A 144,179-nucleotide genomic window follows, 5' to 3' on the forward strand; every position below is an offset into this window, starting at 1 on the left:
TTTTTTTTTGTAAGATTTATTTGAGAGAGAGAGAGAGAACACACACAAACAAGTGGAGGAGGAGCAGAAGGAGAGAGAGCATCTCAAGCAGATTCCATGCTGAGTCTGAATGTGTGCCTCATCCCAGGACACTGAGATCATGACCTGAGCCAAAGCCAAAAGTCGGCTGCTTAACTGACTGAGACACCCAGGTGCCTCACCACTCATTAACTCTTGATTAATTTTTTTTTCTCCTACATGTCTCACTTTCCCCAGTCTTTATTTGTGGTTCCTGGATCACTTCCAGTGTTATTCAGGTTCTCCAGAGAAAGAAAACCAATGTGATGGATAGGTAGGTCAGTAGGTAGATAGATAACAGAGAGAAAGAAGGGAAGGAAGGAAGGAAGAGAGAGAGAGAGAGAGAAAGGAGGGAAGGAATGAAGGAAAGGAGGGAGAGGGGAAGGAATGAAGGAAGGAATGGGAGAAGAAAGGGAGGGAGGGAGGGAGGGAGGAATTCTAGGAATTATCTCATGCAGCTATGGAGGCCAAGAAGCTCCTCAATCTGTCATCTGTAAGCTGGAGAACCAAGAAATCCAGTGGTATAACTCGGTCAGATTCCAAAGACCTGAGAACCAGGAACTCCTATGTCAAAGGGCAGGAGAAGATGGATATCCCAGCTCAAGAAGAGAGAATTTGACCTTCCTTTGGCCTTTTGTTCCATTTGGAGCCCCGAGTAACCAGATGATGCCCGACCACATTGCTGAGGATGGATCTCTTCACTCAGCCTACTGAGTCAAATGCTGACCTCATCCAGAAACCCCCTCACAGATGCGCACAGAAATAACATTCTATCAGCTATCCAGGCATCCCTTACGCCAGTCAGGTTAATGCAAAATCAAACATCACACCTCCTGAATAAACGTTCTTCACCCAAGTTACTGTCTCAGCATCTGCTTCTGGGGGAACCTAACTAAAGCAAGTTCTAGTTTAAATCCCAAGAGAATTGTTTAATTTCCCCCCCCACCCCGTTTTAATCACTATTGCATGTATTTAGACAGAGCTTTTCACACAGCATCACTGCATAGGTGATTCACAGTCTATTATTGGCTGCTCTTTGATCTAGACCACTGATCTAGATACCTTAGGCAGAGGTAAAATTACACAGTGTAATACATGGCTGCTGAGAGCCTATCTTCCTTAGCAGGAGGCCACGAGTGTGTCCGTCACCTTTCAAAGAGCTATAAAGGGGACAGACACTCCAAACAATTGATTTAGTACCGATTTAGTGCAGTATCAAACAAATAACTGTGTCTATATCCAGACACGGGAAGTGTAGTCTGGGTACAAACACAGACCAAAGTGCAATAGCTGGAGCCTCCATCACTTACACGTCCTATCCTATAAGTTCTGGGAAGCCACTCTTGTGATTGCTCATGGACTATATAATGGCCGTTCTTATTTGGGACCCTCCCTGCTAGAGAGCCATACATCCTGCTATCTCTGGCATGGCCAAATGATTTGCTTTGGCCAATGAAATGTGGGCAGAAGGGAAAGGTGTCACTTCCAGATAGATGCTTTAAGAACCAGCATGGAGTTCACCATGTTCACCTTTTCCCTTTCTTCAACAACCAGCAACGTCCTACATAGAAGCTATTTGTTGAACCTGAATCCCAAGACAAGGATGACATGGCACAAAGCTACAGCCAAGGTCATCTAAGACAAACAAAAAGAAATCTTGGCTGTTATAAGATTTGGCTGTTATAATCTTGGCTGTTAAGTCCTTTGTTACTGCAGCATAACCTAGCCTACACTGACCAATTTGCACGTTCTGCCCTGCTCTGAGCCCTCTTCTCCATTCATATTAAAAAAAAAAAAAAAAGAAAAGAATTATACTGACACAGGCTCTAAGAAAATAATTTTTTTCATCTGCCTTTCTCTCTACTCCCACTGTTACAGACAATAAGTTGGGTTTTTTTTATTATTATTGTTGTTGTTTGTTAGTGTTCTCACCATCAGCTAGCACTATTAAAAAATGCTTGTGGTTTTATGTCTTGAATAGAATATTTTTTAAAAGAGAAAAAAATAAGCATCTTGATTTTACAGTCTAGAACTTCTGTGATAGAGTATACACTTTATAGCTCTGCCATGACAGATTCCTCTTTGGAAACCTTTTCTTAAAATATATATCTTGCATGGCTCTATGTTTTCATCAATCGTTTTCTGTTATGTGCCATAATTTTTTTTTCCTCTTTCACAAATTCTTTACAGTAGGTTCAAGGGAATAAAACTACCTTTAAGAACTTAATGTTCTAGATGAATTTATACAACTTCAGATGAAGAGGAAAATAATCCTGACAAGTGACAAAAGATTCATAAATACAAATCCATTTTGATGTCTGCTTTCTCTATTATAAAATAAGAAGGAAAAAAAAAAGAAGCATCTAGCAGATGCTGGTTTAGAGCAGCTCAATTGGTCACCCACTTTCCCGCTGAATGCTGCCAGCCGCCTGGTGCTGAGGGACTATCTGGGTTTGATGTATGACCTCCTCTGTTTGCCAGAGATACAAGGGGCTTGGGAACAGTGTGGGAGATTCCTTTCGATTTAATCACAGATTAAAATGGACTCTGCAAACTTTTGGCAAGAAAGAGAACACAGAAAATTGTGGAAGAAATGTTTGTGAGGATGCTGGCCTTGGGATAAAAATAGAAACAAGGCAGAATGCTGACTAACTAACGTACCTAATTATAGGGATTTCTTAACAGACAAATGCTCATGTCAGCTTTTCTCTCATCATCAAAATGGTCATTGCTGGTTTCCAGTCAGAAGACAGAAGAAAATGATGCATGGGAAGCCTGCAAATTACTACCAAAAGGGAGAAGCTACAGTGCACCTAGAGAGTTCTGGTGCCTGGGTAAGGCACCATACAAGTTCATATTGATGTCCAGCACCCCGCCAAAAGCCCCCTACCCTGTCCCCTGACTCCCCTCAAATCTGCAGACCGTTTCCTTGGTCACTCTGGATACCAAATGCATTTGGTTTCTAATAGAATCAGTGCAGTGAGTTCCATTTCAGGCTTCCAGCTATAGTCAGATATTCCAACTGGTGGAAATCAATCCAATTGAAGTACCCTTGAGCACAAATCAAATGAGACTAGACTGCAATTGAGGGAAATTATAGTCATAACTTTGCTTTAGAAGCTAAGTCGGCTTTCTCTCGGCATGATCTCTGAAAACGGTATGGATGATCTCAGCTATCAGCAATGATGCAGGTGCTAAAGAGAGTTATTAAAATGTCTTTATCTATCTGTGGTGTGTCATCATTATTAAAAACAAAAACAGAGAGAAAAATAATAAAGTCGGATCATATTCAAGGGGCTCCAGTCCTGACATGCGCTAGCAATGCTGTTAATGCCAGCATTTAGCAGGTTCCTGAAGCGATCTGTCAATCAATACAAACGTGCCACGATGCAGAATCAGCAAAAGGGTTACTTTTCATAAGCGAGCTCTCCTCCTGCGCTTCCACAGTTCATTTCGTATTTTACTGTCTTGTAATTGTGCATATCAGACAAGGTTTCTGACACATCCGTACTTAGAGCATTCAAGAATGTGGTGTGGGAGGGAAACATAAGCAGCACCTCAGACGTATCTATCCACTCACCCACCGCCCTCTCCAACATACTCAGCCCTCCATTTCACAGATAAAGGAAACTGAGGCCAAGGAAGGTCAAGTAAGTTGTCCAAGGTCACACGGTGAGTTAGAGACAATCAGAAATAAATATCCTGGGCCAGAAGCTTCAAGCTTCTGTTCTGTTTTTTGTTTGTTTGTTTGTTTGTTTGTTTGTTTGTTTTGGGGGGGTTGTTGTTTGTTTTGGTTTTTGTTGTTGTTATTACTGTTGTTTGTTTGTTTTGGGTCTTTTTGGCAGAAGTGAGTGGGCTATGAATTATAAATAAATCAATAGTACTCCACACCAAATTCCCCAAAGGTAACTCCATACACGATGTCTCCACTTTTAAGTTGCAATTAAAATGCAGTACATTCCAAGAAACAGATGTTAGAGAGTTGATCTTCCTTAGGCACGCCAGGCAAGGCTTCGCAAATGTGGGTAGCACAGGCAGAAACTGTCACGCAAACCAAAGACGATAGAATGGGGGGACAAAGAAGGCAAGAAGCAAAGCCTAGGGGTCCATTAGGAAATATCAAATAAAGAAGAAAAATGTAACAGGTTGAAGAGTAGATGCTGCCTCTGCATGTAAATGAAGCCCATTAATCTTTGAGATAGGCGGATCAGAAATCTCTTAGTGGTCCCAACTTCTGTTTCCTTTTATTTGAATTCAGCCTCACAAATATTTACTGCAACATCAGTGACATGCCAAGCATGAGGCTAGACATGGGATCGTTTAGAGTGGTGGACCAAACGGTCATGGCCCCTGCCTTCGAGGAACTGCTAGTTGCACAGGAAAGGCAGAGCAGAAAGAAGAAGGTAAGTCAGTGTCTGAAGGGCTGTGTTTGCTCTGGAGCCATCAAGAAGGTGTATCTGCAAATGCCTCTTCCAACATCGTTTCACATTGCCTTGTTGAACTAACAGCCCGGCAATGGGATGGGAACAACCCCACCCCCAGCTTCAGGGTGAGCCCCCTGGGCCTACGTCGACCCATGTGAGACATTTCTGTAGCCCATGTCTGCAGGTGGGCCCATGACCTACATTTGTCCAAGGAGGGTGAGGCCTACCTTCCTTCAGGGGCTGGGGGAAGAGAGGCTCCTTGCTCTACAGAATGTGGAGTGTGAATAAGAAGCCACCTTAGCCATTTTATGACGATAAGTGGGTGCTAAATGGGAAGTTTCCTACTACCCTGGAGTAGAGGACCAGAAGCAAAGCTGGAGAGAAGGAGACTAAGAATTCCATTCCCTGAGAAAACTCCAAAGAGAGAAAGAAACGACTTGAGTTTCAAGTTTCAGTAAACTAGTTCTTCTTGCACCCAAGTCAAGTGAGGAGGACTCCCGGGGATCCCTCACAAAGATGGGGAATGGCCTCACCTAGAGCAGCAGGCCCAGACTTTACTCCATGGCCAGATGCCCACTGTAGTACAGCGGTGGGGGGAGTTCCGGGTGGCGCTGGCAATCTCCCTGGGAAATAAACATAGAAGCCAGCGTCTTCCTGTTTGGAGGGCTCTTGGGTCAGGAGGCCGCAGAAGTTTCTGTAACTGCACACGAATGTCGGAGAGGTTAGAAGAGTAGGCAGAAGCCATGAGGCTGCACAGGTAGCTGCCAGCCATCCAAGGGAACACCCATCTGGAGGGGCCTGGAGCACAGAGAAGGCAATGAAAGAAACAGCCCACAGCTGTTCTGTCTCGGGGTTCCTTATCAGGGCGGGGGTGACATAAAGGTAGATAGCATCTCAAGAAAATCTCGCTATCAACATAGATCACCAGGAGCCAGGAACAACTCCCACCAATGGCAACCAGTCAATAGAAACCACACTGCCACCTTCCCCTGTCCTTCTTCTCAGTGGGAAATATGGAACATTCTAGAACCTGAAACAGGGAAAGGAGAGGTGAAGGAATGTCCCTTACCCTCTCTCTGCTGCATGTACCTTGATCCCAGTTTCAGCTGAGCTGAGGTAGGGGGAGACAGAAGGAAATCTTCACTGTGGATATAAAATCAGAGTATTAAACACAAATACGGTCAGATTGTCCATGCTGAAATGAACTGTCTTATTAACCAATGCTGGCTGTAAAGTAATAAGATCTGCTGCAGATGTTGGTTGGAGAGAGGGAAGATGAGATTTGAACCAGCATATTGGGGGCAGTGATTGGAAGAAAGTACAGCTTTTGCAAATTCTTATTCTGCCACTTACTAGCTAGCTATAATGGGGATAATTATACATTATCTAAAGGATTGTTATAAGGACAATGCATGTTGTCTTAGTCTGTTCGGGCTGCTATAACAAAAATACCACAGAGTGGGTTGCTTATAAATAACAGAAATGTGTTTTTCATGATCCTGGTGGGGCTAACCTTCATGACCTCATTACCGCCCAAAGGTCCCACTTCCTAATACCACTGGGCATTAGGTTTTAAACATATGAATCTGACGAGACACAAACACTCAATCCATATAGCACATGCTTTCCAAAACCATTTAACTTAGTTCAGTGAACATGTGTATGGACTTCAGCAAGTTGGGTAGGAAATTGTTGAAGATGAGGGAGGCAAATTCTATTTTTCAAAAACAACTACAGTAACATTTTCAGTCCTGCATATTCTTCTAGAACCTTCCCACATTCCCTCAAAAGATGGAGTCTATCCTCCACAGCCCTCGCACGCACAAACACACATACACCCACCTTGAAACTGGACAAGACTTTGCAACTGTGCAATAGAATGCAGTGGAAGTGATCATGTGTTCCAAAGCTGAGTTAGAAGAGGCAGTGTGCCTTCTGCTTGGCTCTCTCTCTCTCTTTTGCAGGAAATTTGCCCTTGGATCCCCACCACTATGCTGTAAGAAAGCCCAAGCCACTTGCAGGGGCCAGGTGTGGGTTCTCCAGGCAATGGCACCAGCTAGGGTGTCAGCTGATAGTCCTCCTCAACCAGCAGGCATGAGATAAGATAAGATATTAGGTGATTTCAGCCCCCATCCTTCAAGCCACCCCAGCGAATGCCAACAGAAGCAGAAAGGAGCTGTGTCTACCAAACCCTGTTCAAATTAAGTATTTGTGAGGAAAATGATGATTGTGTTGATGTTTTCCAGCGACATGAGACAGACACAGCCTCAGCAGCTGAAATAGTGAGGTTGGCAAGTGGGCAGGAACCAGCTGCTATCAAGCTTTGTCGGCCATGGAAATTGTTTGGATTTAATCCTAAATATATTAACAAGCCTTTGATGTAAAATAATCCAGTCAGTTTTCCGAAGATGACTTTTTCCACCTCGGGGAGAGTATATGTAGGAGGACTGCTTGGAAAGCTATTGTAGCCGTTCAAGCCAGATAAGATGGCAGCTTGGATTGGATGGTGGCAGTGGAAACAGCAAGAAGTAGACCGATTTGTGAGATTTTCCTCTTAGCATCCAGAGTTAACGTTCCATAACTCAAGTGTGACATCATCCTTGTTAAACAGCCTCTCAGTAGATGAGGGACCGTGGCTGATGAATGCAGGTTCTGGAAAGGAGGGGAGGGGGAGTTTTCAAGGGAGAAGATGCAACATGGGCAAAGGCACAGCAGCCTCGGGTGTTGGAGCGACCAGAAACCAGGCCAGGGCAAGCCGCTCCCCCTGCAGTCTACACCCGTCCCTGTGGCTATTCACAAAATGCCAGCGACTGATCGGCTCCTCTCGTGGGCCTCACACCCAAAAGCCCCGGTGATGGAGCTGTCAGCGCCTCAGGATCCTGGCAGGAAGGTGCTGTCTCAGCCCTCACTTTTGTAAGATGTATATTTAACATCATTGCTCTAGTAGATGGTAGCAGTGTTTCCTTTTCTGCGGCTGGGAACTTCCACCTGATTTCATCGTTGCCTTCTGTTCCTAAAAAAGAGGCAGGGAGAATCTGCAGGAGAGACAGGAGTGCAGTCAGGGGAAGGAAAAGGAATCAGCATTCAGTGACAGAGGAGAAAATCAGCGGAAAGCCAGCGAGAGAAGATCTGGGGGCGTTTGTAAGGTGTTAGATTTGGCAAAAACAGGAACAAGGCTGGGAATCTGAGACATGTCACAATATTTAATTAAATCTTATAAAGAGATGTGAAAGGTCAAGGCAGGTTTCGTACAGAGATTTAACCCCCAGATTAGTTCTTTGTCTCATTTTCTGACTTCACCCATCTCTGGTCTAAATGGTCTTGGGACTATGTTTCAAGGAACACCAAAACATTCACAGGGCAGGATGGAGCATATTGCCAAAGAGCATGGCACAAAATTAAGCTTTCTTTGTTCAAATCCCAGATCTGCCACTTAACAATATATTCATGGATAAATACTTTGGCCATTGTTTCCTCATTAGTAAAAATAAAGATAAAGCAATTCTATGTTCCCAGGAGTGCTGTATTAAACATGAGAATGGTTTAGCCCTTGTTATAGTAACTGACACATAGTAAATGTTCCATAAATACTAGTTTGTCTCACTTTTGTGTGTCTCCTGCTAAATGAATAGAGTGTTATTGGTTTACATTAAATAAACGTAATTAATATAATGCATATGTACCTGTGGAGAGAAGAGACGGTCATCCCCGGAAGGCAAAGTTATTTGTAGCAACTAGCTATAGTGGTAGACAAGGAATTCAGCAGGGATGACCCAACGTGCCATATCCTAAAGAAGGACAAACACTCAGGGGGCTGCAGGGCCAGAGGGAGGTGGCATCCAGGCAGACTTAGAGCACCAGGAAAGTGTCCCTGACAACAGGGTCTTGAAACAAATTTAAAGGACAAAGAGAGTGGTTGTCAGCCTCCAAGATGGCCCCACTTCCTCATGCTTACATCCTTGTATGGTTCCCTCTTATGTCGTCCCTGCGTGATGAGTCACCGATAGCTTCCATCTGGAGCAAGCCTCTCTCTCACATTCTCTTGGATCACTTGCTCTGAAGAAGCCAAATGCCACATCAGAAAGATATTTAAGCAGCCCTGTAGAGAGGCTCATGTGACTAAAATAAACAAAACAAAAAAACAAACAAACTCATACATCAGGTCAACAGCCAGCAAGGAAGTGACCCTTGTAGCAACCATGTGAGTGAGCTTGGAACAAATTCTCCAGTTCCTGTGGGAATGACTGCAGTGCCCACTGACAACCAGAACATAGCCTCAGAGTGACCCCGGCAGGACTTCTCAGCTAGGCTTGTTTCCTCAGAAACTCAGATAATAAATGTTTATTATTTTAAGCCACTGAATTGTGGAATAATTTATTATGCAGAAATAGGTTACTGATACACATAGGAATACATGGGATCGAGGCCCCTAGTCGGCTCAGTCTGTAGAGCACATGACCCTTCGTTGAAGGTTTGGGAGTTCAAGCCCCACATTGGATGTGGAGCCTACTTTAAAAAAGAAAGGAGGACACCTGGGTGACACAGTGGGCTGGGACATCTGCCTTTGGCTCGTGTTGTGATCCCAGGGTCCTGGGATCAAGCCCCACATCGGGCTCTCTGCTCAGCGGTGAGTCTCTGCTTCCTCCTCTCTCTCTGACTGCCTGTCTGCCTACTTGCAGTCTCTGTCTGTCAAATAAATAAATAAATAATCTTTAAAAAAATAAAAATAAAATAAAAAAAGAAAGGAAGGGATGCCTGTGTGGGCTCAGTCAGTTGAGAGTCTGCCTTCAGCTCATGTCATGATCCCAGAGTCCTGGGATCGAGCCCCGCATCTGGCTCCCTGCTCTACAGGGAGTCTGCTTCTCCCTCTGCCTGCTGCTCCCCGTGCTTGTGTGCTCTTTCTCTAGCTCTCATTCTATCTCAAATAAATAAATAAAAATCTTAAAAAAAAAAAAAAAGAAAGAAAGAAAGAAAGAAAGAAAAGGAATATGCTGGATGAAGAAATGGAGAGGATTATTCCACGCGGAAGGAGCAGCCTGTGTAAACATAGCAAGCTGTGAAATAATCTGCATCCTATTTCAAGCATCCTGGGAGAAAGAGCAGATATCTCAGTGAGCTGGATGGCCTTCCACCTGTTCTCTGCCCCCCTAACTACTTTCAGTCCCCGCGTAATTGACATTCTCAGAGTTCCCTTTCTGCCCATTCTATCTGTTCTTGTTATCCATTTCTGTAACAAATTATCCCAAAACTTAGTGGCTTAAAACAACAATCGTTTATGGTATCATGCAATTGTGTAGGTCAGGAGTCAGACAGGACTCATCTGGCGATTCTTCAGCTCCTTGTAGCATCACCCAAAGTCACTCAAAAGAAAGAAAACTTGTAGAAGCATTAAGCAATGTTACACTGACTTTGAAATACCATGTTGGATATTTTTAGGCGAACCTGCCCCCAATTTGGGATGGCAAGTCAAGGAAAGGACTTATAAACCTACTATGAAAACAATTATAGGGACACCTGGGTGACTCAGTGGGTTAAAGCCTCTGCTTTCGGCTCAGGTCATGATCTCAGGGTCCTGGGATTGAACTCCGCATCTGGGCTCTCTGCTCAGCGAGGAGCCTGCTTCTCCCTCTCTGCCTGCTCATGATCTCTGTCTGTCGAACAAAATAAATAAATAAATAAATAAACAAACAAATAAATAGAAAGAAAACAATTATAATTTTCTAAGCATGGAAACAAAAACAAAAACAATTTTTTTAGAAACACAAAGGAAAAGTCTAATTGCTTAATTTGGTTGCATGAAGATTCAAATCTCCTATACCTCAAAAATTAATTTTAAAATACCAAGTGAGAAAAAAAAAATCTCTCACTGATTTAAAGCATAATATATAAAGGCAGCCTAACATCATGACTAGGGTTCTGGTTTTGGCATCGTTCAGTCTTGTGTTCAAATCCTGACTTACTTTGTAAATGTATGAACTTGGAAAAGTCAATGTAAATAGTGCCTTAGCCTCAATTTCTTCACCTGCAATATAAACAAAATAATTCCCACAATTATTGTGAGAATCAAGAGCATCATATACAGTTGCATAGTGTTCACTGCACAAGGAAGCATAGCTGAGAAAGCAAGCAGAAGATAAAATCCAGCTCACTTCCATTCACCAAATCATGGATCCTAGAGTATGACTGTAGTTCTTTATCTGAGGTCATGGACACATGTTCTCATTTGTATTAAAGAGCCATATGAGCTAGTATGACCAGATCATAATTGCATAGAAGACATGAAAGTTACATAAAATCATTATTACTTTAAATTGTATAAAATAATACATCGAAAGTGCTTAGCCCCATGCTCAGTATATTACAAAAGTTTATTAGATGGAACTATTACCATTAGGGACAAATAGAAGAAAAATGGACCTTCAGAATAATGAGTAATGACATGTACAGACAGCTAAAAAGAAAAGTAATTAAAATATCTAACAACCAGGGGGAAAATATTCACCCTAAAAGTAATCAAAGAAAATTAAATTAAAACTAAAAACCATCTTGCTCTAAAAGTGGCAAAGTCTTTTAAAAACCAACACTCAATTACGGCAGAGCGGTGAGATGGGCAAAGCAGGTAGTTATCCCCTTTCTGGAGAAATCTGACAATATGTATCAAGAGTTTGATTTTAAAAAGACTGAGATCTTGTCAATTGCAACAACCTGGATGGGACCTAGAGGGTAAGGCTCACTGAAGTAAGTCAGACAGAGAAAGACAAATACCATATGATTTCACTCATATGTGGAATTGAAGAAACAAATGAACAAAGAAAAAAAAACCCAACAAAATTAAATGACTAAATACAGAGAACAAATGGACAGTTACCAGAGGGGAGGTGGTGGGGGAATCTGGGAAACAGATGAAAGGAATGAAAAGCAGACTCACCGTGATGAGCACTGAGTGATACACAGAATTGTTGAATCACTATATTGTACACCTGAAACTAATATGGTACTCTGTTAATTATACTTTAATAATTAAAAAAATAAATAACAAGTTGGAGCCCCTGGGTGGCTTCAGTGGGTTAAGCATCCAACCTTGGTTTCAACTCAGGTTATGATCTCAGGGTGTGAGATCAAGCCTGCATCAGGCTCTGTATTCGGCAAAGAGTCTGTTTGGGATTCTGTCCATCTCCCTCTGTCCCTCCTCCCTCTCAAAAAAAAAAAAAAGAAAGAAAGAAAGAAAGAAAAGAAAAGAACAACAAAAATAACAAGAACAACACCAAAAAAAAACCAGTTTGAAAAGTACCCATACTCTTTACCAATTTCCCCTGTTCAAATTTAAGAAAAAAATTTTAAACATTTAAAGAAGAATCAGAGTTGAGATGCAAATGAATATTTATAATTCAGAGTATTCATTGCAGCATTATTTGTCACAGCCAAAGATGAAAACAGCTAAAATATCCAACAGTGAGAGATTGTATACTCAAAAATGACTGATATGTTGACTAGAAATAAGGGTGATGGGGGATGAGGAAGCACTGCTCTGATCCCTCATCATCTCTGTTGTCCCCTTTTGATTAGTTTGCCCCTCAAACTACCTCAAATTACCACCTCAACCATTGGGTTACCATCTTCCTTCTTCTTGTGGAGGGTACGTGAGTAGTGTCGTGGGTCAGGTTCTCAAAAGACAGAGCCTGAGCCAGAGACAGGTTCACATGGTTGAATGAAGGATGTTTCCAGAGAACAGGAGTGAAGGAAGCAGGATGGGACGGGGGAAGAAGCTGAGCAACGACATGGTCTCTATGTTAGCCTGCTTCAGTCAGATCCCACGGGTGGCTCTAGAACAGGAGATGTACCACAAAGTTGGTCCCCACCCGAAGTGTGGGGGTCACTCTCCTATACCCCCTGGTCAGTCAATCATGGGATGAAGGATGGGTGGGTGGAGGCCAGTGGGAGTCACTGCTGTTCCACCAGGAGTAATTCTCCAGAGAACTGTTAGCTATCACTGGCCAACCCTGACAACTAACTTATAAAAAAATCCAGACACTGTCCACCACACATAGGGACAGGTTAGATGTCTTGCTTCACATTTCTGCCTGTGAGAGATGGCAAGTACTTGCACAGCATGGTGATTACCAGATTACCTCAGTTACCTGAGTTATCTGAGGTAACTCTGCCCGCTACGTCCTTGTGTGGTCAAATAGTCTTCAGGTATCTTGCTCATTGAACTGCATCTCATGGAAGAGAGTTCTGTCAAGTTGCTTCAGTGAAGCGCCAGTTTATGGATGTTGTCCACAGCCTGGAACCTGGTATTTTAAAAATACTTTCCATATATTTTGCAAAACTTCTACATGGTAAATAAAATGCAGATTGTCGGGGCACCTGGGTGGCTCAGCTGGTTATAGTCCGCCTTCAGCTCAGGTCATCATCTCAGGGTCCTGGGATAGAAGCCCACATCGGGCTCCCTGCTCACTGGGGAACATGCTTCTCCCTCTCCCACTCCCCCTGCTTGTGCTCTATCTCTCTGTGTCAAATAAAATAAAATCTTCAAAAAAATAAAAATATAATAAAACGCAATTGAAAAACAAGTAATGAAAAATAAAAGTGGTACCACTTGAAGTTTTGGGAAGGTGACAACATTTAAACAAACTGGTCAGCTTAAAGAGACCAAAAAAAAAAAAAAAAAAAAAACAGGATATGCAACAGGAGACTGAGCTTGCAGCATTAGTTTCTGGACTATGAACAAACAATTCCGTCTCCTTCAGAAGCCCAAAACCACCCAGGAAGACTCTCTGAGAAGGAAACACAAGTCATACCAGCCTTCTGGCCACTCTCTAGAAGGAACACAGTGTGTGAGGTCCTGAGGAAATATGAGGTTCCCCAGGCTGTCCTTGGCTTGGCTAGACAGGAAAGAAGCTGCCAGAAGGCAAGGTCCAGCTTGTTGGCAGCTGACAAGGCCACCTCAGGCTGGTCCACTCCATAACATTAGTTTTAGCCAAGACTGCACGCTCCAGTTCATAGTTATGGGCACAGCCAAGGATAATTTCCTTCCTTACATGATGAAAAGGAATAAACAATTTGAGTGAATCCTGCTCAGCCTTATGCAGATTCTTTTTTGCCAGCCCGAGAGTCGATCCACTGAAAAGTATCTAGTTTTCACTCCTGTCTGAGTTGCTTGAATAATAACCCACAATTCTTACAGTCAGAGCCGTCCAACTTAAAAGTTCTCTCTTTCTCTCCCACCCACTACCTCCCTGCCTCCCTCTCTTGCTCCTTTTCCTAGCTGCCTTTCTCAGCATTAACCCAACCTTCTTTGAAAGGGGAAGAACATGTTTCTCAAGGATTCTCTCATTGACCAAGGTCAGGAGCCCTTAAGTATGAGGTATGAAATGTCCATCAAAATTCTGTGTTTATGGACCCCCTACTATATTCCAGGCTTTGAGTCGGACCCAAGGATCACACAGATGAATTAGACCTAGACCCTCAGTGCCTTCCCACCTAGTAAAAACAAAGGTACAGAAACAACCAGGGTATTGTCTGAATCTCAGGTGTGTTAGCCTTCTGTATTTTTCTTCTCTAACGAAACATTATTCTATTTCTAGCCCTCATTCTGTCCTGGCAACAGAAACATGGTTAACCTGGAGTTTGTTCCCCACCTTTCCGGGGAGTGTGTCTCATTTCCAGGAGGTTAGCGTATCGTCAAGGAAGGGAAACAGAAGGCCTTTGGTTACCAGCTAATCATAGTGGCTGGCACCATACCCCTCTGCCTGTTTGGTCTTTGGTCTTTGGTCACTGGGGCAGGGGGATGGTATGCAAGAGAAACAAGGGACCATTTTCTTTTTTTTTTTTTTTAAGATTTTATTTATTTATTTGACAGACATCACAAGTAGGCAGAGAGGCAGGCAGAGAGAGAGAGAGGGAAGCAGGCTCCCTGCTGAGCAGAGAGCCCGATGCGGGGCTTGATCCCAGGACCCTGAGATCATGACCTGAGCCAAAGGCAGAGGCTTCAACCCACTGAGCCACCCAGGTGCCCCCAAGGGACCATTTTCAAAAGATAACTGTGACATGGTGAGTGCTGTGAAGTGTGTAAACCTGACGATTTCCAGACCTGTACCCCTGAGGCTAATAATTCATTATATGTTAATTAAAAAATTAAAAATGAAGAAAAAAAAAGATAACTGTGACAGAGGGTGGAAGGAGGTGGGGGCAGACAAAGACTGTCGGCAGGAAGATTAATCTGATGCGGATTGAGTAGTGATGGTGGAAGTCGGGAGGAGGGACGAGAATGGAGAAGTGTTTGTGAGACAGAGTTTGTGGGGGGTATGACTGATGCACCATGGGGTAAAGGACAGAATGACAGTGCGGATGGCTCCCAGGCTTTGGCTTCAGGTGACTAGGTGGCTGATGGTGCTGCTCCAACCAACAGGCTGCATGGGGAGCAGGGCTGGTCCTATGAGCTCAGGGCCACTGGTGAGTCCCACTCAGGCATGTTGATTGGGATATATTGGGGAAGTGACTGGGAGTAGATGCCCCAAGGAGGTCTGAGCAGGAGGCCAGAGCCGTGGGCATGCCTGAACCCTGGTGACAGTTCTTGCCATGTACATGACAGGGCCAGCCAGGCAGACTTTGGAGCCCACACAAAGAGGCAGTGGACAGACGCCTGTAGAGCAAGGGGGTGGACAGAGGAAATGCAAATGAGAAGGAGCTAGGAACAGGGTGAGGGGTGGCTGTCAGATACATTGAGGGACAGTTTCCAGAAGGGTCAGTTGCTGCGGTGGGGCCTTGTGCAGGGATAGCCGAGGAGAAGCCTTTGGCTTCGGCACTGTGCCCTGCTACGATAGTCTGCCACCATCGCTCATCCACTAAGGAGCTGAGGAGGGGGTAAGGAAAGGAATGGAAAGCAACTCGTTTCATAGAAGCAACTGAGAGAGCTGAATCTGATTTGTCTGAGTCGGGAGGGAACACACATTGAAAGAGACCATCTGACCAGGCTTGGCAGAGACACCGGGGTACGGTTTGCTGGGGTGCCTGGAGGCATGAGTGTGAAACAGATGACTTTTCAAAATCCTTTGCAGAACAGTCTAGAATTACAACATGCCCAAGACTGCTAGTTATAAGATGGCAGAGCGCAAAAGTTTCTGACCCACACCCTTTTCTCTTGGGAATCACCCAAAATGACAAGAATGAGAGACCAAATGTGAAATCCATTTCTGAGAGAAGCGGGGAGCATCTATAGGGCTGAACCACATATATGAGGAAGAGTGGCCCAATGCAGAGAAAATTAAACAGTTCCATAAGATGCTGAAAATAGGAAGCGGGCGGTGAACCCTGCGGCATGAAATTAACAATCTTTTCTTTGGATCAGGACAGCATGTAGGAACTGGCAGGGGAACTTCCATATATTTTGCAGAATGACAAAGGTAACAGGGCCAAATGTCCTGAAGTGGAAATTCTATGGGTACCATTCACTGATTACAGTGCAGTTAAACTAGAAATGAACGACAAAGACTTTGAAAACACTACATCTCAGAATCCATGGGCTACAGCTAAGGAGTGCTCAGAAAGAAAATTCATAATCTTAAGCACTTACGTTATAATAAGAAAGGAGGAAGAGAAATGAATCACACATGCACACTCTCAAGGGGTTAAAAAATATAAGCCTAAATAAAGCAGAAGGAAACAACTATTGAATAAAAACAGAAATAAATTAATTATATAACAGGAAATAGGAAAAACTATATAAAGAGACATATGAATAAGAGAAAGAGGGTGCGAGGGTGGCTCAGTTGGTTGAACATCTGACTTTAGGTTTCAGCTCAGGTCATGATCTCAGGGTCTTGGGATCGAGCCCCACAAGGGTTCCACAAACAGCAGGAAGTCTGCTTGGGATTCTTGCTCTCCCTCTGCCCCTCCTCTGCTCACTCTCTTAATTAATTAATTAATTTTAAAAATCTTGTTATTGTTTTAAAAGATTTTATGTACTTATTTGCAACAGAGAGAGAGTGAGGGCATGAGCAGAAGAGAGATGAGGAGAGAGAGGGAGAAGTAGACTTCTGGCTGAGCAGGGGCTTGGTTCCAGGACCCTTGGATCAATATCTGAGCTGAAGGCAGTTTCTTAACCATCTGAGGCACCCTGGCACCCCTAAAAAATCTTTTAGAGAAAGAAAAAGAGACAGACAGACATTTGTTTTAGGAGAGAAAAAAAACACCTCCAATGCAACAGAAAATAACACACTAAGTTAAGGGATAAAGGCACAAAGCATAAAAAATGAAAAGATACCCAGATATATAGAGTATAATGGAAGAATCATAGGAATCTACTTTGATCAATTTTATTCAAATATTTTTAAAACATGAACATGAAATCATTTGAAAATCTGGACAGAGAATTGCCCAATGAGACATAAATACTAAAACTGAACCCCAAAGAGACAATTTAAACAGAGCAATTACTCATGGGGGGAGGAAAAAAACTTGTCAAGTAGCTACCCACCACAAAAACACCAACTCCAGATGGTTTTACAGGGAAAACCTACCAAAACCTTAAGGAAGAGCAAAACCAGTGTTGTTGCAGAATATAGAAAAAGAAACAAAGATTCCAAATTCTTTTTAAGAACTCACAATACTGGTACCAAAACCCAACTACAATAACACAAGAAAGAAAACCACAGACCAATCTCACAATTATTGACATAAATACCTCGCATAAAATATTAGCAAGTAGAATCCAGAAATCAGTTAGGGAACTTACATAAAATGATGAATTGGAGTTTGCACCAAGGGGAAAAGGCAGCTCTATATTACAAAACATATAAATACAATTAATCACATCAGTCAGCCAAATTGAAAAATCATAAGGTATCCATCCACATAAAGGCTGAAAAATGATCATGTAAGATTTTCATCCATTCATGTAGGTGAAGGGGATTAAGAGGTACAAACTTCACATTATAAAATAAATAAGTCACAGAGATGAAAAGTACAGCATAGGGAATATAGTCAATAATGTCATAATATTGTATGGTGACTACAGTTACCTTGGTGAGCCTCGAGTAATATATGGAATTGTCAAATCACTATATTGTACTCCTGAAACTAACATAGCATTGGATATCAACTGTATGTCAATAATAACAAAATAAATAAAAACAAGTAAATATCTATGCCTTGCACATATGGGGCAATTAAGAACAAAACGAAACAAAACAAAAAATTCACATCCATTCTTGATTTTAGTTTGAGTGACCACTCGTCCTTATTTGCCTGGGAATGAGGAGTTTCCCAGGATACTGGACCTTCAGGGCTAAAAGCGGCAAGTCCCAGGCAAAAGGGACAGGTTGGATATACTAATTTCCACAGAAATAGATGAATACTTCCTTAACAAGAGAGATAGAGACAAACATGGCTACTGATAGACATATATCTCAATCCAAAAGGCAGCATTGGAGAAACACAACAAATATCAATAAAGTTGGGAGCAGGACAATGCCATTCCCTGATTCCATACTATTTAATGTTGCATTATAGAGGTGCTAGCCATACAATTACTTAGGAGAGGTAAAAATAAATCAAATCAAAGGTATAAAAAATTAGAAAGGAAGGGGAAAATTACCATTACCTGTAGATAATACAACTGTATACTTGCAAATCCAAAGAGAATCAGCTAAATAATGATTTCCATGAAAATAGGAAAGGTGATTGCGTGTCTAATAATGATACAAAAAATAGACAGTATGCATATAGAAAAACAAGCTTTTAGAAAATATCAAAGAAGAGAAACCACCCTTTACAAGAGCAACAAAAATACAAAATATTGAGAAATAAATTGGGACAGAAATGATTCAAATTAACAAGAACTATGCAAGCTGTATGAAGGAAATTTAAACTGAGGTAAGTATGGAAAAGTTGAAGACATGAATATGCATACCCCGTCCTGGTATGGGAAGACTGTCAATTCTTCCCAAAGTAATCTATATCCGTAATGTAATGTGATAAGAATAAAAATGCCGACAGGATACTTTTTTAGAACAAGACAAACTGAATTTTGAAATGTCTCTTGAGAAGCTGGAGACTAGGGCTTTGCACAGCACAACACAGCAGTACTTCCAAAAAATAATGGTTATTCATCTCTCCCCAAAGCTACCCAAGCCGGCACCTGTTTTCCTTCCCTTTCCTCTTCCCCTCCCCTCTCTGCCTCTGCCCACTCCCCTGCCTCCCAGCTCCTGCTAGTTTCCTCATCATCTCAGATTATCCCTCCCAGTCTCATTCTTTTCTACTTAAAGGAAGTTGACCCGCTTAAAATTCCATTCCTCTCTCATTCAGCACCCTCCCCCATCACACCCAAAGGCACAGGAGGCACATAACCATATCAGCTCCAAAGGCTCCTTAGAAAGGAGCAGGGAGGAAACTAAGGAGCTCAGGGAGAAGGAAGAGGAAAGCAGAGAAGAATTACAAATAATCCCCCACCCTACCATTGACTACAGCAAAACACTATGACAGTTTAATAAGTAATGTGTATTAATTAGCTTCACAAATAGCAAGTGTTATACAGATGGTAATCATGGCCATTACTTACTAGACAGTCAAGAAATGAACAATCGTGTGTGTAGAAGGTACCATTTATAAAGCAGCACAACAAAATGATAATGTGGTAGGACTGGTAATGTTATTCCCATTTTGCAGATAAGAAACTGAAGCTTTAAAAGATAAATGACTTACTAGTAGACATATTACGGAGTCTGTACAAGTCTATACGCTACTGGAGGTATTCTGAAAATGAAGCTCAGATTCTTTTTTTTTTTTTTTAAGATTTTATTTATTTATTTGACAGAGAGAGAGATCATGTAGGCTGAGAGGCAGGCAGGGGGCTGGGAGCAGGCTCCCTGCTGAGCAGAGAGCCCGATGCAGGGCTCGATCCCAGGACCCTGAGATCATGACCTAAGCTGAAGGCAGAGGCTTAACCCACTAAGTCACCCAGGCGCCCCGAAGCTCAGATTTTTTTTCAATTTATTTATTTTAGGGAGAAAGAGAGAGCGCAGGAGGAGGGGCAGAGGGAAAGAGAGAAAGAAAGAACCCCAAGCAGACTTTGTGCTTAGCATGGAGCCCAATGCTAGGCTTGATCCTACGACCCATGAGATCACAACCTGAGCCGAAACCAAGAGTGGGACACTTAACCAACTGACCCACGAAGGTGCCGCTCTCAGATTTGTTTAATCATCAGCCCAAACTATTTAAGACTGAACCACTCCTTTTGTGTAATAATCAGCATTGGGAAAGATGAATCTAATATGTATGTATGTGTGCACACATGTTACATTAATGTTCCTGGGGGAGATGGAAGGGTGAGAAATAAAATGAGAATCTTCTAAGAGAAATTAATGAAAACAGATACAGATCGTTTCTCTCCACGTTGGTTTGCTGTGGCCACAGAGATCTCAGAGCATCTGTCCGAATCTAATTAGAAACTTTTCACCTGGAGATGCTGGAGGTGAGAATTTCAAAATCCACAGACTATGCAGTAGAGAAACTTAATTTTTTCTGTGACTGAATGATGTTGCCAGTCTATCATCCTTTGAATTGTTGTCAGGGCTAACTTTTTTTCACATCTTTTCTTTCATATCTTTCCTTTGAAAACAAGCATGTCTAAAAAAACTGGCCATCTTTAAGGTACATACCGTCTCTGAGTTAGTTGGTTCCCATGAATGATAATAACCATATTCCATAACTCCACACTTCTGCCAACATATCGGTCAGGATTTGCTAGTCATGCTGCAGTAGCAGATAAGGTAAAAATTTCTATGGCTTAAAACAACAAAGTTTCTTTCTCCACAACAATGCTTTACATCTGCGCAGACCATAGCACTTTGCTCCCTGCAGTCACTCAGGAACCCAGGCTGTTGGAATCTCCATCTCAATTTCCATTTTCCATGATTTTAGGGACAAAGGAACATAAAACGTGCAGTTCACACACCTGGTCTTGAAGCTTCTGCCCAGAAGTGACACACATCACTTCCACTAAAGCCAACCATGTGAGCATATCTGAGTACAACAGACTGGGAATACATGTTCCTCCCCAAGAGACGGGCACTGGATGTTTTTGAATTTGAAGATAGTCTACCACAATCCCATTTGTCCTTGAGGCCATGGTCGCATGAAAAGCCAGACAGGGCTATACAAGAGAACACTGCTAAGTGGCCCACCAAAGAGTGAACCCAGTGCCCTGGCCTCATGGGCTCTTGGATTTCTAATCAGGGTGAAGTGAGTAGGCATACTTGTTCTAATTAAGAACCTCTGACTTCTTACAAAGGAGGTGAGAGGGAGACAAGTATGTGAGAAGAGTTCAATATTGCAGGCAGAACTCAAACAAAGACCTTATTTTTGTATCAAAGCCCCTGTTTTGCAAGGCAAAAAGAAGCAAATGAATATACTGTGTCATTACATTTCTCAAACTTCTAGATATAAATGAGTGGGCCAAGACTAAATATCTCAAAATGTCTTGCCTGCAGATGCAAAAACATTCATTGTCCGATTATTCACTCAGCCCAAATTATAAAAATGATCATGGTCCTTGAAGCTTAGCTTTTTATTTTAAAACTCTAGTCTCCTGATGCTGATCCAGTCCCACATTCAAAATTCTGTTCAAAATTAATCTTTGAGAGACCATCCCACCAACCTTACATTCTGAAACATCATCTACTCTGCCCATTGCCCTCTAAGTCTAAGTATATTTTATTCTTTTTCTATATATTGTATTCTTAATTTCTCAAATTCTTTGTTACAAGCTTGAATATATAAAATAATTTGTTTCTTTCTTCATTGAGTTCGTTGAGTTTAATGTTTGTATGAAACGAGATTTAGAGAGACATTGTGGGGGTGTGGGCAGGAGACAGGAAACTACAAGCTAAATGTTTATATCCTTTCAACAGCAAGTAAAAACCTTGCCTCAAGCTGAATTAAGTAATGAGGAAATTTATTATAACCCTATACTTATAACTATATAGACTTTGAATATAACTACAGAACTTAGAGGTAGGATGAGCTTCAAGTTTAATTGAATCAGAGGTCTGCTAAGGTCATGAAGAATACAGATGATTTCTGGGTGGCTCTGTTGGTTAATCATGACCTGATTTCAGTTCAGGTCATATCAGGGTTGAGATCAAACCCCACATCTCAGTGTGGAGCCTTCTTCAGGTTCTCTCTCTCCCTCTCCCTCTGCCCACCATGCCCCTTCTTGCACATGCTCTCTTAAAAGAAAGAATGCAAATGATTTCTATCACTCCATTCTGCCTACGTTGGTGGTTGGCATCATTCTCAGGCTAATGGAAAAATGGCTACCTTTTCCTCTTATAATTCCTTAAAGATCAGTGAAATGTTCCTGAAAGCCCTGTACTGCAGTGACCCTCACACTTCACTGGCCATAATCATCCATTCCTGAATCACTAATCGATGAGAGGAAAGGAATTACTACCGGTGACCTAAAATGAATGGTGAATATTCAATTGCAATGTCCACCACAATGCACAAGCCACAGTAAGGTTCTACTTCAAGTCATTTCCCTTCTCTATGCCTCAGTTTCCTTGTCCATGACACTGGATGGTTTCTGAATTGCATTCTGATTCTAACATTCAGTGACTCATGAGTCTTGGAGAGATATAATGCGGGATGAAAATAACAATCTCTCTGATGCTCAAATTTATCATCTGTAAAGTGGGGTGATAATGCCTGCCTCACAGAGTTGACAGAATCAATTGAAGTAATACAATTAAAGAGTCTAGTGCACCTGGGTGGCTCAGTGGGTTAAAGCCTCTGCCTTCGGCTCAGGTCATGATCTCAGGGTCCTGGGATCGAGGCCCACATCGGGCTCTCTGCTCAGCGGGGAGCCTGCTTCCCTTCCTCTCTCTCTGCCTGCCTCTCTGCCTACTTGTGATCTCTGTCTGTCAAATAAATAAATAAATAATCTTTTAAAAAAAAAAAGAGTCTAACACTACGCCTATCACATTGTGGTTACTCAACAAATGACATGACTATATTGATAATGATTTTATTTAGTATGTAGAGACAATGCTAATATTCCTAAGAAAACTCAAAAATCAATAGAGAACAAGGAGTTGCTTTTCCAAAGAAAACAAATTAATTCACTCTTGAGTTGGTGTGGTTTGGTTTGGTTTGGTTTTGGTAGCCCTTTAAGTTAATTATTTTAAAATCACCTTTTGAACTGAAAATAGCTTCATTATTTTCAAGACGTATTTCCAGAAAGGAAATTACATTAGGATGGCTTGCCCTTGTCACCATTAACTGCTATTTGCATCTGAACAGGAAACATATCATTTAAATTCCAGGTGCTAACTGTATAATTTATCTTTCTATGAGCATAGCCATGTTTCCTTATTGTTCATTTCTACTCTGCCTGCATTACACAAATCACCTGTGCGTAAAATTATTAACATTTAAACAAATGATCTTAGACTCTGTCTTCACACCATCTTTGGGCTAGGATGCAATGGCCAGTTGTTCAAATAACTGAAATAATCCACTATGCTCACTGTACTCTCTAACAAATAGGTCTTTGCCCTTTTACATGTGGGGAGCAAGGAATGTTTTACTCAAGAGTAGGGAGCAATCACATTTATTAACTCTTTTTGGGACACACCACCATTTTGGTAAGAACCATCTATATAACGATGTGTGGTCCTCACCTTTTGAAGAGGAAATGTCAATGTCAAATTACTTCTGACTGACCAGAAACAAAATAAATAGATCACTTCACCCACTGAAAGATACTTGGCTCAGTTAGGCTGTGAAAACGTCACTGATTTTTAAAAGCGGAAAATGAAGTCTTCTCTGTTGGAGGATTCTATCATCACCTTAACTCAATCCCAGTGGATTTAAATAATTCAGGTCAGACTTCCATAATTGCTTCCATGTGAACTGCACAATCCTAATTGTGAGAAGAGTTAAAGAAAAGATATTAGCTAATGGCTTGGGTTATCAATACAAAGTCTCCAAAAGAACTGCCAGGTTCTCTGCCTCCCAGAGAACTGAAAGCAGCAAACTTTCCTAGCCTGGGACTAAGCAGTTCTGGGATTAGACATCCCTTGCCTTTCTTCCTCCACTTCATTGAGGAATATTTACGCACATACTTTTTTTCCCCCTCAATGAGAAACAATACTTGGACAGAGGGGAAAAAAATGTAGTTACCTGATCCAGGAAATACTTGCACCTAGGCGATAATACTGTGAAACAATTAAATAGTTTACTATTGAAAACTTAGAACTTACACACCAACATACACAACCCAATATCCTCTCCCCTTTGCTACAAGAATATACTGTCATAAACTCTGCCTGATACCACTGAGTTCTTCGCCTTATAAGCTCTCCTTAAAATCTTCAACCCAGATCCTAAACCCAATAAATATCCTCCCTGACTTTCCCTTCTGCAATATTACTAAGATTGGGTCAAGGCAGTGTTCCCCCTAACTGCAATAAAATTAATACACTTAGTTTTCTTTGGCCTACAGTCTTTTCTAGTGGTCTTTCTGCAGTGTTGATAGCCCACAGTTCTTTCCTACAGAAACACCTCTCAGAGTACACCACAGTAATGGATAAAACATTTCCAATCCTCCTTTCCAAGAAATCTCTATTTCCTAGTCAAGCATAATAAATACGGTTATTGTTTACTACCTGTTAGGCTCGACATCAGGGACTATATCAAAGTGTCAAATATAGAACATGTCCATATGGGCCTGTGGATAGTTTGGACTCGAATTAAGAACTGAGCAGTCAGTACTTGCTTGATACAGGACGACTGGTACCAATGTTAATGCCAGGAAGGGTCCGAGGAAAGAGAACCCCTGAAGCCTGGGAGAAAAATAAGCTGCTGAACCATCGCTTACCCTTTCTTTCCTCCTCAGAGTCTCCCAGGATGTTTCTCCTCAGCTCTACCCCAGAGCCTTGACTGAAGCCAAAACGGGACGATTCATAATTCATGAATATACTTGATGAGTTTGCTTCTCATTCAAACTGCAGAAGACAATAAAAGGTGTTTGATGGAAAATCCAATTAGGTATTCAAAGGATTACAAGGGCCAGGAGAGACCTGAATAGCTATTTCTCGGTCCTTCCATGTTGCCATTTAAATTCTGCTCGATGGCATGCAATAGCTATTTATTCTTTTGAATGCTTATTTCCTCAAATGCCAAGGCATCATCAAAAACTTTCCATGTGGCATGCAGAAACCCTTTGAATGTAACTTCTGTATTTATTCTCAAAAGGCAACCAACAATTAAAAATCTCCACAATTTCATGGGTGTAAAATACAAAATGTCAAAGCAGATCTAGACACACTTCCAGACTCCTCTTCTCTGAGCTTGTAACTGAAAGGACAAAGCAATTAAATAAAAACGACACCCAGTAGCAGAGTGTAAAAACCATCCCATACCTTGCTTCTCCTTAAGGTTCCACCTACTGTCACCACCGAGTCCTATGTACCTTTCTCCCATTGCCTCATCGTTAGCTGGTTTGTACTATTTAACAGTTAGACTTGGAGACCAGTCCTTGAAGTTGAATCCTCGACTCAGCTCTACCACTTACCAGTGATATGAGTTTAGAGGAACGAGCCCCTCTGTGTCTATTTCCTCATCCACAATAATGAGGGTACTAATTATGGCTACTTCATGGATTATAGAAAATATTAAATTACAAAAGTTATTTAATAATGCATGCACAGTGTTCACGCAAGTCAGGAGGTACCTGGTTATGCATCAGTAATGGACAATCCCCAAATCTTAACCCAGCAAATAAGTTTATTTCATATTCAGGCTGCTTGTCCAATTTTGATCACTAGCTTCTCTATACATGCTCGTACAATGAAAAAAGAATGGGGCAGAAGTCACATAACTTTTAACAATCTCACCCAAAAGTGACTCTTATCAGTTTCACAAACATTTAGTTGGTCAAAGCAAGTCACATAGCTATGCCTGCTTTCATAGCGGGTGAGCAATATGTATTATGTATCAGATACCTGAAAGGAGAGAAAAAGCAGCATTTTTAAACAGTCCTGATGGCTACAAAAACATTAGAACCATAAGTATCAATTATTATTAATATTATTATCATCAGCATCATCATGGAATGCTGGAGCTAGAAAGAACTGGCATTCTACCATATCGCCTTCACTTATTCACTCAATATTTATTTATCGAAGGCTATTGTAAATAAAGAAAGCATCCAGATTTTGTCCCAGGTTCTGGGAGGGAGCATCTAAACCCTCAGAATTTCTTAAGTATAGGAGAGTCTTTGTGTTTCCTGGTGGCTCTGAGACGACACCTAAGTTTATTTAACGAGGTGACACCTGGTGAGGCCAGAGATAGTTTCAGGGTTGGGGGGTTGACTGTGCTGGGAGACCAACTGCATGATTAGAGGGTTGGGTCTGGGGTCATGTGACATCATCCCAAGCCCTGGTTTGGTGAAGAGGGCCTGAAGACCGATTCAACCTCACGGTCGTTGTCCAATTAATTAGACCTATATAATGAAACTCCAGTAAAAACCCCAGACACTAAAGCTTGAGTAAGCCTTCCTGGTTGGTAATCATATATCATTATGCTGTCAGGGTGCCGTCTTCTGATTCTACAGGGAGAGGATACACAAGCTCCATGTTAGGGACCTTCACGGATCTTACCCTATGGGTCTCTTCTTTCACCTGGTCCTGATTCGTGTCCCTTATAATAAAACCATGATCATAAGTGTAACTCTTTTCTGAGTTCTGTGAGTCATTCTAGCAAATTATCCAATCTGAGGATAATGGGAACCCTCAAGTTTGTAGCCAGTTGGTCAGAAGAGTGGGTGGTCCAGGGGACTGCAGAGTCACAGCTGGTGTTGAAGTGAGGGCAGCTTTACTGGGGACGGTGCCCTTAACCTGTGAAGTCTGCACCAACTCTAAGTAGTTAACATCAGAACTGGCTTGTGAGAGCCTAATATATGCCTAACACTGGTAACATGGAAGTTAATAAAATAAGCTCAGCATCTGGCCCCCTAGAATTTATGGTCAAGATGAGGAAACATGTATTAAAAACATAACAAATAAAAGAATATATATTGGAAATATCCCTGTAAACTGAGTCCTTTTCATGAAAAGAGGTAGACATTGAGAAAAAGAAACACTGACTACAAACTGGTGGCTCTGAGGCTAAATTTTGTCCAAAGATGTTATTTTTTTTTAATTCAAAGTTGTATTATCTATCAACCTTCAAAAAATCAGAAACTTCATAAAAAAAAAAAAAAAAAACTACATGCCTGGCTTTTCTTAAAATTGGGAGATCTAGCCCATCCAGGACCCAAGGTCCTGCGGGCAGCTGCCCCCTAGAGAGGCATACGTTCCCTGTTTGCCACAGTCCCCACCCAGCCACGTTACTAATTCTGCTCACCTAGTGGGCATCCACAGGCATTGCAGCCCGTTGCCAACACCCAGCCTCAACCAAGCTGTTTGTACACACATTCAACTGAATTGAGATGAGGTGTAGTCAGAAGAATAGGAATTTTTTTTAAACTCCCCAGGAGGTCATCCTTACATACAGCGAGGGTTGAAAACCGAAAACTGCTGTATTGGAGGGTTTTAAACAGGAGGACGACACTATTTGATTTTGAAAGCTCTGTAACACTAACTCCGTACTAATTATAAACATGGTTATCATGTTTCCCTCCTTCTAAGAAACAAGCCTTACTGAAACTCTTTTTACCATAAACAACGTTGGTAGGGTGATAATGAATCCCATTACCGAGAACAATGACACCCACAGTACCTGGAGAAATATGCCAGTTTTTTCCCTCAAATTCAGAACACCTGTTGTGGTACAAATTGAGTGCACCTGAAATAGTGAAAGGCAAGCAGTTCATAGTTAGCCGGTCCTACCCATACATAGGTGGGATGAGCGTGGCATCCAATTTTCTGTACTCTAGGGTATCCCACATGCTCACCCCTCTTTCAGCTGAGAAAGAAGTCTAGCCCCGTGGTCTCTTAAGCCTTCTTCTCCAGCCCAATCCTCACCAAGGCCCTACCACCTTTTTTTCTTTGTCTTCATTTTGGGTGGTCAGTCATTTCTTTCAATCACCTGAGGACTGAGAGAAAGCTTTTGAACCGCTCAGGTGGGAGACGATGGAGGTAGATGAAGGGAAAGCAGCCAGCACTGATCTGATTTAAGACCAGTGGTTCTTGAAATGTCATCCCCAGACCAGGAGCATCGGCATCACCTGGGAAATTGGAAATGCAAATTCTTGGCAACCAACCCAGACCTGCTTAATCGGAAATTCTGGGAATGGAGTCCAGTGATCTGTGTTTTGACAAATTGTCCAAATGATTCTGATGTTTAGAACAGTAGTTTGGGAAGCACTGTTGAAAACAGTCACACATATTGACCCATCAAGAGAGATCACTCCCTACCACAATATCTATGTGTTATTATGCCGTGAGAATGTCTACCTCCTCTCACCTTTGAGTTACACTAAAAAAAACCCTTTCTGTTCTCTTACCCCAGTAAATGACTACCCCCAAAGGGTGTGGCTCTGTGGCATGACTGAGATAGGGAATAAACTGGGAAAAAGAAAAGAAACAGCATCCTGCTACACCCCACAAAATAATACAGCAAAATGATATTGTGAGCAAACGGTTCTTATTATAAAACAAAATTATCCTCGATAAGAGTACTGTGTCATTAGCCCCTGTCCATCCTGAAATAACCTCTCTGTAACTAATTACCACATTTTTTTAAAAAAGCCTCACCTGCATGTAGTAGTTTCAACATACATGAGGAAAAAAGCATTCATGAATTGAACACTATTATGTTTGGCGTAATTATTATAAATCTCTTTGAGAAAGGCCATACAGCCCAAGTGGTACTTATGGTATATCATTGTACTTCTGTTTTTATTTCATCAAGTTATTGCAAAAAGTTCTTTGCCAAAAAAAGAAAAAAGTGTGTATTGTGTATTTCCTAGAGAGTTTAATTTCATTTTACCATTTTTAACTGATGCTTCAATTCGAGCAAGTTGGACTTGGGGTAGGAACACCTACCAGGCCAATAATCCATCACTGCTTCTTCCCACTCCAAAACTGAGACTTATTTGAACAGACAAGGATCAATGTTTAAACAGATCCAGCCCGGTAAAGGCCATAGATTCGCGGCCACACCACTTCTTTTTTTTTTTTTTTTAAATATTTTATTTGTTTAATTGACAGGGAGAGAGATCACAAGTAGGTAGAGAGAGGCAGGCAGAGAGAGAGGGGAAGCAGGCTCCCCACCAAGCAGTCAGCCCAATACAGGGCTCGATCCCAGGACCCTGAGATCATGACCTGAGCCGAAGGCAGAGGCTTTAACCCACTGAGCCACCCAGGCGCCCCAGCCACACCACTTCTTGATCTTATCCTTAATGAAAGCCATCCAGTCTCCATTATAGATGTCCCACATCCTCAACTCCCATAGGCAAATAAAGGTGAGATGAAATCTAACAAAGCCATCATTTGTGTTTTCATTTGTTTCTCTCTTCCCACCAACTTAGAATCATACTGTGTGTGTGTGTGTGTGTGTGTGTGTGTGAAGGTATTTACAATAAAGTTTAATACACATGATACATCATGATACATGTGATGTTATATAGTTATTGATCAAGATATCTTTTATGTATATACACATACATAATACATATGACCTATATTATGTCATTAAATATTCTTCAAAACATAATTTTGGGGGCACCTGAGAGGTTCACTCAGTTAAGTATCCAACTCTTGGTTTTGGCTTAGGTAATGGTCTCATGGTTGTAGGATTGAGCCCCTCCGTGTTCTGAGCTCAGTGCAGAGCCTGCTTCAGATTCTCTTTCCCTCTTTCTCCCCCTCTTACTCACTCTCTCTTTCTCAAATAAATATATAAAATCTTTTTTTTAAAGCATAATTTTTGATAGAGAGAAGATACCCCATCTTCTATGATATATTATAATCTCTTGAGCCATTCCTATTATTGGACAGTTAGGCTGATTTCAATTCTTCCACAACAATAAATAATGCAGCAATAGACAGCCCTGCACATAAATCTTTGTCCACACCTCTGACTATTTTCTTAGGATAAATTGCTAGAGAATAAATAATTGGGTCAAAGGGAAGAAATATTTTTTAATGTTTGGTACTCCATGCCAAAATGCTTTCCAGAAAGTTTGTATTAATTTTTCATCCCACGAAGAGTAAGATTATTACTTTCTCACTAGACACATAAAAATCAGGCCTGAAAACAATGACCTTAACGTTGCAATATTAGAGCAATTCTCTGTTTGGGCACTTGTACCCCCAGGGGACACTTGGTGATGGCTGGAAACATTTTCGATTGTCACAACTGGTAGGATGCTACTGATAGCCACCTACCTCCTGCTTTCTAGTAGGCAGAAGCCAGGGAATGCTGCTCCGTGGGCTATGACATCCCCCCACATTGGAGAATTATCCACCTCAAAATGTCAATAGTGCCAAAATTGAGAATTCCTGCCCTAGAAGCATCCTCCTTAAAACTGGGACCAAAACAGGACACTCTCTATCACCAGCATCATGCTCATTATCCTGGAAGCTCTGACCTCTGATAAGGACAAAATACGAATAAAATGTAGAATTGATGACAAAATTATTGGTATTTCACAACACATAATTACAGATTTAGAAATAAAACACAATTCTTCATATCAGTGAGATCATATAATAATTGTCTTCCTCTGATTGACTTATTTTGCTTGGCATAATAGCCTCTAATTCCATCCATGTCATTATAAATGGCAAGATTTGGGGGTTTTTTGATGGCTGCATAATGAAGACTTTGAGAAACAAGACAGAGGCTCATAGGGAAAGGGAGGGGAAAATGAAACAAGATGAAACCAGAGAGGGAGATAAACCATAAGAGACTCTTAATCTCAGGAAACAAACTGAAGTTTGCTGGAGGGGAGGGGGTGGGAAGGGGTAGGGTAGCTGGGGGATAGACCCCGGGGAGGGTATGTGCTATGGTGAGTGCTGTGAAATGTGTAAGCCTGATGACCCACAAACCTATACCCTAAAATAAATAATACATTATATGTTAATAAAAAAATAAATAAAAATAAAACACAATTAACAGGAAAAAGTAAGAGCATGAATAGAAAATATTACCCTGCTTCTCAATAAAGAACTAACTAGCTGCCAGGTGAACCTGACTGTATATCGCTCCCATGTATTTACATATTTATTGAGTCAAATATTAAGTCTCTGACATTATTCTAGGCACTAGAGATACAACCATGAATCAAGAACATCTCTTAGCTGATGGAGCTTACTACTTGTAAGAAGACAGAAAAAAAAAAAAGCATGTAAACAAGTACACAGTGTATTAGCTGGTGATAAATTCTATGGAAAAAAATAATAAAACAGTGCACAGAAGAGAAAGAATTCTTAGAGGGGCAAAATAGCAAGTTCTTATAGCTATAAAGAATTTAGCTTTCACTTGGGGGACTTCAGAGATCACTGGAGGATTTTAAGCAGAGTAATGACATGTTGTGATTTTTCAAAGACAGCACAGTTAATGTGTAGAGAACAGAGTCTTTCAGGAGGTAAAGGATGGAACCTGGTAACAGAGAGAAACAAAGGAGTAACCAGAGACACATCTAGGTGGGGATCTGAAAGCTATTGTAAGGATTTGGAATTTTACTCTGAAGGAGGTAGAAAAACCCCAGAGAGTTTTGAGCAAAGGAGTAACATGATCAGACTCAATTTTGAAAAGGAACACTCTGGCTGTTATGGGGAAAACACGCTGTGTAGGGATGGGAGGCAAAGGCAAAATAGCAGAGAATAAAAGTCCTTTAATGCTAGCAGGAAAAACCTAGCTCGTTCCCTCCTCCACATTTGTCCAGCTCATTCTAGATGGTTCATTCAGATCGACAAGTAAGGAAACAACATGTTTTTCTTTCAGTTGGCAAGCAAATATTAATTTTAAAAAAAAGAAAAGAAAAAGAAAATGTTTTCAAAAAAATTAAGTTGGAAAATTTCCTGTTTGTTTCATCTGGGACTCATTGGACCACCTGGAAGTCTCTTTCGTATGGGGGAGGATAGTGTTACTTGACTCTGGGACGTTAGGGAAGAGTTAAATCTCACAGCCAGAGTCAGCTGTCAGATTCTGAAGGCTGCCCTAACCATTCCCTGGGATGATGTGTTAGATTTGCTGACTGGAGGGATCTATAGCTGAGGATTTTTAAAGAAGCAAAATCTTGGAAGTGCTCCCAGCTCTCACAGTTTCCCTTTCATGAGTCCTTTCGATAGCGTCAGACTCTGTGCATTAATGTCTGCTCCTGATAGGTCACCCAGAAGAAAGGAGTCATATTCTTCTCTAGATAGACGCCTAGAGGTGATTCAAGGGTTCGAGGCTTCTATGATGAGGAGAGAAGCCAAACCACAAAAGGCTTCATCAGTTACAATTCACAGAAGAGCAGGGACCCACGACCAAGCCGAGACTAGCGTTCCTTAATGATTCTTTCCAAGGACTTGTTATTTTCTTTGGCTTAAGAGCCAACTTTGAGAAATGAAGACCAATTTATCCATTTACTACATTATGTATTTTTTGTTCAGTGGTTCTCAGCTTTCTGAGGGCTGTATTTGGTTAGCAGTGATTGGAGATGCAGTTTTATGGACGGGCAAGTTGCTGTCAAAAGTTAGGAACAAGGCACCATGGGAATATCCACAGAAGCACAGAGCAGACGAGAGAAGGACCTAAGCTATGAACCAGGACAAGACAGGTACTAGAGGATGAGCCCCGGGATCAGGACCTACCCCAGACTTGAGGTTGGGGAGTCTAGGGAAGGGAGTGGGGAGTCAATAGGACCCGGTAGACACCCAATCTTACATACTAATCAACATGGAGAGTGACCGGAAAAGTGAGGTTGTAAAGGAACACACGTCATCTCCATCTCAGCCCCGGGTGGCTCAGATCCCAGGTCTGGTTGTCAACAACACATCTCAGAAGCAGCTGTGACAGAGACACAGAACTGTGTACAGTTCTTGAAAAGGCGAGTGTTTCTGATATCTTGTGGTTTCTCAATGACTCCCCACTGAACCAGAGAGCGCGTGCATGAATGGATGGATGGGATGGATGGATGAATCTAGGTAAACGGCTTAATTTTAAGTGAGCAGATGGAAGAGCAGAAGCTACTAGCATATTTCCTTAATTGGTTTATCTCTAAACCTATATACGGGATCGTTAGTGTCCTTGATTTTGACTTAGTAGAAAAGGCCAAGGGAGTCGATGTGATTCAGAGTCTGGTCTTAATGGTTTTACAGTAGGATCACATCAAACAAAAACAATCTTCTGGTGGATTAAGGGGCCTTGTTTATTCTTATTACAGAGTGGTATGATTTTCCTTTAAGGCACCAATAGCATTTACAGAGGAAAGAAGCAGAGGGAATTCTAATTCTAAAATCATGGGGAAGATGCTGAACTAACAGAATTCCTGGGTGCAGGGGTGGGAGGAGGGTGAATACCAGGACGAAAACAGAAAGCAGAAGAGAGCGTCAGAGAGCCTGCTTTGAGGGACAGCTCCTCACCTCCATTACGGAACAGATCTGGACCATCTCCCACCCGCCACTTCTGCCTGCCCTTCCTTCTCAACCCTCAGAGGCAAGAGGCAATCACCTGACTGGAGCTAGCTCATCAGAGAGTAATTTCAAAAGGCATAATGGTACTCATTTGCTATTCCTTGTTCTTCATTTTTCTCCACATTTTTACTCACCTCTGAGCCAAATGGGCAACATGTTGTGCCCCCAAACAAGCCACCTAACCTCGCACCTGGTTGTCCTTGCGGGTGGTGACATTACTCCTACCTGTGAAGGCCTTCTTCCCATTTTTCCCTTTTGAAACTTTGGCTGTTCCTTAATTCTTGCCTCCAACACACCTTCTTACCTCCGCGATGCCTTCCAGGGGATTTGGTCTTTCCCTTGGATCATAGCTGGCTCTTTGCTTACAGGCCGATCTTTTAAAAAGCTGCTTAGTCTTCACTAGCCACTAGGAAATCATCTAATTTGAGACTCAACTTTATTATCTGTGAAATAGGGACATTACCTGGATTGCCTCTCTGCCAAAACTGCTACAGTTATATGTTTGGAGACACTATGCAAACTGTAAGACGCCTAGCAGTTAAGGTGAGGAGTATTATAGGAACCCCTGCACTTTATAACCATGGCTAGATAAGGACTTTAAAAAAAAAAAAAAAGATTTACTTATTAATTTGAGAGAGAGAGAGAGAGAGCATAAGTGGGAGGACCAGAGAGAGAGGGAGAGAGACTCTGAGGCATACTCTGAGCTGAGCGCAGAGCCGGACATGGGGCTCCATCCCACAACGCTGAGTTCACAACCTGAGTCAAAACCAAGAGTCGATGTTTAACTGACTGTGCCACCCAGGCACCCCAGATAAGGACTTTTAAGTGTCCTAGACTAAAAAGATGATGATGTTCCCCCAAAATTAAAAAGGAGAAACTATAAAAATAGATGTAATAATTAAGCTTAATTTGGTTTTAAGTGTAAATAAAGTTGGAGGATGAGTATTTTAATGCTTTCTCTTTTTGAAACATTAAATTCTGTTTTGGGGTTGTTTTTTGTTGTTGATGTTGTTGTTGTTTTTGCTTTTTCAGTTTGTTTTATATCTTCACTTTGCTGCCTTTCTAAGCCTAATGATTATTTGGCGATGCATTTTATCTCCTCTTCTACACTGGGAGTTCCTTGCAGCTTCTGTCTTTGCTTGCACATAGCCAGCACTCAATAAATATTTGCTAAATTAAATTCCTCCTTTTGACACTCTCCAGAAATTTATCTTCTTTGCTAGTAGAAAATCTCCACAAATAGTAGGATACATCAATGGCATTGAGCAGTCACACCTCAATCTCTCAACAGGAAATTACGAAAAGCAAAATATATGTATAATTTAGAACCCCAAGCCATGGGAAATATAAACAAAATTAAAGAGGCAAGTCCATACCCTCAAAGTCTGTGAAAGAGTTGAGGGATTGGGGGAGAGAGATAGAACAAAAAACTCAGAGGAAGAATTAAGGAAAACATAACTGGGGAGGACTGGGAGCTAGATCAAGAAGCTCTCAAGGAAATTCTTGAAAATATCAAGTTCTAAGGAAATAGCTGCAATTAAGATGGAAATGGACTTCAGAGGCTACTTTCCTAACCCCTCCCTGAACGTAAGCTCTTCCCCACATACCACAGAAGAGCAAAGTATGGGCACATGATTTTAGAACAGTTTCCAGGACGTGGTAGCATCTCACGGTCGTGTCTCCGGCCATTCCCGCTTTCTGTCCCTGCTGATGCTCGTTCCTAGAAAGAAGGTTATGAGCCAGCACTTTCTGTAGTTGTGTTCTGACCTGGAAATCAGAGGCATTTTGCTTTCCACAGAGACATACATGGATATTCTCAGTGGCCTCATTTCTTTCTCCTACTTTCTTTGAATATTTTTTTGCCTCTGGTTCTCTGTCAGCATTTTATCTGCCCAACATGGTTCCTTTACCATTCTTCTCTGTGCGGTCCAGTCTTTTAGCAAAATGCATTCTCCTGGGGAGACTACATATTCCAGAAGCTTGTACTCAGCATTTATGAGCTTCCCAGAGCTACCACAGAAAGGATAAACACTTTTAAAAAAAAATAAAATAAAATGAGAATCAATTTTAAATCGAAACATTACATTGGGGGAAAAAAAAGAAGAAGAAAGGGAAAAAAAAAACAATTTTGTTGCCCTTATTTTAGCTTTTCATTTGCATTTTATCTTTGCTTTTCTATTTGGGGCAGAAGCTCGTGAGCACTGTGGTTACAGGACGGCCTTTGTCATTGGAAGCCCGTCTGCTGCTTACCAGCTGTGGGCCTCGGGATAGCCATGTCACCTCCTTAAGCTTTAGTTTCCTCTTCTGTAAAATGGGAATAATGGTGACATGACACAGAAAAGGCCCTTAGCCTCATGTCATGCTATTTTCAACTTCCCCGCACCCCTTTTGTTTTCCTGCATTCCCCCAAATAAACAGCTTGTTCTGGAAATCTTGCCTTGGGATCTGCTTCTGGTGTGGAGAGAGGCAGACATTATTAAGACACCTTGGAGTAATCTTCTTTGCTCAGACAGCAGTCACAAGAATGTTCTCCCCTAGTTTATTCAGTGTGGGAAAAACAGACATTGAAGAATCCAACTCCTGTCTGAAATCCTACATGTGATCTTTCAGATCTGACCATGGGCCATTACAGAGGCTTTCTCTGACAGGCTCAGGGGGCAAAGCTGTCCTCCCAGGCCAGTCTGGACGCACAGTCTGGAGGGAGTTGCTATCAAGGGCCAGGTACGGAAGAACACCTGCCTTCTTCGCCCAGGTGTCTCCATCTGGAGGCCTTATTACTGGGGGGCCCTCAACCGATGCCTTTCTCAGGTGCCTCTGCCACAACTGCCTTATCTAATGGGCCTTGAAGACACTTCCTGACTCAATATTCAGGGCTTTTCCACTCCTAACCCTAGTCATGCTCCTTCCCCTGCAGCCCTCAGCTCCATAAAACAGCAGGAGCTGTTCGGGGCTCCCCCGGAGCAAGATGATCCCCCGCATCTGAGCTAACCTGCCTGACCCTCACCCGGGACGCTTCATAAACAGAACATTGGGGGATCTGGAACTTTTCCTGTTTAGCCTTTTGCTTTATACTCTCACAGTACATGATTAAAGACTTGACTGCTGCTTTCATTTTGGCTTGGTGTTTTAACTGACCACCCCAACCCTCGGAAGCTCAGCTATTTCTGGCTCAACTCTTGACAGAGATCCTCGGCCTACAGAAAGGTCATCATAAGACTTTGTGGCCTGACAAAAGCAGGCCTCTTTTTACTCGAATCTGGCCTCAGAGACCAACTGGCATGAGGTCTAGGGCCTCTAGAGAGGAAGAGAGGCGGGGCCCGGCCACCGCTCCTGGGGCCTTAAAGTTCCGGAAGTCCACCAGCGGAGGTCAGAGCTGTCCTGGCCACTGGTACCCCAAAGAAGAACTTGACAGGAGTGCAGAAGGGAGTCTAGGAGTCTGTGCCTGTGATCCAAATTTAAGCAGAGTTGTAGGTCTAGGGAGACAGCTCAGTCTGGAACAGCACATAGTCAACAGTGTAAGTCCCTCAGGAGCTGGAGGCCCAGTACACTGGTGTTGGTTGGAGACCAATGGTTAAGCGTGCAAGAACTGGGAGGCCAAGCAGACAGGAGGACTGCCGCTGAGCGGAGACTTGCTGAATAGGAGCACCATTCCAGCTGCCCAGCACGGCGTGCGTGCATCACACTGGGTGTGCAACAACTGAAAGAAAGTTTCTATTGAACTGATGCAGTTCTAAGTGTAGGCGTGTGTGTGAGCGTGCACAAAAGTGCACATGCGTAGGGATCTGTGTGTGTGTGTGTGTGTGTCTTCTGTCCGTTTTCATGACCAACTCTGAGTGAGAGTGTCAGCTTCCTGATTCTAAAGGCAGTGCCCTCTCCATTCTCTATACTGTTTCCCAGGAGAGGCAATGTAAGTCACTGATATTTTTGGACATAGCCAGGTTTGACACAATTAACTCTAAGGCCTAAAATTCTGGACATGTTTTTCATTATATTTTTTATTTTGCTTTCTCCTTACTACAAAAGTACTGTATCTTGATCATATAGATTTAATGAAAAGTAAGAAAAGTATACTAAAAGTCACCGATAATCTCACTATGCACAAATAATCACTGTTAACCGTGTTTGCAAAATTAATTTTAGTATCTTCTTTTTTTCCATAAGATTAGTATCACAATATAGGTGTATACATACATGTATACACCTACATTTATATATAGGGAACACTGTAATTTGCTCTTATCAGTCCAAGTCTGGCAGAAGGAGAAGATGTCCTTAAAGAAGAGCTTAATAAAGGGTTATGTGCATAGGTACCAGGCAAAGGTTCAGGAAACCAGGAGAGAGAGTATAGGGCCCCAGGCCTGATGACAACAAGAAGAGGTTATCTCTGGGGCTGAAGAGGTAGGATGGAGTGAGATTATGAGAACCTGAAAGCAGAGAGCTCTGACTGGAGACAGACCCTGAAAAAGCCTATGACCTTCAATCAAGAAACAGAGCCACATTGTGGCAACCACACAGGGAGGCAACAGAAGGAATAAAGTCCACAGCTTCCCTCTCCTTCCCTTCAGTCTCTTGCTATGCTCTCCAGTGACTGAACCCAATGGGAACAAAGAGGGCAAAGGAACCAGTAGCACAGACTAAGGGGTAGCACATATTTTCTGTAAAGAGCAGGACAACAAAGAGCTTAGTCTTTGTGGGCCATATGGTCTCTGTCACAAATATTCAAACATACAGTTGAAGCATAAAAACAGCCATTGACAACATCTAAACAATGTATAGGACCAGATTTAGCCTGCAGGCCATAGTTTGCAACATCTCACATAGACCATGTGCATCGGCCTCCCAGGATGTGAAGCAAAGCAGAAAACACATGGAAGAGATCTAGAGGGGTCGGCGAAAGACACCTAGCAACTGCATCATTGGTTTAGCAAATTGTGAACATTTTACTATGTTGAAATCTTTTCTTCCTTAACCTTGTGGTAAGATAACTTTATTGGAAACAGGTACATGCTGGCCAAGCACAATTCAGCAAATATTACAGAAATAGTAGCTAAGCTAAGGAAGTATCCAATTCTTCTCATTTATTTTACTTATTTATTTGTACCTTGTAATGTCACAAAAAGGTCTTAAGGCGGCTTAAATATGCAGTCTGAATTAAAGCTAAATTTGAAATAAATGATCTTGTAGGAATTTACCCTGTAGATATAATCATTTATGTGCACAGGGATTTACATATTCAAAAAGAGTAAAATTAAACTAAAAATAAATGAATGAACTTGTAGGAATTTACCCTGTGGATACAAGCATGTATGTGCACAAGGATGTATAGAAAAGATATTCATTTCTGCGTTGCTCTTGATAGTAAAAAAAAAAAATGAAATGATCTAAATCAATTGGGAAATAGTTACATAATTAAAAACCTATCCACAGAATGGATACTTCTTAGCTATTATTTTAAAAATTCTATAAGAAGTCATGTGGAATGATCTCCAGGAAACGGTATTAAATGAAAAGCAAAGTATAAAACATTATAAATGGTATATTCTTATGTGTATGATAAAGATATGTGTGTGCATGTATATGTATGTGGCTGTGTGTATATGTGTGTACACACAGACATATATATACAGACATATCAACATATATGTGTGCGTGAGTATATTTTTTCTTCCTTTCGACATTCTGATTGGGTAGATAAGAATTTAGAAAGTGGTGGTTGTCCCTAGGATGAAGAATTAAGTGACTAGGGTACAGTGTAACACAGAAATACACTTTTACCTAAAAATAGTTAAGTATATTTTAAACTTTGTGCTATTCACCTGTGTTACCCATTCAAAATCATTCATTTATTCATATAACCTTTAAAAGTGGATGAGAGGGTGCCTAGGTGGCTCAGTGGGCTAAACCTCTGCCTTCAGCTCAGGTCGTGATCTCAGTGTCTTGGGATCCAGCCCCTCACCGGGCTTCCTCCTCTCTCTCTGCCTGTCTCTCTGCCTACTTGTGTTCTCTCTCTGTCAAATAAATAAATAAAATCTTCAAATAAATAAATAAATAAAATTGGATGAGAAAAGAGCATAAGCTAGCATGGATGTACAGCATGTTCAGAAATGTATATTTCTGGTTTATATTAACTTTCCTGCTCTTTACCTAGTCTGAGTGCTCCTGATTAACCAGCCATTCCTGAGTATGACACTGGTCCCCCACACTGACGATGTCTTGCCAATTGAATCCACAAAATTAAAAGTACTTCCTATTCAGGAAAAGTCTTGTTTAGAGGTAGACATGTCCAGGGACGAAAGGTAAACCCACTGAAACAGGGGCCTACATTTTAAGTGAAGCTCCTAGGGGCACAGTGGTCTGGAGCATGGTGGCATCTTTCCTTTAATATGAAACTTTACACTAAGCAAGAAGCGCAACTGCTGGACCTCTTTGTATTTTGGAGGCAATATACACCATATGTTCAATCTTTCAAATAAAAAAATTCCTATTATCTACAGGCTCCCAGAGCAAGGGAAGTCTATACAATACATCCGGGATACAATGCAAACTGTTTCAGTAGTTACAATGGTACCCAAAGTGTTGTGGCAAATAGGGATGTTTAATGGAACATCTGGTAAACCTTAATAGGTGAATTAGAGGGCAGACCCATAGAATTTGTGATGATGTCATGTCTTCCTCTGTCACTAATGATTCTGATTTTTTGGCTCACTGCTATGCCCTAAGAGAAACTGAACATCTAACCAACAGGAATCAAGTGACCATGTTGTCTGAGTTTCCCATCATTAACTTTCCACCATTATCTGACCCATCAACCATAATGTTGGGTGTGCTCAGCAATGTGCATCATCAAATCCCATCATCCTATGAAAGCAGTTTATCTAACATCAGGCTTAACTATCCTTAATCTGTCCTAAAAGTACAAGTATGTTGCATTGGCTTACACTCCCATAGCAATTCCTCTTGTTGCATTGCCATTAATCCCCCAATCCATACCTACAGCCTCATGGAGGTTTCTTGTGACCATTTTACTGAAGAAGAAAAAACTCAGATATGGTTTATAGATAGTCTGGAAGATATTGAGATATAAGCCAGAAGCAAGTATTACTGATTCATACTGAAGTGTCTGGAAAATAATGAGAAATCCTTTCCTGGGCAAAACTTTAAGCAATACATCTGATTATCCACTTTGTCTGGACAGAGATGGTGAAAGGAACAGGTCTATCCCAATTCTTAGGTGGCGGCTAATGGTTTAGCCACATGTTTGGGGAACTGGACAAAAACAACCTAGAAAACTGGTGAGAAGAGGTTTGTGGAAGAGGTACAATCATTACACATTCCGGTAAATATTACAGAAGCAGAATCAAAAACACCACATGTAAAGAGGGTTGCAGCAAAAATGGTAGAGTAAGAAGCCTGGAAAGTCTGCTTCTCCATAAAAGCAATGAGAACATCAGCAAAATTGTGAACACAAACTTATCCAACACTGGAAATTAATCAAAGGCTGGCAACAATCAAAAGAGTGTTTATTTAAAAAAAAAAAAAAACTGAATCTTGGGAAGAAGAGCTAGCTTTGTGGTGTTTTAACTTGCCCTGTTCCCATCCCCCATCCCTAGCTCCAAAGTGGCCTTGAAAAACCATAGTTCTACAATCTTAGTGAAAGCTAGCAGCTTAGCAGCCACTGAAGAAAACAGATAGGTTTAGAGCTCCCCAAAATCACCACTCCAGAGAATCATCATTAGTTGACCCCTCTGGCAGTTCCGTGGACACTCTCGCTGGCAGGTCTTCCTGTGACTTGACTCAGAGTTCACTCAGTGTGAACAACATTTTCCTTGGGGCATTTATCAGACAGAATCAGCAGCAATTTAATATTGCCCTTGCCTGGAGCAGCAATAACAGCCAGGACAAACAACAAGCTGACCAAGAAACATAAAAGGTAAAGCAAAGTTCATAAAGATCTTTAAAGAGCTCTGACACATTCTGGGAAATATAGAAGGCTATGCATATATGCACAGGGCTCTACACATGCCCAGGACTATGCACGAGGCCAGAAAAACACAGAGCAAGCCCCCAAGCTCTCACCTCTGGCTTACCTTGAGGCTCTGTTTAACCAGAAAGTAAAGGTTAAAGCAGGAAGAAAAAAAAAAAAAGGAGAGAGAGAAAAGACAAACAACAATGCTTGCCTGAGCATCAAAGGTATGCCTGGACAAGTACACAACGTCCCTCTCCAAGGGCTAGGAGATTTATGGATTCAAAGCATTGCAGGACATCTGTGCAATCATTAGCTGACCTCAAAGATAACTGAACGGAGACTTCAGAGGCCACACATGATAAAGAATACAGACTTTACCAAATTGGTTGGGGAAAGTCACCAAACAAACAAAGAGCATCTGTAAAATAGCAACAGAAACAACAAACAGCAACAATTACAAACCCTGACGAAGAGGAGAATCCTATTTCCAGAGTTCTCACAGAATATTTTTAATGTTTCATTTTCAACAACAGATAAAAATTTTAAGATTGTAGAGAGACAAGAAAGTGTAGCACTATGAAGGGGAGAGGGAGAAATGGACGATAAAAACTGTCCCCAAGGAAAGCTAACATTGGGCTTTACTAGATAAAGACTTTAGACCAGGTCTGAAAAATATGTTCAGAACTATATCAAAAACTAATGATGTACTATAAATTGACTACTTGAATTTAAATTTTTAAAAAACACAAGAAAAATGTTAAACTAAAAAAATAAAAATAAAAATATGTTCAGAGAATTAAAAGAAATCATGTATAAGGAACTGGAGAAAAGAATGAGAATGACATCTTACCAAACAAAGAATATTAATAAAGAGATTTAAAATTATTTTCAAAAAATAACCAGATATGAAATCTGGAGTTAAAAAATTCAGTTCCTAAAGTGAACATTTCACTAGAGTGTCTCAAAGGCAGATATAACCTGGAAAAAAAATTGTCGGTGAATGTGAAAAAAAGTCAACTGAGATGATCCAGTCTGAGAAAGACAAAAGATGAAAAAGAAATGAACAGAGTGCCAGAAACCTGTGAGACCCCACCAAACATACCAACAGATGCATGATGGGGAGTCCAACCCAGAAGGAGAAAGAGACAAGAAGCAAAAAGAGTTTGAAGAAATAATAGCTCAAAACTTCCCAAATTTGATGTAAAACATTTATTGACATATTCAAGAAGATCAATGAAGTCCAGGTGGAAAACATTCAAAGAGATGCACACCTAGACACATCACACTCCAATTGTCCAAAAACAAAGCAGCAGGAGGGAAAAAATAACCTTATATCCGTGGCTCCAGTCCCTATAGGGACCAGCCAGTCACTGGACAGCAGGCTGGTTTCATTGAACTATTTCCATCATGAAAGTGGCATTGATTAATTCATTTTAACAGACATTTATTGTCAAAATGAATTTGCCTTCAGAGAAAATGGGTGGCTCAGCTGGTTAAATGTCTGACTCTTGATTTCAGCTCCGGTCATGATCTCAGGGTAGTGGGACTGAGCCCCACGTCAGGCTCCACACTCATCTCTCTGCTTGAGATTCTCTCTCTCTTCCTCTGCCCCTCCCAACCCTGTGTTCATGCACTCTCTCACTCTCTAAAAGAAATAAATGAATCTTTTATAAAAAAAAAAAAAATGAATTTGCCCTCGGTGCTCTCAATGTTTGAAGCTAGCAACAACATCCATGACCTTATAGAACACCTTATTCATGGTTATAGTATCCACACACAACATTATTTCTGACCCAGGAATTCATTTTATAAAAACAAAACAAAACAAAAACCACAGTAATAGCTTCACACACTCACAGGATCTACTGGTCTTCACATGTCCCCATGACCTAGAAGAAGCTAGCAGAGTTGAATACTGAAATAGCCCAATGAAAATGCAATTATGGCATCAGCTGGGAAATAGCACAATGAGATTTGCTACTGTGACAGAATTTTGTGTGTATAATGTATGAAGACTACCTTCCACAGCCATAAAAAAAAAAATTAATAACACACACATACAACACACACATCTTTCTGTTGTCATGTCTCACAGACTTTAAACAGACATGTATTAGGTAATCTGACATTGAGTCGCCAGACTTTCTGGGCCTATAAAAATCGTTTAAAAATTGCTTAGAAGAAGCACAACTATTCCTAAAAAATTTTTTTGACAAAATACATCTCCTTCATGTTCTTATAAAAGGGAAGATAATGTAATCAACAGCATCTTCAGCCACATTCTTACTATAAACACAGCAATGAGCTTCTCCATTATATACACTATGCTGATCCTCAGTATAAATATGTCTTTACCTAGACCTTATCTGGTACATACTTTTCATGCCATTATTTGTCCATATCCTCTAGTGATAGCTCTTTTTAGTACATATCTTGGTTTCCTGATTAAATCGTAAACTCCTACTGGACAAAGAGTATTTCTAATATTTATTTCTACTGTTGCCTCATTCACGATACTTTACACAGTACTTCTATTTCAATCAAGTAGACACTTGATAGGTTGTATTGATTAATATCAACTTCCCTTTTGTGAAAATAGTTATCAAGGATTCAGGGCAATGCCAAAATAAGAGATAAATGGAGACTGGTTCACATGTACAATAGTGGAGAACAGATGAATGAATGAATGAATGAACAAATGACTATAGCTGAAATTACTAGAGCAAAATTTCCAAAAAAAGATCTCTCTGTTGGATAAATATGAAATGTTTAACTTTTGTCTTGTAGCAGAGCAATAATATAAGGAGAAAAGAGAACTAATATTTATTAAGTAGCTATAATATGTCAAACAGTTTGGGGTGCTTTAGATATGTTATCTCACTTGATGCTCACACCCCTGTGAGGAAGGTGGTACTTCCCTTGTTATACAAATAAGAAAACAAACCCAGAGGATTTCAGTAGTTATTTAAAGACAGAGAAATAATTAGATTGCAAAACTGGAAACTGAACCCAAGCCTGTGTGACACTCCAGCATATCAAGCATGAATATTTTAAAAATAAATAAAACATAAGTTTTGTTTTGTTTTTTTAACTCTGAAACAAAATAGTTAAAATTACAAATTCGACTCTTCAGGTAATACATGAGTAAATGCTCATTCGAAGAATCTATCCCATATAGGGTTAAAGTCCCTTCAGTATCTTTCCCCCTCTCCCCAGGTTTGGTGACTATCACCCTGGACCTCTTCCTATGTGTTGATATTAACACACATGCACATATAGAAAATATATGCCGTGGGAGTGAATATTAAATATATTGTTCTACAATTTGCTTTTTTTCGCCATGCATTAGACATCCATTCTTATCAGTAATCTCAACACCCAACATGGGACTTGAACTCACAACCCCCAATCAAGAGTCACATGCTTTTCCTACTGAGCAGTTGGGCACCTCAGCATATTCATTTTACTGTTATGTAGCATGCCATAATATTAAGATGCCACTATTTATAAACCATTCCCAAATTAATGGGTGTTTTAAGTTGTTTCCAGTCTAAATTTTTATTAATAATGCTGCAATACACTACCTTTGCATTATGTCTCTCTTTACACAAAAGTTAGATCTTTCAGGAAAATAGCTTGAAACAGAATTGCTGGTTCAAAGAGTATGCATAATTATTAAAGCAGGTGATACCTTACAATGCCTTTAAAAAACAAATTTCACCTAATCATACTTGCACCAACATGGAAGGAAAATATTTTCTCTTTCAACTTCACAACTCTAGCAGAAATTAAAGAGATTGATGACAACCAGTTAAATGAGTGAGGGAGAGGGGAAAAAGAAGCTCTCTCTCCCTTTCCTTCCCTCTCTCTCTCTCTCCCTCTCCCTCTCCCATCTTTTCCTGAATCCTAGTGAAGTGGAGAAAGTTTTCTGGGCACTTATATTTCTTAATTTTTGCCAATTGCTTGTTCTTTTAGGTTGTCTTTTTCTTACTGATGTCACATTCTTTATTCTGGTATTAATTATTTTTTTTCTATTACACGTTTCAAGTATTTTCTCCCTATTTCTGACTCACTTTTTAAATGTTATTGTGTCTTTTTAAATAGAGAAGTTTTTGCATTTAGTCCCAGTTATCAGTCTTTTCCTTTGACACTTTCAGGTTCATATTGAGTTTTTGTTTGTTTGCATACATTTGGCTTTCTAATTCATCTGACATTATTTTGCTTATGTTGTGAGCTAGGAACATAGCTTGCTTTTTCCCCAAATGGATAGCAAGTTATGCCAATTCCATTTATTAAATAGACCTTTTTTCTCTATAGATTTGAAATATTATTATCATATACTAACTCTTATTACATGTATTTGTCAGTTTCTGGGTTTTTTATTGTGTTCCATCAAATGTTTTTTCTTTCTACATTAATACCCCAATGCTCAACCTAGTACAGATTTATAGTACATTTTTATAATTGCAGAACAAGTCCCCTACACTATTTTGTGTTTCAAAAGTTTCCTGGATTTACTACTGCATTTTGTCTCCCAAATGAATGTTTGAATCAGCTTGTTAAATTACAGAAAAGACCATGTTAGATTTTGGGGTGGTGGGTGGACTTATGTCCCCATTTTCCTTTGGCCCACTTTGGAAGCACCACCAACTTAAGGAGAAAAGATATCTGCACCCCTATGTTAATTGCAGCATTATTTACCAGAGCCAAGATATGGAAGGAGCCCAAGTGTCCATCCACAGATGAATGGATGCATTATACATGTGTAATAACACACTTGGACCTAGAAATTATAAGGCTGAGTGAAATAAGTCAGAGGAAGACAAATACTATGGTTTCATTTATTTGTGGAATTTCAGAAACAAAACAAATGAACAAAGATAAAAAGAGATCCCTCCCCCCCCCAAAAAAACCCCCAAAGACTCTTAAATATAGAGAACAAAATGATGGTTATCAGAGGGGAGGCGGGTGGGGGTGGGGAGGGAGATAGGTCAATAGATGAAGGAGATTAAGAGTACCCTTACGGTGATGAGCACTGAATAATGTATAGAATTGTTGTATCACTATGTTACACACCTGAAACTAATATAATACTTTATGTTAATTATATATGCATAGAAACTGTTTTAAATAAAATCTTTAAAAAGGAAGGAAGAAGGGCACCTGGGTGGCTCAGTGGGTTAAAGCCTCTGCCTTTGGCTCAGGTCATGATCCCAGGGTCCTGGGTTCGAGCCCCACACCAGGCTCTCGGCTCAGCAGGGAGTCTGCTGTTCTCTCTCTCTCTCTCTCTCTTCTGCCTGCCTCTCTGCTTACTTGTGATCTCTGTCAAATAAATAAATAGAATCTTTAAAAAAAAGAAAAAAAAAGGAAGGAAGAAGAGAGCTCCCATATACAGTGATGGTTTCCCATCTCTAACCTCTGTATCTCTCTGGCCACAGAAGAATAATTAGCCAGTACACTGAGAGGATAGTGAGCCAGGAACAACTCCCGACAGCTGGGGAGTAGAAGTTCGTGGGTGGATCCCCTGCATTCTCACTTCCGAGGGGGAGAGTTCAGGGGTGTGTTCTGCATGCTTTTCAGAGGTTTGCTAGCAGAACCGACCCCTAGTTGCCCATAGCAGTCCTTCCTCTGAATGCTCTCTTTTTTTTTTTTTTTAAAGATTTTATTTATTTATTTGTCAGAGAGAGAGAGAGAGAGCAAGAGCGAGCACAGGCAGAGTGGCAGGCAGAGTCAGAGGGAGAAGCAGGCTCCCTGCGGAGCAAGGAGCCCGATGTGGGACTCGAACCCAGGACTCTGGGATCATGACCTGAGCCGAAGGCAGCTGCTTAACCAACTGAGCCACCCAGGCGTCCCTGAATGCTCTCTTAATTAGTATCTCCACTGTTCCCACCTTCCCCACTCCTACACCTGATTTCCCAATAAACCACTTGCACCCAAATCCTTATCCCAAGGCTTGCTTTTGGAGGATCCAACCTGAGATGATTTGTTGATTGAAAGGGGGAGGACTCACATCCTTTACAATTATTTCCAAAACAATGCCATTATGAAAGCCTACTCACTCACTGCTTTTCAGTTCCAAGATAAATATTTCCAGACCAAGTACTTTTAAAGCCCTTCTCCCAATCTCTCACAATAATGTTTAAAAAGACCAGAGATTCTGCTCTTACCTGCATGAACTACTAGTACCCTGAACATCAGACAGTGTTTTTTTTTTTTTGGTTTTTGGGGTGTTTTTTTTTTTTTTTTTGCATAATCTCCTAGGACCACTGGAGGACAGTCCAGTTTTTACCCAAGAAAGCTTTGAAAGAAAGACAAGGACAATCAATTAAATAACTATGCTAAATCCCTGCTGTTCTAGACTGAAAGTTCCCTCTCTGTTAGATTTACTTTCCTGTTTCGTGTGCAGCAATGTTATCCAGTATAGAGTTACAGAAGTTAAAAGATCACACAACAATATAATAGTGTTCCAAATTTAAATACAACCATTCTCCATTATTAAAGTCTCAGAATAAATTAAAGCCCAAAGAACTTAAATACAAAGTCCTTTAGTAAGAGTTCCAAGGGATTAAAATCCCCAAATCAATTTCCCTGAGGTTATTTTTCTGCTTCATCTCAAATGGCCTTGCTCAGTTCAAGACAGAGTTCCATCAGTGCTCAACTGTGTTGCTGTCCACTGCAATGAGAACAATTCCTTCCAAACTCCAAAGCTGCTTTAATGGAATACAAATCCTTCATGCAACTTTACTTTAAAGAGTCTCAAGGGTTAATTGGGCACAGGAGTATCTCAGCATCAGCCATACATCCACAAATTTTAAAAATACAAACAAAGTCTCTACCTGTGAATTATCCTATTCACAACGGCATACCCAGAAACCAGTATTTAATCTAATCTTTATTATTTTAATAAAAATGCATAGCACAGCCCCCATGTCATCTGAGGATAAGGTAGCCTGAAAAAACCCTCTTGGTCTGAGCCTTGTTTGAATGCTGGTCATACCATACAAGTTGTCCAGAATCCATGATCTGTGACCCTAGAATTAAATGTGTAATATCACACATCAAGAAATTAAATTATGACACAATATTTTTCAGAGGGGGGAGGAAGCCAGCCATGTTTGCTCTCTTCTTAGAGAGTGGCAAGCTAGAAATTGCCATGGTGACAGTCCCAACAACCAGGTCTTATGGAAGGTGACTTAATTTCTTGTCTCGCATATTCAAAACCTCATCTTTTCCATTCCCTCCGAACCACTAGACCCTGACACCTCAGTGAAGCATTGAGAATGGGTTCCTAATAAGGATCTCACTTCTACATTTTTGTGTGTGAATAATCATTTCCATTTCCAAGCCACAATCTTCCTGCTATGAAAATGTTCGGTCCATGAAACCTGCTCTCTGGGGCAGTTTCACTCTTAAAAGACCAAATATACAAACAGCCCATGGCCAGAGAATAGATGAAAACAGAACCGTGACCCACAACTTCTGAAGCAATCAGCTCAGAGAGTCATGCCAGCTTCCCAAGTATGTGCTCTCAGCACCAATAAGAAAAAGGCAAATCAGGGGCTCAAGATGTCTAACTTTCAGTTTCACCACTTCTAGATTCCCCATGCCATGACCTCCAACCAGAGGTCATTTGAAGACTTCCCTTATAAGGTTCTCCCATTCTGTGCTCCCCTTTGACTTTCTACCAAAGTGATGGAGGCTGACTCCCTTGCAACAGCCAACTCTGGCAATAATCTCTGCTCTCATTTAGATGGCCTGGGCTCATGTCTACAACCTCCTCACCAGAATGGATTCTGCCAATCTCAAGTGCAGCATCTTCAGCGTGCTGCTAGGGATATCTCTGAGGTCTATGTTCAGGGGCCCACTAAGACCATTCCTCTATTTTATGCTCCTGGGGAGCCTATCGTTCTTCTGCTTTTACAAATTCTGGATGTTACAAATTCTGATGTTCCGAGTTCCTCTGTTCCCATTAGTAGCCTTAGCTCAGAAGTCAGCAGTTTACCTTGCTTCTTAAAGGGACCGCTAGCCTTCCCTACTGAGAATTTGAAATCTGCTTGCTGCCTTAGTGCTTTCATTCTGTTCGCTTTCGCATTGCTTTTCTGGCCCAGACATTTGTCTTTCTAACTGACTCCTCTAGAGTTTGTCTTTAGGGGTCCCCCAGAGTATCTGATACCAAGTCAAGGAATGAGCAGTTTTCCAAAGCATACAATTTTGAAACAAATCTTATCTATCTTCACTTTCACTTGGAGGCATGACCTCATCAGATCAATAGCCAACTCAGGACTGACCTCGTTTATTTTTATCTCGCCTGACTCCCTTTTAGTAGCTCTCATTTGCCCTATGCCTTCCCTTGAGAAGATCCTAATTCCATAAATCTCCCTGGAAGGTTCCCTGGGGCACAGGCAATTCCTGCTTCCCCATCTGTAATAACCATACCACCCTCCAATTCATGACTCAGTGCTGTGAGTGTTTCAGCCTGGCTTCTAGGGTCTCCTCAGTCACCCTGTTCAAATATTGCACAGCTGTCTCAGTCCTCAAGGGGTACAAACTCAATTGTTCTATCTGAAGCTGCATAGAGATATCCCCCAATCATTTCCTAAATTCGGGAAATGTTGGGGGAATTATAACCATCTCCGCCCTGGGATCACTTACTTTCTCTGGTCTTACAGCAGTTATAGAGCAATCTCTTCACTAAGAAGGGATAGGTAGATGGATGTGCTTCTCCCATCCATTCTTAGATATGTTTAATCTGGCCTCCAAGATCTCATGTTCCATTTCCTATCTGCCTACACTATGGTTAAAATCTCCGTCATTCTACTAAAGAAATTCTTCCATTTTCCACTTTAATGAACTATCTTCTCTTTTTTCCCTTTTATTCTTCTACTCGGTCTTATTTTGAGAGTAAAATCAACGTGTGACTTAAATAATTCCTTCATTTCCTGAACAAACCTAATCTCTAAAACCAAAGTACTATGGACACATACCATTGTAATTGCCTTTTCTTTGGATATACAATAAGTTAGTTATTTTTTTCTTCATCCAAAAGATTTCCTATCCCAATCCAATAAATATCCCCATTCAAGTTTCTAGTGTGATTGCACAGCCTGGCTCTCTAAAATCTAAAATGAGATCCAACACCTGTTAACAACAGAGCCTCACATACAAATTCCTATCTCTGACCAAGTAAAAAGGAAAATAGAGGTGGAAGATTTTAGTCTGACTCAGAAACCCTCCCTGTCTTTAACTACATACTAGAGTTTTGTAGAAAGAAAACACCTAAGTTTTGATTCAGTTCTGCCATTTTACTATCTGACCTTGAAGTGAGAAGATGTCATCACCAGCCTGGAAGTGAGCCATCACTAGGAACAGAATCAGCCAAAACCCTTTTCCAGGTGGTGTGCCCATCCCCCAGCTGCACCAATATTGCCATTAATGGCTTATCTGAGCAACTTCAGCCAGAGAATTGTACTTGGCTGAAGAGAGACACCTGGCCAGGAGCTGCTTAGAAGTTGATACAACCAAAGGAGGAGGGAGACAATGGGAGGTAACTGATTAATAAGTGTGTAAATAATAATCATAATCATAAAGCCCACCCCCTTGCCTCAGGGTAAGACAACTCTGTGGCACTATTTATGACCCAGAGCTCCCATGGATCAAAGCCAAGCTAGACTTTTTCCTGAAATTACTGCCTTGTTTGAATCCTTCCCCTTCCCAACCCTGTTTCCTCCACTCCCTGACAGGTTATTCCTGAAGTCTCATGCACCCAAATCTGTCTCAGGTTTGCCTATGGGACCCCAAGCTAGGACACCTCCCTTCAAGTTATCTTTTTAAGAGTATGCTTTCCTGAACAGATGAGCAGGTATGCCAACACCAATATCATCATCTGGAATCTTAAGCCATTTACACTCCAAGACCACTCACAGCCCCACTGGAGATGCCTCTGTCTTCCTGCATATTATTACTATATCAGTTAGAAGCTTCCATGAGGCTGCATGGTCTGGTAGCACTCACAGAAACTTGGGAGGCAGAAAATTGATTAATTTCCCACTCCATCAAACTTTAACTCATCAGGGATCTCAGAACATAACTCAGGAATTCTGAGATTAGGTTCCATTCTGTGAGCAAACATTAGGTAGGAAAATACTGATCTGTCTGATTTAGAAGAGAATCCATCTCTTTTGGTCCCCAAATTTTTGCCTATGTAGAACTAAACTACTGAAAGATATGAAAAACTCCAGATTATACCAAGTGTTGGGAATTTGGAGAAAATCAGTGCGAGTTTGCAGATCTTAATGTTGTAAAAAGTCCATTTTCTGTTATAAATGAATGTCCTATCAAGAGTAAATTACTGTAGAAAAAGCAAAACATTGGTGAATGGTTTGTGACAAATACTCCATTTCTGCAGATACGTATGCAAGGGTCATTTTACATAAATAAAACATAGGTGGAGGTAGTGTAGATATTAGTGTTCAAATGTCAGAAAGTGACAAGAAACAGAAAAATGGGGAAGTCAGGCAGTAGAGGAAAGGATATGAACAAAAGAAACTAAAGATACAAAACCATGCCTATATTTTGGCTAATCAGAGTAGCAACTAGAGAAATAATCTGTAGAGATTACCATGGTGGGCATCAGGGAGAGAAATTCAAGTGCAGGAACCTAAAAGGATAGTGCACAATCACAGGGCCTGAAAAACTTCCAAAAAAAGCTACTTTTGACACACAGATATGCCCAGAAAGTGGCCCACCACACCCTTCTATGTGCTAGAAGGTAGAGAAATACCACAAAGTTAAGACAAGGAGAAGGTCATAGATACAGTTCTTTCCAGTGGCTGGAAAAGAATAGTCTAAAGTAAGTAGAGAAATGCAGGGTTTAGTGATTGTTTTCAGGGTACCTATAATTTGTGACACCAGGTAATTCTCATGCTGAGATTTCTCATTCCATAGCTAATCATGTAAATGTTGTGATAAAAACACAAATGTGGTAGACTGCCCCAGTCAAATCTAAGCTCTGCTACTAATTAGTTGTTTGAAGTAACATGGTTTAACCTCTCCTAACTCAGTTTCTTCATCTATTAATGAGACTATTTGAAGTAGCCATCTCATGAGAGATATTGGAAAATGAAATAAGTGAATGCACATCAGGCCATTAGACCACTATCCAGCTAATGGCAAGTTCTCAGTTTATTATCTCTTGATACACAACTCCACAAGGTAGCAAAGGATTAAAGAGCTGAACTTCAGCTCCAAGCTTGGCACTTAAGGGAGGGCAAGACTTATCTCTTCATATGGTAGCAGGGAAGGTAAAGAGCCTTCTGTGAGCAGCCCTGGGTTTGTTATGGGTTGACCCATGAGCTATAAACTGGTTAGCTCCATTGGCTTGTCACACTCATGTAGCACAGTCTCTGATATGATCTGATTGTATGTGTTTTTTTAACAGATTTTTCTGGCATTTCTCTGGGCCACAGCATCCATTTAATTTTTTAAACAGCTATGGCATACATAACCATATTTAGTCTAAGGGAATTGGGCATTCAATAACCATACTACTTGAAGAACAATTCAGAAAGTCATCAGTCTCCAAGTATTAACTTGGGAAATGCAACTCACATTTTTACGCCCCAATTATCTATCAAGCATGTAGCAAGCACCAGGCATGGCACTCCACGAACATAAGTTCATTTAACTCTCATATCAACCTTATGGTGCCATTAGCTCCATTTTGCATTTTAATGTCTTTTCCAATTACAAGCATGAACACATGGTCATTGTAGTAAAACAGACACAGCATCACTTCTGTGGCATTCTTTGGTTAAATCCAAGACTCACAGGGAGGGGACTGTACAAGGGTGTGGATATTTATCCCCCCTATTTAGAAGGTGAGGTACATTGGAAGCTACTAATTAACGCACTACCACACTTTGTCTCTGGGGTACTTGGTTTGATTTCTCCAGAGAATCCAGTCAGCCCAGATCCTGGCCATCCCAACCCAATAAGTTGTGGCCAGAGAAGGAAAAGGTCATAAGATACAAACATAGCCTCTGAAGCTATTCTTTCACCTGGCACTGTGTGGTAGAGAGAGGGACAGTTCTTAGACATGAGGGTACCACAAAATAGACTGATCACATTAACACCCATGAGAGAATAATTAAGTGCTAAACTCTATGATTTTGTAACTATAATAAGACTCAGAAAAAGAATGTAATCAATGTGGTCCAAATATTCAAAGAAATTGCATTTTGTTGTTGTTCTTCTTGTTATTGCTTTTTACGGAGGCTGTTGCCTGGAATCATTAGTGGAATTTAGCTAGGACAAGGAGAGATAGAGTTCCACACTCGGCGTGGAACAATGATAGTGGCAAAGTAGAAATAAGCAGTGCCCATTAAGATGATAGAGACCAAGAGACCAAAACTGGGAAAAGCCTTACTGAGCAAATACCCACATAATTCATGACAATTTTTGATAAATGCAGTACCCTCTCCTCCTTAAGTTCTCGTTAAAGTGTAGGTTTCAAAAAGGTAAGAATTTTGATTTCTGGAGCACAAGTCCTCCACCTTTGTTCTTGAGATTGCCTTTGGTATTGTATCAGTTTTCTATTGCTTTAACAATTGACCACAAATTTAGCAGCTTAAAACAATACAAATTCATTGTCTCACAGTTCTGTAGAGCAGAGGTCTGAATAGGCTTAGTTGGTTCTTCTATTCTGGGCCTCCCCAGGCCAAAACCAAGATATCAGCCAGCCTGGGCTTGTATTTGCATGTTCTCAAGGACAAACTTCTTTCAAATTCATTCAGGTTGTTGGCTGAAATCAGTTCTTTATGACTGTAAGGTTGAGGTCTTGGTTTCCTTGCTTGCTGTCAGTGGGGAGCCTCTGATAGGTCTTTAAGACCACCTGCATTCCTTATCAGGTAGCCTCCTCCATATTATATTAAGCCAGGAATGTCACATTGACGCCTCATATTTCAAATTCTCTAATTTCCTTGTTGCCTTTCTTCTGCCTCCAGCCAAAGAAAGTTCTTTACTTTTAAGGGTTCATATGATTCATTTGAGCCCATTCAGATAATCCAGGATAATCTCTCTGTCTTAAAACCCATAACTTAAATATACCTACAAAATCCTTTTGCTATGTAACATAACACTCACAGATTCCAGAGATTAAGACTCAAGTATCTTTGGGGCTCAATTTGCTTACTGCAGCTCTTCTAAGTGTCTTGCATTTCCATGCTAATGTTAGAATCAGCTTATCAAGGTTTACCAAAAAAGTTTCTAATGCACTTTTTGACCACATACAAAAAGCTATAGATATTTTAATGTATACAACTTGATAAATTTGCAACCAATATAATGTCTATTGAAATCGCATAAAACTTAGATCAACTTGGTGAATATTGACATGTTAACAATACTGAGTCCTCCAATCCATGAACATAGTATATCTTCCCATTTATTTAGGTCTTTATTTTTTTTTCCCTTTCATTTCTCTCTGCAATGTTTGTAAAGATATTTCATGTCTTTTTTTTAGATTTATTAACAAGCATTTAATACTTTGAGTGCTTTTATAAATGACACTTTTTTTTTTTTCATTTTCTAAAATTTGTTGCTAGGCATCTTGTTGTTAGGTATTTTTTATCATCAACACTTAACACAGTACCTGGCAATACTAGGCACGCAATAGTTATTTGTTAAGTGAATGAATGAATTGCTCTTTATCTGGACTATTTTTATGGCCCTTGGAATTTAGTATTTTACAGTTATTTGTGTGTAAATCTTGGTTCTCTTCGAGACTATGAGCATTGTGCAGTAGGGTTGTATCTAATCCACTTCTCTAACCACATTCCTAGTATGGTGTTTAACACATTGTAGAGCCTATTAAAATATCATTAGGCATTGTCAATTAGTGACATAGAATATGTACACTCATCATGAAGTATACTCTCAAACCACCCTGCCACCCAGTTCTCATAAAGAGCTCTGTTGTACAAGGTACTATTAATGGAAAATTCCAGGAAAACTGTGTGGTTCATATATTCTTCTAGTATCTGAAATCTAGACTCTGGACCCTCTAAATTATGTCATTGGGTTAAGTCAGAAACCTGTGTGCCTGTCCACAAGGTCTGTACTCCTTAGAGAACTTATTTCCCTGAATTGTGTTTGGCATTAGGTCATTGATCTGTTTTGAAAAAGAGAATAGAAAACAGTGTTATGAAATTTAGTTTGTGCTAATGAAATAATGTTGAGAACACTGTTCTCTGCATCATAAGGTATCTCTTTAATGAAGACCCACAGGAAAAATTCTCTCCATTCCCAGAACTATGAATAACTTCATTTTTTCAGCAACTGTAACTTATATATCTGATTAATTTTCCCATGTTGTGTTGGCTACTAGGAACATCACTACTAATTAAGGGCCAAACTTTTGGGTTTAAGTATTAAGTTTACCTTTAGAAGGCAAAATATAAAGTGAAAGAGAACTCCACTAGGATGGAAACTCATAGGGCAGATGCTATATTTGTTTAATTCAAGCCTGTATATGCAGTATCTATATTTTAAATAAATGAATGCCACGTGGTAGAACATAGTACCCTGATAAGAATGTATAATATAGGATGCAGTAATAAAGAAAGAAAGGGGAGGAAGGAAAAAAAGACCTTAATGTTTGTAAAACCAATTAATTAATTAATTATGAGAAATTTAATGTTCTTTTTTCCCCAGCATTGAATTTTTAATGTATATTATTGTTTTTATTAAAAGAAATTGGAACATCCATTAAGGCAGCACTTGTGTATTGATGTGGGGAGATACAACAAAGTGAATACAAGTATGTACTATATAAACAAATTTTTGTTTTTGCAAAAAAAAATTTATGTTAATATCTGTGTATTTTTTCCAAAAGATAATAGTCATAGGTACAAAGTGAGAACTTGAACCTCTGAACACTGGTTCTACTTTTTACATTATATTATCATGAACTTGACTTGAGATATCTCACAAGGGTGATGACAGTTCAATGAAATTTGGCAAGAAATTGATTCTTCCTATGTTGCTAGTGGAAGTTTATATTGGTAAACACATGGGTTGTCAATTTAACAACTGTTTATCTGAAACCATAATGATGTTAATAACCTTTGACCAATTACTCCACACCTGGGCATTCAACTTAAGGAAAATGCACCAACAGAGAATAAAAGTCCATGCTCAAGGATATTCATCATTATCATAATGAACATATTTAACAGTCTAAGCCTAGTGGGAGGAAAATATTGAAATATCTTCCTTTTTTAAACACTTGTTTCTTACTTAGTTGATACTTGAAACAGATCCTATAGACTTTCAGTCACTTTAAAGTATTAAAAACAGAAAATTGTCTTATTTGGGGGTATTAAAATATTTAACAAAATCTGAATCAAAACTTTAATCTCATTTAATTTAAAACTTCTGTTCTGATCTGAGCTTAGAAACCTGTAACAAAAATTGAGAGGCAGTGGTGGGCAGGGAGGAAGGGAGACAGCTTTTTCTATTTTGTCTAATTTCCCTCATCAGTTCCCTGTTCATGGTGGGGGCTAAAGAAGAGAGGTAAAGCAGGTGAAAATTCTTACCTGACTAATGTAAGTCTGGGATCAGAGCCACTGGGGAGAGATATCTCAATACTAGTCATCCTTCCTCTTTAGTCCCTTTTGGAGGGGATTCCCTACTCAGCAGCCTCCTACTACATGGTACCAGTTGAGCACACACTCTTGCTGTTGGGGTAGCACTTCAGCACAGGTAGACTTCTTGGGCAGGATGCTTCAAAACAAGCTCAGCGACCTTCCAAGAGGCACCCTTGTTCCAACCACCATTGAACATGCCCACTTGCTCCTGAGACTAGTCTCTTAATGTTCTGACCTCAAGCGAAGCTATGACTAGCCTCTCACCTTTAGATATTTTTAGGTATGGACCAGACACCAGTCTCTCAACACACGACATGACTGCAGTTCTGTTGAGGCCTCCCTCACATGGCCTAAGCTGTGGGCAGGGAGAGGAATGGGAAGAAACAGCACTCCTTTTGCTCTCCACAGAGTCCCACTGGTAATATCACCAATTCCTCTGCCTTCCCATACATATAGAATAGAGGTGAGTGATGAGCTATGCAGGGCAGAGTTAGTTCTTTGGATTTCCCTTTAGGAAGGATCACAAAGGTGATCTACCACCTTCTTTAGATGCATAGGCACTTAACACCTTCACCTCAGCAGCAACTCTGAAACAAAAAAGCATTCTTTGACACCACTGTATTTGTTTATTTACTACTTTTTAAAACCAAGGAAAATTTATTCAGGGAACTTCAAACAACTTTCACAATGTTCTCAATACTATAACAGAAAATAGAGTTCTTAGCAAAGAAAAATGGCCTTCACGGTTTTAAATGTGCACAGTTGTTTGTGCAAAATGCCTATTATAGCTGGTATTATGCTGGACTGGTTAATCAAGTCAAAATACAAATCTTCTACTACCTAGAGAGTCCAATAAAATGGAAATAATTCATTCATAAGATTCTAATTTATAAAACAACTCCACTACTTACAAAATACTACCCTAAGAATTCTAATTCTATGAAACTCATTTGAACAAATGTATAATCACTTAAACAACAGCTGTTAAACTAAATAAAAATTCAAAATGTCTTTAAGAAAGTGACAAAAACATTATTAACATGATTGTCCTGGTTTAGACAGAAAGAGGCTCTGTGGCAGGCTGACTCAGCCCTAGAGAACTAATCCCTTGGCAGGAAGGGTAAATGCAGTTGTTGGCAGGAGTCACAAGGAGGCTTCTTCATGGGTAGATGTTCCTCAGCTCTAGTAGAGGATGGTGGGTCAGGAAAATCCCCTGTGGGAAGTAGTTTTGGGACTTTATATATGTCACTTGGAGGAGAGGAAGATAAAAGGGGACCTTTTCTCATAATATACTGCCATGGGTCCCTTCCCAGCATGGGACCTTCATCTGGATGATGTGGTCGAAGGAAAAAGCCTGCACCAGCTTCTCATGCAGGTGGTAAAGATATATCAGGATGACAAAAGTTACCAAAAGCATCTCCAGGTCGGGTCCCATCAGTCCCTATTTTAAAGATATGGACCTAATGCTCCCTAAAAAAAAAAAAAAAAAAAGCCCCATTAAAGCACCTGGGTGGCTCAGGGGGTTAAGCCTCCGCCTTCAGCTCAGGTCATGGTCTCAGGATCCTGAGATTGAGTCCTGCATCAGACTCTCTGCTCAGCGATCTCTCTCTGTCAAATAAATAAACAAAATCTTAAAAAAACAAAAAACCCATTAAAACTTATGAGTCTTACTGGGGCAGAAAAGGGACCAGTTCCTGAAGCAAAAGGGTAAACTCCTTCTTGCATATGGGGAGGCTGGACCAGCATATGGATGGCCTGATGGACACTAGATTATCCTGGGCTCTAGATCCTGTGAAGATGGCATCCCCTAACATCTGACGATGCAGGCCAATGGTGAACTTTGAATCCCTAAACTCATCCTTATATTATCAAGACCTCCTGTCTTGATAACATAATGACCCAGAGGATTCTCCAGTTCTCTGGAGCCTCTGCCAAATGCTTGGATCACTGAGGCCTTGAAGGTCTGTTTCTAAAATCTCAAATTTAACATCTTCTTCAGTTGATTTTGGTCTTTCACAAGCATTTTCTTCCCTAAGTCAGAGAGATTCCTTTGGCCAGACTAAACTACACCTGTCATTTAAGTGCTGTTATCAAGAGAAATGAGCTAGCTTTTCAAAAGACAAATAAGTCCTTCCATTTCATCTCCTAGAACTTTCTCTTGTTTTAGGTTTTGCCCTATTTTGTCCATTGTTTCGCTTTGGTGTCCAGCTCTTGGTGGCATGGCCCATGCCATGCTTTGTAACTTTTCTCTTCAGTCTTTAAATCATTCTTCTCCCTTTACAGGATAATTTAATAGGAGATTTCTTATCATCACCTTGAAATACTTTGGTCTTTAAGATCATGCTAAAGTTTTGGAACCTAACTAAATCTCTGCATTTTCTGATTCTGACAATGCATTTTTGTTTGTTTGTTTGTTTGTTTGTAGAGTTGTGATATAATCTGTTAGTGCCTGCTTTCTCTTCTCCAGATGGTTAAAAATATATATTTGCTGAGACACCTGGGTGGCTCAGCCAGTTGAGCATCCGACTCTTGATTTCAGCTGGGGTAGTGATCTCAGAGTCATGGCATTGAGCCCCACTTTGGACTCGGGCTTGGGGCGGAGTCTGCCTGTCCCTCTCCCTCTGCTCCTCACCCCACTCATGCTCCCTCTCTCTTAAATAAATAAATAAATAAAATATGTGTATCTGTATATATGTGTATATATACATGTATATACACACACACATATGTATAATATTTGGGTATTTTTTATTTCAAGGATTTATAAGAAAGCATTTCGCTTGGCAGCATTAATCAATTTTCTAGAAGTTCACATTGACTGGTTATGGATCATTCAAGCCCTTTTCCAAGGACAACAGCCAAAACTACTATCTTCAGCAGCCTTATAATCAGAGTCTTGATTTGACGTTCCTTCTCATATAGAACTTTTGCCACCCATGCTTTAGAGCAGTGGTTCTGAAAGCATGATCCGTGGACCCCTGCAGGGTCCCCGAGACTGTTGTAAAGGGGCTATGAGATTAAGGCTATTTTTATACTAATAAACTAAGATATTATTTCCTTTTTTGCAGGTGACATTTGCACTGATACAGAAACAATGATGGGAAAATTGGTGACACTCTAACATGTATCAAGGTAAGACACTACACTGTACACAGTAGTCATTGTATTCTTTATCACCTTATACTTTCAGGTTAAAAAAAAATTTTTTTAAAGATTTTATTTATTTATTTGACAGAGAGAGATCACAAGTAGGCAGAGAGGCAGGCAGAGAGAGAGAGAGGAGGAAGCAGACTCCCTGCTGAGCAGAGAGCCCGATGCGGGACTCGATCCTAGGTCCCTGAGATCATGACCTGAGCCGAAGGCAGCGGCTTAACCCACTGAGCCACCCAGGCACCCCAAAAAAAATTTTTTTAAGCCAGCTCTGTTTAAGAATGGACTTGATGAAGCAAATTTTACCAAAGTGTGACCCTTTGATACATTTTGCTCTAATGTCTTGAACAAAATGGGAACAAAACATCAAACACTTCAACTTCATAGGATGGTTATCTGGAGGAAAAGCATGTGTGCAACTGATTGAGTTGCAAGCTGAACTAGCCACTTTTTTCCATAGAACACTATTTTTACTCGAAAGAAAAACTGACAAACTATACAGACTTAGGTATTTGGCAGACATTTCCTTGAAAATAAAGAAAGCAAGCCTGTCACTTCCAGGAAAACAACGGATGGTATTTTTTGTCAATGATAAAATTGAAGTTTTCAAATGAATGTTCCAATTTTGGAAAAAAATTTTATCTGTTACATGAGCTTGACAGCTTCCCAATACTTAAAAAAAAGACTTTTCTGATTAAATCAGTGGTGTTATTAACAAGTAAAATATTTTGACATTTTATAATGAAATATGTCAACATTTGGAAAATTCAAATAAGTCAGCAAACCAATATATTTCAAATGGCCAATACACAATGTCACAAAATCATGCATAGATTTAAAAAATATATATTCAAAGTGCAAGAGAGACCATTAATTTGAATGTAACAGAGCATGAAAATTTCATATTCCACATGGCAACTACCCTTTCAAAAATAATTGTCAAGATTTAGTATAGTAACAAAGAAGAATACAATTATCTAAAAAGGTCATTAACATACTCCTCCTTTCCAGATAAGTATTTGTGTAAGACAGGATTTTCTTCATATGTTTGAGTTATGGCAACATACAGCAACATATTCAATGCAGAAACAGTTATAATCCAACAATCTTCCATAAACCCAAACTTTTAAAAAAACATTGTAAATATGTAGGATAACATTAATCCTCTCATTGTTTTTTGGAAAATTTTTTAAATTTTTCTTTAAAAGGTTTGATTTATTTTTAAAACATAAGAGGCTTATGATAATAAATACATAAATCACAAATAATTGTATAGCTAATTGTTAAAAAAATGCAATAATGTATAAATACTATCCTTAAATTGTCTCCATTATACTTCCTAATACAGTAAATATCAATACGTATACAACCCATGTTAGCAAAAGCCCTTTGGGGTCCCCAGTAATTTTTAAGAATGGAAAGAATCCCGACACCAAAAAGTTTGAGAACTGGGGCTTTAGAACCTTCAGCCATTTGTTTCTGTTCATTGAGTTGAAATTTTTTTTAAGGTTTTATTTATTTGAGCAAGAGACAGAGAGAGAGGGAGTGTGCACAAGCTGGTGGGGGGGACAGCAGGCAGAAGGAAAAGGAGAAGTAGGCTCCCTGCTGAGCATTCAGGACTTGAATCCAGGACCCTGGCATCATGACCTGAGCAGAAAGCAGACGCTTAACCAACTGAGCCACCCAGGAGCCCCACTGAGTTGAGTTTTTTACTCTTTGCATCCTTTTGATCCTTCTGAAAGTAGTTATGCTTTCCTGAAGATGGGCATGTTCATCCACACTTTAATTAATGCTGTCATTTAATTGTTCTTTGCTCTTCTAACAGAACTTTACAAATGTCTTAGCCTCAGCCACTTGGTATAAAATGGCTTCTCGATTCATCTGGTAGCAACTGAGCATCCCTCATCACCTCTCATCCCAGACATTTTTGATTTCTCTTGCCTTTACTCTTTTACTGACAAGTCTATTTTTACCTCAAGAAGAAACGTTTTCCATTTTTTATTATTTGCCTTAAGGCTCAGCATTACCGATAACTTGGTCTCAAGGTTGGCCTCCTTCGAAAAGGACTCTAGTGCTTTAAAATCTCTCTTAATATCCCTGAACTCAGAAATTTTACTTTTTCTTAAATGTTATACTAGGTTCTTTCTCCCTACAAGTTGTCCCTACAAGAAAGCCCATACCACCCACTCCTACACAGTGGATGGCACCACCAAGGGCTGGACCAAACTCACTCCTTCAAGCAGTCCCTCAGACTTGCACAGCATTTCCAGAATGGCCTGGGGAAAAGCTCTGGAGCCAGCAGTAGGCCCAGTATGGCACCAATGTCTGCCACGGGTTAGCCCCAGATTGTCAAGGCCCTAGTTCCTCAGACTCCCGGGGGCACCATAGAATGTTCCACTTAGAAAATAAATCTGTGGGAGGAATCCGGGAGGCCAGAGAGAATAAAATAACAAAAGTTTTCCTGCATTTTCTACATTATTGTGCACCAGTAAATCATCATCACTGGGGGAAATGGGAGGTTCTTTCATTGCTGAGGGTAAAGGGAGACCAGGAGGTCTGAGTATGCATATTTTTCCACAACTGTGACCGCTTCCAAGATTGTTCTGCTGTACAGGGCTCCTCTGCTCACGTCATGGCCAAAACTCCTCTTCTCTCATTGCTCTAAAAGCATGAGCCACCTGCAAAAGTCCCAGAGATTTTGATCAGTCTGGGAGTGTCCATATGTGCATGTATCAGTTAGGAATACAAAGGGACTTGCAGGACTTTTCAATAACCTACATGACAGCAGATTTGTCTGTTTCTTCCTTTAGTGCTACATATTTTGCTTTGGATATTTTGGTGCTCTCTCATCAGATACATAAATTTTTAAGGGACTGTTTTATCTTACTGATGAATTGACCCTTTCATCATCATTATGAAGTTTTCCTCTTTATTTCTGGTAGTATTCCTTGTAATATGGTCTATTTTTCTGATTGTATTAAAACTGGACCAACTTTCTTATGCTTACTATTTACATAGTATATCTGTGCCCACCCACTATCAACCTTTTTTAAAATAAAGTTTGCCTCATATAAACAGCATATAATTGGATCTTGCTCCCATATATAATCTGAGATTCTTTGCCTTTTACAAAGAACAATTAGTTCACTTACATTCAGTGTCATTATTGTTACAGTAGAATTTAAGGTAGAATCTTTATATTTTTTCTTATGTCTTTTTTCTCTTTTTTCCTCTGCCTAATTTCCCACCTTTTGAGTTATTCAAGTTTTGTTCTGTTTTGTTTTTTCTAGTATTCCATGTTATCCCTTCTATTTAAAAAATATATAATTTGTGTTACTTTTTAATGGTAGGTCCAGAATTTAGACATGAATCTTCGTTTATAGCAGTAAAATAATGCCAAATTACCCTAGGAATAATTCAGGAAACTTACAACCACCTAGTATTTAGCACCCTTCCTGGCCTTTGTGAATCTGGCACAGAAGTTACTTCCATACTTTCTATAAACATCTTAGTCCCATGGTACATTTTTATTATTGTGTTTTAAATAGTCAATAATTTTTTACAGAATATATAGGCATATATAGATATATGTCTATTATGTACATTATTCCTGGCCAAAAAAAAAAAAAAAAATCTGCCATTATTCTATAAGTTCTATGTCTTTTTCTTCAGGCTAATTTTACAATTTTCTCTTTCTCTTTGTTTTTCAGAAGTTGACTTTGTTTGCCTATGATTTCTTCCAAATTTATCCTGCTTGGGGTTCGTTGAGATTCTTAGACCTGTGGGTTGTTCTATTTCCTCAGTTTGGGGAAACTCATGGCCATTATCTCTCTAAATATTCCTTCTGCCTGTTCTCTGTTTCTTTGTAGGACTAGTCTCTAGACTAGTTTCTAGTCTCTTTCTAGGACTCCTTCTGTACTTATTAGATCATTTGATAGTGTCCCAAGGTCCCCGACATACTTTTCTTGGTTTTCCATCCTTATTTCTGCTTTGTTTCCAGCTTGTATAATCTCTGTTAGCCTTCCTCACATTTGCAGATCTTTTCCAGCTATTAAAAGCAATTCTGATACATATTTTTCGGTTCTAACATTCCCATTTGGTTCCTTTTAACATTTTCCTTGGTGTTTTGTTGTTGTTTGTTTTTTGTATCTACTGAAACTGTACTTATTTACACATGCTACCTACTGTTTCCACTAGATTCTTGAACATGCTTCTAATAGCTATCTGGAAGTCCGTGTCTGCTCATTCCAAATTCTTCTGGGCTTGCTGGAGAGTTCCATTTGCCCTCAATTTCCTTATTTTCTTTTTAAAAAGTAGAAATTATTTAAATGACCAAACAAGAAGAGAATGGTTATGAGAGTTATAGGGAAACCAATACAGTAATTGTATGCATTGATTTATAAAATAGTTCTGAGGAAAAAGCAAATATGTAACATATAATTGTTCAGTTTTGAAAAACAGAACATTAATTTTTATCTAATAAAAATGATGTAGGAAGTTTAATATACATATGGACAAATACTAGAAGGAACACCCTAAAAATGAAATATTTGAGCCACTGATGTGGCAAGATCCTGAGCAGCTCTTTCTTAATTTTTTGTTGTGATTTCCATTAATAATGCCAGTTCTATGGAATATGTAATAAAGTACAAACTTCAGACACATCAGAAATAACAAGAACAATTTCGTTTACAAAAGATAACCCAGAGCAGAGAGGAGCCAGCTGGCCTCCTCTCCCCTAAGGCCCAAACAAAAGGAAACTACTTCAAAAAGCAGCAAGAGAACTGTGTTAAGAGCAGGAAAGAAAGGGCCTTTGGCCTGTTGAGGCAGTGAAATGAAGGCTAAAATGAGAGTTGGAAAAGAGGAACTGACTTGGAAAAATCGGATGTGCAACAGTCCAGCCCTGCCCACAGGTTCTCAATTAATTGACAGTAATGTCATCAGACTGACATCTCTGAGTAAACCATCCTCATTTTCATCGCTGTTATTATGAACTAGAACTGGTTACCAAGAGAAGCTGTGGAATTTTCTCCCGGAAGGCCATTTAAAATCAGATATGGATGAGCACACGTCTAAAAGACTTCAGATCCCATCATGCCTGGTGGCAGGGGATTGAACTAAATGACCCCTGAAGGCCCTTTAAAACCCTATGACTTTGGGATTCCCGTGCTAACGATATTCTATGAGGAAAGCCTGATTATCCAATGTTTTCCTCATCCTTTTTGTGTGCTCTCTGCTGACGTGTTTTTCAGCCTGGAAAGAGAAACTCCTTCCTGCAAGGAGTAGGCTCTATTCTTTCCCTGACAGGAGGCTGAAATTTTAGTTCTGCAGATATCGCTGGGAAATATTTCCCAGCTGCAGTAGACCACTTCTTCTCCCGCTGCCAGGTGTCATTGTGCCTGGAGAGAGGTCTTGTAGCAAGGAAGAGCGAAGGCAGGGGGTTGTAGAGGGAAGAAACTGCAGCCTAAGAAACTGGGTGGATGGGCCCGGCAGGAAGGGGGAGGGGAGTGGGGAATTCATGGAAATCCCCATGGAATCCATGGGGAATTCATGGAAAGTCAGCAACACAAAGCAAGCGTTTGGGATTAAAAATAAAAAATCTGGGGCGCCCGGGTGGCTCAATGGGTTAAAGCCTTTGTCTTCCGCTCAGGTCATGATCCCAGTGTCCTGGGATCGAGCCCCACATCGGGCTCTCTGCTCAAGAGGGAGCTCAACAGGGAGCCTGCTTCCTCCTCTCTGCCTGCCTCTCTGCCTACTTGTAATCTCTGTCTGTCAAATAAATACATAAAATCTTTAAAAAAATAATAAATAAAATAAAATAAAAAATCTACTAAGCCGAAGTTGTGTGTGTGTGTGTGTGTGTGTGTGCTTAAAGTGCCTTAGGACACAAATTGCACACCACTGAGCAAAAGCTATTATTTGACCACGACCACTAAAAATATGAAAGACGCCAGACCAAATGCTTTACGAGACATCATGCCCAGCAGTCCAAAAGAGACCTTATCAGGCAAGATTTGTACACACTCACTGGGAATGAAAAATTAGTTACCTGCAAAAATAACCAAATAAAATTGTATTTTACCCCCAAATTTCTCATCTCTAATTTGTCAGTGATCATATCCAGGGGTTCTCTTTTGAGTTCGGCCTTTTGCCCTCCTTTGGAATGTGATTTTGCACCCAGAGAAGGGACCCGGGCAGGAATTATTGAAAGCCAAGTTTCAGATCAGCATTAACAATTCATGGAGCTCATCTCTAGTTCCACCTAAGGCGAGCGAAGGACACCTGATGTGCAGGCGAGGGCTTGTTCAAAGTGTCTCCTAATCTGCTTTGAAATGCACAGTGGATTGGGGCCAACTTGAGGTCAATACCCCAACCTCCTTTGGTGCTCAGTGGCTATTCCCCAGGCAGAGGAAGTGAAAAGGCTGGTCTGACTGCAAACCCACCGCAGAGCCTGGCTGGCAGCTGTAGGGTCTTTTGAAATGCAAACCTCTAGAGCTGAGGGGTTAAAAACTTGTTTTCTATTCAGGGCCACTGGCTCACAGAGGAGAAAAAAAAAAATCACCAAAAAGTAATTTAGTTTGAGTAGTTTACAAAGTGAGATGGATCAAAGGTTAAACTCACACAATTTAAATATTGAGAATAGGGAATTTTATTTTTTTAAAGATTTTATTTATTTATTTTAGAAAGCATACTAGAGAGGGAGAGAGCAAGCACAAGTAGCTGGGCAGAGAAAGAGGAAGAAGCAGGCTCCCTGCTGCGCAGAGAGCCCAACTCGGAATTGGAATCCAGGACCCAAGAATCATGACCTGAGCTGAACACAGACGCTTAACAGACTGAGCCACCAGGCACCCTAACATAGGGAATTTTAAAACATTCATTAAGTATACCCAAGTTGGGGGGAATGTATTTTAATTTCAGTTGAGGAATAGAGAAGAATGGTACTGGCTCCTTCCACACCACCAAACATTTTGCAGGTGAAGCATGCATTGGGCATGTTTGCATCTGTCCCTCCTTGCAACATTCTCTGGCTTCTACGGTGCCCTGATGGTTTTCCTCACACCTCTTGACATCCCACTCCTCAAGGTCATTTGCCAGGTCTTCCTCCTCATCTCCCACTTGGCTGTTGGTTCCTCCAGACATGGGCTAGGCCTGCTTTCATTACCTCATTCACTGTGCTCTCTGCCTGAACCACCTCGCCCACACCCTCGTGCCTCCCAGTCTGCAAGCACCTGAGCACATGCTCCATCACCGACCAGACCTTCCTGCAGAGCTCCAGGCCTGTAAATCCCACTGCGCTCACAGAGCCCCTCGGCCGTCTCCCACGCACCTTCGACTCAGTGTGTTCTCAGGGAGTGCAGAACCATCTGCTCAGTTTCCAAAATCCAGACAGTAGGAGTCAGTCTTGAAACCTCTCTCCCCCTCACCCACATCCAATCCACCCTCAGACCCTAAATCTCTCTATTTCTCTCTACTCCCAAAGTCTCAGCTGCCAGCAGTGCAGCAAGTTATTAACCAGTTGCTTTGCATCCATGTTGCCCCCTCCAGCTCATTCTGTCCACACCAGCCAGGGCATCCTTCTACAGGGCAAATCAGTACATTCCAGTGCCTTTAAAATAAAGATGAACGTCCTTATCATGGCCCATAAAGCAGTGAATGACCTGCCTTGGCACCATTTCACAGCCTCCTCTCCAGATACCGTCCTGCCTCTCACAGTCCTCCCACGCCCTTCAGATTCACTCTGGGAACCACAGAGGATTCGGCCCGCTCCGCCCATGTCAGCGTCTCCAGAAGTATGGGTTTTCTCTGCCTTTTCCTGCCTCCTCTCATGAATCTGGTTGGCCCGTGTCTTTCCATCTAGCCTCAGCAGGATTACTACTTCCTCAGAGAAATCTTCCTGAATCCCCAAGACCAAATCAAAACCTCTATTTGTCCTGCTTCCTTGACTCCTTGACTTTTATTTTTTGTAGGATTATACTTTCTAATTAAATGACTATTGTACATATTTAGTGGTTTGCTCTCTTGGCATTGCTGTTTTCCCCAGCATGCAGCACTATGTCCTGCATGCAGGATATGGTCAATGAAGCTATACTGAATGAATGAATAAATGAGTCCTAGAAATAGAGATAAAGGAGCATCTGGGTGGTTCAATCGCTTGAGCACTGGACACTTGATCTCTGCTCAGGTCTTGATTTTGGGGTCATGAGTTGGGTACCACCTTGGGCTCCTCCTCGGAATGGAGCCAAGAAAGAAAAGAAAAGAAAAAGAAAAGGAAATTAAATGAGGGAGTGAAGAAGGGAGGGAGGAGAAGGAAGGGAGGAAGGAAAAGAAAAAGAAGAAAGAAAGAAAGAAACCAAAAGTCTCTTTCCCAGTGTAGCAAGCATAATTAGTCAATTCGTCCAATAGCCTTTTCTCCCAACTTTCTATTCTTTACTCTCTTCCAGTTATAGAGGCTAAGAAAGCCGGAAACCCAATTTGCCAGCTTTCGTTCTACCTAGTAGTGGCTAGTGAGGCATAAGTGGACATCTTCAAGGAGGAAGGAATATAGGGAAATATTTTGCTCCCATTAAAACAAACAAAAAACCAAGGTCAACCTAAGTTGCGTTACCTTAACATTGATCACTCCATTACGTCTACCTTTGAATGTGATTGTGATGCTAGGAGCTTTAGCAGTCATCTTGTGACTTACAAAGTCACTAGCACGAAGACAATTAATCTGATGAAGATGGAGCAACTTTTGAACTAGCCTGTTGTAGGACCACAAGCCTCTGAGGAGATTTCTGGTGTAATCTGGTATAATCTGAAATCCATGTGCAGAGTGGAGGGAAAGACCAAAGAAAGACAGGCCACTCCATGTCGGTAGGTGGCAATTTTAATAATGGCAAAGGGAACTTACATAGAAGGCTTGTCTAGGGCAGCAGAGAGATGAGTAGATCCCCATGTCCACCCTCCAAATCTGAAAGTTTATGAAGAGGCCCTACATGGGCTCCGTCACATACAACATGCAGGTGTTCTCAACGCCACGTCACCATCTTAAGGCCCTGGGAGCAAACTCTGTAAGCAGGAAGGGCCAGAGGGGCCACATTCCAAGCACAGGGGAGGAAGTGAGGAGCCTCCAAGTGCCCAGGGCCAGCTCATGGGTCTATCAGTGGTCACATCTTTTACATCATGTTCCTTTCTACCTATTAGGCTCACCTTCAGAGTTCTTGTTATGGGAAATAACTGTGTCCTTAACTGCTTAAGCCATTATTATCTGGGTTTTCTATGATTTACAGTCAAAAGCAACTTGAGGGGCACCTGGGTGGCTCAGTTAGTTAAGCATCTGTCTTCTGCTCAGGTCATGATCCCAGGGTCCTGGGATCAAGTCCCACATCGGGCTCCCGGCTCAGCAGGAAGCCTGCTTCTCCCTCTCCCTCTGCTCTGACCCATGCTTGTGCTCTCTCTCTCTCTTTCTCAAATAAATAAATAAAATCTTTTTTTTTTTTTTTTAAGTAACTTGAATGACACATTTAGTTAGAACAGGACCATTGAGCAACATTCAATGTACAGTGGATCAACCAGACATAATTTTGCCTACCCATAGTGAACTCCAACCCACATTTTTCTATTTTATCCACAGAGGTATCATGAAAGACTTTACTTCAAATTCCTTCCTCAAGTCAAGGTGCCTGAGACTGTGATAGTTCCCTCTTTTTATAGTGCTGTAAGTTTACCCCCTAAGTGTCGCTCTTGACCTGAAAACAATATAGATAATAGACACATTGTGCTCAGATCCAGTTTCTGTGAGATCTGATCTGGATTAATATTAAGCCTCTTAAGACCTTGTTCTCTGTCAGCTTCATCCTATCCTTTTTCATAATTATTTTTTGAAGTGGCTATGTACCCTTTCCTTTTCAACACATAAAAATGAAAAATCCAACAAAACAAAGAATAAGTTCTCCCTACTGCTCTTCCAAACTCTTTTATGGTTTTATATCCTGAAAAATCTTCAGAGTCAGGGCTCCTGGGTGGCTCAGTGGATTAAGCCTATGCCTTCAGCTCAGGTCATGATCTCAGGGTCCTGGGATCGAGCCCCTCATCGGGCTGTCTGCTCAGCAGGGAGCCTGCTCCCCCCCCCCTCTGCCTGTCTCTCTGCCTACTTGTGATCTCTCTCTCTCTGTGTCACATAAATAAATAAAATCTTCAGAGGCTCTCTCCAGTAAATAGAAGTTACAATATCCTCTGGCATAAGTTAGAATATCAGTTGGGCTTCTGTGTCATGGATTCAAAATAATAGTGACCTCAATAAGAACGGTGATTACTTCTAACCTAACAGTCCAGCCACTAGCAGGCTGGGCTGGGATAGGAGTTCCAGAATGTCAGCCACACAGTCGTCTTCTGTCTTCTTCCTCTAGCGTACCTGCTTGGCTTTTTCTTTTGGTCCAAGATGGTATCTACCACATAAACATTCAGGGTGGCAGGATGGAGAAAGGAAAATGGTGGATGTCGTTTCCCTTATAGGGCATGACCCTGAAACTAACACACATCACTTACACTCACATCTGACTACAACTTAGTCACATGGTCACACTTGGATGTAAGAAGGCTAGGAAATGAAGTTACTATTCTGGGAAACCCTGCACCCTACCATGTATCAGGGTTTCTACCACTATAGACAAAGGAAGGAGAGATTGTGTGGGATAATTTACAGTCTCCATCAGACTTCTCCCCAAGAGAAATCTGATTTCCTGGACTAAAGTTTCAGTAACAAATAATAATGTAATCATCAATATGAAATCAAGCCAAAGGCTGAAGCTGGCTCTTGAGCTAGACAGAGATCACTGACTTTAATGACAAAGGTCCAATATTTTCTCTATCATAGTGGTTCTCAAAGTATGGCTGGGACCAGCCACGTAAGTATCACCTGGGAATTGTTATAAGTGAAAACTCTTGGGGCTCCCGTGACTGACTGAATCAGGAACTCTGGTGATGGATCTCAGTAACCTGTTCTTAATAGGCTGTGCAAAAGATTCTGATGCATATTCAAGTTTGAGAACTACCATGCTATAAAGTGTCACACTTCATGGGTTGATAACAAGCATTTCTAAATTCCTATAATAAGGCACCTGGTACCTGAACAGCTCTTGTGCTCAGGTAAGAAATAAACTATTCAGTTAAGGAAAGGTTCTGATCATAAAATGGATTCCAAATAAAATACATATCTCTATATTAGAGAGTGTTTTATTCCTTTTAAGAAATATTATATTAGATATGTATGTAACCTTTTCAAAGACAACAGTTGCGCAGCAGTGGATTTAAAAATCGAGGAAAAGGTAAATCCTCCTCTTACTATATCATCATCATAAAGACATGGATCAGCTCTTTTTCTGATGCAGCCGGCATCATGAAAAGGACATCCAGCTGGGGCATCTCACCTGAAGGAAGGGGTGTGCCAAGGGGTTCACTGGGTGGAGGAGGGAGCAGTCTCTGGGGCATCCCTCCACACAGTGCTTTCCTTGTCTACCTCATAGACGTGAGCAATTACTTATATACACAACTTTCCTTTTTCTTATGGTTTTATTGCTTATAAGAGGGAAAACATTGTCTTTAGAGTTATTTACAGAAATACCACTCAAACATTTGTGGATGAATCACCTGGGGATGTTGATAAAATGCAGCTTCTAATTTGGTACCCCTGGGACCATGCCTACAGTTTTGCATTTCTAATAAGTTTGGGTGAGGCTCATTCTGTTGGTCCTCACACTGCACTGGAGTAGCAGGGATTCATAGAATAACAGGATAAAGAATAGAGGAACTGTTTCAGAAAGCCTCCCAAATGTAGCTCAAGTCAGCATACATGGGAACTATTCAAATTAAATCTTCAACACCTGGCAGGCTGAAAAAAGAAAAGATGGGACATGTGGGTGGTTCAGTCAGTTAAGCATCTGACTCTTGGTTTCAGCTCAGGTCATGATCTCATGGGCTGCAGCATTAAGCCCGTGTCAGGCATCAAATTCAGTAGGGAGTCAGCTTGAGGATTCTCTCCCTCGGCCTGTCCCCTGACTTGCTCGCAGGTGCACACACCCTCTCTATCTCTCTATTTGAAGATTTTTTTTTTTTTTTTGCATACATCTTTTTTTTTAAGATTTTTTTGAAATAAATCTGTTTTTTGAATATGTATTAAATAAATCTTCAAAAAAATAAAAATAAAAGCATTCTCTTCATCTCTGGCATTCTTTAGGGAAAAAAAAAAGAAAATATGCCTATTTATTGGGAGCAGTGGACAAAGAGAGGAAAAAAGAAGGGGACACAGGATGCCCATTCCCTCAGTTACTGCTCAGCCCTTGCTTCCAGGGCAGGACATCCCCACAGTCCTAAGAGTTATTTTCCCTGGGAATCATTATAGCTGATGACAGGTATCCCCTCATGCATGCGTTTGTTACTAAAGATTTACTGAACAATAACTATATGCCAAGGGGTTCAACTCCAGCCTAGGGCAGCCTCAACCTGAAGAAGCAGGAGGGCACCACTACGGTCCCACATTCTGGCTAGGCTTTAGCTTCTTAGAATGCCCTCCACCACTTCTTCCGTCCACTGGAGTACCGGCTCATCTCCAGAACATTACCTAGAATGTTACCCTAGAAGAGGGATCTTATTTCTTACTTGCCTGTTCAGTAGCTTCGTGTTACAGGGGCTCATTTCTATTTGGCTCACTTAACTTTATACCACAGGAGAAAATGTTCTCCAGTTGGGGAGGTGTTTTGCCCAGCGGTGCCCCCATGGACATCTGCCTCCTTTACCTACTTGTAGAGTTAGGGTTCAGTGTTTCCTCCTTCAACTTAAAATCATTCTTTTAGCCAGATCTTAATGATGGCCCTCAAAAGATGATGGCCCTTAACCAAAAGATTAAATGTGCTTCCTCCTTTACCATTCCTTAAAGAAAGATGAACTTTTGGAAACTCTCTATGTACAAGCTGACCTGGCTCTCCTTTCCTCTCTCCCACAAAAGAACATTACGAAATCTTTAAGAACCCTGCCACTCAAGAGAAATCAAGAGACTATAAAAGCCCTGGGTAAACCGAATGCAGTTTTCAAGTCAAAAAACAAGAATCTCCCTGGAAAATGCAAAAGAACTTAGGGGGGATGAAGGAAGAGAAAAATTAGGAATAGACTCGTCCTAAAAAGTTTCAAATATATATTCATCTTGTAACTTATAACTGAAGGGTTCTAGAGAGGATATAGGAAGGGGGGAAAGGGACACAGGAAGGGACACAGAGAAAAGACAGTAATTATATGTTTCATAAATAAGTTACTCCAGAGAATATAGATCAGTTTTCTAAACCTAATTTTCATTATCACCCTACCAAGGAGTCTTTCTTTTTAGACATTTTTCCTTTTTTAAAAAATATTTTACTTATTTACTTGAAAGAGAGACAGCAAGAGAGGGAAGACAAGCAGAGAGAGTGGGTGAGGAAGAAGCAAGCTCTCTGCTGAGCAAGGAGCCAATGCAGGGCTCAATCCCAGGACCCTGGGATCCCCACCTGAGCCAAAGGCAGACACTTAATGACTGAGCCACCCAGGTGCCCGAGACATTTTCTTCTTAATCCCCAAATGAAATTTCTATGCCACAGATATGCTATATATCTGTTTATTTACAGTGTGTGTATATATACACATACACACACTGTAAATATTCATCCGTCCCAGAAGCCGATTTGCATCCCCTTGTTAGTGATATCCCCCCTCTTAAGAATGGATGGGTCAGAGGCTACATGGTAACCATCCAAAATCTTGGTAGCTAGTTACAATAGAGCTATTTCTCACTCACATTCCCTGTATGTCACAGGTCAGATGACAGATGATTTGCTCTCCAAATCTCTTCTTCCCAGGATCCAAGCTGACAAAGCAACTACCAATTTCAGTGTTGGAGATGCCAATGGCAGAGCATTCAGGAGTGTCTGTCACCTGTAATTAAGTGCTACAGCTCAGAAGGCATATGTCATGTCTCATCTCAGGTCACTGGCTGAAAATAAGCCATACGGACCCCACAACCACAAGGAGACCAGGAAGTTTGATTCCACTATATGCCTAGAGGATGGAGTGCAAGAGGAAATAGTAGGCAAAAGGCATCAAAAGCTCTCAAAACCCTTTGTATTTGGACATCCCTGATATCAAAGAGTGCACATTGCTAATTATATACAGAAAGGCTTCTGGGACCATACAATGAAAACGTTTTTTGTCCAACGCTAACCTGAGTTCTTACCAGAATTAACCTTCATAGACACTTCCTCTTCTCCCCCACACTGTCCAGTGTCCAGTCCATTCATATCCCAAGTACATTGTAGCCACAAACACCTCATTCCCCCTCTTCTCTCACTATCCCTTCCAGTTCAATTCCCCAACTAGAGATCAAAAACCAGGAAACTAGAAGGCTAACGAGGCTTTCTATCAGAGAAATCCTTTACATTGCAAAATGGTTCAAGTGCCAGTAGCTTCTGGGGAAGCTGGTGAATTAGAAACAAGTAGTTCGCCACACAAGCGAAGGTCATCATCAAGATGAAACAAGGCAAGTGCTCAATCGGTATCTGATAAATCAATGAATGAAAAGCACTATGTGCAGCCCATTTTTCAAAGCCCGCAATAATAACGTTTTCCCCTCTATTGTTGTTTTCCTTATCTTAACGAGGACCAGCGTGCGTCTCCTTCCTCTCGTGTTATGTTCCAGGCTTAGCTTAACAACAAGCTCTGTTTCCATGTGGTCCTATCGTTGGCTTGACAACTGGATTTGGAGTACCTGTGTTTACTGCTCCACTTCCTCTTTCCTTCCTCTCTCTTTGTAGGCAAGGCCTTGTAACTGGCCCCTTCTCTCAGTAACTGCCCCATACTCTGTTTGACCTGTGACTTTCCGGGCTGCTTGTTAACCCTCCCCAGATTCTCCAGAAGAAAGGACCTGATGACATAAACACACAGGCAGTGAAACAGTATTGATAAACAGGAAGGAAGTCATAGGATATTGATGCAAATGCCAGAAACATGTGCATATAGCCGTGCAGGTGCCGCCAAGAATTGTTAGAGGTTTGCTGTTCCTCATTTTAAAGTACACTGATGGAACAGGTATCCTCTTGCCACATACAGTCATGTGCATAGGCACTCCTGATGCAAGGGTCCTATGGTTCTCGAAAACTATAAACTATGAACAAAAACAAATCAGTCAGCTGGTCCATATGTAGGCTGTTCAAGCATCCAAGGGAAGGCTTGTCACTTTCAAACCAAAATATCTACTTAAAAGTATGAAAATGTTCTTGAAGCCCCTCTTGGACAGAGTCAGGGGCTAGAGGGAGCACAAGGGAATAAAAGCTGGTCTTTCTATTCTACCCAGGGATAGAGTGAGTCAAAAATGCCATTGGGAGAAGCGAGAGGAGGAAGATGTCCTCGGGCCAGAAGAAAAGTTTTGAGTCAGAAATTCTAAAACCAAGCCTCAGAAAGGGCAACACAGACTTGCTTTGAACACAAATCAAATATCATTCACACGCCAGGTGGCCGTCTGGGTTGTCTGTATCCTGTCGCATGTAACTCCTTGCTGTGTGCTTCAGATACAGAGATCATAGATATCTAATTCTACCTCTAAGAACCTGATATTCTTGACAAACAACATAATGGGAAGGAGAGAGTGCAAATGGTGAAGAAAGGAAAGGATCTCACTTTGCCATTTCAGTGTGGGCTGCATATTCAGCACACTGCACATTTATTGAGTGGGATAGGAGACAGGCACTGCCCTAGGCAATGGGGCTATAACAGGACAGAACACAAAACACAGACACAGTCTCTGATCTCATGGAGGTAACAGGGTAACAGAGAGGAAGAGACAATAAGTAAGCAAACAAATTGATGAGACAATTCTGTGTGATGATAAATGCCAAAGAAGAGAAAACAGAATCTGGTGATTTTCTTTTTAACAATGCCAGAGTAGGCTGTGACTTTAAATAAAGGGGCTGGGTGAGATTCTTCTCAGGTAGTGTCACTTGAACTGAGACATAAATGATGAGACAAGAATGATAAGTACAAAGCCCATGGGGCAGTAATGTGTTTGGTGTATTCAAGGAACAGAGAGAAGGCCATGTGCCTGGAAAAGCATGGTCCGTTGTGCCAGGAGAGGAAGCGGGAGTCGTATGTCAAATCTAAATCAGGTGGGTCTTAAAGACCAGGGTAAAGTTTGAATTTCTACGAATATGTATAGTGTGGCTATCAGAGCGAGGACAGCAGGCATGGAGTCGTCACCCCTATGTCTACCCCACTCTGGTAAGTGCATTCTCACAACTAGTGTTAAAAAAGTTGTTCTGTCCTAGGCCAAGTTTTCCAGAAGTACTTTCCAAGACAAGGACTCACTAGTAGTGGTTTACTATGGAAGGATGCCAGGAAGAGCCCAGTTAGGGAAGGTGGGAAAGCAAGAGAGACGGGTAAAAACTAAGCAAGAGCGCATCTGCAGGTGGACTTGTCAGGTAGAAGCTATAGCCTAATTCCTGGAGGCAACTGTGAGTGCAAAGTATGCAACAACACCTCACAGTCATCCCAATTTGAGCTAAGGACGCTGAGCTTTCACAGTCTCAGGTCTGACAGTTTTTGGTGAAAGGTCACCCCAGGTAAAGTGGGTTCATGTATCATGCATGCAGTCCTCTGAAAGAGAGTTGTGGTGGTAACTATGGAAAACAGAAGTATACTGAAGCATACACACACACACACACACACAGAGTAAAATCATACCCTACAGGACCAGACACACTATCCAGACTAACTTTTCAAAATAAATTTCCACCATCTACTCCCTATGTGATCTCAGTGTTCTCATCTATAGAATGTATACAATCATAATTCTGAACCTATGGGGTCATTCTAAATATTCAAATTATGCTAATGCATTTAATATTCTAACACGATGCTTATTACTCAATAAATGGTATAATTTTTTTTCATCCAATCAGGAATTCCAAAGTTGCTGCACCACTCTAATGGAATATATCCCCATTTATTGCTTTGTCCATATTCATATGAGATCATAAAACCCCCACCTATTTCCATAAATATAATAGCTTTATAATAAGGTCAGTTGACAAGCTAGAGCATTATCCTCGGAATCTTCAAAGTGAATTATAACTGCTTTCCCACCTAGTTATATATCAAGGCATCCTTAAGAATCTCTTCCTGCAGGGATGCCTGGGTGGCTCAGTGCGTTAAAGCCTCTGCCTTTGGCTCGGGTCCTGGGATTGAGTCCTGAATCGGGCTCTCTGCTCAGCGGGGAGCCTGCTTCCTCACCCCCTCTCTCTGCCTGCCTCTCTGCCTATTTGTGATTTCTCTGTCAAATAAATAAATAAAATCTTAAAAAAAAAAAAAAAAGAATCTCTTCCTGCTGGGGAGGACTAGGAATATTCTTAATAATAACCAGGGAATGCCATTAGCTATCACAAATATATTTAGAAATCACAGATGTCCAAAGATTTCAATCAAATTCTTTATATTTGAGTCCATTAATGGTGATAATATACTTGCACTGCTTTATGGATTCTTGAGTATTATTTCACTCCTTCCATAATTGTACTTCAAATGCTATCTTACTTCCTAATAATGACGGTACAGGTTCACTTCAGCCCAAATATTTAAAACTTGATTAAATGACCCAATGTCAAAGAATCTCTATTTAGCACTCAGTGGGACTTTGAACACCCAATCATGTTCACATATCTTTTATCATCCCACTTCCCAGCACCAAAATTTTGAGTGGTTTCCAGGCTGGCCTGTTTCTTTTTATCCATTAAAGTAAGCCCAACACTCTTGGCACCTGGGTGATACAGTTGTTTAAGTGACCAACTCTTGGTTGCAGTGCAGGTCATGACCTCAGGGTAGTGATCTCAGGGTCCTGAGATCCAGCCCCACATTGGACTCTGTACTCAGCATGGAGTCTGCTTGAGATTATCTCTCCCTTTCTCTTTCTCTGATAAATAAATAAATCTTTTTAAAAATTAAATTAAAAAGTAATAAAATAAAATAAGCCCAACAAGAAGCAAAGGATGATCTTAAAGGATAGGACTTAAAAACCAAACTCAATACACACGGTGTCCTATATAGAACCAGATACTACTTAGCTCAGCTTCTGGCTGGAAAGGAGAATACATTCCACTCCTTAAAGTCAACACAATGTTATATAGATGGAAACTAAGGGAGGAAAGTTTATTGACAAAGATTGTCTGAGGGGAACCTGGTGGCTTAGTAGGTTAAGTACCCAACTCTTCATTTCAGCTCAGGTTATGATCTCAGGGTCATGAGCCCCATATCTGGCTTGGCATTCAATGGAAGTCTACTTGAGATTCTCTCCCTCTCCCTTTGCCCCTCCCTGCTCTCTAAAATTAATAAATAAAATTTTTTAAAACAATTTTCTTGTGAAAATTAGTTGTCTTGGACATATATATAAAGGCGGCTTCTCAAACATTGTTAAAATGTTTATACTGCCTAGAGCAATCTATACTTTTAATGTCATCCTGATCAAAATTCCACCAGCATTTTTCAAAGTGCTGGAACAAACAATTCTAAAATTTGTATGGAACAAGAAGAGACCCTGAATTTCTAAGAAAATGTTGAAAAAGAAAAAGAAAACTAGGGGCTTCATGTTGCCTGATTTTAAGCTTTACTACAAAGCTGTGATCACCAAGACAGTATGGTACTGGCACAAAAACAGACACATAGACCAGTGGAACAGAGTAGAGAGCCCAGATTTGGACCCGCAACTCTATGGTCAACTAATCTTTGACAAAGCAGGAAAAAATATACAGTGGAAAAAAGACAGTCTCTTCAATAAATGGTGCTGGGAAAATTGGATAGCTATGTATAGAGGTCTGAGACTCATTCTCTTATACCATACACAAAGATAAATTCAAAATGGATAAGAGACAGGGCACCTGGTGGCTCAGTGGGTTAAAGCCTCTGCCTTCAGCTCAGGCCATGATCCATGGGTTCTGGAATCAAGCCCCGAATCGGGCTCTCTGCTCAGCAGGGAGCCTGCTTCCCCCCCCCTTTGCCTGCCTCTCTGCCTATTTGTGACCTCTGTCTGTCAAATAAATAAGTAAAATCTTTTTAAAAAAATATTTTAAATGAATAAAAGACCTCAAAGTGAGGTAGGAATGTATCACAATCCTAGAGGAGAACATAGGCAGTAACCTCTTCGACATCAGCCACAGCAATTTCTTTCAAGACATGTCTCCAAAGGCAAAGAAAACAAAAGCAGAAATGACCTTTTGGGACTTCATAAAGATCAAAAGCTTCTGTACAACAAAGGAAACAGTCAACAAAACAAAGAGGCAAGCCACGGAATGCGAGAAGATATTCACAAATGGCACTACAGACAAAGGACTGATATCAAAGATCTATAAAGAACTCCTCAAACTCAATACACACAAAACATAAAATCACATCAAAAAATGGGCAGAAGACATGAACAGACACTTCTCCAAAAAAGACATACAAATGGCTAACAGACACATGAAAAACTCTTCATCACCATTAGCCATCAGGGAGATTCAAATCAAAACCACATTGAGATACCACTTTACACCAGTTAGAATGGCCAAAATTAACAAGATGGGAAACAAGTGTTGGAGAGGATGTGGAGAAAGGGGAACCACTTAGGAAAACAGTGTGGAGATTCCTTAAGAAATGAAAAATAGAGCTACCTTATGACCCTGCAATTGCACTACTGGGTATTTATCCGAGAGATACAGATGTAGTGAAAAGAAGGGCCATCTGCACCCCAATGTTCATAGCAGCAATAGCCACAGTCTCCAAACTATGGAAAGAGCCAAGATGCCCTTCAACAGATGGCTGGATAAAGAAGATATGGTCCATATACACCATGGAATATTATGCCTCCATCAGAAAGGATGAACACCCAATTTTTGTACCAACATGGATGGGACTGGAGGAGAATATGTGAGTGAAAAGAGTCAAGCAGAGAGAGTCAAGTATCATTTGGTTTCACTTACTTGTGGGGCATAAGGAATAACATGGAGGACATTGGGAGCTAGAGAGAAGTGAGTTGGGGGAAATTGGAGGGGGAAACGAACCATGAGAGACTGTGGACTCTGTGAAACAAACCTAGGGCTTTGGAGGGGAGGAGAGTGGGGGCTTGGGTGAGCCTGGTGGTGGGTATTAAGGAGGGCATGTATTGCAAGGAGCACTGGGTATGATGCATAAACAATGAATCTTGGAACACTCAAAAAAATTATTTTTTTTTAAAAAGGTGGATTCTTTTTCATGGTTTTTCTCCCTTTCCTTGCCACCCCACTGAAATTCCAGTAAAGGAATAAAAAATTGTATTAACTCAAAATGACAACTAGAATGGAAGAAAAGAGAACAAAGAGACAGAGTCGGGGGACACTAACAGAGCAATTAAAACCCACATACTGAATTATAAGAATTTCATTTTTCTTCCTCTACCTGCCCCAAAATAATAGTAGCCAAACAACTTACCATACCTTCTTCTCACCCCAGCCTGAGAGCTGGAGATTCTTCCCTAGAGAAGCCGAACAACACACATATAAAACCTTTTGAGACATGTGGGGAGCCCCAACAAAACTGCCTGCTCATTACCTCCTCATTCTCAAACAAAGCCCACCAGTGAAAAGGCTCCCTCCCCACAACATGTCCTTTCCAGCCTGCTTTCTAGTACCTTACTTTCATTTGTATCTGGAAAGCCAAATTCCTCAGTTATTACAGCAGATTTCTAGCATGGAAGATACCAACACAAATGGAAAAGGAGGATCTAAAGGAGACAGAGAGCAAAAGAAAAAAGAAAAGAAAAAAACTACGGCATTTATTTTTAGATAGCTAAGTGAAGATATTCCCATTTGTGAAACAAGAATAAATGTTAGTTTAAAATAAATGCGGGCGCCTGGGTGGCTCAGTGGGTTAAGCCTCTGCCTTCAGCTCGGGTCATGATCTCAGGGTCCTGGGATAGAGTCCCGCATCGGTCTCTCTGCTCAGCAGGGAGCCTGCTTCCTCCTCTCTCTCTCTCTCTCTCTCTGTCTGCCTCTCTACCTGCTTGTGATCTCTGTCAAATAAATAAATAAAATCTTTAAAATAAATAAATTAATTAATTAATTAATTAAATGCTAGTTTAAAAAAAAGGCATCAGTCAATACACAATAAAAAGCTATCATTTACTATTAAAATTTTTAAAAAGATTTTTTGGAATTGATATTTAGCATGGGCAGGGTGACTTTTCTTTTCAGTGTTCCAAAATTCATTGCTTATGCACCACACCCAGTACTCCATGCAATATGTGCCCTCCTTAATACCCACCACCATACTCACCCAACCTCCCACCCCTCCTCCAAAACCCTCAGTTTGTTTCTCAGAGTCCACAGTCTCTCATGGTTTATCTCCCCCTCTTGATGGGAAGGCTGGTCAATAAATTTGATGAACTTACCTGGCAAATAGAATAATAGCATTTACACAAAAAGTAGAACAACTGGGGAGCCTGGGTGGCTCAGTCAGTTAAGCAACTGATTCTTGATTTTGGCTCAGGTCATGATCTCAGGGTTATGAGATCAAGCCCTGTGTCATACTCACGCTTGGTGTGGAACCTGCTTAAGATTCTCTTTCTCCCTCTCTTCTGCCCCTCCCCCTCTCTAGATAAAAAGATAGAAAGAAAGAGAAAAGGAAAGAAGGAAGAACAGTTCTCCAGATATGATAAATGGGAAGAAAAATAAAACAAAATTAGATAATCCAGGGAGCCCATTATTATATAAATATGAATTCCTGAATTAAACAAAAATGACAAAAAAGCCAGTAGGATTATCAAGGTCATGGTACAAGAAGATAACCCTTAACTAATAACATGTGTCTCTAATTTTCTAAGTGACAAATATAGTGAATATAAGAGACTCAACTGAAATCATATCATCAGGAAAAACCTGAACATCTTAAACACTCTCAGAGAGAGAAAATGTGCCATATATAATTATTGGAAAAGAGAATGGCAACACTGGCTGCCTCTGAATTTCTGAAGGTCATTATTTGTAATCTAAAATTCTGTACTGACTCTAACCATCAATCAAGTACAAAAAGAAAGTAAAGACATTTGCTAACATGGAAATGTTCAGATGAAGAAACCTCCCATGCACACTTTTGATGAGAAGCTACTCAATGTTTCAGTAAAAGAAAGATTTAATTAAAAAAAAAAAAAAAAGGAAGGAAGGAAGAAAGAAAGTGAGTGGAATTCCCAAACAGGTGCTGAGGGAAGACGGATGATAGCAGTTTGGAAGCCAAAGATCAACCATTTCAGATGGAATAAGACAGAAGGTTGTAGGGAGATTTCCAGAATTGGGGGGGGGGGGGGGCTAACCACAGAGCAGACAGATTATTTGGTGTGTTTAATCATTTGGAAACAAAATATTGCTAAATAGATCAGTGATAACATTTGGGGGGGAAAAGACAGAAGCTAATCAAAAGTAAAAACGGAGGTTAACTGCGGTTGTCAGAGTAGGGGAGGAGGGTGGTTAAAATGGGTAAAGGGAGTCAAAACGTACAAACTTCCATCATGGTGATTATATTTAACAACACTGTGTTGCATATTTGAAAGTTGCTAAGACAGTAAATGTTAAAAGTTCTCATCCCAAGAAAAAGAAAATGTTGTAACCCAGATATGGTCATGGATGTTAACTAGATCGATTGTGATCATTTTGTAATACATACAAATGTTGAATCATTATGTTGTGTCCTGAAACTAATGTGATGTCAATTACACCTCAATAAAAAATGAAAAATGAAAAAGAGGCAACTGTTAACTCTAAGAAAAAACAAAAATTACATAAGAATGCAACCACAATATACTGCATTTCTCAGCAACAAATGACATTTATAAGTTGAAACAGTATAAGGACCAACTCTTGACTGAACCAAAAATTGTGATTGATTGGGTAGACTTCAGAGAGAAGAAGTGGAACGAAAACTAAGAAAAGAAAAGAAGTATAAGACAGTGAATTCTTACCTGCTTAACTGGAAATCAAAAAATTATGTTAAGAGATAACAACATAAGAATATTATTTGAGATATGGAGTTATGTATCTGAAATAATTTCTTTAAAAAATTGAAAGTGGTTGTTTCTGGGGATTGAAGGTAGATAATGAAAAAGTGTTGAACAGAGGGCCACATTTTAAATGATGTGTTGGAGCACTACTTGAGTTATTTTAGTATATGCATATAAAACTTTCACAGAAATTATTTTTTTAACTCTGAGGAGGGAATAAGAAAGGTCGTTGGCTTATATGACACACTTTCTATTAACAAATACTCACAGATGCAAAACTGTTCTTGTTGAGATGGTGCCCAGTTCAAAAGTGTCTCTAAGGAAACCATGTCCCACTTCAATAGACATTTAAAAATTAAACCGGTTTGGAACTGAATATCAAAAACAGATTTAATTCCCTAGAAAACAGATACAAATCAAATAAATAAAATATCAAGTTCACTCCATGGTCAGGTCAAAAAATATATACAACAGTCTTTCAATTTTAACCCTCTGATAATTTGTGTATGTGTATATAAGCTTTCAATAATTTTGATTAAATAATGAACATTGCAAACCAGTGGTTGGTCTTTCATTCTTTTAAGGTAGGTTGTCAGATAAAATACAGGATGCTCAGTTAAATTTGAGTTTCCAATAAATAACAGACTTTTTAAAGAATAAGTATATCCCAGATATTCCATGGGATATAACTTTACTAAAATTTATTCATTCTTTATCTGAAAGTCAAACTTAATTGGGCATCCTATATTTTTATTTGCTAAGTCTGACAACCCTATTTTAAGGGTTGAACTCATCTCACATCTGCCTCTGAGTCAGGCTCAGCCACAGCTGCTGTTTTCCATCACATGGTCCCTCTCCACCATTCTCAGCTCCAACCTGGGCCATGATTTCTTTCTGCTTGATCACCCCAGCTTTTCCGAGGCTCTTTACATCCTGAATATGGTACAGCCTCTGCCATGCTGCCCTTGCCAAAGGGTAATGCAGAGCTGGTGGTGTTTCCCTTTGCTCTCTTCCCCTTGACACTTGCCAACTCTACTAACATAGGTTCTGTACCTTTGTAGAAGATTTGGTAACAACTGACACAGAATACTAAATATAGGACTAATAATATAGGAGAAAAGGAAAGCCTTCACTTGGGCCCTTCCCGTGGAAAATTCTAGTTCCTACCATATGTCCTTCATCTGAGGTATATCATCATCACAACATCTTCTGGGTGGCGAAATCATATCCATTTGTCCTCCAGAATATGACTCCCTTCTCCCCTTTTAGGAGCCCAAATCCTACCCATGGGCGTAGGCCTTACTTTTCACCTACCAGTGGAATTTATCCAGATGAAGAATCCACCAACAGTGATAGAAATGTTTGATATCTTGACCATGGTAGTGATTACACGGGTGCACACATTTGTCAAGTTTCATGAATTGCACACACTGAATGCATGCATTTAATGATATATTAATGATACCTCCATGAAATGGATTATTGAAAAATATCCCCTAATAATATTTTTACTAAAGAGTGAGTGAATTGTTCTGGAATCTAAAATAACACTACAGGGATTTCAGCAGCACAGTCCAGGATTTTGCATTCCAAGTTTGGTTTAACTCAAGTTCTGGCCTCCGGTGTGAAGTAGAGATACGCCTCCTTTTGTTTCTTGTGACAGTCTAGCCTCTTGTGGGTTCTTTTAAATAAAACACATAAACAAACACACACACACACATGCCTTCTTAGAGATGGTATATTATAGTTGACCTAAATATCTTATGAAAAGCAAAATCATTTAATAATTAACTGTCTATGTGACCTAAAGACATAGAGATTTGGGCAGGGTGAATCTCTATGCAAATGCTCTCACATGTGAGAAAATATTAAAAATTATTAAATAGGAGAGCATGGGGGGTGGGGGTTGGAGATGTTTAATGTTGTTTTACAGGAATTGTCTTGGCTTCCAGGACCTTTCTACTCAACAAAGGGAAAATTCCATTTTCAGCTCAAACCCTTGTCAGGAAATGATTCTTCCCAAAAAGGGGGGAAACAGCTGAAAACTCCTCACAACTCTACAGCCCAGAAAACACAAGCAGGACAGAGAGGCCGGAAGAGCCTGAGCACCACCCAGAGAAAAGCCGTTTCTGGATAGAGACTAATTTAGGGCCAGGCGTTTTGCAGATAATGTAGGAGGAAAGCAAGCCTCTTAAGCAAAGAGTGGTACTCAAAGTGACCCTTTTGAAAGCATGTAAACAAACTCTAACAACTTTCTATAAACTTTATAAACTTTATAAATCATTTGATACTAAAGAGAGAGATAAAAAAAGAAGAACTAAAATAATCTAATACCAAACCAAAACAGAGCCAAGTGTCCCCAGCAAGCAGAATATCAACAGAAACAAAGATTATGTTCACCACCGGAATAGTAAGAGTAATATTAATAATGGTCTCGAACAGTCCCTGAGTGCCCAGGGCCATTCCTAAGTGTTGTATATGCATTTAATCCTCAAAACAGTCTATGAGCTAGTGTATTATTAGTCCTACTTTATATGAGCTGGAAACAGAGCTATTGAGACAAAACCACACTGCAGGTGAGTAGCAGAGTACAGAGGTGAATCCATCTTCCTCTGTTTGAAAATCCATAACACTTGACCATGAATCTCTTGCCCACTGCTCCTGAAAGTGTGTTCCACAGACCCACAGGAGCATGATTGTCACTCTGGAGCTTGTTAAAATGCAGAATCTCAGGTGGCACCCCAGCCCCACTTAATCAATTGTGCATTTCAACGAGACCACTCGGTGATTCTATGCATCCGAAGTCTGAAAATCAGGACTCTAGTCCTTTTCTTTTTTTTTTTTTTTTTAAGATTTTATTTACTTATTTGACAGACAGAGATCACAAGTAGGCAGAGAGAGAGGAGGAAGCAGGCTCCCTGTGAGCAAAGAGCCCAATATGTGCACGATCCCAGGACCCTGGAATCATGACCTGAGCCAAAGGCAGAGGCTTTAACCCACTGAGCCACCCAGGCACCCCCCTCCAGTCCCTTTCTGAAGACATAATTCTTAGTCTTATCTGATTCACATTTACACCAGTTCTTTCATGGGAATGTGTAAGAAATGAGTATTAGAAACTATTTTATAGAATTCATAACTATTTTAAATAAACTATGGTCTTTTTTTTTCAGTATCCAAAACACATATTGCTTAGTTAGGTTCTTGCAGTTTTCAGGGACCAGATGTGATTTTAAAGCTCTTCCACAAGCACCCCTAACAGCTGAGCCCATATACCAAGAGGTTCTAGGAGCCATATCCTTTTTTCTATTTCTTTAACTTTTTTTTTCTGTGAACAACTTCACTGAGGTGTAATTTCATTCTATTAGATTCACCCTATTAAATTTACAATCAATGATTTTTAATAAATTCACTGAATTTATTGAGTTCTACCACCATCACCAAGATCCAGTTTTAGAACATTTTCATCACTCCAGGAAGATCCCTCATACCTATTTACAATTAATGCCCTTTCTCACCACCAGTCCTTGTCTCTGTAGATTTGTCAGCTCAATATTTTATGTAATTGGAATCATACAATATGTGATCTTTTTCATCTGTCTTTTTTCACTGAGTGTAATCTTTTTGAGGTTTATCCATACTGTAGCATATAGTAATACTTAAATTTTTTTACCCCTGAATTTTCCATTGTATGGAGTCAAAATCCTTCTATTGTTTCACAACTTAAAAAGAAAATGTGAAGCCTCAATGTTTATCCTTAAAATTCATTCAAGTGTTATACATGTCTGTGTTGGCCTCAATAGATTAATGTCTTAAATAACATATTAGCTTCCTTAAAATTTTTTAATCCTGACTTTAGATTCCCTCGGTTGAGACTCATAACCTTGGGTGATGGTCATTAATTATAGGGTAGAAAGAAAGGTGTTGTCATATAAGTCCTCGATCATTCCCAGCTAATCCTCTTGTAATTTGCTTTGAGCCCCAAGATAAAGATACCCAGCAGGTACTGGTGTAAAGAGATAACAGAATGAGATGGACTGACATGACAATTGTAGCCAAGGTTTTGAAAAATGGAATGCTGAAAAAAAAATAAATAACATCTTTCCTTTAAAAATATTGCTTTAATAAAGAACTATTCCTGCTATACAGAACAAGAAGCTACCCTAAACTCTAATACCCAAAAGCTTATTCTTAAAGGGAAGTTCTTCTTGTGCGTTCCAAAGTTCGCCATGTTGACTTTGTCAAATCTTGGAGTAACCCCCTAGGATGGTTAATCAATTCCACAGAATATCAATTCACTGTTCACTAGCTGAGGATCTATGAAAGCACCATCAACTTACCTAGCACAGATATCTTAGTTTCTAACACCAGTTTCCAACAAAGGAACCCAGAGCTCCTTGGAGATATATACCTGATTCTAGGATTGGGGCAGGAAATATGCAAGATGACCCAGGAGCATCTCATAGTACCAGAACTAAGAAAGTTCTCAAAATAATAATAATAATAATAATAATAATAAAGTCAAAGGGATATAAGAGTGCATGGGAGGAGCAAGATGGCAGAGGAGTAGGAGACCTAATATGTGGGATTGCAGGAATTCAGCTGGATAGTTATCAAACCATTCTGAACACATACAAACTCAAGAGGAAACTGAAGAAAAGAATAGCAGCAATTCTAGGAATAGAAAAGCAACCACTTTCTGGAAGGTAGGATGTGCTGAGAAGCGAATCTGAGGTGATATATGGGAAGATAGACTGTGGGGGGAGGGCCAGCTCCCGGGAAGTGTTAGAGCAGCAAACCACAAAATCGGAACTTTTAGAAGTCTGCTCCACTGAGGGACAACCTCCATAGGCTAAGCAGGGGGTGAAGCCCTTTCAGGGATAGTGTGGTCTTAGGTCCCACAGGGTGACAGAAAGATTGGGGGTGTCTGTGGCAGAGCTCCCAGGTATTGGAACAGGGAAGCTAGCTGCAGACATGGAGCCAAGGTGGGGGCTTTCAGCTCTGGATTACCTTAAACCATGATCTGAGGCAAAGTTGGGTCACTGTTCTTCAAGTAGGGACCCCACAAGTGGCAGATATGGAGAGACTCACCTTCCTCCTCCAGGAGAAGCAGTGTGGGAGCATGCTGCAGGAATCTGCTGGGCTTGGAGACTCCAAAGGGGGGCTGTGCGCCAGAGATAGAAATATTCAGTCACAGGAGAGCACGGAGTGCAGCCAGAGACCTGGGAGAAGTGAGGGATTGAATGCTTTTCTCTGAGGGCACACAGAGGAGTGGGGCTCCAAGCTCTCAGCTCCTCTGGCAGAGACTGGGAGGTCACCATTTTCATTCTCCTTCTCCAAAGCTGTATGGAAAGTGTTTAGGGAACAAAAGCTCCCAAGATGAACCTGAGCAGATTACTTAGCCTGGCCCCAGTAAGGGCCACACAATTTCGCTTCAGGCAAAGACATTTGAGAATCAGTGCAAAAGGCCTCTGCCCAAGAGGATTAGCAAGAACATCCACCCAAGACCAAATTTACCAGTCATGAGAACTGGAACACTCCAGAGCTAGGGGAATATAGCATATAGAATTCGTGGGTTTTTCCCCATGATTCTTTAGTCTTCCAGGTTAAATTTTTTTAATTTTATTTTCTCTTATTCCATTTTATTATTTTTACCCTTTCCTATTTTAACCTTTTAACTATTTTATCTTTATCAATATCTTTTTTTTTTAAAGATTTATTTATTTATTTATTTGACAGAGAGAGAGAGATCACAAGTTAGGCAGAGAGGCAGGCAGAGAGAGAGGAGGAAGCAGGCTCCCTGCTGAGCAGAGAGCCCGATGTGGGACTCGACCCCAGGACTCTGAGATCATGACCTGAGCCGAAGGCAGCAGCTTAACCCACTGAGCCACCCAGGCGCCCCTATCAATATCTTTTTAAAAATCTTTTAAATTTTTCATTGTTATAGTCATATTCTATCCCATTATTGTATTTAACCTTATTTTTTGTATATATACAAGTTTTACTTTCTTTAAAATTTGGAAACACCGTTTTCTTCTAACAGACCAAAATACAGCCAAAATTGTGTGTGGCTCTGTTTTTTTAATATATATAAATATATATATATTTATATATATATAAAATAAATTTAAATAAATTTAAATTTTAATTTTAATAAATACAAAATAATAAATTTTTTGTATATATATACAAATATATAGATATATAGATATATTTTTTTTTTCCTTTCATCTCCCCCAGGTTTTGGGTCTCTTCTGATTTGGTTAGTGTATATTTTTCTGGGGTCATTGTTATCCTTTTAGCATTTTGTTCTCCCATTCATCTATTCTCTGGATAAAATGACAAGGCAGAAAAACTCACCTCAGGGCACCTGGGTGGCTCAGCAGGTTAAAGCCTCTGCCTTCAGCTCAGGTCATGATCTCACGGTCCTGGGATTGAGCCCCGCATTGGGCTCTCTGCTCAGCAGGGAGCCTGCTTCCCTTCCTCTCTCTCTGCCTGCCTCTCTGCCTACTTGTGATCTCTATCAAATAAATAAATAAATAAAATCTTTAAAAAAAAAAAAAAGAAAAGAAAAACTCACCTCAAAAAAAGATAAAATGGCAGTACCGACAGCTAGGGACCTAATCAATATGGACATTAATAAGATGTCAGAACCAGAGTTCAGAATGATGATTATTAAAATGTTAGCTGGGTTTAAAATAAGCATAGAAGATACTAGAGAATCCCTTTCTCGGGAAATAAAATCCCTTTCTGGAGAAATAAAAGAACTACAATCTAACCAATTTGAAATTTTAAAAAGCTATTAATAAGATGTACTAAAAATTGGAGGCTCTTACTGCTAGGATAAATGATGCAGAAGAGAGAATTAGTGATATAGAAGACCCAATGATGGAGAGTAAAGAAGCTGAGCAAAAAAGAGATGAACAACTACGGGACCATGAGGGGAAAATCTGAGAGATAAGTGATACCATAAGATGAAAAAATATATTAGAATAATTGGACCCAAGAATAAGAAGAAAGAGAGGGGCAGAAGGTATATTGGAGCAAATTATACTAGAGAACTTCTCTATTTGGGGAAGGGAAAAAGCATCAAAATCCAGGAGGCACAGAGAACCCACCACAAAATCTATGAAAATAGGTCAACACACCATCAAGTAATAGTAAGTCTTGAAAGTCTCAGTGACAAAGAGAAAATCCTGAAAGTGGCTTGAGACAAAGAGGTCTGTAAACCATATAATACATGCCAGTATTAGATTGGCAGCAGGCCTATCCACAGAGACCTGGAAGGCCAGAAATAACTGGCATGATATATTCAGAGCACTAAATGAGAAAAATTTGCAACCAAGAATACTATATCCAGCTGGCGTCTCATTGAACATAGAAGGAGAGATAAAAAGCTTCCAGAAACAAAAATTAAAAGAATTTGCAAACACCAAACCAGCCCTACAGGAAATATTGAAAGGGTCCTCTAAGCAAAAAGATAACCTAGAAGAAACAGACTAGAAAGGAATAGAGACAATATACAGTAACAGTCACCTTATAGGTAATACAATGGCACTAAATTCATATCTTTCAATAGTTACCCTGAATGTAAATGGGCTAATTTCCCCCAATCAAAAGACACAGGGTATCAGAATGGATAAAAAAAAAAAACAAAGCCCATCAATATGCTGTCTATAAGAAACTCATTTTAGACCCAAAGCACCTCCAGATTTAAAGTGAGGGGGTGGAAAACAATTTTCCATGCTAAGGGACATCAAAAGAAAGCTGGGATGGCAATCCTTATATCACATCAATTAGATTTTAAGCCAAAGACTATAATAAGAGATGAAGAAGGACACTATATCATACTCAAAGAGTCTGTCCAATAAGAACCTAACAATTTTAAATATCTATGCCCCTAACATGGAAGCAGCCAACTACATAAACCAATTAATAACAAAATCAAAGAAACAAATCAACAATAATACAATAATAGTAGGTGACTTTAACACCCCCCCTCACTGATGGATAGATCATCCAAGCAAAAGATCAACAAGGAAATAAAGGCCTGAAATGACACACTGGACCAGATGGACATCACAGATGTATTCAGAACATTCCATCCCAAAGCAACAGAATACACAGTCTTCTCTAGTGCACATGACATTCTCCAGAATAGATCACATCCTGGGTCACAAATCAGGTCTCAACCAGTACCAAAAGATTGGGATCATTCTCTGCATATTTTCAGACCACAGTTCTCTGAGGCTAGATTGATAAACCCCTGGCCAGACTTATCAAAAAGAAAAGAGAAAGGACCAAAATAATTAAAATCATGAATGAAAGAGGAGAAATTACAAGTAACACCAATGAAATACAAACAATTATAAGAATATTATGAGCAACTATATGCCAGAAAATTTGACAATCTGGAAGAAATGGATGCATTCCTGGAGACATATAAAGGACCACAACAGAAACAGGAAGAAATAGAAAACCTGAATAGGCCCATAACAAGTAAGGAGATTGAAGTAGTCTTCAAAAAGCTCCTAACAAACAAGAGCCCAGGGCCAGATGGTTTCCCAAGGGAATTCTACCAAACATTTAAAGAAGAATTAATACTTATTCTCCTGAAACTGTTCCAAAAAATAAAAATGGAAAGAAAACTTCCAAGCTCATTTGATGAGGCCAGCATTACCTTGATCCCAAAACCAGACAAAGACCCCATCAAAAAAAGAGAATTACAGACCAATATCCCTGATGAACACAGATACAAAAATTCTCACCAAATTACTAGCCAATGGGATCCAACAGTACATTAAAAGGATTATACATCACGACCAAGTGGGTTTTATTCCAGGGCTGCAAGGTTGGTTCAACATCTGAAAATCAATCAATGTGATACAATATGCTAATAAAAGAAAAAACAAGAACCATATTATGCTCTCAATAGATGCTGAAAAAGCATTTGACCAAGTACAGCATCCTTTCTTGATCAAAACATTTCAAAGTGTAGGGATAGAGGGTACATACCTGAATATCATTAAAACCGTCTATGAAAAACCCACAGAATATCATCCTCAATGGAGAAAAACTGAGAGCTTTTCCACTAAGGTCAAGAAGACAGCGGGGATGTCCATTATCACCTCTGCTATTCAACATAGTACTAGAAGTACTAGCCTCAGCAATCAGACAACAAAAAGTAATTAAAGGCATCCAAATTGGCAAAGAAGAAGTCAAACTATCACTCTTTGCAGATGATATGATACTTTATGTGGAAAACCCAAAAGACTCCACTCCAAATCTGCTAGAACTCATACAGGAATTCAGTCAAGTGTCAGGATATACCATCACAGAAATCAGTTGCATTTCTATACACCAACAACAAGAAAGAAAAAAGAGAAATTAAGGAGTCAATCTCATTTGCAATTGCTCCCAAAACCATAAGATACCTAGGAATAAATCTAACCAAAGAGACAAAGATCTGTACTTGCAACACTATAAAGTACTCATGAAAAAATTGAGGAAGACACAAAGAAATGGAAAAATGTTCCATGCTCATGGATTGAAAGAACAAAGGTTGTGAAAATGTCTATGCTACCTAAAGCAATCCACATGTTTAATGCAATCCCTATCAAAATACCATCAACATTTTTCAAAGGAATGGAACAAATAATCCTAAAATTTATATGGAACCAGAAAAGACCTCGAATAGCCAGAGGAATGCTGAAAAAGAAAGCCAAAGTTGAGAGCATCACAATTCCAGACTTCAAGCTCTATAACAAAGCTGTCGTCATCAAGACAATATGGTACTGGCACAAAAACAGACATATCAATCAGTGGAACAGTATTGAGAGCCCAGAAATAGACCCTCAATTCTATGGTCAACTAATCTTCAACAAAGCAGGAAAGAATGTCCAATAGAAAAAAGAGTGTCTTCAAATAATGGTGTTGGGAAAATTGGACAGCCACGTGCAGAAAAATGAAACTGGACCACTTCCTTACACCATACACAAAATTAGACTCCAAATGGATAAAAGACCTCAATGTAAGAAAGGAATCCATCAAAATCCTTGAGGAGAACACAGGCAGCAACCTCTTCGACCTGAGCCACAGCAACTTCTTCCTAGAAACACTGCCAAAGGCAAGGGAAGCAAGGGCAAAAATGAACTGTTGGGACTTCATCAAGATAAAAAAGCTTTCGCAGAGCAAAGCAAACAGTCAACAAAACCAAAAGACCACTGACAGAATGGGAGAAGATATTTGCAAATGACATATCAGATAAAGGGCTAGTATCCAAAATCTATAAAGAACTTATCAAACTCAACACCCAAAGCACAAAGAATCAAATCAAGAAATGGGCAGAGGACATGAACAGACATTTCTGCAAAGAAGACATCCAGATGGCCAACAGACACAAGAAGAAGTGCTCAGCATCACTTAGCATCAGCGAAACACAAATCAAAACCACAAGGAGATACCACCTCACACCAGTCAGAGTGGCTAAAATTAACAAGTCAGGAAACGACAGATGCTGGTGAGGATGCAGAGGAAGGGGAACCCTCCTACACTGTTGGTGGGAATGCAAGCTGGTGCAGCCACTCTGAAAAACAGTATGGAGGTTCCTCAAAAAGCTGAAAATAGAGCTACCCTACGGCCCAGCAATTGCCCTATTGGGTATAAACATAATGATCCAAAGGGACATGTGCACCTGAATGTTTATAGCAGCATGTCCACAATAACCAAACTATGGAAAGAACCTAGATGTCCATCAACAGATGAATGGATAAAGAAAATATGGTATACACATACACACACACACACACACACACAGGAATACTATGCAGCCATCAAAAGAAATGAAATCTTGCCATTTGCAATGACATGGATGGAACTAGAGGGTATTATGCTAAGTGAAATAAGTCAATCAGAGAAAGACAATTATCATATTATCTCCCTGATATGGGGAATTTGAGAAACAAGACAGAGGATCATAGGGAAAGCGAGGGGAAAATAAAACAAGATGGGATCAGAAGGGAAAAAACCATAAGAGACTCTTAATCTCAGGAAACAAACTGAGGGTTGTTGGAGTGGAGGGTTGGGGTGGCTGAGTTATGGACACTAAGGAGCATATGTACTACGGTGAGTGCAGTGAATTGCCTAAGACTGATGAACCACAGACCTGTACCCCTGAAATAAACAATACATTATATGTTAATAAAAAAGGGGGAATATAAGGGTCACCCTAAAGGAACTCCCAATGGCCAAATCTAGAACAATTTGAAAATCAAAATAAATAAGGTATCATTGAATTAAAATCCAAAATGTAAAATAAATATCCATGAGACCATGCTGGTGTAATTACAAGATGAATAAAAAAATGTGACAGAAAAGACAATTTCCTGTACAGATGCACTGCAAATGTGACTTGTAGATACTCCTCCCTTAAGGAAGTAGAACTTAGTGGCACCTGGATAACTCAGTCAGTTGAGTGTCTGCCTTTGGCTCAGGTTTTGACCTCAGGGTCCTGGGATGGAGCCCCACATCTGGCTCTGTGCTCAGCAGGCAGTGTGTTTCTCCCTCTTCCTCTTCCTTTGTGCTCTCTTTTTCTATCTCTTAAATAAATAAATAAACTCCTTAAAAAAAAAAAAAAAAAGGAGAGAGGGAGTAGAACTTAACCTCCATCCATCAAGCATGTGCTACATTTAATGGCTTGCTGCTACAAGCCATTAGAGTATGTTAAAGAGTATGTTATAAGAATATGTTAAAGAAATGTTACTTCACAAAGCACTAATTGTCCAAGGTGATCAAGGATAATATCATCAATGATAAGGCATCCTAAATAATGTGGTAAGAAGGCAGGTTTACCCTCCCACCAAACCCCATAACTCCAATGAGAAAAAACATCAGACAAACCCAATCTGAGGAACATTCTACAAAATTCCTGACTAGTATTCCTGAAAACAAGGGATGTCTGAGTGGCTTAGAACTGTCACAGCCAAGAGGAGCCTAAGGAGACGTGGCAACTGAATGTAGTTTGGTATCCTCAGGGGTATCCTGCGATAGAAAAAAGGACATTAGAAAAAAATTAATGAAATCTGATTGAAGTATTGAGTTTTGCTAATAGTTATGCACTTGTCATGCCAGGCATGCTAGTGTCAGTTCCTTCATTGTGGCAAATGCACCATAATAATGCAAGATGCTAGCATTAGGGGAAACCAATTATGGGATCTATGGGAATTTTCTCCACAACTTTACTATAAATCTGTGCTGTTCTAAAACAAAACAGTTAATTTTTTTTAAAAAATGTAAGTTGAAACCAGAGTTATTTCAGAAATCTCTCTAGAGAGAAGCATGTAATAAATTAGCCTATCTAACTACAGGCAATTGGAGATTGTCTGACTAGGATCTCCTTCATTCTTGTTAAGGAGTCATGCACTGCCCAGGCTGATGTCATGCAGAGCCAAAGGCTCTGAGCTACAAAATGATGCCTAGATTTATCTACACAGTTACCTATCCCCAGGCCCTGTTCAAATACCCAAAGCCTGGTAATGTTTCCATGCAGCTGTCTCCCAGGCTCCTCAAACATATGTGACAATAAGCAGTGGACAGTAAAACTGTGTGTAGTTGTTGGCTATTATTATAATGGTTCAAGTAAGCAACACAGACTCGTGGTCAGAAAGAATGATATTTGTGAATTCAACCCTTTGGCTGGCCCTAGTGATTTTCTCAGCCTCTAAAATGGATGAATACATGTTATAAACCTTATGTGGAAAAGGTCCACTGGCAGGCAACCCAGTCACTCCTAAATGGTCAGGGTAGTCCTTGGGAGCAATCATTCAAAATACACTGAAGCTCTGTGTGTGTGTGTGTGTGTGTGTGTGTGTGTGTGTGTGTGTTAGTGATGAGGAGGAAGTGGAGATTATGAATAATGTTAAATCCAAAATCAGGCTCCAAAATCAGGAAGATGGGGCTTAGGCCGATCCAAGGATAGGAATTCAGGCTCTCCTTTGTAGTTATTGTCCATGTTTCATTCATTCTTTCAGGGCCTACGATGACCCTCGTAACTCCTAGCCAATTGTCTATTACCAGCTGGTCCCTAGACAACCAGAAAAGAAGGAAAGCAATCAGAACAAAGAAAGAAATAAGTCAAGTCCAGAAATACCTCCACGCAAAAGTTCAAAGTTCTTTCATTATCCAACAGCCCCTGACATATAGTAACTACTTAGTAACTCTTTGTCAAATGAATGAATGAACATATCACGGCTGTCCTACATCGATACCTGGAGGAGGAGGTTACAAAGGCAAACTAAGACACTATTCTGAATAATCTACTTCCTATGTGTAGAAGAGATTGGTTTTATTTATTTATTTATTTACTTACTTACTTACTTACTTATGTGACTGGTGACGTTGCCTCACACAAGCCCAACCACCAGTGAAATAAAAATAAAATTACTCTTTCTAAGGGGACTAAGGGAACAGCCTTTGGAATGATAATGTCCAGGGAGAAAAACAGAGCCTTTCTACCAAACAGGCTTATCCTGGGGCCCCTGCAGAACAAGGTGATGGATTAAATGCAAAGGACCTGTTCTCAGACCAGACACCAAATTAAGTTCTTATTACAACATTCTTCTGGTATTTTCCCAGGTCTTCCTGATCTTAAAGCAGCTGAACAGATCAAAACATCCTTAATATAAACTGAATGATTATTTGTGAACAAATCTCTAAAAGCAGAGTATTCAGCATGATGTTTTGGGAAAAGTACTGAGATAATAATTAAGAGAGGATTGTTCTGGCACCAGTCATGACTTTTAGTTCTTCATAGAACATCAGGTGGGATATTCTCCCCTTGTGACTCCCTTTTCTTCCCTAAAATGAAGAAGGAAGAGTGAAGAGTCAGGTCACATTATCTCTAAGGTCCCTTCGGGGTCTAAATCATATCATTCTAAGTGTATTATTTTAATAATAATAATATTGTAACAGCTACTCATATGCTATATTTACTATGTGGCAGGCATGCCCTATATACTTTTTGAATACTATCTCATTTAATCCTCACAACTGTATAAAAAAGTACTATTATTCCCATTCTCTGCTAATGAACTGAAGCACAGAGAGGTTAAACGTCCCAGGCTGTCTTCACCATACATGACCCCAAGGGCACAGTTCTGTTATGTGTATGTTTCTGTTAACAGAGTATCTTAGAAATCAATGACTGCCTATACCTGAACTCTGGCAATCCAACTTCTGAGTCTTTACGCTTGGCCTCTACCTACACCAGTGGCTCGCTAAGGGTGGTCCCAGCTTCACCTGCGAACTTGGCAGACATGCAAATTCTTGACCCCAGTCCAGACCAGAGTCAGAATATCTGGTACTAGGACCAAATGATCTCTCTGAACAAGCTCTCTGGGTGATTCTTGTATGATCCAGAGTTTGATAACTATGGCTTGACTCTTACCAGTGTGATGGTAGAAGTCAGGAAGCAGGCTGGTTACCTCTAGAAGACATCACTTTCCTTTAACATAACACCTCAGTGAAAGAATAAGAAGAAAATCCTCTTTTGTTTCCTAAAAATATTGTCCATAATCAATTTTTTGCAGGTTGAGTTATCTCCAGGGCATACTTCTGGGTTTCCCAAATGCTAGCCATGGACTGTGATTTGACTCCATGGGCACGATCTAGCTGGAGCCATGAATGGATGCTTTGATGTCTTTACCTCCAGCGGACAGGCTCCCCTTCTCAGACACAGCATCTGATGCTCTGAAAGTGGTGGAAAGCGTCTTACAATTCTCTTCTTGCTCTTTGGGCCCAATGCTGTTGATTCAGTGGCTTTTTCCTAAGAGGCACAGCAGATTGTCAGCTTGCTTTCTTTAAAAAAAAAAAATCTCTAGGCTAAGATATTCAAATTGCCGAACCAATGGTATCATGGGAGACCGTTATAAAATCCTCTCTGAGTTAAGTCTGCATGCCTCAAAGAGCAAAAAATTAATATACTGTCGTTACACAGTTGAGAGGGGAAATTAATTTATACAGAAACCTTTTCTAAGGCATGTTCAGACTGCCCGGATACGGCTCCAAATGGGAGCATTATCTGTCTTCCCAAAATAATACGCCATATGCCCTAATCTGGCAGACACAAAGATAATTACATGACTCTGGCAGAGCCAATATGCTTGCTAATAAATGGGAAAATGAGGACAATGCAAATCAAAGTTAAGTTCAATGGTTATTCAGAATTGTGGTAGGGAAGCTACCTGCTACAATTAAACATTGTGACAAGCAGAAAACGTGTCTCTTGCATACATTAGAAGACCCAAAGCGGCTGTGAGAGACCCCTTTATATCAGGGAATACTAATGGAAGAAGTGGAATTGTTTGTGGGCATGTGTGGTAGCCTCATACAACTCCAAGCCATAAAGTAACTCCTCTTCTAATAATCTGCTCTTAAGGGATTCAGTGGGAGTTCTTAAAAAACCAAAGCTTAGCATGCCAAATTCCACACAATCACCTGCAGTTTTAAAGCAAAGAAAACTAAGTGCAAAATGTGGTCTGGAAGTTCGATTTGCATCGACACAGATCAGCTTCTGCTCTTATGGCCCCAAATCAAGGAGGGCACTAACCTGTGGTCAAAGATCTCTGACATTGCCATACTCTTCAGCTCTCTCTCTCTTAAGCAAGTGATCTTTTTTCTTCATTATTTTCTCATAAAACTAGTTTAAATTCTTGTACCTAAGCTCCTTGGTCCTGATACGCACCAAAAATTGCTAAGTAACTAGAATGATCAAACCTGACTCCACAGGACTATGAATGAAAGATGTGGATACTCACCCCTGCTAAAGGGGAAAAAAAAAAATGCTGCTTCTTGTATCTTGGAAAGAACATGATTTATGTTGGGGAAAATTCTTTTCCTGCAATTTTTCTCTTTATCTTCCTCACCAATATGCCCCTTGCTCCAGTCCCAGCATGTCTTTCTATCTAGATAGAAGAAAGATCACTTTCCCAGTGATAAGAGAAACATTGGCTTGAGGGATCTAGAACCATCCGGAATGGTGATATCCCATGTGGTGAGATAGGGGATATGGCAGGTCCTGTGTGAGGGAAAAACCAGACACTGGGAACAGGAACTCTTAGAGAAAGAGTCCCTTTCTAGAAAGCTAACAAAGTCCCATGAGTCACTCTTGCCAATTAAATTTCAGGAGAAAGACAGTGACAGATGTGAGGGTGCCAGCAGATTTGAGCTCTGTCAGTACAAATACCTTCACAAGAGAGCTTGCATTGTACAGAGGAAGGCAACAGTGATGAAATATTTACATATTTATAAATATCTAGACATTAACAAGCCTGCTAGATTCATTTCATGCATTCTAAGGAGTAATCCCAGGAATGGGAGAGGAGAGACATAGCCCTTGATGAAGGGATGACCACGGCTTTAGGAAACCAGGCAGAGGCTAACCAGGAGATCCATTCCAGAAGGGTGCCCATCACTGTCATTGCTTCAGGGATAAACTTTGAAAATCTTAGAAGAGATTATCACCCCCAGACATTTATGTAACACAACATCTCCTAAAGCATTTTTCATGCCACTCCCAAGAGGTGATGAGGAGGAAGGGTGCTTCATTGTCAACTAAACTGAAGAAATATTTTATTCTTAGAGACTCAAAGTGCCCACTGGCTTAGCAAAGGCCCTGAAAATCCTCCAATTAAGGAGGCTGTTAAATACTGTTTCACCCAACATTTCCCTAATTCCTTTGGTCATAAGAATCCTTTTATTCACTGATACCTACATCTTGTGCAATCCAAATTATCCTTCATCACACTACGTAATGTGATAAAATGTAATTGGGAAAATTTTTATTCAGTTATTCAGTAACTTAATGTTGAATTAAACAAAAGTGCATTTATTTTCCAAGAGTCTAGACTAAAACAAGTACATCTGAGAGGAAGGGGAAAAAAGGAACTGGAGTGGAGTGTCTATCATGTTCTGTTTGATTTAAATCTTTTTTTATTTATCATTCTTGTGCCAGAGGCTAAGGTCAGACTTCTTTCTATCAAGACAAACATAAAAGGAACAACCACACTTCAGGTCATTCTCTGACACTCTAAAACAACAATAGAAGGATTGAGGACAGTTCATGGAGGGGGCAGGGAATATTTCTGAGAAGTGACTGATTTTTATTGATTTCTGGTCTAGCTTGTCTGCTTGCTGTGGTGTGGAACAAGATACTTAACTTTTTTTTATAAAAAGGACCTGCTGAGCTACTCACCCAGATTCATTTTCACTTACAACAAATTCTGAATGTGAAACTATCAAAATTAGTCCTCCTGTCCACTCTCACCCGACCAAGCCCCATCTAAGGCTAACTTATTTATTAACAACCCAATGCAATTCACCTGCTTTTACCTGCCATTACACCTTAGGCATTACACCTTAGGACTGGCCCTAAGCCCAGATTGAAATGTTGAGAGACTTCCTTGCTGAGGCAGGAATGACCTTTGTGTGCCTCAGTTTCCCTCAGTATTAATCAATGATTGCCACAATGATGTCACACAACAAAGTACTCCCAAAACTCAGTGGCTACAACAACAAACACGTTATTTTTTTCACTCACAGTTCTCTGGGATGGTTCACTCTGCTTCTGGTGGCTGGCTTGGCTCTAAGATGTGGGTTAGGCTTGAAGGTCCCTTCATTCTAAGTCCCAGGCTAAAGTGGCAGTAGATGCTTAGACATTCTTTCCTTTGAGTGTATCACTAGAGCATGACAGACTATGCACAATAACAGAAGCACATTTAAAGTCTCTGTTCTTATCATTTCTATTAACATTCTACCAGCCAAAGAAAGTCATGCAGCAAAGCCCAACATCAACAGGCTGGGAGAGTGAGGGAGTGGGGGTTGAATATTGCCGAACAGTAGTTCAAACCATACCACACATCGCTTATCTCGCTTCTCCTGGCTCTACCTGCCTTGAAGTTCCCTCACCCCTAAGAGCTAGTCTGGCTTTCAGCAACCTGGATGGTTTTGATCATTTGTGCACTGCCTGATTTCTAACATTCAAGGTGTCTTCTAGAATGTCAGACAAATGGACAAGGCTGGAGTAGAGAGATGTAGGAGGCAAAATTGGATCAAGTGGGAGGAGTTGCATAAGGAACCTGAAGTAAGACCAGGGTGGGTATAAGCCTTATCGTAGAAAATAGCAAGAGTAGCATGAGGAAGCCCGGTTCCATTTTCCAGCCTGGAAGGCCTAGCAGATAATCAGAGATGAACCTCAATGGTTCAGACCCTGAAATGGGATGGAAGCCATAGAAGCAAGGAGATTCAGCAGGTTCTCCACTTGGCCATCAAGCCATTGGCCATTCAGGTTGGTTTCCACTTGGCCATCAGAGAGTCTTCTTCAGGACTGTCCCAGGCCAAATTTGTTACTGTGATCTATTGTCCCACCAAAAGGGCCAGGGACCCTCCCCAAGGGCAACAAGCTGGTGGATGTCCCCCTCAATTCCTCACTCACCTCCAGTCAACAGTGCAGATGCAAGAGGTGGTTTTGAGCCCCATGTTCTTAACCCTCCCTGTGATTAGGAGACAATATCCCAGCATCCTTCCAAATTATTTCCCCTTATCACCAAAGCCAGAGGTTCCCAGACTTTGCTTTACATTGTAATCCCCTAGATATCTTCAAAACGTGGCTCCCAACCCCAAGCATTCTGATTTAATTGATAATGGGGTGCAACCAGCTCCTCAGATTAATCTAATGAATGGCAAAGTTTGGGATCCACTCGTATGCAGACCTAATCTAGCCAATCACACCATAATGAAAGTTCATTTTAAATCTGCCATACAGTTTTGGATAGGTGGAAGATGACCCCACACTGAGCTGGTGTATAAAACCGGACAGATCCCTAATTCTGAAACCCAAAAAACTCTGAAAACCGAGAGTTTTTTCAAAACTCAATGGCAGTAAAATCTGACCTGACTTGAACTCACTAGGTGGCAAGACTTGAGTATTTATAGTCTTTATTCATCCTACTTGGTGTGAATATTCATGCATTTTGCCAGAAAAAATATTGTGTTTAATTACAGAGTGCTTTTCCCAGACCCTGCTGGAGTTGTTACATAACACAGGGTATGTGTACCTTTCTACATTATGAAAATTTCTGAATTCAGAAAACAACTGTGTGGCCCCAAGAGTTTAGGCTAAAGTAATACAGGCTTATAGAAGGAATCTGTGTAATTTCTCCTTAGATAAAATGAGCTGAAAGGAAAAGAAGGGGATAGAAGAAAGTAAAATGACCAAAAACATGGCCCTTGTGTGACTTGCATTTAACTGTTCCATCTGGGTGGGTTAATTAGAGAAAGGGACCCCCTCCAAGTAAATATAGCCCTTCAATAGAGCTCACAGCTTGACAAGCAGATCACAGGCTGGATTTTACCCTCACTCACCCTCCTTGACCAGATTCTTTTGTGCAGTGCCCAAACTACACAACAGTGCAAGTGGCCTTACCAAGCAATTTTGATAGTAACTGGAACCTAAGGTGCAGAAATGGGCAAAGCTTCTTCTAAATACAAGGCTGTCTATTTATTTATTTATTTATTTATTTATTTATTTAAGTTGTCTCCATTAATGAAATGAAGTTGTCTCTGCCTCCCAAACCTGGAGCATAAAAAAAGCTTTAGAGTGAAGTGCACAGGAGTGCCTATGTGGATTATATGCATTGGATGGCATGTGTGAGATGGGATACATGCAGAGGAAGGCAAGCGTGGGAGGGCCAGAGGTCATAAGATGGGTCATTGGTCCTTACACAAACTATTGAATAGCATTCGAGCTAATTTCATGCAACTGTTAAAGTACAGTGTCTAGTCTGGGCTATAGAAACATTTCACTGAACATGGAAATGAATGGAAAAGGAAGGAAGCTAGGAAAGATAAAGTCATTTGCTCAAGGTAAAGTAGTTAAAAAGTGGCAAAACCAGTTATTCAACCTACACCTCTCTGAAGTCAAAGCCAATGCTCATAACCACCACTCTACCCTGTGTCTGCCTCCTCCTTGCAGCTGTAACAGTACTTGGCATGAGTCTGGCATATACAAGCTCAGAGGCTGTCTGCAAGAGCAAAAAATGGTGCCCATCCAACACTGCATATACGGGGAGAGCTTGTTAAAGCTCTGCTTTAGAACTAAACGATAACAAACACTCTACCAGACTAACACAAGCATGTGAAACACTTGACTAACTCCCGTATACCTATCTGTCTTGTTCACATCCTTATAAACTCTATAATGCAACTATGCCCACAATTTCAGCTGTATTTTAAGGAGAGACATATTGTTTGGGGCTTTTCTTTTGTAGGACTCATTAAACTATGTCACCAGTAGTTATCTAGAACTGAAGATCATTCTCAGATACTAAGCAAAGCTGAAAATATTCACAACATTGTTTCTCTGCAAGGGTGGTTTCCATTACCCACACTCTAATGAATATGCAACAGATCACAAGAAATTCAGCCAATCAGGAGCCAGAAGTACCCTGACGTGTGGCCAAGCCCCTATGAAGCTGTTTGCTTAAACTCCTATCAGATCTCAGCAACCAAACTGCGCTGGTGATGGCTATGGCGCATAATAAGCAACATAGATAACGTCATCACCTATCTGCTGTGCTGGTTATGTTCTGTTTCTAGACCTGGAACTGGCCACATGGTGTAGCAAGTTTGTGAAAATACACTGGGCGGTAAATTTATGACATATACACTTTTCAGATTATACACCATACGTCAATAAAAATTTCTAAAAAACAATTATCCAGTCTACACAATGTAAGCAAATAAGTGTTGTGTTCTTTTCCAAGTGTTCAGTTGTTAATGAAGGCAGGTGTCCTGGTAGAGACTACGTTCCCCAGAATCACTTGCATGAGTCCCTTCCACCCTCATATGTAAGACCTAGAAGACAATGGGAGAGAAAGACATTGCACACGAGGTGCAGCAGCCATTTTGCAACCATGAAGGCATGTTAAAGATGGTCATGAACACCTCTTATGAAGACCATTTAGTTTGAAATGTGGTTATGACAACCACATAAATAACTACCTCTATCCCAGAAATCCCTCAAGTACCCTTTCCTGATCAAAACCCCTCTTTTCTCCCTAGAAGTAACCACTACCCTGCTCAATCTTTCTTATTTAAGGCATTCCCTGACCCCACATACATCACTTTCAACGCACATGTTGCAAGCATTCCTTTTCAATGGCATTCGGGTATAAAAAGTAGGGAACACAAATGTCCTCATGGCAATGACAATGGTGTCCTCAGACCTAGTCTCCTTTAATGGTGTATGTCATCTTCATGAGAGAGAATTTTAAGACCTAAATGTTATATGAGCTCTCTTTTCACCTCAGTGTCTCTTTCTCTTTCTGTCTCCTCTTTGCACTTAAAACACCCCATCAGAAAGGACAGGGTTCCTACTATGTCATATCCTCCTTCTTCCCAACTCCAGCCTCAAGACCAAGTCTTAATAGGAATAAATATTTCTTCCTTCCCTAAATAAAAGAAACTCTAGGAAGACTGGCTTTTGCTATGCTACAAGAAAAACCAAAGGCATTTAGAAAAAATCCCCCTTCTCAAAAAGGCCTAATGTTCAAGACTATCTCTTGCTAAAGAAGTCAAGAACTTAATCTTTCTGCCTAAATCATCATCCCTCCAAGCTGGTAGTTCAAGGAGAGCACAGTAGTTTGAAATACAACCATTTATTCTGCTCATGCATCTGCAGGTCAGCTGGGCAGGCTCTTCTGATCTCAGCTAAGCTCACTCATGCATGTAAAGCCCAGCTGTGGATTGGCTAGTGGGCTCTGCTGATCTCAGCTAGCCTTTCTCATACACGGCCAGGGGTCCTCTGACGATCAGCTGTGCTACAAAGGCCTTGGCTGCTCCATATGTCTCATCCTTTCATAGGCTAGCCTGGCCTTGCTCTCATGGCCATCACAGAGGAATAGGGGAGAAAGCAGAAATGCACCAAAGGCTTTCTCTAGCTCCTGTATCAAGTCTGCTAACATCTTACAGACCAATAAAACATGAAACCCCATTTCAAGGGATGGGAAAATAGATGCCCTCCATTTAGTGAGAGAAACTACAAAGTCATAATGGGAAGGGCATGGACTCTGAGAGGGTCAAAGAACTAGTGCCATCAATGTAAATAGTCTGCCATGTCCACCAATTCCCAATTGTGGTTGATTTAGGATAATTCCTCAGAACTGTCAGACTGCCTCACAAGCTTGGGTCAAAAGAAAGCCTTCAGGCAGAGAATTACAGATACCTAGCATACCACAATGTTGGCGTTACTGGAATGGTGAGTGCTGAGAGAATGTGGATGGCAGTCTACAGTTTGTAGGTGGTCCATGATGGAACTGACCCATCAGAGTCTCACTCAGGAATTAGTATTGGAGGTGTGAATAGAGGTAACAGAAAAAGAAGGACACACCAATTCATAGGACATAGAGAGAAAAATGGAATATCTCTGTCTAGTTCTATGCTACAATAACTAGAAATATGCATTTCATAACAAACTCCCTTTTCTTGAAAATACCTAAAAGTATCTCTGTGTATATACCAATTGCGAAAAATGAGCCAAATTCTCCATCTCTCCCTTCATCCATGACCCTTGGCAAAATGATTTTTAGGTCCCCCAATAAAAACATATGTCCATTTTTATGCCTTTCCTTCTAACATTTCTTATAAGGCAGATGTACTGGCAACCAGTTCCCTCAATTTTTGTTTGTCTTAAAAGTCTCATTCACTTTTCAAGGGTAATTTCACTGGATACAAAATTATAGGTGAGTGGCTTTCTTCTTCCAATACTTTCACTATTTCATTCCACTTTCTTCTTGCTTACATTGTTTCTGAAGAGAAGTCTTATCATTTTTTCTTGATAGGTAAGGTGGATTTCTTTCTCCGGCTTCTTTTAAGATTTTCCCTCTGTCTTTGATTTTCTACAGTTTGACAATGATATGCTGAGGTATAGTTTTCTGACATGTATCCAGCTTATTATTCTCTAAGCTTCTTGGATCTTTGTTTTGAAGTCTGATATTAATTCAGGGGAAATTCTTAGTCATTGTTGTTTCAAATATTTCTTCCCATCCTTTCCCTCTTTTCCACATAATATTCTCAATTTTGTATTATGTTACACCATTTTTGATTGTCCCCACAGTATGTGGATACTCTGTTCCATTTTTTTCCTTCCTTTATTCTCTTTACTTTCCAACTTGGAAAGTTTCTATTGACATATTCCCAAGCTCACTGACCTTTCTTTTTTCCTCAGGTACATTCAGTCTACTGATGGGTCCCTCAAATGCATTTTTTTTTTCATATAGGTTCCACACCCAGTGTGGAACCCAATGTGGGACTTGAACTCAAGACTCTGAGATCAAGACCTGAGCTGAGGTCAAGAGTCAGACACTTAACCAACTGAGCCACCCAGGTGCCTGGAAATGCATTCTTTGTATCTGTTACCATGTTTTTTTAATTTCTAACACTTTCTTTTGATGCTTTCTTAGAACGTCTATATCGCTGCTTACATTATCCCTCTGTTCTCACATGTTGTTCACTTTTTCCCTTGGTGTTCTTAGCATATTTATTATAATTATTTTTAAAGTTCTGGCATGATAATTCTAAATTTTCTGTTATCTCTGAATATGATGCTGGCATTTGTTCATATTTCCAGACTCTTGGTTTTGGTGCAGCATCTTCTAATCTCTTGGACAACACAAACTTCCTCCTGTGGTTTCCCCCACCATTCTAAGACATTTACAAAAGATTCTCTGCATTAAACCTCTCTCTGTTTGGAGTATGTAGAAAGGGTTATATTTTCCTATTAGATATTGACTAGAAAAATAGAAGAATAAATGGAAGGATGTCTGGGTAGTTCAGTCTGTTAAGCATCTACCTTCAGCTCAGGTCATCATCCCAGGACCCTGGGATCAAGTCCCACATCAGGCTCCCAGCTCAGCGAGGAGTCTGCTTCTCTCTCTCCCTCTGCCCCTCCCCCTGCTTGTGTGCACTCTCTCTCTCTTTTGCTCTCTCTCTCAATAAATAAAATATTTTTTTAAAAAAGAATAAATGGAATAAGATCCTCATATGTGATTCCTGGAGTGCCCTGCATGGGCAGCAAGAAGAGAGCTCATTAGTACAATTGAAGCAAAATATGTTCAGAAATATGTTGCTCAGGGAGCAGCAAAGACATAAATGTTGCCATGCAGTACAACAGAAGTTTTAATTCATGAATTTGCTTGTGCTCTTGTCCCACTCTTAACTATTGTTTAGCCTTAACGTGATATACACTACTATTAAAATTAAATATGGGCCCTGTACCATCTTCTTTAAAAAAATTTTTTTAATTGATGTCTTTCAATAGATGAATGGATAAAACTATGGTACATCTGTGCAATGTAATTCAGCACTAAAGAGAAATAACTTCTTGCTTATGAACAGACATGGAGGAAACTTGAAGGCATATTATTAAGTGAAAGAAGCCAACCTGAGAAGACTACATACATACTATATGATTCCAAGTATATGAAATTCTGGAAAAGAAAAAACTATGGAGACAGTAGAAAGATCAGCGGTTACCATGGGGTTTGGGGAAAAGGAGGGATAAAGAGGCAGAAAAACAATTTTTAAGACACGGAAATTATTCTGTATGATAGTAGAGTGAATATATGTCACTATACATTTCTCAAAACTCATAGAACATCCAACAAAAAGAGTGAAGCCTAATATACACTATGGTCTTTGGTGATAATGATGTATCAAGGTTGGTTCATCAATTGCAACAAATGTACCACTCTGGTGGAGGTTGTTAAGTGAGAGAGAGGTTGTGTCTATGTGGGGGCAGAGGGTATATGGGAACATTCTGTACTTTCCACTCAGTTGGGTTTTTTGGGGTTTTTTTTTTTAAGATTTTATTTATTTATTTGACAGAGAGAGATCAGAAGTAGGCAGAAAGGCAGGCAGGGGTGGGGGAAAGAGGCTCCCTGCTGAGCAGAGAGCCCAAAGTGGGGCTTGATCCCAGTACCCTGAGATCATGACCTGACTGAAGGCAACGGTTTAACCCACTGAGGAACCCAGGTACCCCTTTCCACTCAATTTTGCTGTAAACGTAAAAGTGTTCTTAAAAAAATAAACTCTATATATTTTAAAAAATCAGTTGTTAGAAGGATAGTGCACAAAAATGCTGCATTTAGGGATAGGGCCATATAACAAGAGAAAAACCAATATTTTCTCACAATTTCCTCTTTCATGCATTCCCATGAAAGCCAAAGAGTTAAAACATACCAGAAATAAAGCCATTGGTTGTGTTATCCAGCAAGTAGGGTTATTCCTCAGACATATTTTAAAGTCTTCTGTTTTGTAGAAATTAATCCTTCTACAAACATCACAGAAACTGCAAGCTTATCTTGATATTTCTATAGAAAAGGAGAAAAAAGATCATAGACCAACATTGCATACACCATCTTGGAAGGCAGCCTCTTGCAAACACAATCACATTTGCTTCTTCATGCTGAGAGGAGATCACAGAAACATTCAGAAGTAAAATTAAATGAGGAAACAATAACAATTTGCTTGAGTCCTTTATCATTGGTGCCGGTCTGGAGAAGTACATTAGACTCTAAAGGAAGAAATAATAATACAACTGGATAACAGCATATTTATTGTTTATTGCAGAAAAATGTATTACTTTAATACCATGAAACTATATTTTATAACTATTCTCAAAGTCAACAAACAAAAACAAAACTCTCTTCTTTACAATCTGACCTTTCTCTAACTGTACGTAACCTATGTTGCCAGGCTTGAACAAGCTCCTAAAAACAGTTCCCAACACATGGCAGAACCAGGCTGATTAGGACACTGTTGCCACCACCATTGCCTCCAACCAATAATTATGTGGTCTGAGACCTGTCACATCCATACCAGGAATTCTACCTCACAATCTAACCTCCAAAGAAAGAAATGAAGTTCACCATGTGTACTAGTCAGGATTTTCTGGAGAGACAGAGTTTGTATGTATGTGTGTCTTATTGGTTTAAGAAATGGGCTCATGTGATTGGGGGTCTTGGTAAGATCAGTATTGGATGAAGTAAGCTAGCAGGGAAGAACTGCAATTCAAGTCCAAAGGCATGCTGCTGGCAGAATTCCCTCTTGCTTTGGGGAGGTTAGTCTCTTGTTCTATTCAGGGCTTTAACTGGTTGGATAAGGCCCACACTGGAGAGAAAAATCTGATTGATTCAAAGTCTACTAATTTAAGTGCTAATCTCAAAAAACAAACAAACAAACAAAAAACCTCACAGAAACTCCAGAACAATGTTTGACCAATTATCTAGGTAGCATGGCTCAGCCAAGTAGACACGAAAAATCTGTCACGCCATCCCATCACTCTTCGGTCACCAGCTTTGGGTCGAAGTTTGGCAAAATCATGTCTGATTGGCAGAACTAAATCAGAAAAGAGATGGCCCATTCAAAAGGATAATTTCAGAGTTTTTATTAAGAGGACAGTTTATCTTAATGTGGGAAGGGGTGGTGAAGCATCCAAGGACTAGCCCCAGAAGTAACCATTACTGCACCTGCATCTGAAGGGTCAAGGGAAAGGAACTGTTCCTGGAACAGTGAGTAGAGGTAGTAGAGACAGTAGATAGTTCTTTGTTTTGTTTCATTTTGTTTTGTTTCAGAGCTTTGAGTGAATTTATTAAGAGCAGCTTTCATGTAACTAAAGGGTGTTGAACTTTTTCTCCTTCACTGGCAGTTTCTTGGATGGTGGTCCTGGAATCACCCCTAGTTGGTAGGTCAGACTCCAATGACCACAAGAGCCACAGGGAGCAATATAATCACCATTACCATCCCACAAGACATTGGTTGGCAGTCTGCCATATTCACGCCCTGCGTTCAGGATGAAGTTTCTCACCTGTATTGCCCACCAGGTTGGCAAGATCATCAGTGATGTCCACGACTTTCTGACATTCCCACTGTCTATTCCTGGAACAGTTAAAACACTTTCCTGGCATCGATGGAGCTGAGTGGAATCGGTGCTCCACTTCTCTCTACTTCCTCTCTCCAATCTCTTCTTATTGCCTCCCATTGGCTAAACCCAACCAGAAACCAGTAGGGACACCTTGGTCATATGGTCCACATAGGTCAGACTCCTTGGGGGCAGAGCAGGTAGAGAAGGGTAGAAAGTGGATCTGGGGGGACAAACAGAAGAAACCTGTCACACAGAGCCTGGGTCACTGGGCACCAGCTGTAAGATGGACCAGGAAGATGAGAGCTGGAAACACAAGACCTGCCCTCTACCTTCAGGGACAAGATTTAAAATGAGGGAAATTTCCAAAATACAGGAAAGGTGTTACAGTGCTACTGGGTAGACACAAACAAGACAATTGTCCCCTTTGAATTCCATCAATTGAGTCCATCTCAAAGATCTCAGACATTTTCATTGAAAAGAAGTACTCATCTTTCCAATCTTAGAAAAGCTGAAAACAACAAGGACACCTCCTACACAGGTCTTTCTCTCCTTTTCCAGAACATCCTTTGTCCTGGGACTCCTAACCATTTATACCTTCATCTCTACCCTTGGACGAGACTGGAAATTTTCTAGTGTTATCTGAGAAAAAGAAATAAGAAATAAACACACTTGTACAAAAATAAAATGTTTTGTTTCAACGAGGACACTCTAAATATATAATTAGTAACCGAATCTTTGATTTAATCTTAGAAATATTCAAAGTCAAAGGGTGTTGACCTGAACGGAGGAGAAACTCTGAAAGGACATAGAGCAGCCTCCTGCTATCCTCGGGGCAGCTCAGATGATGAGTCACCAATCTGTGGTTTGGGGGCATGGAAGCTGGCATCAGCTCTTCCTCCAGGTGTTTTCTAAAAATCACACACACCTATGCAAATATAATCTTAAAGTCTAGAGCTTTCACCCCAGATGCCATACTACAAAAACAGACCAAGGTAATAAGTTGTTACCAGTGCTTAGGGTCAATCTGCCTTGCAAAGGCGTTATTGGGCCTGCATGAAATTATTCTCCCCTGAACTTGATTTTGGTTTTTAGTTGCCAAAACTCAAAGATCCGGAAATTCAAAACCAAAATCCAGATTGTCAGCAGTTTCTAAACATGAGGATGCTCTGGCAAAACCAGGCCCATATCCCAACATGGCAGCCCTCCTGAGACACACCTGACTCCTTTTGCTCGGACACGTGCTTTTTGAATTACCACTTCTTTTGTCCCCTAGAATCTGAAAGTGACCATGAGATGACCATAATGGAGCCTTTGTTTTTCCCATAGTCAAGTTAGACAGAAAATAAGTTCTCACATAGGTCCATATCAAAACGTGGAAGAATTAAAGATAGACTGAGAACCATATGTTTCAAGAAAAGGGGGAGGAATTTTTGTGCTGACATGACCCAGCCTGCTTTACTCATTGCTTTTGGCATAGGCCTGAGTTGACATGTGGGGTTGTGATACGTGGTGTGGCCCTAGCAGACACCTTTAAACCCATGCTGGCCTCTTGGTTCCTTATTTGATTTTATTTGCTTTTCAAACCCTGAACATAAATTTTTTGTTCATCCAAAATGCTACATGTTATCTAGAAGAATAGAGAGGTGCAATTTCATTCATTATCCAGTCTGAACTCATTATTCAATTACTGAAGACAATTATATAGGCAAGACACTTGGCTAAGCACCAGAGATATAGCAACAACAAAGACCACATGACCTTAGCCCTCAGGGAGCAACTACTTTCCGTCCAACTCCCTTTCAAGAGTTAATTGAAGTATATTACTGTGTAGAAATATCATTTTCAGCAAGCAACTTCATAGCTTTTTCTTAAGCCTGCATTCTGACTTGGAAAATTATCCTTACCTCTGGTAATAAGGTTTACTTTCTATAAGAAGAAATCAAAGATGGAGAGGTGCAAAAATTATTTCCACTGACGAGGCTCCAAATATTTTCACTGTTGTATCAGTCAGGATAGACTGCTGTGTTGTGGTACCAAATGACTTCCTTCCTGCTCTGGCTACACATCGATCCCAGGTCAGCCATGGTACTTCTCCAGGTCAGCTTCCTACTGGGACCCAGGTTGAGGGAACCGCCTCTACCTGTGACCCGACTGGTCACAGCAAAAGGAAAGAACTATAGCAAAACAACACAGTAGCCCTTCGGTCTTCTGCTTAGAGTCACACGTTACCTTCACTAGCATTCCTTAGGACAAAGCAAGTTTTGTGGCCACACCTGAGTTCAATAGGACAGGGATATATAATCCTCCTTCAGCAGAATGGATACTACATAGCTGCAAGAAATTGATAGTTTCCAACTAAAAACCCAAATAATATAGCACAGGAAGGAATGGACATCCCAGAGTCAAGTGTGTTCCCTTTTTCCTCACTACAACAGCCCTGGTCATGTGTTTCCCTCACAGAGCAGATGGATGCTCACACTGTGTATCACAACCTGCATTCCAAGGTCAAGTTTCCCCTGCCTGCTCAGCATGACAAAGAGACTGAAACAGGAAGCCTAGAAAATTGGTTTGGTTTTTTGGTTTTGGGGTGTTTTTTTTTTTTGGTTTTTTGGTTTTTTGTTTGTTTGTTTGTTTGTTTGTTTGGTGGGGGGTAGTACTAAATAACTTCCTGACTTAATTGATTGATGAATACTAACTCCTAAAATGAGCCCTGCATTTCATTACATAGTGTCTGAAATGAAATCCACTCAGCTTACCTGATATCCTGGGAAATGCCAATGATGAACAAATGTCCTTTAAGCTCCTAAATTGTCTTCCTCTGCAGTTGTCTTCCAGACACTATATATATTGGGGGGAGGTGATGGGGGGGGAGTTCATTTCCATTTGTATAGCCTCTCTTTCTCCACATCTTCCAAGAGCACCCACAGGTTTACAGCCTAAACCATCAAAAAGGTCTTAGTTCTTTCTTCACTCCCTTAGAAGGAGATAAAGATTGGGAACTGAAAACTATAATTACTTCCCACCCATGCTAACTTGTACCATTTCTCTCCAAAAATTCACCAGTAGAATTTATAAAATACAGATGGGAGAAGGCAGCCATGTGATTTATAAAGATCCGTGGCAAGAGTCAGAGGACTGTAAATAATACAAATGCCTTGCAGGCAGGAAGGGAATCTTCCAGTTCCCAGAGAGGAAGGCACTTAACCCCAGTAGGGGCTGGTGAGAACTCCTGGAAGATGATTCTTCCCCCAAGGAAGGTGAAGGTGAAGAAATCCTGAGTCTTTTTGGTGGGGGGCCAGGGAGTGCAGTAGGGGCAGAAGGAAAGGGAGAGAAAATCTTAAGCAGGCTCCAAGCCCAGTGTGGAGCCCAATACAGGGCTCAATCTCATGACCCTGAGATCATGATCTGAGCCTAAATTAAGACTCCAATGCTTAAATCAAGACTCCAGCACTTAACCTACTGAGCCACCCAGGTGCCCCAGGGATCCTGACTCTATTACAGCAATCAGCTATACCTGCAGATTACCTATGCTAAATTATATTTTCATCAGTTTGCTTTCAGCCCCAAAGAGATGTAAATTTAAGTATTCCAAATTACTCTACTATAAACCACTAAATGTTAACTCCATGGGAAACATGATTAAAAATAGAAATACTCTTATTATGGCTCTGAGACCCTTTAGTCAAGATCCGAATGTGGGAGGTCGAATGTGTTTTCCCAAATGTAAGCCTCTTAACCCACATTACCACTTCCTCTACCACTGATTTCTAAACTCAGCGAGTATTTACCAAGAATCTGTGGGCTGACAAATGACTTTAGTTGCAGAATGTACTTACCTACCAGGCAATGAAGTGACTGCCTCATGTCCACCTCCAAGCGGATATGCAGGCAGACAGCCTGGCCAGATGAGTGAGCTCCCATGCAGTCTTCGATAAAACCCTCCCATAAAACAGGAGAAAATTTTCATTTTCATTAGCTTGAGATTATTAACAAGGAAACTAGAAGAACCTTGACTTAAAAAAAAAAAAAAAAAAAAAAGCCTAGAGATGAAGTGGAAAATTTTCTTAAAGCTATGCTTAAAGTCCAGCACAAGAATTGACACTTTCGAAGATACAGGTGCTACATTCAAAAGAAAAAAAGAAAAGAAATGGTGGGCATCCAGTCTACACACAACTGAAAGTAGTAGTGATATTGACATGGTTCCCATCTTTTGTGGAGAGTACAGGCTATGGGGAAAGATGGACAAATATTTGGAAATCGGATGAGCATGGTAGAAGGAGAGGTACATGGAGCTGTGAAATACGGAAGAGAAACATTATTTTGGCCGAGTCAGAAAAGCTTTCCTTGAGGAAGTGACTTGGAAGCTGAGACCTAAAAGATTTATGGAATATTAATTAGAACACATGGCAGCTCAGATTTGCTGCCCACGGAGATTCTCACTGTTGTCAGCTCCCTACCTTTTCTATCCAAGAAGCTCCCACCAGGCATGGCACGTCACAGTCATCAAAGCTCAGCAGCAAACCACCCACCTGATTCCATTAGGCAGACAATGCGACAAATAAGTGGAGAAATAAGTCGAGGACTCTTTCCCATCCACAAGAATTTAAATGGAAAAACCCAAAATTTACCTGTGTACTAAGTACTAGTTTCCTAGCATCACAGAAGTGAGCTACTTTGGATTCCATAGAATGAGTGGTCACAGACTCCTGCCCAGACCATGGGAACTAGACCTCCCCACAGTCAAGAGTAGCACCTCACTTTTTTTTTTTATAGTGTTTAAACGATGATGAAATAGGAAACTTTAGCTTTATAAATGGAACAAGAAGGAAGAACTTCTCATCAACCATTTGACAAATGTATTTGAAAACTTTCCTACAAGATTGGTGCAAAAAAACCCAAAATAACAGTAAGCGTTACCAACAGTTGATATCACTTTTAGATTCAAAGAAGAAATATACATTGCTTTTCTATAAGCCTTTTCATGCTACAGTCAGAACAAGAGTATTTCATCCCATATTTCTCATAAAGGAGCAACAACATTGTTTAACCAGCAATAATCCAATTGGCAACCAGATGCATGCAATTTGATCCAGCTGACAAAGCAGGATATAGAAAACTCTCAGGAAATTGATTACAAGTAGAACAATTGCATGAGTATTAATAATTTGTCTCCTGAAGATGTGTGGTCATAATGGATAAAAATATTCTTTGATATAATTCTCATAATTAGGACGCCTGCTTCTTCGGAAGCTATTTTAACTACATATGGCATAGGTCTTCCTCATTAGCCACAAAAACAGAACTTGGGATAGACCAAAGAAGGCCACGAGCAACCCAAACTCCATGCCTAAAGCTTATGGTCCTCAATGTTGGTAGGACAAGGACCTTTGGCTGCCTTTTCCTTTAACATGTGGTAGGTGCTAATTGTCCCTGTTCTTCTGCCAAAGTAAATTACACCAGGTTCTCTTTGCTAACCTTAGAGGCATCTTATTAATCAAAACCACCTTAGTGAGACACCTTTCTTATTCAGCCAAGAGCAGAAAGACTCAGGAGCCCTGGCTATAGAAAGCACTCACTGGGCTCCCAGGGATTCTTTTGTTAGGGAGAAAGAGGCCTCGAGGGGTTCATCATTCCTGGGGCTCTGTGGTGTGTGTTAACAAGCAGAAAGACTTCAGAGGAGACGTTTCCGGCCTTTCTTTGAAATAAATATAACTATGACTTCGAGTTTGAGGAGGTACAATCTAGAAGTGAACTCCTGGGTAATCTCACATATTGTGAGTTATTCGTTGGGTGGGAATAAAGCCTAAGAGTTATATCTTATTCCTCTCAGGGAGAAATCTCTTGAGAAAATTATAGCAAAGCAAGGGATTCCTTATTTTGTTTTCTGTTTAAAAATTTAAAAAGCTATTCTGACAATAGCACTGTATATTTTGATATCTTTTGTCCTGAGGAAGCTGCATTTTGCCTTCTTTGTAATGTGACTTGAATGAATATTACATAATTCCACTATCCATATGATACTGGGATGATTACAGTGTTCCCACTAGGGCTAATATCCATCAAATGAGTCATTATACTTTATTTCCTCCAAATATTCATGATGTATTTTTTTTCATAACACACTTTTTAAATTAAGTTCTCAATTATGAATCGGTTGGACCAAGTAAAATACAATGAGTTTTCAACATGAGAGTCAGTTTCCAGCCTTCTGTGATTCGGTAGGTGCCGTCATTTCTCCCAAAGGATACGCTCACAAGTCCACTGGGTGACCTATGGCCTTTCTTTCCTGACCTTCCCTCTCACAACAACACCAGGGAAAAAATGTCCCCAAAAAGCCAAGTTTAAAATATAAATATTAGCTGATAGATCGTCAACTTTCCAAATGTCAACGGGAGAAGTAGAAGACTGCAGATTGATTATTGGTCGAAGCAGGGACATAGACAAATGACCCCAATCTACCTTTTGCCTGCCTTGTCCCAGACATGTTTACAGTGACTGCAGCTCAGATTCCATTGAGGATATTTACAAGTCTTTGTTGTTTGTGTCATTCTCTTCATCTTGACTGCTGGACCTTCCTTTCCTCTCCTCCATTCTGTCTCTCCCTCTCTCCCCATTCGCTAGAGGTCTTGTCTTCTGGGAGGAACATGACTGGGCCACTCAGAAGCTTTTTCATGGCTCTGAAAAGAAAACCTTTTGTATTTTCACACAGGGAGATTTCCTTTACAATAACTTTGAATCTTTTAAGTTCACCATTGCGTTCATAATTGTCCACATTTTCTAAGTAGTTGTGATTGTCTTTTCTGTAAAGATTCATAAATATCTCAAATGTTCCTACTGTTTTATTAATCACTTTTACAGGATGGAGCTACACTTGGCACAATGCAGCATTAAAGATTTCCCAATGAAAACATATCAGAAATATCATTTTCCTATTCGTTGATCTTCCCAAACAAAGATCTCTCAGTTTAAAGTTTCCTAGGTATGAGACTTACCCGCCCCCCCTTCAAAACATAGGGAGGTTGTCTCCAGGAAAAGGAAGTGGAGGACAGGGGCGAACAGGGTAGGAATGAAACTTACTTTTCACTTAGGCTAGTTTTCTCTTGATTTATGGAAAAGTCACAGCTTAAAATACAAGTGTACTATCTCATAGCCAGAACTCTGGTTTGGATCCACTGATAACTCAAGTCAGGGTTCTATGAGGCTGAAATCAAGGTGTTAGCTGGCCTCCTCCCTCCCTGGAGGCTATGGGGAAGAATCAGCTTTTCATCTCATTTAGATTTTTGGCTGAGCAGACTCCCAGTGGCTGTAGGACTGAAGTTCCAGTTTCCCCACTGGCTGCTGCCAGAAGCCAGTCCCGGAGCTTCCAGGCCTGCATTCCAGATGGTCCCTTCTTGCCACAGCTGGTCCAGTCACGCACATACTTGGAATCTCTGGGCCTTCCTCTTTGGCAGCAGCCCTCCAACTACAGCCTGAAAAAATTCTCTGCTTTTTAAGGGATCTTTGACCAGATGGGGCCCACCTACTTAGTCCAGGAAAATCTCCCTTTGATAAAGTTCATAACCTAAATCACATCTTAAGGTCCCTTTCACCATGTAACATGGTCACAGGATCCAAATATTAGGGGATGAACCTCTCTAAGAGGGAAGAGGGAGCATTATTTGATTTAGTCTATCACTGTATCACTGCATTTCTTTTTTTTAACATTTTGAATTTGTGCCATGTATATGTATTATCTAGTCCAAAAAATGTAATTAAAATAATAAAAATGGACACATGGAATGACGATATGGCAGCATTTGTGGAAGCTGTTGCATATCTGCTGGGGCCCTACCAAGTGACAGACTCAAGGTGCTGTATACGCATCACCTAATGTAATCATCACAATGTTATCATCTAGACTTTACCAATGAGGAAACCACAGCCCAGAGGTCTTACGCATTTGCCCAGGGTCATGCAGCTAGTGTGAAGCAGAGTCTTGCACACCCAGAGGTAGCTGACATTGCCAGAGCTTGCCTCTAATCACTTCACAACACACCTGCTGAGTGATGTCTTCGGGAGGCACTGTTTTAGTACCCCTTCCCGCCCCCCGCCATCTCCCCCTGTTACCCCGATTTCTCTAGGGGAAAAAATGACTGGAGGAAAAAACCTCTAAGTGCACTGTACTTTCTGAGAGCCAGGGGAAAGCTTTCTGGTTCTCATAGGTCAGTACCCCTGTATCAGCCATTTCCTTCCTGCCCATCCCCAGGTGGGCGGGAGCTGGGGGTCACCCCCAGCACTGGTGGGCTGTGCTAGGCAAAGCTAGTAAGAGGGAGGCATCAGGTGCAATTTGTAGAGAGGGCGGGCTGCAAATGGCCTCCCTTATTCGACCAGCTACTAAGTACCGGATGTATATATTACCCCAAAGGCCACTGAGGAGATGCCTGACGGTCCTCTCGGGCTTTCTGCCCCAGCCCATCTCTCCGTTAATGGGAAGCTCCACTTTTCCTAAGACAAAGAGAATCCCAAGTCTACATGAGCCCTAAGTGGTAGGAGGACAGAGCCCTCCCCGCTGCTTCTTCCATACACTCCCCCTCCATACATACTACCTTCAGGCCCTCTTGTCTACTCCATATAAATTAAGCTCCATTTTTCCAATTATACAAGCATTACGTGTTCACTGAAGAAAAATTACAAATCATACAGATGAGCAAAGAGAAGAAATTAAGTTAACATATCTCTCCACCAACAGGAGGCCACAGTAATATTTTGGTATATTTTCTTCCAGACATCTGAATAAGGATATACCTGTTTGTGTTGGAAGAGAGGAAGAGAGAAGCAAGAGGCAAAGAGAGTAAATCAATTTCTCTTTTTCAAAAAGGTAGCATCATCCCACATATAATTCAACATCCTTTTGTTTCCATTTGTTATTTTCCTGAACGTCAGAAGACAAACTTCTACAATGAAACTCTTTTACAGTTCAAAAGAGGCTTTTGTAAATATTTTTAAATGAGGAGCATATAGTTATTGAATAAAAATTAGAAAACACAGGTAAGTCAAATAAAAATGTAATTCCACCACGTGGAGACCACCACTGTTAGCATTTCCAACTTGGTTGTTACTAAATATGTACTCTTCTGGTTTGCCCAAGTTGAAGGCTATTGCCAAGATTTTGCTAGACACGATTTTGCTAGACATGCTTTTGCTAGACATAAGAAAGCTAACAGCAAACATAAGAAAAGCTAAATCTTCACTTATATCCTTGGTTATCTCCTAAAGAGATAACCCATTCGAGAAGAAGTGTTAGTTCAGAGGACATGCATGTTTTTAAGGCCATTCATCAATATCACTAAACTGAGCTCTGAGAGAGGTTGCAGGGTACAGGGGTAACTTTTTCCAGGCCTCGTCACCAATTTTGAGGGGTATAATTTTTTAAAAATTCTTTCAGCTTGGGGGCGCCTGGGTGGCGCAGTGGGTTAAGCCGCTGCCTTCGGCTCAGGTCATGATCTCAGGGTCCTGGGATCAAGTCCCGTATCGGGCTCTCTGCTCAGCAGGGAGCCTGCTTCTCTCTCTCTCTCTCTCTCTCTCTCTCTCTCTGCCTGTCTCTCTGCCTACTTGTGATTTCTCTCTGTCAAATAAATAAATAAAATCTTTAAAAAAAAATTCTTTCAGCTTGTCATTTAAAACATTTTGAAATAAATAAATAAGGCATTTTCAACTTTTTACAAAGCTGGGGTTTTGGTTTGAGAGCACAAGCTCTAATATCCTTTGCAAAATACTGTTTAATCAGATCCTGGCCCATTCCGAGGGGTAGATGGGTTTTTAAGCAAGAAAAGGCACGAAAGATACATGCATTTCCAAGGGGGGAAAAAAAACTATGAAATTATAAAACTAAAGATTCAGGAGAAGAAAGCAATGGGATGCTACTTTGACATTTTTTCTGGAAGGAAATAGAGTCATCTTTGCTTTGATTTCATTTTCCTTAGCAACCAGTCCCAAGGAATCCATTTGTAACTTGAAGACTCTGGTGTCAAATGCCAATTTAAAACTCCTGAATAGGCTCTGACATCCCTTTGGTGAACACCTTAGTACAAAGAAATGGAAACACAGGAACATCCCATCCTCTCCCCTCTTGCTCCGCTCACTGAAAAACAAAGCACCTGGTCAGAAGGTTCATCTTTAAGAAACTCTTCTGTCTTTTGTGGATCTACTTTCAGTCTGAGAACACATAATCTGCCACATGGAGCTCAGTCCAGCAAAGACATTGGCCCATTTCCAGCAATTATCTGAGAAATTCTACTTCAGCCACTAAATCTCCAGTTTTAATCAACTTGCAAATCCCCATCACCACCAACGGTGAGCAATCGCAGTTGGGTCTGAGGGCAGCAGCAATTGTGTCTGTGACCCCTGAAGACCTCTCTTCACAAGCTAGCACTTGGAAATCCCTGGGGTCTCATTGTCTCCCGTTAAAATTTCGCCGTTTTCCAATAAGATATCTAAATCAAGAAGGAAATGATGCCCAGGTGCTGGAAGGGCTGCTAACTTGAGACCACCTGCTGTTGTCTGTGTCCATTGGGCCAGAGCTTGTGGAAGGGAAATAATTACCCAGGAAGTAGAGGCATATTCTGTTCCTTGGTGTCATCGGATGCCTAGTTTGATCAGAGCTTTTTTCCTCCCAGCAGCTCTGTCAATGTTAGCTCCATACCAGCCATTGGAGAGTAATTGATTCCTTGGTGAATTTGGCTTTGGTACCAGACGCTATTTGGAGGCAATATTTACCCAGAGCTTCTCATTTAACCCCAGCAGGTAAGCTCTTTTTGGCACCACAGACTGCCACCCCACCCAGTGAGATTCCCAGTGGTGGCACTTTGTGTGCCCAGCAGAGGTCCAGGCTGTGTATAACAGCAAGTGAAATAGATCAGCGCTTAGCCCTGGTGTGCAGCCCTCCTTCATTCTGAATGAATACCCCCACGTTAAAACTCCATACCAGGGGTGCCTGGGTGGCTCAGTGGGTTAAAGCCTCTGCCTTTAGCTCAGGTCATGATCCCAGGGTCCCGGATCGAGCCCCGCATCAGGCTCTCTGCTCAGCAGGGAGCCTGCTTCCTCCCTCTCTCTCTGCCTGCCTCTCTGCCTGCCTCTCTGCCTACTTGTGATCTCCGTCTGTGAAAAATTAATTAATTAATTAATTAATTAATTTAAAAAAAAAAAAAAAAACTCCATACCAAGGGGCGCCTGGGTGGCTCAGTGGGTTAAAGCCTCTGCCTTCAGCTCAGGTCATGATCCCAGGGTCCCGGATCGAGCCCCACATCGGGCTCTCTGCTCAGCAGGGAGCCTGCTTCCTCCTCTCTCTCTGCCTGCCTCTCTGACTACTTGTGATCTGTCTGTCAAATAAATAAATAAAATCTTTAAAAAAAAAAAAACAAAACAAAAAAAAACTCCATACCAAGTAAAGAAGTGCTTTCCATCATAAGATGAATCTAGAAGAAAAGTAAGGAAACTTACCATTATGAGTCAAAAAAAAACAAAACAAAAAAACCTATTTCTGCTTTTAAGTGTTAAAGTAGATGAGGAGGACAGAGATAGCCGAGATTTGCCTTTAGAGAATGAGAATCTTCCTCCCAAAGCAGCCAGAGCACTTTTGCTCTAAACCACTTCTCTGAAAATTAATTCTCTACAAAAACAGTACAATAATCCTGACCAGTTTCCATTAAAAAAAAAAAAAAAAGATAATACGTACCCTCTAACTTAACCTTACAAAAAGACCACAGGCATTTCTTCAACTGTGTCAGAAATTAGGAAGTTAGCTGATGAACACTACTGTCAGGCACACCTGTCCACATTTAGCATCCCCCTGCTTCATGCTTCTCTGAGCTGCAGGAAACATTCAGCGTTGTCACAAAGAGACTTCCCTCTACTTTGCTATGCAAGCACCTTTCCCCTGCATTTTTCTTCAGGGCTTATGTCCCTCCTGAAAAAAGAAACTGCACCTACCTCTTCCTCTATCTACAAAGATTCCCCCCGTAAGTCATTATTATTATATGAGGTCCCGATTCCCCTTAGTCAATTAAATTTGAACTTTATGCCTGAGATACCTGCATGGTGTTTTTGTTTCTGTTGTGTGGTCTGTTAAACACTGAGAAATAATACCCGGCAAGCGTTAGGACTTCGCACCCAAACGCGATGACGCAACGCACTGCCGCAAGCCAGGGGTGCTCCGAGGAGTAATGGACCTTGTCCATACTCCGCAGAAAGCCAGAGGAGCCTAGGAATTTTATGCCACCATGTGTACCCCAAGCTGGTCCTTATCCAATAACCAGGAATACGAAATCTAAGGTCAAGATAACTCTGAGACATAATTCGGATTTCCCCAGTGGAATCGGGCTACAGATCCCCTCCAAAGTGTTTTGCTCCATCTCACCCCACTAGGTTTCTTCCAGCTTTCATTGTCTACTGCTTGCCCCCAAACTTCAGTGATCCGTCAGTACACAACGACCCCAAACTGTTTTCTATTGTTGTATAAGAAACAACCCTAGACTTCAAGATCTATTGCCTCATAAGCCAGTAGCCCAAAGTACAAAACAGTGATTGTGTTATTTGCTCGGGCTTCTTCTGGTCAGGATTCACACAAAGCAGAGTGGGGATGTGTGGGGACCTCCGAAGGGATGGCTCAAATTATCGGGGGTCTGGCTGGGAAGATGTGACCGGCATCATAGGTCATCGTTAGCTGGTTCCTTAGTTCTCCTCTTTGTCAGATCTCCATGTCACTAGCCTGTGTTTCTTCACAGCTCAGTGGTCTCAGGGTGGCTGAATTTCTTTTACCGCTGCCTACCCTTAGGGACAAGAAGTCCCAGGGCCTCTTAAAAGATAAGCCTGGGATTGGCTCAGCCCTACTTCTGCCACATCTATTGGTCAAGGCAGGTTAGAAGGCCAGCTCTGATTGGGGAGAAGTAGATCGCACCTTGGTGAGGGGAGTAACACATGCCAGCAAGGAGGGAAGGAATGGAAAGCAGCCAACCCTGGAGATAAGCTACCGCACTCCCCTCCCCTTCCGGCTTCCTCCCTTACAGGTTTCTCTCGTGGGAGCACTTTCTAATTGAAACCCTTGCACCCAAACAGACGCTCGTCTTGCCGGCTGCCTGTGGGGAACCTGACCCTAAGATGGAGGTTATTCCAATCCCAGCTTGTAGTCTCTATTCCCAAGAAGGTTCGTTACTAGCACAAGCCACCCTCAAGTCTCCGTCCTGACATGTGCAAAATCCCCAGAGGATTGCAATTTGGGCTTCTCGTTATAAACACGTGGGAGTTAAAAAAAAAAAAAATCAGGTCCTACCTACTTCAGAGATTCTGAATTAATTGCACTGGAATGAGACCTACGCATGGGTATTTTTGGTTTGGGTTTTTGTGTTTCCTTTTTTTTCTTTCTTTCCTTTTTTTTTTTTTTTTTTTTTAATTTCTGCCAATAATTCTAATGTGCAACTAGGTTGGCAACTTGCCCTTCTAACTCGTTCACGCTATGCGTGTTCAAACTTAGTGTGTGAGGGAAAGGAGGATTACAGTGTCACAAGGTGTGCTATGAAGAGGGAAGGAATAACCCTTGGCCAAATCACCCATGCCCTGGGAACAAAATCTTATCACTGTCATCGAATAATGTGGGTTGCAAATCCGGTTTCCAAATCTGGCTGTTATAAGTTCAAGTCTGGGAGTGGACTTGTGCTTGTTCATGTCTTGGCTGAGTAAAAGTCACATATACATCATATACACATAACCAAACACATACACTCTCATAGTTTAGAGAAACCAATTCCAGCTACCATATCCCCCTGGCCTTATGGCAGAGAGTTTGGCAAATATGATTCCCAAATCCCCCCTGGTGTTGGAAAGGCATGTTAATACCAAGCTTGCTTTTCTCGAGGGACAAAAAATAACCTTAGTTCTATCAGTTGCCTGGGTTGGATAAAACACATCTTCCAATGCTATTTATTAAGCTTACCATGTTGAAATCTACCTAGTCAAAGTCCACAGTCTAGAAATATATTTCAGACCATAAAGAGCCAGCAGACTCTTTTCCTGGCTAATTCCACAAAACATACCACAGTATTTCCCCTTTTTCTTCTTGTTGAGCCTGTTCAGTTAAATGATACAGAGGAGACAGTGTTCTTTCTGTCATTATATTTTTTTGTGAAACTGTATCCTTATTCCTAATTCTCAATTCGGTTTCTATAATCATTGGCTCTTATTCTATAAAATTTTGTTTTTTAATTAGCAAAACTAGAGATCAATGTCACATAAAATATGTGCTAACACAGAACTGAATTCTGTTCTCCCATGCACGGGTGCCAAGTGAGAAGATAACCTGAAAACACAGTTCAAGGGAAACTTGATATCATCCCAGAAATAACAGCCTTCTCTTTCATGGGAAGCAGCAATCTTGAAATATTGCATTTCCACATAGCAAGTCCCCTCCCCCCAGGAACTTTCACATCCATGAAATGAGGATACGTCTCATAATTGTCATAGTCTCACTGGCTTTTTTTCTCTCCCTCATAGTGATGCATAAAATGATGCCCACCTTAAAGCTGATAATGGCTTCGTTCAGATGAAATGTGGGAAACCATGTTGACTCAGCCAGAGAGAGAACTATATAGATCCAAAGTTAAATGCAAGTAGGTGAAAGCCAAGGATAAAAACTGAATTTTCTCTGATGTAGCCCCCTTTTGGATTCTTTCAGGGGCAAACGCTATACCCAAAGCTTGGATTGCTATTTGCAGGTCATTATATGTAAATACTACCTCTCACTTCTGGAAATTTCAGGGATATTGAACGTATTTAGCATGAGCCCTGAAAAGAGGCTATATTGAAAGCTGAGCGTCATGGTAATAAATATTGCAATTATGCAGTTGGCATTTGGTTGGGCTCCTAAGACACACTTCTCTGTTTCACAAAAACCACCCTTGGGCTTTCTAATATAGAAGGGCGATGATTCTTGGACTTTACCGAGAATAATCTTCAGTATGTGTAAAACATATTAGCCCCAGGGCTTCACCCCAGACCTTTGATTCAGAAACCCTGAGGGCAGCAGGTCAGGGAGGACACCCATATGATTCACAAGCTCTATGGGTGTTTCAGAGGCCAACCCTCCCAGAAGGACACTGCACTGGTGGTCTTAGGACTCCAGTGCCCTACAGCATACACACCAGCACACTGATGGTGAGATTTCCTTACCCTGGCAACTGGGCAAGTCTGATCCCCAAATACCCAGAGTTACTGGACTGTGTGTTCACACTGATCACTGGACATATCTCTGGCTCCATTCTCGTCTCACACCAGCTCTATTCTCCCCATGATCTGCTGGTTTTCTGCAACTCCCCACCTCCCGTGTGAACTACTTGTGTGCGAGAACCTGGGGTGCCTTTTTCAACAGTTCTTAAAAGTGTTTTTCAAGGAAAAGGAATGGAGACCTAAACTGGTTTACTTAAAATGGTGAAGGGTCCAAGGAAACTTGGGTTGATTACCATTGGTATATTTGCAAATAATTTTCAGTTTCATCGGCAACCTGGAAGCTGCCTTTTTCATTATATGTGGAATCATAACCCAGCTCAGCACTTGATGTATGCTCTCCCCCTCCCTTCATTTAACATAAATTACAGACAGTGGGAGTGCTAGGCTGAGTAATGGCCGAGGAAGATGTCCAGGCCCTAATCCCTGGACCGGTGAGTATGCTACCTTAGAGGGTAAAAGGGATTTTGCAGGTTCTTGATTGAGTTCAGGTTCTTGAAATGAGGAGAGCATCCTGGATTATCTGGGTGAGCCCAATGTAATCACAGGGTCTTTATACGAGAGAGGTAGGTGGCTCAGGGTCAGAAAGAGGGAGAGAGAAGGTAGAAGTAGAGGTTAGAGAGGCAGGAAGGGAGAAGTGCTATGCTATTGTCTTTTTGTCTTTGAAAAAAAAAAAGGGGGGGAGCTAGAGTCAAGGACTGCAAGTGGCCCCTAGAAGCTAGAAAAGGCGAAGAAACAGATACTCCTCCAAAGCCTCTAAAGCAATGTATGCCTGCTGACACCTTATTTTTAGACCAGTGCACCCATCCAGAACCGTAAGACGATAGGTGTGCATTGTTTTAAGCCACTAGCGTTGTGATAATTTGTGATCACAGCAATAGATAATTAATACAGGGGGGGTTTTAATGATCCGTCTTACTCCTGAGCATAAAATTCTCTTAGGAGTGACCCACGGAAGACCCAAGGAAGCTTGCCTCCCATGGAGCCAGAGAGCCATGACACTGATTTTTCCTGTTTCTCAAAAGCAGATGGGATTAACCGACTGTGACTCTGGTTTTTAAACAACAAATGCCAAGGTCTCTGGGCCATTCCAGGAGATGAGCTGCATTTTGCAGACTCCCAGAGTCTGCAAGTCTCCTGTTAAAGCTCACTTGGGTTTGAAAGCATGCTTGCTTGCTCCTGGGATGTGTGTGGCTTTTCGAAGAGTTTAGCTGAAAGCTGATCGACCAGTGTCCCAAGAAAATAAAAGAACCCCTTCACTTTTGTCCTCATAAGACCATGAAAGGGACCAAACGGTCCCCTGTCTAGACATCTCCAGGATACTTTCCGGGCTGCCTGGGTAGCTCAGTCACTTGGGCGTCCGTCCTTGGCTCAGGCTGTGATTGGGATGGAGCCCCACGTGGGGCTCCCTGCTCAGTGGGGAGTCTGCTTCTCCCTCTGCTGCTGCCCCTCCCCTATGTTTGTGCTCTCTCACTCTCTCACTCTCTCTCTCAAATTCAATAAATACTTTTTTTTTTAAAGGGGTGGGGATATACTTTCCAGATTGCAGGCATGGCCACTTGCTGTCCCATTCATTCTATCTCTATCCTTCACCTGTTCCCTGGCCTCTTCACCCCAAGATTTGGAACCTTTGGATTTGGAACCCCAAGATTTGGAACTTTTCAGATGCTTTGGACCCTCAGGAAGAGGATAGAAACTTTGGGCTGAGGGATGGCACGGTGTCTGCTGCCCCTCAGCCCTGCACTCCTCTTCCATAGCCTTTTTTCTGCTGCCAGGGGCAGAAAACTTGCAAATTTGGCTTCCCTGACTCACTTCCCACCCAGCTCCCTGTCGGTTGTCACCAACGGGAGGCACTGGCAGGCATCTGGAAGGCGACGGAAGAAGGCTTTCTTCTGCGGACCTGGCTGTGTTTTTGAGGAGGGCAGTGGTAGTCATGGACAAGGCCAGCTTCTGGGTTTCTGCCAATGCTGACTCCAAGCAATGTTTTGTTTGGTTGCCTGGTCAGTTTTTTGTTTTTGTTTTTGTTTTTTGTTTTTTGTTTTTTGTTTTTTGTTTGTTTTCCTGGCCCTTTGCTCTATCAGACCTTGAGGGGGTAGCCACTTCCTGCAGTCGCTGAGCTTTGGGAAATCTTGCCTTGCCCCTCCTTCTTCTCTGGCTCTTTTAACACCTTCATAACCAACTCTCTGTTTGAAAACCTAAAGCAGTTTCTGTTTTCCTGATGAGATGCAAACTGCTGATACCTGCATCTTTCCTTTTTGTTAGCAAGGGCCAGACAGTGAGTGAAACCCTTAGTCGGCTTTCAACAGCTGGGGTCTTAGGGACCATATTTCACTGCGATCAAAAGAATCAAAGCAGGAACCTACCCAGAGAGGGGTACTCAAGGGGCGCCTGGGTGGCTCAGTGGGTTAAGCCGCTGCCTTTGGCTCCGGTTGTGATCTCAGAGAGGGAGAGGAGCTTGAATTTGGTGACACATGTCAAACCAAGTGGGAAGCAGTGTTCTTTCTTATATTCTCATGGTCTTAGGTTCTCTATAGTCCCTAAATGAGGCTTCATGACTTAATGACTTACGAGGGGAGTGCTATCAAGAGAAGACTCGAAAGGAGGTAGTAAACAGGGAACGTTGGGAACTGTAGCCAAAGGAAGGTACACAGAAAAAGGTAAAAGGGACCCCAAGGGATCTGGCCAGAGCACTGACAGAGTTCCTCTGATTTTATTTTTAAATTTAACTTAATTTATTTATTTGAGAGAGACAGAGAGCACAAGCCAAAGGGAAACGCAGGGAGAAGCAGACTCCACACCTAGCAGGGAGCCCACTGCAGGGCTCGATCTCAGGACCCTGGGATCGTGACCTGACCTGAAGGTGGACGCTTAATGGACTGAGCCACCCAGGCGCCCCAGGAGTTCCTCTGATTCTGACTCTCTATCTGTCACATATCGGACTGTGAAAACACCGTCAGAAAGGGATGAACCATGGTTCACGTCTGACTCCCACATTTCATACATGGTCCTCCTTTGGCCGACTCTAAGCAAGAACCACAGAGGGAAGGGGGTTCTGGGGAAATGCAGTTCTCTGCTTAACCAAGTTGAGAGTAAAAGAATCCAGACATTAGGCCTCGTTGTTTCAATAAAGCATCACCAAACCCCAGAATATAGGTGGGCCTCCTTTTGGAGAAGACACACAGGCAACTGTTGGTGGAAGACCCAGCAGTGGCAAAAGGAATTGTGGACACAGATCCTCTGTGTGGGTCCCGTGATGTGTTCAGTCAATAGAAGGGGGTCTTCTGCAGGTGGAGGACACAGTTCTAGGCAGCAGCCCGGCCCTGGAAGGTGCTAGGCCAACTCTCCACCTCTCCACGTGGCCACTCCATTCTTGCCCTCTCACCGTAGCACCTCCAACCCCGGCTCCCTGGAGCCTTTGATGTCAATTCTCAAATGCCTATTTGGGAAATCAAAAATACAGTTCACTGGTGATTTTTATTCTCTCTATAAACAAATTTAGCATCTTTGTGGTGTTGCTGCTGAGAGCATGGTCTCTGCAGTCCGATTTTCTGGGTTCAAGTATTAGATCATCACTTATCAGCTGTGTGGTGACCTTGACCAAGTAACTTAGCTTCTCAGCCTCTGTTTCCTCATTGTAAAATAGGACTAGAATCACCACCTATTTTATATAGCTATCAAGATGCCTAAAGGACTTTGTATATGTCCGTCACTTAGAATTGATAAGAATGACAATTTCATTAAAGTTCAGTGCTTATGAGTCACTTTTCCTAGAAGATCACAATATTTATCTTACTTATTCTACTAATGCATTACGGATCTGACAATGCTTCGGGACAAATCATCATGGTGACAAACAAGAAAACAGTGAAAATGCACAATATTTTCAAAACATTCACTATTTCAAACCATCACTATTTCAGAATGACTTTCTCCCAATTTGTGAGGTGTTATCATACATGTAATCTATTTACAAGGTAATCTTCGGGGGAAATTTTCTAATAAGATGTAGTGATTATAGAAAGGTTAACGACCCAGTATGAGACATTTGAAGTTTTTTTATTTCCATAAACAGCTGGCAAACTTCACCAGCAGCTATTTCCCTAAGTGGTGGGAACAGAGAGTCATAAGAAACATTCACAAGTATAGGGTTTCGTCTGAAGATCTCAGCAAGAATACAAATATAAATTCCCTAGTTTTTCGTGCTCAGTGTCAGAGAAGTTAACTGATATACTAGGGGGATCTGGTAGGATAAATCACCACAGTCAGAATTTTCCCTCCAAAATCACTTTTATAGGGGCGCCTAGGTGGCTCAGTCAGATAAGCGTCTGCCTTGGGCTCAGGTCATGATCTCGGAGTCACTGGGATCGAGCTGCCTGCTCAGCGGGAGCCTGCTTGCTTCTCTTTCTCCCTTTGCCCCTCCCCTTGCTCCTTCTCTCTCTCTCCTGCTCACTCTCTCTCTCAAACAAATAAATAAAACCTTTAAAAAAAAAAACAACACTTTTTTTGTGTGGGACTACATATTTGGAAAAACCTCCTTGGAGGAAAATTTGGAAATTCTGTCAGCACTCTCAATGCATACACCCAGTGATGTGCTCTGAAATGCTTGATGAATTTGAATGGTCTTTCCTAGGTTCCTGGGAAGAAGACTTGAAACCCTCTGGGATTTTAGGGTTACCTGACACCAGCCCAACCTCCTGACCTCTGGTGAAGGAACAGTGCTGGAGACTGAATTCAATCACATGGTCAATGGTTCTATCCATTGTGCCTACATAATGAAACCCCAGTGGCAGCTCTGGACATTTGAGGCTCCATGAGCTTTCTGATTGGTAAATATATCAGTGTGCTGGAAGGGTAATATGTCCTGAAGCCACAGAGAGAAGACACAAAAGCTCCATCAATAGATTTCCTTATTTGACAGGTCCTGATCTGCATCCTTCATAATAAAACTATAATGAAAAGTGTAGTGCTTTCCTAAGTGTTAGGAGTCATCCTAGCAAATTATTAAACCTAAAAGGGTTGTGGGGATCCCCCAATGTATAGCCGGCTGATCAGAAGAATGGGTGGCTGGGGAGCCTCCAGATTTGCAGCTAGCTAGCATCAGAAGTGAGGGCAGTCTTGTTAGGGACTGTGCCCTTATACTAGAGTCTATACTAACTCTAGGTAGTGTCAGAACTGAATTACAGTAGCACGGTGTTTAACAATCAGCTCTCCAGAAGGGAAAGGAAACGTCCTAATTTGTAGTGTTTGCAGATTTCCGTGATAGAAGTATTCTCACTGTGGTCAATTTCAAGTTACCAACATGACGTCCTTGATCACAAGGTTGAAAGAGAGGTGCCCAGTCTGCTCCTCATGAGCCTGTGCAAATGGACGCAGGGACACTATTATTTATACCTTTTGGACCAAGCAATTCCATATCTTAAAATCAGACACATATGCTGGCTTATTTTCCTCTTCTCAACTACATACAAGGATCTTCATTGCAGCATTGTTTGTATTCATAAAAGATAGAAAACAAACTACAGGCCCATCAGAAAGCTTAAACAAATCATACTGCATGAATAAAATGCAATGCTATGCAGGCTTTAGAAATGAAGCAAATCTGTACTTTTGTGGAATAATCTGCAAGATATATCATTAAGCAAAAAAGGAAAGCCACAGAACAGTCTGCAGTTTGCTATTTGGCATCACATGGCAGAGGATAGGCTTTCTTGGGAAGAAACACACACACACACACAGTAAAAGAGGTAGCTTCTGGGAAGGAGAGGTAGGAGATTTGAGTAAGAGAGGCAGTAGTTTTTACATATACCCCTTCATACTTTACATTTTTCATGGTGTCTAAGGAATTAAAGCAAGAGACAATTATAAAGAACAAGTGGGGCCACAGGAATGAATGACCAAACGAATAAACAAATGAAAAAAGCCTCTGAACAAAATGACCTTACCGTTTTCATCATAGTGAATGCACTTCTCACCAATCTCCAACCAATCTGCACAGCCCTGTTCTAAAGCTAGCTTCTGTGAGAAGGCAACAGGATTCAAAGAGAATCTACAGGACACTTCTCCTAACAATGAGGTCAAGCCCTGAACTGCCTAGAAGAGCCAAAAAGGACCACAGATGCATGAAGTTGTCCAGGTGGGGATGAAGATGAGCAGCAGGGCTCCTGCCACAAAGAGAAGGAAGCCATGACTCAGCCACAGCAGCCACTGTCTTGCAGAAATATGGGTTTCCAGATCTCTTGATTTTTTTAAAGAAAATTCAGAAATCCAAGAAAAATATACAAATGAATAAATAAGAAGAAAAAAAGAAAATTCAGAAAACCAAAAATGGTGTGTGAAATTTCTTTACCTGCTTAAGTAATGAATATAAATCTTCCAACAACATCATGTGGGCCAAAGAAAGCAATGCTAACTCTATAATTTTAAAGAGGATGACTATGTTTCACCTAACAAAATAGAGGAAGTCACTTTAGGCTGAGCTTTGATGGGTAAAAAATATCCAGGTCTGGCATTCTAAAGAAAGGGGTTTAATCATCCCCTACCTCCCATCCAAGACAATTAAATGTAATGAGGGCATTTATACAATCCATGTCTTAGTCCGTACAGGCTACCGTAATCAAATCCCCCAGCTTCTCAATCACAGAAATTTATTTCTCACAGTCTGGAGGCTGGGAACGGTCAGATCAAAGCACCAGCATGGTCGCATTCTCCGGTGAGGGCCCTTTCCTGGTTCACAGCCCACACCTTCTCCCTGTGTCCTCACACAGGCAGTGGCAGGGAGATCTCTGAGGCCTCTCTCATAAAGGCACTCACGAGGGCTCCACCCCATGCCCTCATGCCCTTATCACCTCCCCAAGGCCCCACCTCCTAAAACTATCATCTCTGGGGGTGAGGATTTCAACATACGAATTTGCGGGAACACAAATGTTCAGACCACAGCAGTCCATGGAGACTGAACCCTGTTTCTCTTGGCAGTATATACAGATTCACAGATTTTTAAGAGCTATGAGGAGTCCATCAAGCCCATGCAGCCTCAACAGTGGGAGAAGGAGATACAAAGATGGTAACCAGACAGACATGGAAAGGGAGCCAGAGAGGGGAGCTCTGGTAGGGGAAGTGAGGGGAGAGAACTACAGGCTGTTCCTCCTCAGGAGGGAGAGAAAGAGGTCAAAGAGCAGAAGGCCAATCATTAGGGGGTAACTTTTTTCAGGGTGTTTTTTTGTTTATTGATCCACCATTCTGAATCCCCTGTGTTCCCACTCTTGTCTGATTAGAATTGCCTGAGTCCATCAATATCCATATTATGACTAATCTTTCCCTCCTGACTTGGAGTCTTCCAGCACCCTGTGGGCTGAAAGTGTGCTGATTTCCTGATGCTCTGGCTTTTTAAAACGCTCAGCTGTACATATGACCATGTTTCTCTGGAACCTCAGGCCCACGAGTGTTAAGCAAGCCCAGACAGAAAGGGAGAGAGAGAGACACAGTGGCAGCATTAATAGTAATGATAACGATGGGAATAGCATTTATTATGGGCCATCGGAGAAGCAACCAGAAGTCTCACCCTATTACTATATCTAGCGCCAAGTCTCCTGTCCCTGGGGAATGCGCCTACATCCAGATCAGGTCCATGTGTAACTTCTCAGTCCAGCGGTGATAAGTTTGAATATTCCCAATACACCATCACCAACAGAACAATAATAGAAAGAAAATAAAGTAGCCACAGTAGACTCCTTTTTGGATACAAGCAAATAGAATAACCCAGTCCTTAACATAATCTATATCCAGACAGAGAAGACGGGCAGGAACCCATGTCCTTGGCAATGAAATGATGTCCTTGGTCAGCCAATCTGACTGCCCCCAGCTTTGCAAACAGAAAGGACTTTGCATAGCAAGGTTATATCCTGTTTCCTCTTATAAGAGCCAGCTTGGACTAAGCTTTGTCCCATTCTTCCAGGACCTCACTGCAGCCTGCAAAAATAAACCAATACATACCAACCCTCTGACATATTTTTACCTAAGTCAAGGTTGAAGTTACATGTTTTTGTCTCCTATCTACCGAGCAGGAAATTAAGACAGATTAAAAGAACTAAGCCAATCTGTAAGAAGCAGAACACAGATATGAATGAATTCATCTTGCTACATTATTCTTTTCACTGCATTTTTTATAACTTTTTCATTTCTAACTACAGAAAGAAAGACATTAGCATGATGGAAAAAATGGAATACACAGAAGTGTGTTTTGTATACTTTTCCAGTCTTATTCTTTCCTTATTATGTGCAAACATGCACACACACAATTTTATCAGGATTGCTCATTACATGTTCTTTCCACTTCTTTACAAAGCTACAGAATTCTCACACTCAAGCAGGAAAAAACAGTCCCAAGAATTCCAGATTTCCAATAGGCTTATTGCTTAAGCAGTAACAACCTCAAAATTACCCCCAGATGGGCTTGTATTTCACTCTGTTAACTATCAAATAACCTATTACAGTGAATAATACAAGCAGTAGATTAGGATTTTTTACATATTTCTCTTGCATGCCTGAGATGAGAACATAACGAATACCAAATTTAACTAAAGTAAAAAACAATCCGAGTCATCCAGGAGAGGGTGAAGAGAAATGAATTAAGGTCAAATATTGATATATTCATTTATTGCTCAGCAAATAATTCTGAGCCTATTTTCGGTGCCAGGTATTGCTTTCAGAATTGAGGATACAACAGTTCACCAATCGGACAAATTCCCTGCTCTTAAGAAGCTGATACTCTAACAAGGGGAGGCAGCCAACACAGAAATAAATTAAGAAATTGTCAGCTTGTGATAAGTACTATGGAGAAAACGCAGAATAAAGGGAGTATGAAGTGTTGATTCCTCAACAGAGGACAAAGAGGCTGCACTTTTATACGGTGTATTAGTCCACTTGGGCTGCTAGAACAAAATACTACAGATGTGGCTTTATCAAAAGAAACTTATTTTATCATATTTATAGAGGTTAAAAGTCCAAGATTAAGGTTCCAGCTGATTCAGTTACTGGTAAGAGCTCTCCCTCTGGCCTGCAGCCAGCCACTCTCTCTCCATGTCCCCACATGACCTTCCTTGGTGTGAACTTTCTGGAGTCTCTTCTCATAAGGGCACTAATGTTATCCAATCAGGACACCACTTTTATGAACTCACTTAAAATTAATTACTTCCTTACTCCAAATACAGCTACACTGGGGCTTAAGGGCTGCATGGAATTTGGAGGGCATGGGAAGGACACACACATCCAGTCCATAATATACAGGATAGTCAGAGAAGGCATCTCAGATAAGAGGTGGTAGCTAACATTCAAGATGGCCTTCAGTGAGTCTCATCTCCTGGTATTCACACCCTTGCAGTCTCCTCCCACAGTAAATCAGGGCCGGTCTATGGGCCATAAAGCCCAGCAGCAGTTAAGGTGTTTGACTGCTGAGGCTGGTCATAAAAGGCCCAGAAGCTTCCACATTGCTTTGTTGGTCGCTCACCCTGGGACAAGCCGTCCGCCATGTCATGAGGACAGGGAAGCAGCCTTGAGAGAGGATGACGTAGAGAGGTGCCCAAGCCTCCCACCAACAGCACTAATCTATCAACAGTGAATGAACCCTCCCATCCCCGCTCCCGGCAGTGGAACCTCTAGTCCCAAGAAGGCCAAAGTCCCAGGTGAAGTCCAGACTCCCACTTCATGTGAAACTGTCAGCCAGAACCACCCATCTAGGTTTGTTCTGAATGTCTGGCCTGAAGAAGAGGTGAGATAATAGATGTTTGTTGTTATTTTAGGCTACTTAGTTTTGGAGGAACTTGCTATGTAGCAGGAGATGAGTAATACATAAGGGAATATCGAGATCTGAAGGAGATAAGCAAGAAAAAACCTTTTGGGTAGAAGGAAAAGCAAGTACCAAAGCCATAAAATTACAGCACATGTGCCATGTTCAAGGAATAGCAAGGAAAATATAAGGTCGGATTATATAGGGTCTTATGTGTCGGCTGCCTTGCCAGAGTAATATGTGGCGAGACATCCTCTTAGGAAGAGCATCTTATTTGTTTAGATGAAATGTTCTGTCAAGTTTTCAATCTCATGTCATCAGAGTCTACCAGCCACCTTGGTAATCTCAATAACTCTCACACTTTTAACTGTTATTTACAAGTTCATTATTCCAAAATTTATACTTCCAATCTAGAGCTCTCCCTTGAACTAGTCACCATCTCCCATGGAATATCTAATAGGTATCTCAGACTTACTATGTCCAGAAGAAGATTCCTGCTTTCCCCCAGAGTCTCACTCCCCAGAGTCTTCCCCATCTCTGAAAGTACAAACCCATTCTTGTCATGTGGTACTCAAGCCAAAAACCTTCGGGTCTTCCTGCCCACCACCATATACCCATCCAAATGATCAACAAAATTTATGAACACTCTTTTTTAAATGTATCCAGAATTCAACACTTCTCACCACCTGCCTCTCATTCACTGTTCCCCAAAACATCATTATTTGGGGGATTGATTATAGTATAAAGCTTCTAACCAGCTCCCCTTTGTGTTCTGTATTCTATCTTAAGCTCAGGGAAATTAATCAGATCATGACATTTTTTTGCCCTAAATCCCTCAGTGTCTCCCCACCTCATTTGATGTAAAAACCAAAATCTTCATAGGATAAAGCTGTTCAGGATATCATCTAATTATCTTTCCAACCTCATCTCCATTTACTCTTGCCCTTGCTCACCAGCTGTGGCCTCAATGACTTCCCTGGGAGACAGTATAGGAAAAGCAAGAGGGACTTCCTGTAAAGCCCCTGGTCTGAAGCAAGGGTTAAAAGTTTCCATATCCTTAGAGACAAATACCTCCTTCTGGGAAAGCCAACAAATGAGAAAGAATAGCCATTAGGGAGTAATGGGTGTCTGGGCAAAATTAGAAGTAATAATTTAAAGCCCGCTTGCACAAGTATTTCTGTTTTCCAGGAGCCCTAAAAGAATGTCAACCATGGAAAAAGGCCTCTTGAGGTTGTCTTGTGTTCACTAAAAAGTAACGATCACAAAATCATGACCGTGGGACTGAAAGATGCTTTCCTGCTCCTAGGCTCTCACCCATGGAAAAGTGTCTGTATAAGCCTTGCGTGCTATCCCTCTGGGAATGACATTCCTCTCTCTCTCATCAGCTCCCTGGTATACAAGCTATCTCTAATAAACTCCACCTGCTTTCTTTCTCTGGAGTTCAATGTTCATTTCTATGGCACTGAAACTCAAGAACCTGGTCCTGAATGTCCAGTAACATCTCTGTTCCAGAAACCAGACACATTTCTGCCTCAGAGCCCATGTTCTTGCTGTTCCTTTCAACTGGAATGCTCTTTCCTCAAATGTATCCAAGATTCATTCCCATACCTCCATCAGTAATGTGCTAAAATGTTACCTTGTCAGCAAAACCTTTCCTGACCACCCTACAAAAAATTGCAATGCCTTCTCCAGAATCACTGTATCTCTTCTTTGCCTAGTTTTTGTTCATAGCTCTTATATACATATCTGTACATATGTACATAGCTCAACAACATGCCACTAACTGATATGTTATACATTTTTTTAATTTTTTATTTTTCATAAACATATATTTTTATCCCCAGGGGTACAGGTCTGCGAATCACCAGGTTTACACACTTCACAGCACTCAGCAAAGCACATACCCTCCCAATGTCCATAACCCCACCCCTTTTCTCCCAACCCCCCTCCCCGCAGCAACCCTCAGTTTGTTTTGTGAGATTAAGAGTCACTTATGGTTTGTCTCCCTCCCAGTCCTATCTTGTTTCATTGATTCTTCTCCTACCCACTTAAGCCCCCATGTTGCATCACCATTTCCTCATATCAGGGAGATCATATGATAGTTGTTTTTCTCTGCTTGACTTATTTCGCTAAGCAGGATACGCTCTAGTTCCATCCATGTTGTCGCAAATGGCAAGATTTCATTTCTTTTGATGGCTGCATAGTATTCCATTGTGTATATATACCACATCCATGCATCTGTTGATGGACATCTAGGTTCTTTCCATAGTTTGGCTATTGTGGACATTGCTGCTATAAACATTCGGGTGCATGTGCCCCTTTGGATCACTACGTTTGTATCTTTAGGGTAAATACCCAGTAGTGCAATTGCTGGGTCATAGGGCAGTTCTATTTTCAACATTTTGAGGAACCTCCATGCTGTTTTCCAGAGTGGTTGCATGAGCTTGCATTCCCACCAACAGTGTAGGAGGGTTCCCCTTTCTCCGCATCCTCGCCAGCATCTGTCATTTCCTGACTTGTTTATTTTAGCCATTATGACTGGTGTGAAGTGATATCTCATTGTGGTTTTGATTTGTATTTCCCTGATGCCGAGTGATATGGAGCACATTTTCATGTGTCTGTTGGCCATCTGGATGTCTTCTTTGCAGAAATGTCTGTTCATGTCCTCTGCCCATTTCTTGATTGGATTATTTGTTCTTTGGGTGTTGAGTTTGCTAAGTTCTTTATAGATTTTGGACACTAGTCCTTTATCTGATATGTCGTTTGCAAATATCTTCTCCCATTCTGTCAGTTGTCTTTTGACTTTGTTCACTGTTTCCTATGCTGTGCAAAAGCTTTTGATCTTGATGAAATCCCAATAGTTCATTTTTGCCCTTGCTTCCCTTGCCTTTGGCGATGTTCCTAGGAAGATGCTGCTGCGGCTGAGGTCGAAAAGGTTGCTCCCTGTGTTCTCCTCAAGGATTTTGATGGATTCCTTTTGCACATTGAGGTCCTTAATCCATTTTGAGTCTATTTTCATGTGTGGTGTAAGGAAATGGTCCAATTTCATTTTTTTGCATGTGGCTGTCCAGTTTTCCCAACACCATTTATTGAAGAGGCTGTCTTTTTTCCATTGGACTTTCTTTCCTGCTTTGTCGAAGATTAGTTGACCATAGAGTTGAGGGTCTATTTCTGGGCTCTCTATTCTGTTCCATTGATCTATGTGTCTGTTTTTATGCCAGTACCATGCTGTCTTGATGATGACAGCTTTGTAATAGAGCTTGAAGTCCGGAATTGTAATGCCACCAACGTTGGCTTTCTTTTTCAATATCCCTTTGGCTATTTGAGGTCTTTTCTGGTTCCATATAAATTTTGGAATTATTTGTTCCATTTCTTTGAAACAGATGGATGGTACTTTGATAGGAATTGCATTAAATGTGTAGATTGCTTTAGGTAGCATAGACATTTCCACAATATTTATTCTTCCAATCCAGGAGCATGGAACATTTTTCCATTTCTTTGTGTCTTCCTCAATTTCTTTCATGAGTACTTTATAGTTTTCTGAGTATAGATTCTGTGCCTCTTTGGTTTATTCCTAGGTATCTTATGGTTTGGGGTGCAATTGTAAATGGGATTGACTCCTTAATTTCTCTTTCTTCTATCTTGTTGTTGGTGTAGAGAAATGCAACTGATTTCTGTGCATTGATTTTATATCCTGATACTTTACTGAATTCCTGTACAAGTTCTAGCACTTTTGGAGTGGAGTCTTTTAGGTTTTCCACATATAGTATCATATCATCTGCGAAGAGTGATAGTTTGACTTCTTCTTTGCCGATTTGGATGCCTTTAATTTCCTTTTGTTGTCTGATTGCTGAGGCTAGGACTTCTAGTACTATGTTGAATAGCATTGGTGATAAGGGACATCCCTGCCGTGTTCCTGACCTTAGCGGAAAAGCTTTCAGTTTTTCTCCATTGAGAATGATATTTGCGGTGGGTTTTTCATAGATGGCTTTGATGATATTGAGGTATGTGCCCTCTATCCCTACACTTTGAAGAGTTTTGATCAGGAAGGGATGCTGTACTTTGTCAAATGCTTTTTCAGCATCTATTGAGAGTATCATATGGTTCTTGTTCTTTCTTTTATTGATGTGTGGTATCACATTGACTGATTTGCAGATGTTGAACTAACCTTGCAGCCCTGGAATAAATCCCACTTGGTCGTGGTGAATAATCCTTTTAATGTACTGTTGAATCCTATTGGCTAGTATTTTGGTGAAAATTTTCACATGTGTGTTCATCAAGGATATTGGTCTATAGCTCTCTTTTTTGATGGAATCCTTGTTTGGTTTGGGGATCAAGGTGATGCTGGCCTCACAAAACGAGTTTGGAAGTTTTCCTTCCATTTCTATTTTTTGGAACAGTTTCAGGAGAATAGGAATTAGTTCTTCTTTAAATGTTTGGTAGAATTCCCCCGGGAAGCCGTCTGGCCCTGGGCTTTTGTTTGTTTGGAGATTTTTAATGACTGTTTCAATCTCTTTACTGGTTATGGGTCTGTTCAGGCTTTCTATTTCTTCCTGGTTCAGTTCTGGTAGTTTATATGTTTCTAGGAATGTATCCATTTCTTCCAGATTGTCAAATTTGTTGGCGTAGAGTGGCTCATAGTATGTTCTTATAATAGTTTGTATTTCATTGGTGTTAGTTGTGATCTCTCCTCTTTCATTCATGATTTTATTTATTTGGGTCCTTTCTCTTTTCTTTTTGATAAGTCTGGCCAGGGGTTTATCAATTTTATTAATTCTTTCAAAGAACCAGCTCCTAGTTTCGTTGATTTGCTCTATTGTTTTTTTGGTTTCCATTTCATTGATTTCTGCTCTGATCTTTATGATTTCCCTTCTCCTATTGCTTAGGGTTTCTTTCTTGTTCTATCTCTAACTCCTTTAGGTGTAGGGTTAGGTTGTGTACCTGAGACCTTTCTTGTTTCTTGAGAAAGGCTTGTACCGCTATATATTTTCCTCTCAGGACTGCCTTTGTTGTGTCCCACAGATTTTGAACCGTTGTATTTTCATTATCATTTGTTTCCATGATTTTTTTCAATTCTTCTTTAATTTCCCAGTTGACCCATTCATTCTTTAGAAAGATGCTGTTTAGTCTCCAGGTATTCGGGTTCTTTCCAAACTTCCTCTTGTGGTTGAGTTCTAGCTTCAGAGCATTGTGGTCTGAAAATATGCAGGGAATGATCCCAACCTTTCGATACTGGTTGAGACCTGATTTAGGACCGAGGATGTGATCTATTCTGGAGAATGTTCCATGTGCACTAGAGAAGAATGTGTATTCTGTTGCTTTGGGATGAAATGTTCTGAATATATCTGTGATGTCCATCTGGTACAGTGTGTCGTTTAAGGCCTTTATTTCCTTGCTGATCTTTTGCTTGGATGATCTGTCCATTTCAGTGAGAGAAGTGTTAAAGCCCCCTACTATTATTGTATTATTGTTGATGTGTTTCTTTGATTTTGTTATTAATTGGTTTATATAGTTGGCTCTCCCACGTTGGGGGCATAGATATTTAAAATTGTTAGATCTTCTTGTTGGACAGACCCTTTGAGTATGATATAGTGTCCTTCCTCATCTCTTATTATAGTCTTTGGCTTAAAATCTAATTGATGTGATATAAGGATTGCCACTCCTGCTTTCCTCTGATGTCCATTAGCATGGTAAATTCTTTTCCACCCCCTCACTTTAAATCTGGAGGTGTCTTCATGCTTAAAATGAGTTTCTTGGAGGCAACATATAGATGGGTTTTGTTTTTTTATTCATTCTGATACCCTGTGTCTTTTGATTGGGTCATTTAGCCCATTAACATTCAGGGTAACTATTGAGAGATATGAATTTAGTGCCATTGTATTGCCTGTAAGGTGACTGTTACTGTATATGGTCTCTGTTCCTTTCTGATCTACCACTTGTAGGCTCTCTCTTTGCTTAGAGGACCCCTTTCAATATTTCCTGTAGAGCTGGTTTGGTGTTTGCAAATTCTTTCAGTTTTTGTTTGTCCTGGAAGGTTTTAATCTCTCCTTCTATTTTCAATGATAGCCTAGCTGGATAGAGTATTCTTGGCTGCATGTTTTTGTCGTTTAGTGCTCTGAAAATATCATGCCAGCTCTTTCTGGCTGCCAGGTCTCTGTGGATAAGTCAGCTGCCAATCTACTATTTTTACCATTGTATGTTACAGACTTCTTTTCCCGGGCTGCTTTCAGGATTTTCTCTTTGTCACTGAGACTTGTAAATTTTATTATTAGGTGATGGGGTGTGGGCCTATTCTTATTGATTTTGAGGGGCATTCTCTGAACCTCCTGAATTTCGATGCTCGTTCCCTTTGCCATATTGGGGAAATTCTCCCCAATAATTCTCTCCAGTATACCTTCTGCTCCCCTCTCTCTTTCTTCTTCTTCTGGAATCCCAATTATTCTAATGTTGTTTCGTCTTATGGTGTCACTTATCTCTCGAATTCTCCCCTCGTGGTCCAGTAGCTGTTTGTCCCTCTTTTGCTCAGCTTCTTTATTCTCTGTCATTTGGTCTTCTATATCACTAATTCTTTCTTCTGCCTCATTTATCCTAGCAGTGAGAGCCTCCATTTTTTATTGCACCTCATTAATAGCTTTTTTTATTTCAACTTGGTTAGATTTTAGTTCTTTTATTTCTCCAGAAAGGGCTTTTATATCTCCTGAGAGGGTTTCTCTAATATCTTCCATGCCTTTTTCGAGCCCAGCTAGAACCTTGAGAATTCTCATTCTGAACTCTAGATCTGACATATTACCAATGTCTGTATTGATTAGGTCCCTGGCCTTCGGTACTGCTTCTTGTTCTTTTTTTTGTGGTGAATTTTTCTGCCTTGTCATTTTGTCCAGCTAAGAGTATATGAAGGAGCAAGTAAAATACTAAAAGGGTGGCAACAACCCCAGGAAAATATGCTTTAACCAAATCAGAAGAGATCCCAAATCGTGAGGGGGGAGAAAGGGGATAAAAAGAGGTTCAAAAAGAAAGACAGAAAAAAAAGAAAAATATATAAAAGAAAAGAATTTTTAAAAAGAAAACGAATAAAGAAAAATATAAAAAAGAAAAAATATATATAAGATAAACTAGTTAAAAACGTTAAAAAAGAAAAGGGTAAAAGTTAAAAAAAATTTTAGCTGAAGAAGAGAAAAAAAATGAAAAAGAAAAAAATTAAATTAACTGCAAGACTGAAAAAATCACAGGGAGAAAGCCATGAGTTCCATGCTTTGCTTTCTCCTCCTCTGGAATTCTGCTGCTCTCCTTGGTATTGAAACCGCACTCCTTGGTAGGTGAACTTGGTCTTGGCTGGATTTCTTGTTGATCTTCTGGGGGAGGGGCCTGGTGTAGTGATTCTCAAGTGTCTTTGCCCCAGGCGGAATTGCACCGCCCTTACCAGGGGCCCGGCTGAGTAATCCACTCGGGTTTGCTTTCAGAAGCTTTTGTTCCCTGAGCACTTTCTGTAGAGTTCCGGAGGACAGGAATACAAATGGCGGCCTCCTGGTCTCTGGCCCTGGAGGAGCTGAGAACCCGGGGCCCCACTACTCAGTGCGCCCTCAGAGAATAGCGCCCAGTTATTTCCGTCTGCCTGACCTCCAGCCACGCTCCGAGCTCACCGAGCCTGCGACCCGGTTCAAGGTAACCCCGAGCTGCGATCTTACTGTCGGCTCTGTCTCTGTAGCCAGCTTTCCCGTTCCAATACCTGCAAGCTCTGCGACACTCAGACACCCCTGATCCTTCTGTGACCCTGTGGGACCTGAGGCCACGCTGACCCCACATGGGCTTCGCCCCTGTTTAGCCTCTAAAACAATGTCCCTCAGCAGAACAGACTTTTAAAAGTCCTGATTTTGTGCGCAGTTGCTCCGCCGCTTGCCGGGAGCCAGGCCCTCCCCCCAGGGTCTATCTTCCCGTCACTTTGGATTCACTTCTCCGCTGGTCCTACCTTTCAGAAAGTGGTTGTTTTTCTGTTTCCAGAATTGCTGTTCTTCTTCTCTTCGATCTGCTGATGGATTTGCAGGTGTTTGCAATCTTTAGATAAGCTATCTAGCTGATCTCCTGCTAGCTGATGTAGTCTCAGCCTGCTACTTCTCCGCCATCTTGACTCTATGTTACACATTTTTACTGAAGCAAAATTGACATACAACATTCTGTTAGTTTCAGATATATACCGTAATGACTCGAAATTTGTGTTTATTATAAAATGATCACCTTAATGAGTCTGATTACCATCTGTCACCATCCAGATTTAATACAATATTGTGTCCATATTTCTTGTACTGTATACTACATCCCCATGATTGATTTACTTTATCTCTGGAAGTCTGTACCTCTTGATCCTCTTCACTTCTTTTGTCCAACATCAAATCCCCTATGAGTCTGGTTTGGTTTGGTTGGTTCATTGGTTTTCTAGATTCTACATATAAGTGAAATCATATGGTGTCTGTCTTTCTCTGACTTATTTCACTTAGCTTAATATCCTCAAGTCCCATTCATGTTCTCACAAATGACAAGAGTTCATTCTTTCTTATGGCTGAGTAATATTTCATTTTGTATTACATGTGTATTATATGTGTGTATGTTTTATATGTGTGTGTGTATATATATATACATATATATATGTAGAAACAAAAAGCAAACAGTATGATTAAAAATAGGGAGAAGAAATATATGTATATATACATACATATATATACATATATGTATATATATACATACACACATAGACCACATCTTTTTTTATCAATTCATCTACTGATGGAGACTTAGTTTGTTTCTTCGATATCTTGGCTATTGTAAATAATGCTGAGGTGAACGTGGGAGTGCATATATTTTTTTTCAAGTTAGCATTTTCATTTTCTTCAGATAAATACCCAGAAATTGAATTGCTGGATTGTATGGGATTCTATTTTTAATTTTTTGAGGATCCTCCATACTGGTTTCCCCTGTGACTGCACCAATTTACACTCCCAACAATGGTGCACAAGGGTTCCCTTTTCTATATCCTCACCAGCATCTGTTTTTTCTGTTTTGTTTTGTTTTGTTGTTGTTGTTGTTGTTGTTGTTGGTAACAGCCTTTCTGACAACTGTGAGGTGAGTAGACTGATTACTGAATACTCTTTGGTATTGATCTACATTTCCCTGATGATTAGATATTAAGCATCTTTTCATAGCTCTATTGTCCATCTATGTCTTCTTTGTAAAAATGTCTATTTGGATCTTCTCCCTATTTTTA

This window comes from Mustela putorius, unplaced genomic scaffold (assembly GCF_011764305.1).
Source record: "Mustela putorius furo isolate JIRA1106 unplaced genomic scaffold, ASM1176430v1.1 tig00003834_pilon_pilon_pilon, whole genome shotgun sequence".
Taxonomy (NCBI): Eukaryota; Metazoa; Chordata; class Mammalia; order Carnivora; family Mustelidae; genus Mustela; species Mustela putorius.